The sequence below is a fragment of the Euleptes europaea genome, chromosome 7, assembly GCF_029931775.1.
Source record: "Euleptes europaea isolate rEulEur1 chromosome 7, rEulEur1.hap1, whole genome shotgun sequence".
In the NCBI taxonomy this organism is placed as follows: Eukaryota; Metazoa; Chordata; class Lepidosauria; order Squamata; family Sphaerodactylidae; genus Euleptes; species Euleptes europaea.
Window position 1 is genome coordinate 61,113,668 of NC_079318.1, and position 105,757 is coordinate 61,219,424.

Below are 105,757 nucleotides of genomic sequence, written 5' to 3' on the forward strand. Positions count from 1 at the left end.
AGCACACAACAAATGCAAACAATCACCTGTTTGTGTTTCAAATAAAGAATGTATTACTTTTAATGGAGAAACTTTAAGCAGGACTTTCCAGAAGATTTGTACAAGGAGAGTTCTTCTTCTAAATGCTAGTAGTTGGCATCAACGTCCAAGATAATATATTAGGGTAGGCTGTGCTATTCCTTTAATGTAAAATGGTATGGCCATCAACACTATTTCAACATTCTGACAAAATTTACCACCAATTTTAATTTTAAATTACTGTTAACTAGCCTATGCTATTGATCCTCTGTAGTAAGCACAAGCATCATTCCCCCCTGCCCACAACTGCAAAACCAGTTCCACCATTCAAAACTCACTGGTGCAGTATCTAGAACTCACAAAGAAAACTCCTCTGATTACAGGCTGAAGATAAGCAATCTTTAACAAGAACCCATCTCAATGCAGTCAATTTAAACATTCAGCAGGATATACGGTAATCCTTAAGATATGAATGTAGGGGAGATTGCTGGTTTCCAAGCACCCCTAAATCCAGAATCTCTCTGCCTTGGATCTTGTGCTAAATTTCTGCTAACAGAAATTGTGGACTACCAGTTTTCCCCTCCCGCTGTTCCTGAGGGTCCCTGCAGTCCAGAAGCAACATTTTGGGTTGCAGTGGGAGGGGAAAAGAAGGAAGTTGTGTTCCACTGATGGAGCCAAGCCCCTTTTTGTGCAAAGCTAATGATTTGAGCAAAGGCTGAACCATTTCCCCAACGTAGTAGCTTTCCAGATGTGGAGATACTTTGACTTGGGGCTATTTTCAAGCAAGAAATCCCTGCAGGCATATCAGATGTGGTGTTCACTGCACCCGAGTACCCTGATGAAAGTTGCACAAGCTCTTAAAATCCAGAAAATTCTTGCAATCTGAAACAAACACTGGTCGCACCTGGTGGTCCATGTATCCAAATGGGTGCCCCTTAATCTGTTATTTTGTTTTATGAATCCTTGTAGAGTAAAGCAGACAATTAAACTCTTTGAGGTCATTTATGCATGAGAGTTTTACCTGAGTTTTTTTGCTGGCTGTGCTTGGAAACCAGTTGGGAATCTCTGCACCAGCAGTCTCCAAACTCAAATCAAGTTCCACCCCTTTAAATGCTGCTTTATAATTGGCTTACTTTGCAGTGCTCACTGTGAGAGAAAATCCCCCCTCAAAACCCAATTGCCGCATAAAAAAGCATTTTAAGAACAAAAACCAAAAAAAGGAGCAATCTGAAAGGGGGGGGGGAGAAATCCAAGCTTCAGTTTTTAAAAGCCTTTATTTTGCTCAGAAAAAGCTCCAAGGAAGCAGGAAGTATTTGAAACCCCACCTCTTTACACACTGCTTTGTGATTGGCTGTGAGAGAAACCCAGCTTCTGTTTCCCCTGCTTTGCCTTCTGCACAGAGATTTCAGTCGGGCTGAGCTCAGGGGAGAGGGAAGAGTCGGGTTAACAGAGGAATGGGAAGACCTGGACATCGCGAGGGCTGTCAGTGAGGTCATTTCTAATGGATGGAAAGCTCATGCAGAACTCCAAGGAACAATCGAGTCAGACAGGGGGCAAATGTGAGTCCAAGTACCCATGCATAAACGACCTGAGAGACACTTCAGGATAAGGAGAGGGAAAGGTTAGCACTGAAGCTCCTTGCCTTCTCTTCATCCAGTCATAGAAGGGCAATTTGTAAAATACGATTTGGCAAAGATGGCTTGCTTTAAATACAGAATGTCCCATAACAAGATTGGTACAAAGGAGGAGAAGTCATGGAAAGCTGGAAGAAATCAGCATTCTAAGGTTTCTCTATATGCAAGCATCTGACTACAAAATGACCAAGTAATCCTGAATCAGGTTACTACAGAATTGACCCATTCTGAAGCTCTATTTTATTCAGAGACATGTCTGATTTCTTATTTGAATAGGATTCTAATCATTCACACTTCAGAGGAACATGAACAATCAGGACATACACCTTGGTAGAGAAATGAGAAGCAAAATGTGATCTAGGATTTAGACCTAAAGACCATTTAAAATTTACTTCCTAACATTTTCAAACATGAACTTTTAAAGTAGTACTTGACCTCTTGTAGGCTGTACCGTGGTTTTCATTTATGTGACACCTTCTTGGAGTAAGTGTGGACAGATAGCTTACTATGTCCACATCCGGGAGCAATCCAACAAGGCAACGGAAACTCATTGGTGGACTGGTTTTGACTGTATAAAAATCTCACCAACTAGAAGCTCAATGGAAAAAAGCAAACTGTTTGGCTACCCCATTTTTCTCTTGGACTCTGAGGAAACACGTGCACTTCCCAGGCTCACCAAATTTTATGCTTATTTTTTACACTGAGAATTTGAGAAGCTGCCCCATTTTCTGACTGTTGCACTGGTTGGAGCTGTAATCCAAAAGACAGTTGTTGCTTTCTCCCTTTTCTTATTAAGACCTTGCATTTCCATTTATTTAGCCTCTCTCTTTTCAGAAGTCTACCATACTTCTGTTCTGTAAAAAATAAGGTAAAGGTCCCCTGTACAAGCACCGAGTCATTCCTGACCCGTGGGGTGACGTCACATCCCGACGTTTACTAGGCAGACTTTGTTTACGGGGTGGTTTACCAGTGCCTTCCCCAGTCATCTTCCCTTTACCCCCAGCAAGCTGGGTACTCATTTCACCGACCTCGGAAGGATGGAAGGCTTAGTCAACCTTGAGCTGGCTACCTGAAACCAACTTCCGTTGGGATCGAACTCAGGTCGTGAGCAGAGCTTGGACTGCAGTACTGCAGCTTATCACTCTGCACCACGGGGCTCCTCTGTTCTGTAGCATTTCTGAATTGTAGAACTCGGTTTTTAAAAACTTACCAAGATCCTTTGTAGGGGATAACAGTTCGCCTATAGCCCTAACGACTAGCATCTTTTGCTCACTACTGAGTGGTTCATGGGCAGGGTCTCCGATTTCCCCCCGCCCCCCACTGAGTCCCCAATCTTTTCTCAAATGCTCTTGGTGGCAGTTTCAAGTAGTACAGCAGGTTACAACAGAAGAATGAAGTTTGCTTTTGCAAACACCAACCTGTTTGCACTAGATAGCATCTAAGTAGGGGATTGCCAACCTTTTCTTTAATGACGGTTACGTCTTAATAATAATATATGTCCCAAGCCACTTTCCCACGTACCCCTACCATGTTGCCAAGTTTAGGTTTGTCCTAGAAACAGAACAGGGCCTAGGAAGAGCACCAGAAATTAAGCTAAGCAGCATGCTGTAAAATCCTATTGAATAGAATAATTTTTTTTAAGCCTAAAGCAGGTCTTTCTGTGATCTTTTGCTAGATCTTCTAGGGCAGTGTTCGGCAAACCGCGGCTCCTGAGCCGCATCCGGTTCTTTGGCCCCTTGAGTGCGGCTCTGCACGCGTGGGGGTGACGGGAGAGGCGGCGAATGAACTGAGCCTCTCCTCCTGCCGGCAGTGGCCCTTTCCCAACTCCTGGGGCGGGGCAGGGGGTGGCCAAGGGAGGCGTGAAGCGGCCTGACAGGGGAGAGGGGAAGACCCACCCTCCTTCCTTGGCGTGGTACTTCCCTTACAATAAAAAAAAAATACACTGTCAGTTTGCATTCTCCCCCCACCCACCCACCTCCGTCCCCTTTGACTACCAAAAAAGGCTATGTTGGAGATCATGGGACCTGCATGGACAAAGGACATGAGGGACCAGGGTTGGAGTGAGGAGGGGATTTAGGCGAGATTTGAGTAAAAAAGCTGGCTGGATCCAACCCATCAGTGATGTATGCATGCATGCAATTCAGCCCTGGGTGTACAGCAATTCTTGTTTGCTACAAAAAGTAGCTTGTGATCTTAGAGCACCTGCAGCATTTACATATGATGGGTCATCTCAACTGCAAAAATGGAATAAGTGGATGAAACAGAGAAGGGATTGCAGAGAAGGAGGACATGTATTTACTGCACAGTCAGTGTGACTCTCAGCTTTCAGCTTCTCCTAAACCACAATCAGAACTCTGATTGTGAAGATGATGAAGATACCAGAAGATGATGAAATCTTGGTAAGGCTTTACCATTCATACCCAACAGCTTGTAGAGCTAGACTAATGCACTGCAAAGACTCCACTGTGAATGGTTACGCTACATATCACTTGCTAATCTAAGCCTTTGCCTTGGACCAAAGTCTCATTAGATTCCAGAAGTGAAAGGAGACTTGCCTTCACTACACTGCAGACTTACTTTTCGACTTTCTCCTCCACCTTTCAACCATCAGCCACATTTTCTTTTACCTCTGCTTTTATTTCCCTTGTGCTGAAGTCTCCTTGGCTGTGCTGCACCCTCGACACTAATTAGGAGCGTCCCAGTGTTGAGCCACCCAAAAGCCACCAAGAGAAAACTGACATATTGGCAAGACAATTACAGCATATGATTTCCTCAAGCAGATTCTGCAATCTCCTTTGCTTCAGACCTTGAAACCCCAAGCGAAGAGTATTTTTGAAGGAATGTAACAGGTTTAAAAAAATTAATAAGGTGGCTGGAAAGTGGAGCTTATCAAAGTAGAGAGAGTACAAGCTGCTAAACATCAACACATCTAAGATAACCAAATCCTTCAGAACAGATAAGGCCGCCAATATCAAGGCACAGAAAGACAAAGTGATTCAAGGGGAGAAGTCCACGCAGGAGCTGCTGCACAAACAACACAGCGCGTTCGGCAGTAGCCTGGCGATCAAGGAAGCAAGGAAGACTAAACCGGTGCTGGCATAAACAAACATGTCAAAAGAAAGGGCTGGGATTTCACAGGACACAGTGAAGTCTCAAAGAAAAGCAGCTCCAAATGGAGAAGAGGAATGCCCAGCACCAGGGGCCACCTCTGAATGCCGGCCACAATACGAGCCAAGTGGCCGAGGCTGGCAGAACGTCCACTGGCTCCCCTCCAGTAGCTCTGGGCTAATTTCTGGCCCTGCACATCCAGTCCTTAGCAACTCGCAGGTTAATTCAAACCCTGCAATAAAGAACTCTCCCCCCCCCACACCTAAAAAAAGGGAGCCCTCCCCGCAAGCTTGTGTCCTTCCCATTGGGGGAAAAGAAAAAGGCATTTTAGGGTCCACGTGACTTGTCAGGCTGGACGTAGGGGGGAGAGGGAGAAATGGAGGGGGGGTAGCTATAAGAAGAAATGGGAAGGCATACAGATGCCCTGGACCAGAAAAATACTGTGGGAAGCAATGACAGAAAACAATACTTTCCCAAGACAGTTGAAATGGATACCACGTGCTCCCCTTCTCCCTTCCTTAATACTTGTTCCCCCTCTCCTTACAAGGGCCTTGGCGAGTTTTGCCAGCCCCCAGTCCTGTCTACTGCATATTAACAGGATCTCTGCTACAGCCACTTCATTATAAGTCTGAATAGGGTCTGCGCCACTTTTCAACTCATCCTTTCCAGGAGCTCAAATGAAGTAGATTTTAAAAGGAAAGAGAGAGAAAAAGAAAAGTTGTATCAACCCCATCAGCTGGGATTTAAAAAAAATAGCCTAAAAATTAAAAACCAAAACAATAAGCAGTGTCTACACTAGAGGATTTCTAGCTTTACAATTTTCAAGAAAACTGTGCAAGATCTGGGCAGAGAGATGGAGAAGCTACTTTTTAGTACTTTACCCAAAATAAATCAGAATATTTCAATGCAACAAACACTGTTTTTAAAGGTTCCTGGATCTAACTTAAGGTACTCTTTTGAAGTGTGCTTATACAAGGCTTGTTGGCTTAAAAACTGCAGTCCCCACTTGATTTTGAAGAGGCACATACGCTCTCTCATACTCTATCCTCTTTAGCTTTGAAAAAGATGGAGCCAATAAAAAATGCAAGCAAACAGGCATATCCTTTAAGGCTTCTTCATGTTTTAAATCATTGCACCATCAATTCCAAGGCAAACTTAGGAGAGGGAGGAGAGGTTGGGGCTCAGGTGACAGCAGAGTAGTTGCTAGGCTGTGTTTCAGAGCAGGAAGCCGGCCAGCAGCAGTACAGGTTTCTCCTATCCTTGCCAGATGTCACAGATAAAGAAACTGCAGGACTCCCCAGCCCTCTTGATGTGGGATGGAACAGATGGAGCCAGCTTGTAGCTTGTGAGATGGAGAAACAATTTTAATAGAAATTAGAGCTAATCTACTGTTGGACTGTACCATTTCAGTCTAGAGGAAGAGGGGGGTGGAATCAAATCCCCATAGTTGGACATAGGAAAGCAAGGAAAATGTAAGCACGTAAGAAAGGCCATGCTGGATCAGACAAAGGTCCATCAAGTCCAGCAGTCTGTTCACAACAGGTGCCTCTAGGAAGCCCACGAACAAGACGACTGCAGAAGCACCATCCTGCCTGTGTTACACATCACCTAATATATTCAGCATGCTTCTCTGATCCTGGCAAGGAGAGGTATGCATCATGACTAGTATCCATTTTTATTAGTAAAAAGTTTTAGTTAAAAAAAACCAGTTTTAGTAAGGGGCGGGGAATTCAAACATCTGGTGCCACAGTCAGAAGCTGTACTGTCCAGCAACCGATCGCTATTCACATGGGGCTGCTGATTGTGACAGTTGTCTCTTAGACAAGCCAGCTGCCTCCTCCACTTCCAAGACCAGCTTTATATACTTCATGTCACCCCACTTTTCTCCCCACTGGAGACCCAAAGCAGCTTACATCGTTCTCGTGTCTTCCATTTTTTCTTCACAACAACTCTGTGAGGTAGTTTAGGCTGAGATGTTTATGACTGGCCCAAGGTCACCCAGTAAGCTTCCATGACAGCACGGGGATTTGTTCTCCCAGATACCAGCCCAACACTCTAACCACTACACATTTCTGTCTATGATTTCTCACTATTCTTTCATCTGCACGGGTGGACCTTCTGGGAACCAGAAAACACGTGCATTAAGGAGGCACAAAACCGTGCTTTCCAAGTGTCTCAAGGTTTTTTGGACTTCAGTTGCTCTCATTAAGCAGACTGATTTAACAGTCTCAGTGGTATATCCCAATGAAGGGCACCAGTAGACCACTCAGAAGTTTCTTGTAGAGTACAAATGACTTCTGACCTATCAACAAGTGCTTTGCAGTGTGATTCACTGGGTACACTTTGTTTGTCTGATGATCAAAACGTGCTGGGGTAGTTGTTTCCACTACACTTCTCACCAGTTTGTGAGTTGGTGCAGCCCTACTTCTGTTTGTTATCTTTGGCAGCTTCAGGAGTGTTGAGAAAGACCTCTTCTGGACTACTCCTCTAGCAGAATGGTGGCTTCGTATGAAGTAGACCTTGAAAGGAATGACAACTTCCTGAGCTAAAGTGAATTTGTGAGCCTATGGGTGTGGAGAGGAAAAAAAACATAGAATACGCTCCTGGACAGGGAATTCAGGTTCCACAAAGCCTCCATATTTTAAAAAGACAAATCTCTAGCCCTTATAGCTGCAAGCATGCACTTCAGATATGTGTGAACAATAATATATTTATTCAAGCTATGTATATCCCACTTCTCCTCCACGGAGACCCAAATAAGCTTACATCACTTTCCCTTCCTCCATTTCATCTTCATAGCACCAACCCTAAGAGGTAGGTTAGGCAGAAAGAGAGTGACTGGCCCAAGGTCACCCAATCAGCTCCAGGGAACAGGACAGGACTCAGTGGCAGAGCATTTGCTTTACACGCAGAAGGTCCCAAGGGTCAATTCCTGACATTTCCAGTTAAAAGGGTACAGTAGTGGGCAATGTGAAAGACCTGGAGAACCACAGCCAGACAGAGTGGACAATACTGACCTTGTCAGACCAGTGTTTTAATTTGATATCAGGCACTTTCATGTGACAGAGTGGGGATTTGAACATGGGTCTCCCAGATCCTACTCTGCACACTAACCATTACATTATCCTGGCTTTCTTACCATGCTCTTCATATGGGAAGAGAGGTGAGATGTTTTGGAGAAAACCTGAGATCAGTTTTTGCCAAAGATGTCAAGTCCGCCTGCTTAAAGCAAGGAGATTTACAGGAGATAAGAAGTGTGGCTTCCACCAGCCCATTTAACAGAACATAATAACATAAGAAAGGCCATGCTGGATCAAACCAAGGCCCATCAAGTCCAGCAGTCTGTTCACACAGGGGCCAATCAGGTGCCTCTAGGAAGCCCCCAAACAAGACAACTACAGCAGCATTGTCCTGCCTGTATTCCAAAGCACCTAATATAATAGGCATGCTCATCTTATCCTGGAGAGAATAGGTATGCATCATAACTAGTATCCATTTTTACTAGTAGCCATGAATACCCCTCCTCCATGAGCATGTCCACTCCCCTCTTAAAGCCTTCCAAGTTGGCAGCCATCACCACATCCTGGGGCTGGGAGTTCCTAAATTTAACTATGCATTGTGTGAAGGATTACTTCCTTTTATCTGTTTTGAATCTCTCACCCTCCAGCTTCAGCAGATGACCCCGCGTTGTAGTATTATGAAAGATGGAGAAGAGTGTGGAACCTTTGGTAGGTGCAGATCTGACATGAAAGAGATTGCAAGGAATATTGCACCTTGAATTAGGGATGGTGTGTTGTACAGTATTGACAGCACTCCAGGCCTTATGCAAATTCTGGCATAGCAATTGCACCAGCATGCTGAATGAATACTGCAATTTGGTTGCACTTCAGAGCACAGCTGGTAAAGCATGAACTTGTGACTCAGAGCATATCGAATAGATTTGGATGCACACCAGAGCCCAATGGGTTTTAAAATGATTTATGGATATGTGCCTACATGTTTGTTCAACATTTAGGGTACAGGTTTACTATTATATTTTTAGCAGTTTTAGCTGATGCAAATGGTCTCAGAGACCTGTTTCTGCTCAGATTTATGACCAGAATTCCATTGAAGAAAACAGGGTTATCTCATATTTATTTATATACCAGAATACTTCTGTCATAGCATTAACAAAATTATGAGAAACTATTAAGAGTTTAGGATTAGGCACCACAACTTCAATATTTCTGGAAAATTTTTACATTGCTAGTAATAATGTGAAAATACGGTCAATAAATATAAAACCCTGAACAAATTTCAGCTCATTCCTGGGCTTTGCAGTGGCAGGGGTGGCGTGGCCAAGGTGCCACCATGCGCTTCCAAAGAGGCTTCCCAGCTACCGCAAGGTGAAAAAATGCCTTTTAAAGGAGAAAAATTATAAAATGGGGGAAATAGCCCCACTGAAAACAGCAATGTTATGACAACAAAAAGCTGGCACAGCACTGCTGTTTCTGCAGAGGGCGTTCCCAGGCTGAAAGGGGTGAGGAAGCTGATTAAAGGCAGCTCCACCCCTGGGAACACCCCCCCCCCACCGGTGCCACAGTTTTCTTCCAGGATTTAGGTCCTGGAGAGGCTGCAGTGGAGTTCCATGCAGCTCCCCGGCGCCAACAGAAATGCCCCCCGTGCCAGCATATGTGCCCCTTATTCTGTGATAAGAGGGTGCTTACGCTGGCGCAGGGTTACACCGCCTCCACACCACTTTCAGCCCCAAGCTCAGGAATAGGCTGTTTGACTCCTAATTTTTTTGGCTTGTTCCTAGAGTCAAAGAAAAAACTGTCACGGCCCGTTTTTTGTTTTTTTTTATTATAATCTCATGGCTTAATCGCCTTGGACAACACAAGTCGCTCTAGTGCCACACTTCACTCCCACCCTTAGATAGCAGCCACTGCAGCCAAAAATGTTGATACAGCCAACAGAACACCAAAATCAGTATCAACTAGCCAAAAAAAAAAAAAAGCTGGAGAGGAGAAAAAGCATCAGAAGCTATCACCAGCCAAATCCAGAGATCTCCCAGAGGGGCCACCAATACAAAATCAAAAAAAGATGTGAGATAACGCTTCAATCACACTGGATCCACAAGAGCACAATCTGTCTGAATAGGCTATTCCTCAGAATCTACCCAGTGAAACAGCGGCGGGGAAAGCATTTAAGGTAGCAGAGAGAAAAGCCCTCCAATTTTTAGGAACAGTCAATCGATAAAAATAGGATGGAAGAGTAAAACGAGGCATGATGCCAAAAAAATAAAAGAAAAAAGAAATGAAAAGAATATTCTCCATGTCAAGGCCCATTACATAGAATGTGGGCAGATCTCTGTATATTAACAGCCCATCCACACATTTTAAAATTCTTTGCTATAGAGACCACCAAGATTATTTTTATGTAGTTGTGAGCCCCACTGTTTGCAATGGTTAGAGATAATTACTTTCAAGGAATTACTCCAAACTATCTTTAGCATAACAGAGTCTGATGGCAGTTTCTTCTTATTTTAGCCACTCTATTTTTATTACTTTAGCCCCGAAGTATAGCAAAATATATCATCTAGCAAGACTATCAATTTGCATGCTTTTTGCAAAAGGTTTTCCATTTTTAAGAGTATTGCTGAAAAAAGCCCACCCACCTCCAATTCCTGACCAGGGTTGGTATGCACATGCTAGAGCCCAAACATTTTATTATGGCACCTAGGGAATCTAAGAGACTTTCCCAGCCCTGCTGGAAAGGCTAAAAACTTACAAGCAGATGCTCTTGATTTTTTTTTAAACACCGATGGTTGTGACATAGCAACACCTTCCCAGCTGAAATAAATTCACAGCCCAAAGTTAACCAACCGTCATTAGGTCGCTTACAAGATGCTTACTATTATGTAGCACATTCTTAAGTGTCACATGCACAACTGTGTTTTCAGAAACCACAACAGCGTTATTTTTAGTTGGCTGCATGAAAGCAACAATCCAAAAACAAGGCAGTTTTTTTGTTTCACCAAAGCAACAGTTCTACTAATGCACTAGCATTTAAACTATCATTGCTGGGTGACATTTAATCCATACCCAAGGAGTAGCTTTGTTTGTTTGTGTTATTGCAACAGACTAAGCATCTTGAGGTACCTTAAAAACTAACAGCTATAATGCAGCGTAAATGTTCATAGACTAAAGCCTATTTAGTCAGATGCACAATGTATATATATACCTACACAGGGGTATAAAAGGAAAAAAGCCTGTCAAAGTGAAGCCAGTGGATGGCCTTTAAGTTCCCCTGTTCTATTGGGGCTCCCCCCACCCTGAGTGTATATATCTGCCAATTGAGGATCACACATCATGAATCTGATGAAATGGTCTGTAGCCTACAAAAGTTTAAGTCACAATGTATCCGTCAGTCTTGCAAGGTGCCACAAAACTCTTTGCTGGTTTAAATCGATGGCAATAAAGTAACCTGGCTGTGAAACAGCTGAGGGCTGTGCATCAGAATGGAAGGAGGTCACCTCCTGCTTCGTTAAACAAAAAAATTAAGACACTTCAGCAGCCAAGGACTAACTTGCCTGGCACCCATCTGAGCAGGACAGGAGAAAATGCCAGGCTCGCTACTGAACAACAAAAGGAATGGTGTTCTACTTCCTGCTTTGGGCACAATCAATAAATACACACCAGGTGGAATCCCCAACAGTTTTTATTTGTTTTTGTGCACTGTTGCTAACCTTTGTGCTAATATGTACTTTTCTGAAGTTATTAAATTCTACTGAAGGAAGGTCGTAACAACATCAAATGTCATAACAATCTCAATCAACTTCAGCCATAAAAGGAGGCCACTGACATTAACACAAGTAGAAAATATAGTTCCAAATCCTTGATGTCAGTTTTTAGGTGCCTGCCCTAAAAGTGACAGAAAGAATTTCAAATTCTGGGATACTGGTATTAAATTTCTAGGAAAGAGGAGGGCAGAATGCTTGCAATTTTTCCTGTCTCTGCACAGCCATTAAATGAATCTTCATTTCTTCATATGAAACAGTTAATGGTTCCAAATTAAGGTTCTCTCCCACCCAAGCAAGCAACAAGCGGAAGCTGCCACTGAAGAGGAGAACAATCATGATCGGAGCATTATTTTTAAAAAGCCTGAATAGGAAAGGCCAGAAGAGATTCACAGTGCCACACACAGCCTCTTTCATCTTTCACTATATAGACATGCGTCACAAGGACAAGTGTTTGCAAGAGATGCACTGTACATGGAAAGCTGTAGTATTGTTGTTCTTTTAGCCTAAACAGGGAACTAGATTATTTCTGTTCTTAACAGCTATTTTTGAGCTGAAAATACTGGCTTTTATTTGAGCTTCAAGGGGAAAAAGAAAACAGCATTCATGTAGATCCTGAAACAATTTACAACACGCTATTCTTCTTTGATAGGATCAGTTCCATGGATGCTTACTTTAAGATGATGCTTTTTCCCCTTTAACTTTTCTGCCATTAATATGGTATGCCAAATGGACACTTCGGTAGCTTTCATCTACTCAGGCCAGGCATCTAGCTACTCTTCTTGTGCTCAGTTTTTCTCCCTCTCTCCGACAAGTTTTGTCTATTTCTGATCTTAAGCTATCTTGTCCTATAACTGATTAAGAAGTTAAATGGGAGAACTCTGCAAATAATCACAATTACTGTTCCCAACCTACATAATGACAATTAGCATTTATATATTAGAAGATGCAATCCTATGCACATTTAAGGCTCACCTAATATAACGGGACTTGTTTCTGAACAGACATGCATTGGTTTGCACTGCTCCACATACTTTATCTTCCTGTAATCCTTATAAAAACAATTCAAGATAGCTCACTTTTTTATTCCCCATATTACAGAGTGAAGATTCAATCTCAACACCTTCTGATGCACAGCTTGGTCTCTTAGCCAACACTCTCCGCTCAAAATAGCCACATATTAAAACAATTCACTAGACCTTTCTGCTTCCCTAGAATGAACTTTTATTTCTACCAGTTGCTTCCATTTTTCTCTTATTACTATCTCTCTCTCCCTCTCCACTCTCCTGTGGTAACCATCTGCCTCTCAAACCTGCACCCAGCTACTACATCAGTGGCAGGATATGAAGTTTCCCAAAGATCTGATGAGATCTGTTAAGTGGTTGCAAGATCTAGAAACTAGGGAGGGGGTTCCCTATGGATTCTCTACATCACTGTTTTACTGGCAATTTTTAAAGTATGGCCCAGAGATCCAGATGGAGACCCAAAACCCTGCTCCTTTACTGTACATTTGTCATTAAACTGAGTTGCTAGCTAAAATATCTTATGCAGTAGCTTTTTCAGCTTTGAGTCGGCTGGCTAGTTCATATGCCATAGGAACAGTTGTAGATTTTTTTAAAAACAAAGTCATAGGCGAGAGGCAGCTGTTTCCTGTCCCAAGACACATGCAATCTAAAGCCATTTTAAAATCACTTTAAATATCTGTAGTTTTCTACCAATCAAAATGACTTTAACACTAAGCCCATTAGTATGCAATATATACCCAGCATAAAATGACTTCGTGCTTCATTGGACAAATATCCTACCTCTTCTGAATTCTCGGTGCTGCCATCCTTTCCGCCGCTGCCACTACTGGCTTTTGTAGTGCTTTTAGTAGACTTTGGAGGCTCCTAGAAAGAAGGAGGGGGAAACAGAAAGAAAAGCACCTTGAGATGCATGGCCCCACTGAATACCTAATACAATTCACGATGCTGCGAAAAAGACATCATGGAAACAAAATGCTAGAAATTGAAAAGGAGCCTCTATCCTACAAACAAATATCCATACCATCCTCCAAAAGTCAGTGCCCAAAAGACACGCTCTTCCCGGCACAAGAGAGAGATCTGCACACAGCAACACCCAACTCATACTGTAAGCAGCACCATCAATTCTCTTGCCTTTGGAGTGGGCACCTGACCTGACGCTAGAAGCCCTGCCCCTTCCACACTCTGGGTGGGGGGGAACTGCCCGTCTGACTCCAACAAAGAACAGGCTGCAGAGCTGTTGACTCTCAACTACTACCCCCTAGATGGGAGTGGGTCTGCCAACACAAGTGTTATTTTAGAACAAAGTTTGCAATGCGGAGAGCAAGAACTGAAAAACAAATGGGAACACGCTGCATGTGGTTAGAGCACCCAGCTACAGGAGGGGTACGCATGTGGAAACTGGGAGGGGCAATGCTCAGCTACACCACAAATAATACAATGGGAAAACAGAGGAGATTCTTTACCCACCATAGGTAACCAGACAATGAAGGGAGAGGGGGGGGGAAAGAATGAGGGGGGATGAAAAGAGGGAAGAAAGGAGGGAAACCTTCAGAGCAGGCAAAAATATCCCCATTACATGTTAAATGATCACAGTTGAGGGCAGCAAATCGTAGAAAGCACTATTGCCTGTGTTTTACAGAAGTAGGTGGTAAACATTTGTCCTTCTGAAAGATCCTCCTGGGGTGATATGGCAATGACACATTTCACTGTCACCATGTGTCTGATACTGCATGCACAAGCTGCACCCACAAGCCCACATCTTCCCACACCTGCTGGTCAAACAGGTTATATATGTTTTATGGCAGGTGAACACTGGAATGTTACACAGTGTCACCTACCAGTATATGCAGCGAGCACAGGCCTGGTTGCCGGCATCCTCCATAAAAAGCCCCTTTCTCTATGCAAATGATACATACACAACACCTGTAGGTGAAATATATGTATCTACATACACACAGAGGCACTGTGCCTGCCTTAAATTCTACAACACAAACAGGCCCACGGCTTCTGGGGTACACTGTTTATTGTGCTAAAAGGTTCTGCGTTTATCCTCTGAATCTTGTATTGCAGACATTCCTGTGCTTTCTCTGTACTCCAGTAACATTTACAACTTTGTGTCTTCAACCATCCCCCATGACCACATTGCAATGTCCTATCTGTCTGAGCAGGCTGAAAGCAACAGCTTTGTCAAGGATTCTGCATGTATGCATCGCTTCCCACATAAAGCCTTGTGCCCCTTCATTGCCCGCACTTGTGCATACTGGCACAAAAAGCTCTATAATCCCCACAGTATACTTCTGCTGAAGAAGAGTTGGTTTTTATATGCCGACTTTCTCTACCACTTAAGGAAGAATCAAACCTTATCAAATCACCTTCCCTTCCCCACAACAGACACCCTGTGAGGTAAGTGGGGCTGAGAGAGCTCTAAAAGAACTGTGACTAGCCCAAGGTCACCCAGCTGGCTTCATGTGTAGGAATGGAGAAACCAACCCAGTTCACCAGATTAGCATCTGCCGCTCCTGTGGAGAAGTGGGGAATCAAACCCAGTTCTCCAGATCAGAGTCCACCGCTACAAATCACCGCTCTTAGCCACTACACCATGCTGAAAGGAGGAAACATGGCTCAGTGGTAGAGCATCTGTTTGGCACACAGAATGTCTCAGGTTCAGTCCCTGGCATGTCCAGTGAAAAGGATCTGGTAATGTTAAAATCCTCTTCCTGAGACCCTGGAGAGACACGGCTAGTCTGAGTAGACAGTACTGACCTTAACAGACCAATGGTCTGATTCATTATAAGACCACTCATGTGTTCATGTATTTGTTCTACATCTACTCAGGGGTCATATATACCAGACCTTTATCCTCCTTGTATCCCTTCAGGACGTGTGAACTACCAAAACAATGTCCTACTAGATGTATGAAGGCCTTCCATCTGCTTAGTTCCTATGTAAATGTGACCAGGAGTATACCTGCCAGGCTCATAACTTCACCTAGATTTGGCTCGAGTTGTTAGATATAAGCCACACTGAATATAAGAAATGAATCCAGTGTCTGTCCTACAAGTTTACATCCAAATGTGGCATGTTTACCATATGGGTGCTGCCTGTCCTAGGTATACCCATGCTGCATACAGGCACTTGTAAGGCCTACATGGTGCCTATATATGTGCCAACACTGGCCACACTTGCCCTGTTAAAATGCTCAAAATACATATGGGACGGAGTGGAAAGCAGAACTTATGTACAGAAGCACAAAGAAGCAATGCTTATCTCCAAGCACGCTGCACTCGACGTCAGCTGTGGATCCTGCATGCCTCCCCCCCAACCTGTCTTACACGAATGTCCTACCCAGCTAGATCCTTTCTCTGCAGCCAAGCCTGCCCCCCCCCCAGTATGTAACAAATTGCCAATGCAGTGGACCTCTCTGTATCTTGCATGTGTACAGTGCACAACCCGGCCTTGCGCCGCACAATGTCCTCCTCCACCGCGCGTGTAAGTAGGTGTGGGCACCGTCCTCTTATTTATGAGCAGCCATTCGCACCCCCCCCCCCGCCTTGCAAGGATCCCATACGGGGCTTGCCATTCCGCCCAACGGCACTGCTCCGTACGCACGGTGCGCTTTGTCTGCTGCGCCTGTGCTGGCGAACCTTCGACCTGCCCCTGTGCAGGTGTGCGCGCCGCTTGGCCCCGTTCCCTGCGCGTCTAGGTGGGCTGCACAGGCAAGGGACCCGGCGTCGATCCCGGCCACCGGCGATTGCAAATGCCACTGCGGATGCTGCGGATGCTGCTGCTGCTGCAGCCCCCCCCCCCCCCCGAGCCTGCCCCGGCCTCTGGGGCGCGGGCGGGGAGGCTCGTCTGCTGGCGGAGGCCCCGGGCTTGGCCGTCGCCAGGCCCGGACAGGTTTTTGCGCCTGGGCCGGCCTTGCAAAGGGGGGGTGGGGGGAGGGTGGGGGTGGGGAGGCCCCCGCTGGCCGCCGCCCGCTTCTGCCCCTCACCTTCTCCTTCTTCAGCTTGTAGGGCATCCCGGATCCTCGGACTGGCTGGTTCGCTCGGCCTCTCCCGCCGGCCCGGCCTCCTCCTCCTCCTCGCTCGGTTCTCCTCGGCCGCCGCCGCCGCCGCCTCCCTCTGCGCTGGGGCGGCTGAGCCCCCATTGGGCCTGATTCCCCTAAAGCTGCCTGGCAACTACCTCGTTGCGCTCGCCCCATTGGCCGCCGGCCGCGCGGAATTTCTTCATTGGCTGCCAGCCCCCCCTCCTGCCCTCCCTCGGAGAGGCGGGAGAGGCTGCCAGTTTGCAAGGAAGCAGCACAATGTGGGGCGGGGAGGGCCAGACGCAAAGGGAAGGGGGCCTGGTCGTCCCCCGCCAGCTCCCGTGGGCTGGGAGAACGCGTTGGGGTTGTTTCCTAGAAGTTGGGGGGTGGTGGGGGGGTGAAATCCGGAAGCGCCCCTTGCGAAAGAAGGGACCCTCCAGGGCAATCTTGACCCGGGCCTCCTCTGTTTCATTGTCAAGGAGAAACATTAATGGAGACAACCCCCTTCCGTGAAATTTACCGTGAAGCTGCCGCGAAAATTGACAACTGCATTGCAGATATAATTCGTTACAAAAATAAAACATAGTAGCAAAGAAACGGCCAACCATGCGATTGACCTCCACGATCCGTAACAGGATGCTACGTTGTAAGGGCCTTTTAGATACAATGTTAAGCATAGATTGGAGGAAGACAGCCCCACTGAAGATGCTGCCATTTACTTCTGAGCACTTATGTTCAGCACTTGACACAGTAAAGCAATAACTTGGTTTGTAGGTTGTAACGTTGGGTGGAGAACCGAGAGGTGTCCTCACGCTACGTAACATTCTGCCAACCAAGTACGAACAATAGAGAAGGAACGTTCTAAGCAAAGAAATGTGCCATTCCATTACTCTGCTTTTATTTACTTATTGTCGTGTTTTACGAGGCTTTTTTCTTTGTCCTCGTTTGGCATCACTGTTCTCGCTTATTTTCTGCCAATGTAAAATCCTTGTTTGGAAATCGAAACTGACAAATCTTTCTTCTTGCCAAGGCTAAGTTAGATGTACAGAGCATTACTAGATGAAGTACACAGGGGATTGCATGCAAGAACCTATGGAGATAGCCCATCAGGCCATAGAATATCCAGGTGTCAATGGTGATAGCAGCCGTCCGCAACTCTGTATTGCATACAAATGCAATCATATGCAGAGTTATTCCAGTTTAAATGCCTTGAAGTCAGTGAGCTTCAAACTGAGTACATCTGCAAAGGATTTGGCTGTAAATTACTTGGATAGTTGCTTAACATTATTCTTGGTATTCAGTACATACTGATAGCAACTCCTTTCCTCAATCTGCCTAGGGAAAGAATACTGTAACATACAGTTTAATTAAGGATTTTGAAGAGCTTGAACACTTGCATACTGTGCTGTGTTATTTTTGTTGGTATTAACAATATTAAATGTATTCCTTGGTGTTAAAATATTCAAAAAATAAATTTCTGTCATGCTCACACTGAAATCTGAACTCTTTTCCCTGCGCTCCTTTTCTTTCTATTCAAGACTCCATATTTCTGAAGATGTGTCTGAGGTTCTTTATTGTAATATAATATTTGGCAACTGTTCAGTTGCAATCCAAAAAAAATTCCCACAAACACCAAGCCCAAGTTTCAAGCAAAGCCACAACGCCTAACCTAAAATCCTAAATATTTATATGCTTGTGCTGTTGCTCAAATGTTAAGGGCTGTTTTGGACACGAATTTCTACTTGTTCCAGCTTTCCTTCTATCCCTTTCTTTGTTCTCCCTCACTGTCTACATTTAGATTGTAAACTTCTTGGGGCAGAGGCTTGACTTTTACACCACAAAGCACTATGTGCATTTACGGTGCAGTAGTAATAATTGTTTGTCTACTGTCTATGAGATGGTAGGCTTCTTCAAACAAATATAAAAGCATGGGAAACATAGCTAAAAATGCATACAGTGCAATCCTATGCAGAGCTACTCCAGTCTAAGCCCACTGACTTCAATGAGTTTAGGCTGAAGTAACTGCATAGGATTGTACTTCTAATCTGCAACTATCTTTTTAGAGGTTATTTCTTTGGTTGGGATAATGGCAGAAGAAGGTGCAGGATACTTACTATGCATTCCTATGCAGAGTTGCTCTATTAGTCCACTTAAGTTAACGGGCATAGACTGGAGTAACTCTTTATGGGATTGCACAGTCAGAAAAATCCCCGCTTCCCCAGCCTCTCTTTAACTTGTCAAGCCACTCAGAATTAAATGAAGTCCAGTAGGTTTTGTTTTGTGAGCACTGGAGTGTTGTCAGACTAGGATCTGGAAAACCCAGGTTCGAATACCCACTCTGCCATGGAAACCTGCTGGGTTACCTTGGGCCAGTCACACAGCCTCGCCCCTGGCAAGTATTTGGATGGGAGACCTCCAAGGAATACCAGTGGCGTGATGTGGAGGCAGGCAATGACAAACCACCTCTGAATGTCTCTTGCCTTGAAAATCCTATGGGGTTGCCATCAGTCAGCTATGACTTGATGGCAAGAAAACTAAGTAAGTTTGCATAGAATTGCAGTCTGCAGCTTTTTATCAACAAATCTTGTTACTGTTGTGTGTGGAAAAGTAGTACAAAATCGGGACAGAAGCATCACTGGGAGGTATTATATAGTGATAGGAGGGGTAACCTAACTCACAGGGTGGGCACTGTAAGGATAAAACAGAGGAGAAGCTTGTTGTGAGCCACTATGGGTCTCCATTGGGGAGAAAAGCAGGGTATAAATATATATATAGGTGAATCACAGAGCAATGTTAGAAAATAATTTTCTTTGTGAATAGAGAGTACAAATGGGAACTCCCAAGGTTGTGGGAAGCATCTCATTTCCTCCTCCCCCACAATTTCCTCTTTCCCTTTTCTGAAGGGTTGTCAACCACCAACTGGGGCCTGGAGATCTCCTGGAATCACAACGGATCTCCCTGATACAGAGATCAATTACCCTTAGGGTTGCCAGCTCCAGGTTGGAAAATTCCGGGAGATTTGGGGGTGGAGCCTTGGGAGGGTGAGGTTTGGTGAGGGAAGTGATCTCAGCATGGTATAATGCCATAGAGTCCACCCTCCAAAACAGCCATTTTCTGCAGGAGAACCAATCTGTGTCATTGGGAGAGCAGTTGTAATTCCAGGTGACCTCCAGCCCCCACTGGGAGGTTGGCAACCCTCGTTCCCCTGCAGGAAACGGCTGCCTTGGAGAGTGGCAACTATAGCATTATACCCTTCTGAGGTCCCTCCCCTCCTCAAACCCCATCCTCCTCTGGATCTACCCCCCAAATCTCCAGGTATTTCCTAACAAGAAGTTGGCAACCCTATCTCCTTCTCATCAACTTAATTTGCTTGTTTGTCTTCATATTTCTCTCTCCCCACCCAGCAGCCTCTACCTAGGTGACCTGTGGCCCAATTGTGCTGTGCTGGCTACTTTCCTCAGTATTCCCCTCCCTTCAGTATGACCTCTTTCCACCCTGCTGGCAACCACCATATCCTCTTCCCCTTTTCTGCCTCATTCTCTCCTTGTCAGCTATTCAACAAGCTACCTTTTATCTGCCTCTTCATTTCTATATATTATTTATTTACCTCACTTATCCTCCACCATTCTCCACAGTGCAGACCAAAGCAGTTTACATTATTCTTCTCTCCTCCTTTTTATCTGCCCAACAACCCTGTGAGTAGGGTTACCAGCTCTGGGTTGGGAAACACCTTTGAGGGGTGGAGCCTGTTGAGGGCGGGGTTTGGGGAGGAGAGAGACTTTGTGACCAAGGTGTCTCCCGGTCAGGAGAGAGACTTCAATGGTATCTAATGCCAAAGAGTCCACCTTCCAACGCGGCCATTTTCTCCAGGTGAACTGATCTCTGTTGCCTGGAGATCAGTTATAATTGTGGGAGATCTCTAGCCACCACCTGGAGGCAGGCAACCCTACCTCTGAGTTAGACTAGGCTGAAAATATGTGACTTGGCAAAAATCACCCAGTGAACTTCCACAGCAAGAGTGGGAATTCAAACCTAGGTCTCTCAGATTGTACTCTGAAGCTCTAATTGCTATACCACACTGGCTTTCATAGGGTGCTGCTGTTGAAGAGTACCAAGCAGCCGGGCCTAGTTTAGTCATGCAACTCGGGAGGTATCAAGTCATCCAGTGGTTGCTGCCATGCCTAGGGTTGCCAACCTCCAGGCGGGACCTGGCAATCTCCTATAATTATAACTGAACTCCAGAAATCTGTCCCCTGGAGAAAATAACTGCTTTATAGGGTGGACTCTATGGGATTATATTTTGCTCAGGCCTCTCCCCTCCCCAAATCCTGCCCTTCTCAGATTCTACCACGAAATCTCTGGGAGTTTCCCAATCTGGAGCTGGTAACCCTAGTCAGGCCTGGCCCCAAGATGTCCTCCCTCAAAGGCCAAAATAGGCCTGGAAAGGGCTCTGTCCCTCCCCCTTGCTTTTACTGACAGAACCAAGCCTTGGAACAGTGTAGTTGCCCAGCAACAGCCACTGAGGGAATCCATTGCTTAAAGTTACAGGCGCTCCTTTTATCATTTTCAGGTTTTTTAAACCCCTCATATTATTTTTTAGATTTTACATTTTTCTGCAAACCCTTTTCAGGTTTGTAGAAAGATCTGTCTTGCATGTTCACAGCTCCAGTCACCAGATTTAAGTATTCAAAGATTTGGCCAACTTCACTATTAGAATATAAGATTGGAGACTTGTGGTATTTTTAATGTATTTATAGAGGTCAAAAGATACTAAACACACAGCACTATCAATCCGCAGAAGCTACTGGAGCCCTCCCCCCACCTGCCCAACAATCTGTTGTTCTTTCTCTTTGGACAAATCCATTGTTATTTATTATTTGTTTAAAGTATTTATCAACCCACCTTTCCCCCAACAAAGTTGGGTCCCAAGGCAGATAACAAAACAACCAACGGACAAATTAACAAATAACAAAACAACCCACCAACAAACTAACATATAAAAAGAATCCACATACAACATAAAAACACAAACCAAAATACAGCCAGTGATAAGCCAACAAACAAATAACGGTGCCCCAATACAAACTTTAGGTATCTCCACTGAACAGGGATTCCCTTAATTCAGGGGTCCCACCCTTAAAAAAAACACACATATTTATAAGTATTATACATAATACATAAGGCCCAACAATTTTTAGCTGATCACAATTAAGTAATAATACATACAAATGTGGACAACTGACAGCCAATTCCTGAGGGAGAGGGCTGCGCCAGTAACTGGAGACAGCGCTGCTGTGGTGCCTCCAAAGGAGGTTTGCCCCCCCCCACTGAATCTCCAGGCGATAGAAATCAGTTCCCCTGGAGAAAATGGCCACTTTGGCAATTGGACTCTATGGCATTGAAGTCCCTCCCCAGACCCCACCCTTCTCAGGCTCCACCCCCAAAATCTCCTGGTATTTCCCAAGCCGGATCTGGCAACTAGAGGTAGGTTAGTGTGATTGGCCCAGGGTCACACAACAAGCCTGAAGGCAGGGTGGGAATATGAATCTAGACCTCCCAGATCCTAGTCTGAAACTCTAGCCACTGCACCACAGTGGCCCTGTATAAAAAATAGCTCTGTTTTACAGCCTCTCCAAAAGGCCAGCAAGGCAGGAGCTTTTTTCACCTCTTCTGAGAGGATGTTCCAAAGCAGTTCCTTTACTGTACTGTACTGTTGGTACAGGCACCAGTAACCAGGGGTCGGAATAAACCGAGCCCCTCTGAGGTGGTCTATGGGCAGGCTTCTCCTGTTGGGGTGTGCCGGGAGAGAGTGGATTCCCCCCCTTTCAGAACCTCAGAGAGAGACTGAGTCAAAGATGACAGTAGCCCACCCCACCCACCCACACACACTATTTTCCCAACCTGAAACAGCCCCGGGGAGCCGCTATTGGGGGCTCCAAATGTATAGATAGGTTACACATTACGTTTCCCAAACAGGGCAAACAGCAGCACCATGGGGCCATTTCAGGGCAGGAAAATGGTATAGGGGGATGTTTAAACCCCCTCTCACTGTGTTCCATGGTCCAAATCCAAATTGAGCTCATGCACAGCTGGAAAGCATGGAGCTCCATAACACTTCTCTTGATCCAATCTGGGGGCAGCCACAGGGAAAAGGCAAGTGATTAAACAGACGCTTTGCCATTGTCTTCCTCTGCAGAGTCTTCCTTGTAAGTCTCCCTTCCAAGTACTGACCCAGCTTAGCTCCCATGATCTGACAAGATTGGGCTATACTATACCATTCCACATCCCTAAAGAGTAATTAACAACCTTTAATGTTGATAATAAAAAAGTAAGGGGATGAGTTCAGTTCTTTGAACTTTTAACAGAAAACCAGACAAAAAAAACCTGCAGAAACTTTTATCCTTTATTGGGGGGGGGGGAATGGTAACATCTGGCCTGAAAAATGTTCTAGTTAGTAAAAGTTTGCATACTGTTAGGTGTCACCGGATTGGACCTAATTAAAAGTATTACATGGATTATGTCGGTTTTTCATTTTACTTTTGGACTGACATGGCTGTTATCAATTTTCTACTGTAAGTGCTAATGCAAAACTTGGGAGGGAGGGGTGTTCAACAGATTGAAGATAGAGAGCGATGTTATTCTATACCAGGGGTGGGGAACCTTTTTTCTGCCAAGAGCCATTTGGATATTTATAACATCATTTGCGGGCCATACAAAATTATCAACTTAAAAAGTAGCCTGCTATATTTGGTCAAACATTTAGCCAAGAGGCACGACTGGAGACGGCTCCGAGTATCTGCCACATAGAGCGACTCGCTTTTGAGCTCTGCTGTCCCCAGCTGGGCCCAAGAGATTCAGGCAGGGCAGCATCCTTCTGAGCTAGAGATCTGCCAGGACCCATGAAGGGCCAGACCAAATGATTTCGCGGGCCTTATAAGGCCCCCAGGCCTGACGTTCCCCACCCCTGTTCTAGACCCTTGCAGAATCCTGCACAATGACAGCTTCCAGTTTGTACCGGATGCTACTCTAGCCCTTTTCTAGCTTTATGGCTGCCTCCTTTTTTGTATTATTATGCGCGTGTTGAAAATCGACGTCGAAGGGGGACCGTGGATTGAGCTCTCCCCTCTCCTAGCACTATCCTGAATGCCTTCTCTATGGTTTCACAGTGGGTAGCCGTGTTAGTCTGTCTGCAGTAGTAGAAAAGGGCAAGAGTCCAGGGCAAGCTTTCGCGAAAGCTCCTACCTGCCAGAAAATATTTTTGTTAGTCTTTAAGGTGCTACTGGACTCTTGCTCTTTTCTACTACTGCAGACAGGCTAACACGGCGACCCACTGTGAAACCATAGATATTCTTGTTAGTCTTTAAGGCGCTACTGGACTCTTGCCCTTCTCTATGGTTTGAATTTCCGGCGGATGCCCGGGTAGCTTCCTGAGGCCTAGTGGCTCCTTAATTAAACGCTCGCTGTGGCCACAGTTGTCTCATGGACATCAACGTGTATCGATGTTTCGCCGTCCGTGAGCGCACAGTTGGCGTCTCCATGGTGAAAGCCCTCTCTCCAAGGCGCGAGGAGCGTCGGTGAGGGAGGACCAATCCTGGCGCCTTTTCGACCGGACGTCAGCCGACGGGGCGGTTTCTACGCCGCGTGACTCCCCCCTCTAGGACTCGGGGCCGGCTCTCTATGGCGGTGGCGGTGCTGCGGTGCCTGGAAGCGGAGGACCTTCCGGCGGGGACGGGGCGGCTGGTGGCCCCGGCTGGGCCGCAGTGGGCGGCGCCGGGCGGCACGCTGGTGCTGGCCTTGCGGCCGGCGGGGTGCGCGGCGCAGCCGGCGTTGCTGTGCGCGGCGCTGCAGGAGGCCGAGGCCGGCTCGGCGCGGGGGCCGGAGCTGTGGCTGAGCCGGGCCTGCGTGCGGCAGCTGGGCTTGGCGGCGGGGCGGCGGCTGCGAGTGTGGCCCGTGCGGAGGCCGCCCGTGCTGGGCTGGGTGCTGCTGGCGGCGGGGGCGGCGCGGACTCCTCCTCCTCCTGCTCCGCGGGCGGGCTCCGGCCCTGCCGTGGTGGTGCGGCGCGGGGAAGGCCTGCCGGGTTCCGGGCTGCTGGTGCTGGAGGCCCGGCCGACTTTGCAGGGCTTGCTGGGCGCCGGCACCCGCTTGGCCGTGACCGAGCTGCGGGGCGGCGGCGGGGAGGAGAGGAAGGCGCCTCCGCCGCCCCCTCCGCCGCTGGTGTCCGACTGGGCGCGTCCCGGCGAGCGGTGGGTCCGGGCGAAGCGGAGGCCGCGGGACGGCGACGGCGCGCAGGCCGAGGCGCTGTGGGTGAGCCGCGCCGCCTTGCACAGCCTGGGCCTCTTCCAAGGAGAATGGGTGTCGCTGAGCAGGGAGGTGGGAGAGGAGCCAGGCGGCTCCCCGGGGAACGGGCCTCACCTGGCCGCCCTGCGGACCTGGGAGCCCCGGTGGGGCTTCGCGTTTCGGGGGCCCGCCGCCGCCGCCGCCTCCGAGGAGGCCTTTTTGCCCGGGAAAGCGCTCGTCCCCGCTGCCTTGGCCTTCAACCTGTCCTGCGACCCCTTGGAAGGCAGCCTCCTGAAGATCCAGGTGGGTGAGAGCCGGCAGGAGGAAACAGGGCGCTGGGGGTGCCTAGGGGAGTACTAGAGACAACTAGTTAACAGCTGGTTTAAAACAAGGGTATGGCTACCTAAAAACCAAAACTATTTATTGGTTCTTGGGGTTTATCCAGGCTGTGTAACCGTGGTCTTGGTATTTTCTTTCCTGACGTTTCGCCAGCAGCTGTGGCAGGCCTCTTCGGAGGAGTCACACTGAAGGACAGTGTTACTCCTGTTGACTATTTAAATGGCTAGAATAATATTAAGAGCAATTAAAAGCTTTAGATGTAGAAATAAGGATAGTGATGGAAATAACAGGAGTGATTAAGAATGACTGGGAATAGCTAGATAGAGCTGATTTAAAATAAGGGTGTGGGTGCTTAAAAACAAAGCAAGATAAAATAAGATAAAAAGAGCCTTGTTTAAAATAACACTTATTTAAAAGTAGGAGCCTACAAAGGCTTAAGTGTAAGGGGTAAATAAGCAAAGATAATAAGGGGCAAAAAAGTGGGGGGAGAAACAGCTAAAAGAGTAGGAGTACTTGCAGTCCGATGGGGGGGGGTTTAAGGAAATTGGACTGTTGTTGTCACGGAGAACCACCTCTGCGTTACACGGGTCAAGGGTCACAGGTGCGGTTGCCCAATCAGGTCCACGTCTGATCAATCTTGTGTAGGAGAGGTTCTCCCGCCCCCCAAGTTAGGATAAGAGATGCCCCTGAAAGTTGGGCTTCTGTTACCCCACTTGTATTCCCAGCGATGTATTAAGAGTTTGAAAATGTTATAAAAAATACTGTTCACACTTTGGCCCCTTTAGCGGTGAAGACGTCTTCCAACCATTTATAAGCCGTGGTATCCAAAAACCCTTTTAAAGCAATGGGGGTTACCGCACTTTGTATTCCCAGCGATGTTTGTAAACGTTATAAAAAACATCGCTTTAAAAGGGTTTTTGGATACCACGGCTTATAAATAGTTGGAAGACGTCTTCACAGCTAAAGGGGCCAAACAAAGTGCGAACAGTATTTTTTATAACGTTTTCAAACTCTTAATACATCGCTGGGAATACAAAGTGCAGTAAACCCTCCCTGGGGCCTTTTGGCATTTTTTGAGAGTTAGAAGGGAGGAATAGCTGGACTGAATGACCTCCTGTAATGTATTAAGCATTGATGATAAAGCTGGAGGATGAGGGAGGAACCTGAATCTGTCCCAAGTAAGTGGACAGATCCTCTTGCAAGGTGTGATGGTGGGCTTTCATTTCCTGGTTGATGATTAGAGGTAGCATTGGGGAAGGAGTGACAAAAAAAAGTTTGGCAGTCTGCAAAGGTCTGCTTGTAAACAGTAATTTATTTCCCTGGTTTTGTGTGGCAAGCTGTTCTCCAGGTGACTGGATAAGCCTCTACTCTCTTAAAGAGTTGGTCAAGTTTTAAACTTTGGAAAAGGAGCAATAAAGCTTGTCCCTTCCAAGGTAGCATGCTGGTTCTTTCTGTCTCCCATTTTGCAGAGAGAAAAAGCAGCATTGCCTTAGTACCCCACATTGTCTTCCAAACACAATCTTTGTTAAAGCTGGGATATATTCTGAGACCTGTACATAATGCTGTCACTCCCATTTTCCTTGAAGGAAATAAGTCCATGCACTGTCCTCAGAACAGTCAGGTTTTAACTGAAGTTGTAATTTGTAAAGTTACCTAAAATACTGTTTCCAGATAATTTTTATTGTTAATCTGTGAGCTCCGGGGCCAGAAAGAGAATCCAGCATGTGGCTTCCAAAAGACTATTCTACTGAAACTGTTTTCTGGGAGAAGTATGCTGGGTTATTCTTGCTGATGTGTGATCCAGTTTCTGTTTACTTGGGAATAAATCTCTCTGAAGTCATTGGACTTTTGTCCCAAGGAGGTGCCATCTCCATCTGGAAAGGAAGGTTACAGCCCTACTTAGAGGTTCCACAACACAGCCTAGTTTAGCTGAGGGACAGCACTGTGGATGTCATGTACATAGTATAGCTGCACCTCCTTGCTCTCCAACCTGTTTTCTGGAGGGAATTGTGCTAGGGGAAGAGGAACATGCTGGGGTGGGGAGCTGGAAGTGGAAAAGAGTGGGGCAGAAGGGAGATAATGGGGCCCAGGGAAGTGTAACAGAGGTTGTGTTATTATAAACGGTCAATTTGCATGGCTGATTTGGCCCTGTTTTGAAACATTTTAAGCCCCAGTAGAGTGGCTTAGGTCTTAAGCAGGCAAACTAGTACGATTTTTTGCAGGGTAGGAATTTTGTGAATTTAAGCATAAGTAAGGATATGTTGATGTCTTTAAAAGAGTGTCTCAAAGGTAACCTGATTCTCTTGTGAATTGATTTTTTAAAATGTGTAGAAATGGGAGGGAGGTGTCAATATACTGAGAAGGATTTTGAATAATATGATAGTAGAAAAAGTGGGCAGTGTTTTGGTTAATTGAAAGTGTCAGGTTAGGCTTGTGAACAAAATGAGGCAGAATGGTGCCTTTTTATAAATCTGGAGACTATGTTCAGCAAAGTTTGCATAAAATTGTTCCTATGTTCTGCACCCATAAGTGTTGACACAGATTAAAACCACTGTTCCACTCACAGGTGTGTATTAAACAAATGGAAAGCATTCACTGTTTAATCACTGCAGAAAACATGTTAAAGTTGTTAATGTGTAACTAGTTTACTATTAAATGATTGAGAATGGGCGAATGAAAGGGGTGAAATCAGGTTTTCTCCAGGTAGTTAGGAGAGCAGTAGGATAGAATGGTGCTGTGTAGGATAATGCGATAATGCTGATTTCCTGGCTAGTGTCATAGCTGAATTAAAACATACCTAGGGCTGTTTGTCCTCTGTAGAGATACAGGGAGACTGCAGGTGCAGAAGAGGTGAAAGGAAGCCGGTCCTTGCTCTCTGTACCACCCTTTGCCAAGGAGCTACACATAGAGATTGTTTCCTCGCCAGCCTACAGCACCACAGGAGTCTATGACCAAATTCTCTACCAGCACTTTCAAACGCCCAGGTTAGCCTTTTAGTAAACATGTTAATTTAATCTCTGCATCCCTGTTTATGGGATCAAGGGATAATCTTGCTGTTGTGTTTCTTATTGTTTCAGTACACTGGATAAGCATAAAACAGTGCATATGTGAGCCTTACTTAAACATTTGTGAATAATTGATTATATAAAATATTAACTTTGGGGATGTTTTGAATATCTGTATTAAATCAGTGAAGTAATTTAGTTACACTAGCTGAGGGGGAGAAACACTTGTGTGCTTGTTCTCTGTCTTGTTAAACCTACTGTTCTCTGAGATCCCTGTGCTGAGTATCATTGGTAGTCTCTACTAGTCATTTTCTTAAGATTCTGCTCTTACTTAGTGCCTGTTGGTTCTAATCACAAACCTTAATTCACAATCCTGTTTCCAGATTTCCAGTGAAAACAGTTAATTGTTAAATGAAAAGTAAAAGTTGAGAGATCAACTTTTTCTTCCACTCATTTTCTTCTGTCTTACAACTTGATTTCCAATGTAACTGATTTCAAGTGTAAAGGGAAGTAATGTTTCAGTACATGTAAACATGGAATGAGCACTTCTGATGTTTTACAAATACAGATCACAGCTCTTTTTATACCAAAACCATGAAGAGATGTTACCTTTTTTGAGAAGTACAAATGTATTCATGCTCTTGCATTGTATTCACTGTAGAAATTTGAACAAGCACATTAAACTATTTTTTCATTTTTGCCAGAGGAAAAGCATTTCTGACAGTGTTGCCTGCTCCTTATCATCTTGGTGTCAAATTAATTTATTCTATTTATAATAATGTGATTATTCACCGTCGTTATTTTATTACAGGTTAGTCCAAGTGGAAGATATTCTCTGTGTGTCAACTGCAGGACACCCTGAATTCTTAGAAGGAAATTCAGAGAAATTTTTAAGGTTTGTTTTCTATCAGCTACAAGTTAAACAAAGTGAACTGTACAATTTGCAGTCAGCAAGGAGCTTAGTGTAAAAACTAACTGAAGAAGTTTGAATGGAATTTGGAATAAGTGTCTGGAGAGAACTATCTTGGGAAGATGTTGTGTGTGATGAGCAGGGTGCCTTTTTACAGTCATTGCTGAGTGAGATTTGAAGCCTGAGGAGGCTCCGTAGCATTAGGGAACTGAAGTTTATATTCAGCATTGTAATAAATGAAGGCTGGTGTGTTGGTGTGTGTGTGTGGGGTGAGGAATTGCAATGGGAAAGAACCATGAAACTGTAAAGCCCAGTTTCCCCACAAAATATAATTTTATTCCTGTCAATGTTCCAGTTCCTTCCTGCTGGTGAAGGGGTTACTCCTACATCCAAGGTCTTTGGTACTGGGATTTTAGCTTGTTTGCTCTTCCTTCAGATGGCCAGAGCTCTACTTCAAGGTGAAAAAGATAGTCGCAGCAGAGGGAAGAGAACAGAGCACGGGGTACCTGGCTGACACTCAGAACACTTCTTTATTTCTGGTAAGATGTTGGAGAGGTGAGAAACTTTATTTAAAATATTTATTAGCCTCTTTTCCACCTTATGGAACTCAAGATGGCTTACAATGTAAACAAAGCTAAATACATTAAAAAACAATTTAAAATCACAATTTAAGACCGCATTGTATTGCTAGCATCAGTGTGTGTGTGTGTGTGTGTATGGCTCTTTCAGAGCTCACTGTGAACTACAACATGACTAGGGTATTGCATACAAAACCCAAAGAGTTGTAACTAACAGGTAGACCATCTTTCTCTCCCAATTTTTGAAAACAACTTTCTTTTCCTCCTCAAACTGTGGGGGAAAATGTCTACCATATTTTAATTATTTGCAATGCCACCAACACAAGGATAAAGTTGCTTTGTGTCTTACCAAATTGCTGTCCCTCTAAAGAGCATTGGTTGAGTGAGTTGAAAAAATCTTTAAATGAAGGATGGTCTCTGCCTGCTTTATTTTGTAGGGCACTTCAACAAACAGTCCTATCCCTTCTTTTCCATCTCAAAACACTGACAGTTTTTGGAGCAGTTTATCTCCTGCTGGACTCTGTGATGTAGTGAAGCAATTGTGTGATATTTTTGGACCATACTTGTACAGTAGGTAAGTCTGCTCATTCAACTTGAATTCTCTGTAGTAAGACACTGATACACTTACCTGTGTGATCTGGGGATTGTATTTTCTGTCCGTATAGGGCAACATCTATAGAATTTGATCTTTATGTGGGGTAGTAGGGTTTTCTGGGTTATGCCGCTTCTGAGTACTATTGGTTGAAGCTGCTCGGGTACACTCCCTCCCCTCACCTGAATTTATGCTGTATGATTGGAGTTCTTTCTATGTGACATCATGTCTCTTACAGACATTTCTGGCATGTAATTGGTGGAATACTGAACCATATAGTATAGTATATAGTGGTGAGATGGATAAAAATTTATTATTTTTGTAACTGACCATTTTGGCTTGACTTACAATTTTAGTAGACAGGTTGGTATCTATGAATATAATGCAAAATAATCAAAACTGAATGTATAAATGCTCTGAACATTTTATTAAAGTTACTTGTCTCTGTAAATAGAGAAGTGTTTGTGAGTCATCATATAGATCATATTTCATACACTTGTATTTTCACTTGATGCTAAGCACCAGAGGCTAGCTTGTCACTGCAGGTGTTGTTCATTGATCCACCTGCATGCCTTTTTATTACTGTTTTATGTCTAGGTGCTACCTAATGTCTGTAGTTGGCTTATTAGTCCTATTTATGATTCTACCAGCTAGTCAGATGACATGTACCTTCCATTGCATGGAGAATGATGATGAGCAAATATCACTAGCTCTTGATTCTGGTTGATTATTTGTTTTTCTGTGGGATAGGGGAGGGTAGTTAGACAGAAGAGGCAGAGTAACACAGAATGAAACACTGGATAACAGAAGCACCTTCCAGTGCTGATTCCAGCTGGTACCGCTCTACAAAAAAGCTGCCAGTTGTAAGACACCTATTTGAGGGTGTGAGCATTGTTATGAAGAAACAATTCACTGTATATAATTTTCTAAAACTGTAAAAAAATGTTAAGTAAAATGTTGACACGTAATGTCCCTTCTCATATTGCAGAAAGGATCTACAGTATAAATCACTATTTTTTTATGGATATAGCAACCAATTAGTCTACATCCTTCCTACAAAATAAAGCAAATGAGTTGTTGATATCTGTGTTCCAGAGAGTCTCTGCTAAGTGGAACTGGAAGTATTCTTCTTTCAGGACCCAGTGGTGTTGGGAAAATGACAGTTGTTAGAGCTTCCTGTAGCCGCCTCAATCTTCATTTGTTCAAGGTAAATTCATTTAGCCTTAACGTTTCTTGATCTATGATCTAATAATGTTCAACATATGGCCCTCTTAAGACATATCACTGTTTGCAAATAGCAATGTGTTTTTTGTCGTTTGCAACCTGAAATTGGGGACATTGTCGAGAAGAGTGTGCCTCTTCAGAAAGAGGGCCTCTAGCACGGAGATGGGATTCACTGTATACCTTCTGGGTGCTTGGCTTGTCTCCTTTTGAAACCATTCAGGGACGGAAGTTCTGCAGTGCTACTAAGACAGTCTCTTATTAGATCTGTGTTCTCTGTTTGCATGGAGGTGGACTGTGTCAGTTTGTGTGGGGACACGAGCGGATCGACAGAAGCAAAGCTACAGGCTGCCTTCTCACAAGCTCAGCTCTACAGCCCTTGTATCCTCCTGATGAAAGATGTAGAGCTGCTGGGGAGAGAACGCAACGGACTCGGGGAGGACTCCAGAGTTATCCTTGCCATAAGGCACCTTCTCCTGGACAGAGAAGCAGACACCAGGTGTGACACCGGTTCACTAGAACCTTCTGATATTCATTGGAAGTGTCTGACAACTACTGCAAGAACTGTTTTCCCAATACAGTAGGCTTTAACTGAATCACGTTTACCTGTATGGGTATTGACAACATGTGAACCTGTGCTGGGGGGACATTTTCCTAATTTGTGGAAGGACCTTTATGAGCTTTTTCATTTCAAAAAGCTCTTTTTGTTAACATCCTACATGGGTTCATTTGAAACTACAATAAGTGTTACATGGCTGATAGAGATACAACGGGATATTTGCAAAGGGAAAAGTAAGTCAGTACAGACCAGTACAGTGCAGTGGTAAGAAAATGTCTGAGTCCTGGCCTGCACCAACCTTTGAATGCCCTTCAGGTGAGAGTTGTGGTAGACAGGTTGACCAGGGGATGGAGAGGATGCATGCATTGGACCAACAGCTGGCTGTAGGGATGGGAGAGGTGCTTGCCATCTTCATCAGGTTAGCGGCAGAGCCAGGGAGGCACATGCCATACCTCCCCCCCGTCAGGCAGGCTAGTGCCACTGATGGCATTGCACATGTCATGCTGGGCGGGCATTCAGCGTCTTCCCAGTTGCAGAAGTTGTGTGACTGAGAAGACTTCATGAGAACCAACAGCCTCGCAAAAAGCCAAGAGGGGAGTATGTGTGCCTTGCCATGTTTGCTCTAAAATGGGCTGGGAAGCACCCACTACTGGTTATCTGCTCTAATCAGCATGGAGGAGGATAACCTACAAAACCATTCCTGGTTTGAGGCCAGGGAGCAAGTACCACTGTAGAATACAACCATGAAGGGCATGGGGGCAGTTCTAGTAAAAAGAAGAGTTGGTTTTTATATGCCAACTTTCTCTACCACTTAAGGGAGACTCAAACCGGCTTACAATCACCTTCCCTTCCCCTCCCCACAACAGGCACCCTGTAAGGCAAGTGGAGCTGAGAAAGCTCTAACAGAGCTGTAACTTGCCCAAGGTCACCCAGCTGGCTTAGTGTGTAGGAGTGGGGAAACAAATCCAGTTCACCAGATTAGCCTCCACCGCTCAAGCGGTTCCCCACATCAGAGTCCACCGCTCCAAGAAATTTAAGTTGCTTTCATTCCCTGAATGCTTATTGTACAAGGATCGATAAACAAATGTACAAAGTGATTGATATGGAGGGGACACGTTAATTAGTTCTTACAGAGCAGGAAAATGCTAATGGAGAGAAGTCTGCTGGTACTGTTTGTGTACCTCTTCTGCCCTACTGTTTGGGACTGAAGCAATTCAAGAAGAAAAAGTAGCAGGATTGTCTCCTGGACTGTGCGGTACAACTACTAGCTGGAAGATTAGCGAGTCACTTCAGTGCAGGGGACTGCAGTGGTAGATCAGGATATTCCCTTCTCGTGTTTAGTGACGGCTTTCAAGTGTCCACCTGTGTTACTCTCAGCAGTTACCCTGTCCTGGTGGTAGGCACGACATCCAGGCTTGGGCACGTCCCTGCAGACTTGCAGACAGCTTTCCTTCACGAGGTGAAGATGGAAGCTCCATCTGAAGAGCAGAGGAAGGCCATGCTGAGCATGCTGACAGAGGGCCTCCCTCTGGGCAGAGAAGTGAGCCTGAGCAAGCTAGCCCGGCAAAGTGCGGTGAGTGACGCATCCTTCCCAGTGACCTAAAGGCTGGGTAGCCAAGCTGTGGCATAAAGGAAGTAAAGCTCTGAGTTTTAAACATTAGATTTCTAGCCTCTTGGCCCACCATTAAGGCTAAAGTGAAGGGTGATGAGCAAGGAATGTTCCTTGGTGCTGCTTAGGCTGCATCCTTACAGCACAAGGAATTGCTTCCCTTCCCTATATAAGCAGCATGCCCCAAATGAGAGTGCTAGTTGCTTTGATCACTATGGCAGAATCCCAGAAAAAAACATTTACAATAGTAAATAAGCTAGGAACGTGGTGTTCAGCTTGTTGGAGTCTACTTGACAATTTGTATAAAATTAGGATCTTCATTGAGCATGGAGTTTCTAATAAGTAGCAGCAGCATGGCTGCTGTGGCATTCATTACTTCAGAAGAATGCTCAGTTTGTGGAAAGAATGCACAATGATATTCCCAGATGGGGAATTTCAATGGTAATTCATGCGCAGGTTTTTTAATGTATAGAAAGAAACGTCTTCATGTGCCTTCTTTGAAAATGCCTTGTTTGCAGCCTGTATTGCCACACAAGTATTCCCCCCCCCCCCCGATCTCACTGTGTTTTGGTCCATGTCTACAGGGTTTTGTTCTAGGAGATTTCTGTGCTTTGCTTTCCCACAGCAGTCGTGCTGCCTGCACCAGGATCCAGAATTCAAGGTACTGGAGGAGAGTTTTCTGGTGTATTTGCATTTAGACAAGCGGACTGTGAATAGTATGAAGGAAAGATGCTAGTTTGGACCTTTCCCAAAAAGTATAAGCCACTTTTAGGAGTGGGCGCAACTGTCTTTCCTGATCCTTGTGGGATAGGATCAAGAATAAGTATTAACAGTCAAGTCCCATTGTTCTCTAGAGTCTTAACTGTGTTGGAATGTGATAGAACTGGACCAATTTTCATCCTTAAATATGGGGCAAAATAATTCTTTTGAGAGATGCAGAAAGTACCCTCAAAATCTGAACTTTTTTTGGGTGGGGGAGGGCTTCTGTTCATGACCATCTCTGTCCGCCCTTGATGTGCTGCTTTAGTACAGTTTTTTAACTTTAACACAGCTCATGCTTGAGCCCTGTCACAAGCTGGGCTAATGTGTATTTTCAGTTAACTGCAGTTAAATTAGACATCTGCCTGTAATTGTTGAATGTAGCCGTTACTATGGTGTGCTGCAGTCTTCCACGGCTGTGACATAGCAAAATGGAGCCTACTGCAACAGGGACACCCCCGTACACACTTTTGCCCCTTTGCACGTGCCTACTAAAAATTGCCAAAATAAGGGTTCTGCTCTGATGGCATGAATGTGGCACCACAGCTGACTCTCGAATTTGGAGACCCGTGGTTTAGTCAACTTGGTAGGGATCAGTAATGCTTAAAGTGGTTGTGGATTTTTCTTTTCCCCCTTTACCAGTTTCCCAGGTGGGCTGAGCAAGGAGGAAGAACATGATTTCTGTGCTGCAGGTTTCCCTCTGCTAGCAGAAGACTTCAGCATTGCGCTAGATAAACTGCATGATGCTCATTCACAGGCAGTGGGAGCACCAAAGGTATGAAACAGAACAATATGGAGCCTGCTAGGAAACTTTTGACCCTGATAGCCCAGGCTAGCCTGATCTCCTCAGATCTCAGAAGCTAAGCAGGGTCAACCCTGGTTAGTGCTTGGATGGGAGACCACCAAGGGAGTCCAGGGTCCTGAAAAAGAAGCAGGCAATGGCAAACCACCTCTGAATATCTCTTGCCTTGAAAACCCCACCAGGGTTGCCATAAGTCAGATGTGACTTGACAGCAAAAAAAAAAAAAAAGGAAAGGAAAGCTCTGACAGTTTGCTATAGATTATGCTTTGTAGAAAAGCAGGTTATAAGTGTTTCAAATAAATAAAACAAATCAACAATCATTTGTAAATTCTATGGCAAAATTGCTGATATCTTGGGGTGGGGGATGCCTCCCATAAGGATTGCATGGAGGTGTTGCACTCAAAAAGCCCTGCTGCTTACTGTTGCAGATCTTGTCATGTTGAAAGATGGAATGTACAGCAGGGCTTTACCTGTTGGTTTTAAGGTTCAAATGGGTTATATACAGCGGGAGCTTACATGTGGCCCTATCTGATCAAGGCCATATGGGACCCATCTCTTAAGACCTTTTGCGTGTGTGTGTGTGGGGTGTGTGTGTGATATGGCAGGAGTAACAACTGGGCTGTAGTGGAGTATTTAAGGATAGCTCTTGTTCAAGGGGTTTGGGGGCTGTATTCCTTTGGGAGCACCATAAGGTAATTGCAAGTTTTGGAATAAAAGAGGACAATGGAACCAGAAGATTACAAGGCTTTTCTCTTGCTGTAGATACCAGCCGTCTTCTGGCAAGATGTTGGTGGGCTCCAGGATGTGAAGAAGGAGATCCTGGACACTGTTCAACTTCCCCTAGAACACCCAGAGCTATTATCTTTAGGTCTCCGCCGCTCTGGTCTTCTTCTCTATGGTCCTCCTGGAACAGGAAAGACGCTGCTAGCTAAAGCTGTAGCAACTGAGTGCACCATGACATTCCTTAGGTAGGCATTGAGGTAAAGGTGATACAGGGACTATTGAAATGTGGTAGAATTGTGCTTGCAAGACACTGGAAACAAGAAACAGCCCCATGAGTTCAAGGATGGGCTCAAAAATGTTTAGAGACCTATCGGTTGCTAAAATTAACTGATTTGAGGAATGGAGACTGAGTTCATTTGCAGGCTAAGTTGATTTGTTACAGAAGATTTGTCATATTTAGCAAGGTTTGATTTTTGATTTTTTTGTTTTGGTTACATTCATGTTTTCTTAGTACTCTGCTCTATAAATAAATAAATTTAAATTACAAATATTAAAAAATGAAATGTTGGTATTGTTGTTTTTTCCTTTTCAGTGTGAAGGGACCAGAGCTCATTAACATGTATGTTGGGCAGAGTGAAGAGAATGTACGTGAAGGTTAGTGTGCGGCCCTAATGTTTGCTTTTTTACGAAACACCTGAAAAAGGGTATATTTTACCATATTAAAATTGGTAATTCGCAATGTAAAGTAGAGATCAGGTGAACTAAAAGGCAGTGGAATGAACCAAAATAAAACAGATGCCAAGTAGCACCTTAAAGTCTAACTGCATTTATTTCAGCATGAGTTTCATAAGTCCAAGTTCACTTTTTCAGATGCATTTTAGAAGGAAATTAACATTTTACATACACTTATAATGAAAATTATGGAGGGGGAGGGAGAGTTGGGTCAGAGAGGCTTGGTGTAGAACCTGTCATAAATCTTTTGGGTGTAAGGTAAGGGACTGAAACAGATTGGGTTGTTATACATAGTGGATGAGGATAGAGGTGAGGCTCTGGCTTTTCTCTCTTGGAGTGCAGAAAAACAAAAGTGTAGAATAAATAACAACTAATGGAAAAAGACAGAGTGAGGCATAAGAAAATTTACTGACATCACTAAAGGGGTATACTTACCATAAGAAAACATATTATAAATAACCAGTTATTTGTAGGAGGTGGGTCCTGTTAAGAGAAATTATACTGAGCAAAGAAATGGGTGTCTCTGTTTAAGCCAGGATGATAGCATTTAATTTCTTGATGAGTTATAATTCAGTACTTTTGTATTGTCTATTCTCTTTGAAGGTGTGTGTGTTTGGTAGAGCAGTGGCTTTGAGATCTGCAACAGTATTTCCAGGAAGATCAAAAAGTTCTTCCACTGGTCCCTGAAGGCTGTGATTTCTTATGTCCAATTTGTGTTTGTTGATACCCTTATGAAGGGGTTGACACATTTGTCCGGTGTAGATAGTAGAAGGGCCCAGAGTAACAGAGTGAGCATGATGGCCTGCCATTGCAATTCTGTGCTTCTTTCCGTGCACCTCTTTCTCAGACTGTTGCTTACCTGGAGGAGTTGGTCTCCTCTTATGACCTATCTTCCAAATCTTGCTTGTGTAATTTTTTTGTTTAAAAAGCTATACAGCCTCGCCAAAAATATTTTTGAGGCATCTTAGAATATTACTTTGAAGAATAGTAAATCACTGCAAAAAAACCCCAAGAACATTTTCTAAAACAGCCCAGCTTAATTTTGGGTTTCTTCATGCCTTGCAGTGGCTGGTAGCATGTAACCTAACTTGGTTTTCTGCCTGGGAAGATGAATGGAGAATTGTTTACCTCATTGCATTTGTTCCTCACACTACATGTACTGGTGACATCAGCTTGTGTTTATCTCTTTCCAGTATTTGTCAGAGCCCGGGCAGCTGCTCCTTGCATTATCTTTTTTGATGAGCTTGATTCCTTGGCACCCAATCGTGGGCGGAGTGGAGATTCAGGGGGCGTTATGGATAGGTGAGTACACCTTAGTTGTTGCGGTTCTAGTCTCTATTTTTGCTTTGTCAGTACTACATTTCACCATGTCTTTTGGTTTTTGTAGTTGGCCTGCTTTCTCCCTCTCTTTCTTCAGGGTTTCAAATTTTCCACGTTTGGCGCAGTGCTTTGGACAGGGTTAAAGTAGCTGTGCGCATCTCATAAAAGCTGGATCCAGCATACCACCATGTTTCATGGAATGCCCTTCAAAGTTTTAGGCTTGGCTGCTTGGTGTGTGTGTGTGTGTGTGTGTGTGTGTGTAAAGTGCTGTCAAGTCACAGCCGACTTATGGCGACCCCTTTTTTGGGGGTTTTCAGTATGTTTAGAATGAAACCCAGTTCATTTTAAGAGCACCACAAGGCCAGTGAACCTGTAATATCTGTATGGCTACATGACCGCCAGAAATATGACTACACATGGCCTCCTTAGTTTCTCAGACTAGCTCTAGCTCTCACAAAATGCCTTCTTGTTCCCCCACATGAACAGTAAGGCTGTTACTGCTAGAGGGAAAAATTGGCTGGGATGGAACAAGAAACTTCCCATGCATGGGAGGGGTTCTTGAACCTCCTTAGTGTAGCTTTTAGGCTCTGAGAGTGGGAAGATTATATCAGTGTAAGAGAAAAACCTGCAGGGACTCACAAAAGAGGGGAGGTGATTTTCCTTCCACCACTAAGTCCCTGCTACCTCGCCTCCTGCACTGGTTCTGCTTGGCCACCATTGATAGTGTGGCGGAATTTTAGAGAATTGAGACTAGGCTTTGTTGTCTTTTTGGATTCTCAGCTTGGTTCTTTTCCCCATAATCCTTTGTAAACATACTGCTGTGAGCTATAAGAATGCCCCACCTACCATTTCTAACCCCTCATCATCTCCCTTCATCTCCTTCCATTGTTGGATACCATTTTGGGTTGCTACAGTAAGCCAATATGCCATTCAATCTGATATCTGCACGAGCAATGATCTCACTCTTCCTGTTTTGGGTATTTTGTAGTCCACAGACTTTTGCTAGAAGTTTTCATATTATTCTGCAAACCTGTGTTTTCTCCCAAGTTTGACAGAAGCGTATACTTTAGCCCCATCCACCCCTAACCCAGTGGATTTTTGATATGCATGGGGAGCCATTCTTGACTATTAGATACATGATTTGGCAGTATTTCTGAAAGATGTGTAATTCTGTCAACCTTGCAGTCTGTAGGATACCATAATTATCTCCAAACCATTTCCTCTTACGAGTTGACTATTCTGTCTTTGTTGTTTAATCTGCCTTTTTGGATTTGGGCAAGGCTCCTTTCTTCATTGTGCTGCTTAGTCTCCTTTGCTTATGTGACACCCCTCTTGTTAAGACAAAACACAATTTTTTCCCAATGGTATACAGTGTATGTAAGCTCAGCTGGGAGTTCTGGGCACTGGTCGTCTATGCACAGGTAACTGATTTGCAATAGTATGCTCCCTTTGGATTGCTCCTGAGTCAGCTCGCTTGCTTCATGTACTGGGATTTTGGGCAGCTTTGAAATGTCATCTTGTTTCACTTGGCAGAGTCGTGTCCCAACTACTAGCAGAGCTTGATGGACTTCATTCTTCCCAAGATGTTTTTGTTATTGGAGCTACAAATAGACCTGATCTTCTGGACCCGGCACTGGTCCGGCCAGGCAGGTATGGTGGCTGCTGCTCTGGGCTCATTTCTGCCTGCAGGTGCAGTTGCCTCCCCTGAGTGCAGTTAGTGGAGAAGCCTGGCTTGAAGGAGGCAAGCTTGTTATGAGTGACTTGAGAGCCAGCGTGGTGTAGTGGTTAAGAGTGGTGGTCTCTAATCTGGAGAACCGGGTTTGATTCTCCACTCCTCCACATGAGTGGTGGATGCTAATCTGGTGAACTGGGTCATTTTCCCCTCCTGGACATGAAGCCAGCTGGGTGACCTTGGGCTAGTCACTCTCTCTCAGCCCCACCTATCTCACACGATGTCATGGGACGGGGTGATTTTAAGCCAGTTTGATTCTTCCTTAAGTGGTAGAGAAAGTCAGCATATAAAAACCAACTCTTCTTCTTATAATTTACTTGAAACACACTAAGTCTTTATGACAATGCAGAGTGAAATGAATTAGTTATGATATTGTGTTCTCCATTTATTTAAGTTGTAAAGTTCTGGCACAGGATGGTTCTCCACTCTCACGCTTGGTACAGATAACATTTTAGCCAAAGTATCCTACCTTAACTGAGGTCTTGAGGTGCTACCCTGTTTGTTGGAGCTTCTTTCCCTTGATTCCGAGATGCTGGTTCTATTCACAGCTAATGCTTCAACACTATATAAATGTTAGAAACAAATGTATTGCTATATAAAGGGAGTACTAGAGGTTAACTCCTCAGTTTCCCCACACTTCAGGAACCTCTAGGAAAGTTCCCTCAGAGTGTTCAATGATGTGTGGGGAGTATACCTGACTGAAGCATATTGTTTTTGTTAGAGACCAGGTAGCTCATTAAAGCAAGATATATCTAAATCTCAACTGGGTCCTTGATGTGCTGACTGTTAAATCTGTACACTGGGGTCAGGTATGGAGTAGGGAGAAGTTTATTCAAACCTGGGTCAACCCCCAAGTTTGCACCCAAAACAAAATAATAATAATAAAAAGTCGCTGTGCTAGAGGAAATGGTTGCCATTTTGAGTGAGCTCTCCTTCACTCGCAGGGGCAGTTCTCCTTCATGGAAGGCACAAAATGGGTGGAGTGGCCTCCCTTGCCCCTTCCCCACTGGGACCAGGCACCTCTGCTCACTCTCTAGCAAAGATGCCAGCTGCAGCCATTCTGGGGGCTGCCTTCCTTACTGTCACCACCACCTCTCGCTGAATAATCCATATAGGTGGTGGCAGAGCTGCAGGGTGGGTGCCCCGTTCATTCCCACATCAGGCAGGCAGGAAGTGTGGGAACTGCTACCACATGAGCCAGTCAGGCTGAGGAGGGGGGCAGAGGATTAGGAGGAGGAGCTGCTGCTGCATGAACCAGGCAGGTAGAAAAGGCATCATGGCAGGCAGGTAGGCCAGCAAGTGAGTGCTTAGAGAGCAACGGGGGAGGGGGGGAGGTTGGGATCCCCCTCCCCACCAGCCTTGTGGGTCCCCCACTTGTAATAGTCTAGCAGAAATGTTAATTTGTAGTCCTCATCTTTCATCCATATATTTTATGGACACAGGAGCTATTCTCTGTGTGTATGCTTGTGGGGGGAGCTTCTGGGTCTAATCTCTAAAGAGTTTTTGTGCTTCCTTGACAGATTTGATAAGCTGGTCTATGTAGGGATCAATGAAGACCGAGACTCTCAGATGCGGGTACTAAGTGCCATCACCAGAAAGTGAGTGCCTATTTCTCTGCCTACTACAAAATAAAATGTACGGCCAGAAGCTTCTTCCTTTTAGAAAAGATTTTATGCTCCCTGATATTTCTTGCAAATGGGCTGGCTGTTCTGCTGATGCTGAATGGATACTTTTCTCTCCAGCAGTGTCTGTGCGCTGCTGCATCCCACTGTAGTTCCCTGCCCATCATCAAAGGCAGTTATTTAGCATTGCAGTTCTTTAGTGAAGTTGTTGCATGACTTCAGTCTGACTTCCATGCTGCAATTTGCCCATTTGGAGTCCAGCTGAGGTTGAATCAGAGTCAATCCCATCTAGTTAGACTGGCAGCAGCTTTCCAGGATCTCAAGCAGAAATATTTCACATCACCTACTGCCTGGACCTTTTAACTGGGGATGCCAGGGATTGAACATGGGACCTTCTGCCTGCCAAGCAGATGCTCTACCACAGAGCCACAGCTCAGACTGAAATCAAGAATAACTGTATGGATTTGGTTTGTGACCATAGCCCAGCAGCATCTTCCTCAAAATATGGTACAGAAGTCGTCGTACATGTGCAATGAAATTGTGGTGAAGGTGTCACATTTTGGGATTCCCTGTGTCACTAAGTATATACTAGATTAAAGTCCAGTAGCACCTTAGAGACCAACAAGATTTTTAAAAATCCTGATAATCTCTCAGGTGCTACTGGATTCGAATCTAGCTATTCTGACGCAGACCAACATGTCCACCCTCTAAAACTGAGTTTATACTTTTTTCCCTTTAAAGGATGGACAAATCCTTGTTTCCTGAAATTGAACTCCGAATTGATTGCGAACCTGCCCGTAAAGAAAGGTTATGCCGAAAACATAGATATCTCAATCTACAGTCCCAACAATTCTTCTGGCCCATGGCTTTCTGGCGAGCTGTATCCTTGAGATGATCCTCCTCTGGTACTAACCCTCAGACATATCATTTTCTGGCAGATTTAAGCTGGACCCTTCAGTGAGTCTCCTGAGTGTCCTTGACAAATGTCCTGCACAGCTGACGGGGGCAGATTTGTATGCACTTTGCTCAGATGCCATGATGTCTGCTATCAAAAGGAAAGTGGAGTGGATAGAGGAAGGTAAGGAACCAGCACTGCCCAGCTCCTGCCAGCTACCATCTGCAGCTCTTAGTGATAGAATAAATTTGGAAAGAACAAGTTATACTCGGTTAAAGTACCTTTCCAAAGTTAAAGGCCAGTAAGCTGCACATTCTGAGTTGGATATGGTTTGATCAAACATTTGGCAGAAAATGTTATTGCCTTCAGTCAACCTAGTCTGACTTGACTTTTGTGTGGGTAAGTCAAGCAGTCTCTGAATAAATCTAAGAGACTGGTTAACTGTACTGATGGAAGATGGGCAATAGTGAGGACTGGAAAGGCAGCGTGCTTTAGGAGTCCCTCTTTTGTTGGGCTTTCCTTGTGGGAATAACTCATTTCCCTGTATTCTTGTATGTGTGTCCTTCTGTACTGTGGGGCCAAGCTGCTGAGGTATATCATCCTTTGGGATCCAGTAAGATCATTATTGTGTTTTTCTTTAGAAAGCAGGCAGTTACTTGAAGGCCAAGCTGTTTGACATGGACTGTACCTGAACACACTACACCTTTTCATGAGGCAACACTAATGCTTTCCCAAAGAAGGAAAGCCTGTTCTTAAGGAAGCAGCAGTTTGAGGTTTTTGTGTACATGTGGGTCTTTGTTCAGCTGCTCTTGTAATTCAGTTGATGGCTGAAATAAGCAGACTGTGGAAACTGTAGTGGATGATATGGCAGGCTGATGTGATGGTTTTCACCAGAAGAAAAAAAGTCCATGAGACAAGAGGGAAAATACATGCCCCCTTGGAGAAGGAAGTACCTTGTCCAACAGCCCTCCCCCTCTGAAAAATGTGTGGGTGATTTGCCTGTCCTATCTAGTCAGGAGTAGCTCATATTGTAGGTGTGTGTACTGTGTGACAACGCTGGTTTTGTAATTCCCACTGCCTTTCTGCAGGACTTGATTCGGAGAGCTCAGAGCTACTACTGACTATGGATGACTTTGTACAAGCTGCCACGAAGTTGCAGCCTTCCGTCTCTGAACCAGAACTGCTCAGATACAAATTGATCAGGCAGAGATTTACTGCTTGATAAACATCCAACGGGAAGGCAAGGGATCTATATTCAGATGCAACTGTACAACCAGAACAACCACAAGGAATCCAGAAGAATTTGCCACGGGAGCACTCACTTGGAAATTGTGATTCAGGGGGGTGGGGTGGAATTGTCAGTCATGATCTAGTTACCTGGTTACCTAATCAATGAGATAAAGGTCACATGATCTAGTCATGGAACTGGACTGATTGTAGTTTAGCTGAATACATACTACTGCAAGTTCATCCACTTCATTGTGCAGTATCGTTTTGATTACAATTTCCATAATGTAGCAGCCTCATTTATTCACAAAAAGTGTGAGAGGTTGGGGAGAACTCTTGGGAGAACAGGGGCTGTCGTGATCCCAGGAAACAGTGTTTGGCTTGACTACTTTGCTTTTCCTCTCTACATTTTGGGTGGTGGATCTCAGATTCTCTTCTCCCCCCCACACACCCAGCCTTTCAGGCCATACAAGACACCATATATTTCCAGAGAGAGAGCAAGATTTGAGTAGAGATTTCGAGTTCAGACAGCTGCCATGATTCCACCAAACAGTCCTCAGCTTACATTTATTGTTTTTGCCTTACCGTGTGCTCTAAAAAACGCCTGTTAAAAATGGCTTATGACTAAAAATGAGCAGATCTGTATTTGGTAAAATATTACCAACAGATGTAAAACATCACCATTAAACTAATATAAACAATAAAAACCACAGCAGTACAAGAGGTGGCACTGGCTGCCTGTTACCAGCCAGGAAGGGCAAAGGCCTCCCACCACAACAGGCAGCTGTCCAAATACTTCTAAAAATTCAGTCTACAAACCTCATCCAAGTAACTACCAATGACATAACTTGTATTAGAATTATCCTTCATGGGCATCCATGTTAACGTAGATGCAAGTGTTTTAATCCCAAATGTCATAGTGATTCACTGTAGATTCAATGTGGGTGTACTTTCATCTAGTTTCCTTAGGGACTAATTAGATGTGAAGGCATCCTTGTGGCTGCTGCAAAGAAGCAGTCCCAGCTAGGTTGGTCCTCAAGACATTGACTGTATGGAAAGTACAGCTTAGAAGTAGGGGGAAGGAAAATGATTTCTTACCTTCAGAGGAGCCCTTCAAATTTTATTAATTTTGAATCAGCTCTCCAAGGTGACTATCAGTAATTAAACCATAGTACAAGAATTAAAAGCAGCATAAAACACAGATAAAATCAACAAGAGAACAAAATCGATCCAGAAGCTATTTCCTGAGAACATGATTTCCAGGACAAAGCTGCCTCTTTGCAGGCACTGCAGGGCCAACAAGGAAGGGTTGGAAAGAGCTTTACTTAGGAAGGTGCTTCTAACTTTAATACTTCTGCTAATAAAGCTTTGGCTCACCCCTACTGCATTCAGCAGGGTCTCTGAGAAAAACAACGGTATCTATGCCCAAATAAGTGAGGGCTTTATCAGTTGAGACCATTGCTTTAAATTGAGTCCAGAACCAAATGGAAGCCAGCAAAGATGCGGTAAAAACTGTTGTTTCCCATGGCTCTCTGCATTATAAGGGTAGTTTCATTTTTAGTAGCTGTAGCTTCTGGACACTTTTTACTAAGAATTTACAGTAATTTAAGATTGTATTAAAACCTGAATTTTTTTTTTTTTTGTCCAGGGAAGGCACAGTTGGTGAGCCAACTGAAGCTGGTGAAAGGCACTGTACCCTACCCACTGAACATGCAGGATTAGTGTTGTGAATGTGAATTGTTAAGAGTGCAATTGTATCCAGCACCATATGGATTCCAGTTAAGACTTCCAATCAACTGGATTGTCTAATTTGTTCACCTAATGCCTTCAGTGAGCAAAAGCACCAATCAAGATTTCAGCTATCTTCCCACAATTTGATTGGTGCCATCTGCCTACTGCTGACAACGCAACCCAAGTCCTTGGGAGAGAGTGGGACCCCATCCAGGTTAGGAAGACCTCCAGCTCTTAGAATAAGAGACCTACATGGGCAGGTTGGTCCCACACTTTATGCTGTAGCAGTAGTCTAGCTACTTAATCATCAGCAGTTCCCTAGAATACCATAGAGGTATAGTAGCATTAACACATGGGAAAGAATATGTCCCTCCTCCAACTAATGAGTCAGCCAAATATTGGGTAGGAATATTACTGTTAGCTTGATCTTGCCACATCTCAGAAGCTAAGCAGGGTCGACCATGACAAGTATTTGGATGGGAGACCTCCAAGGAATACCAGGGTTGTGACATGGAGGCACGCAATGGCAAATCACCTCAGAACATCTCATGCTTTGTAAATCCCAGTAGGGGTCGTAATAAGTCAGATGTGACTTGATGACAAGAAATGAGTTTGTCTAGCTACACTGAGGCATTCCAGAACCCGTCTGGATCCATAGTGGATCACTTTTAATAGGTGGTTCATGATAAATGTGCTAGCTGTCACAGTAATGTCTACTCCCACTCAGTCTGGTCATCCATCCACTATAAACCCATCTGGCATAGAACAGTGAATTATCTGCCAAATATATTGTGCCTTTTGAATTTTTTAATAGCTTCATTGCCTGAAGGTTGCTCCCTCCCTGCCAACAAGGTGGCTGCTGCCAAATTTTAAAGTCCCCCAACACTTCACAGTATTCAGGTACCTCTACCGTGTGTCCATCACCACTTCCTGCCAGCTAAAAGAAACCTGCTAGACGGTAGAGTGATTGGCACACTAGCTGAAACCTCTTTCTGTTTCTCTGCCTCAGCTACACTGTTGATACAGGTTGTCTACTTTTGAGGGAAGCTTACTTTAATGATACTGTTCATATGGCCAATTCGGCCCTAAACGATGTCACACCGAGATCAAAATAAAGAAAAGGAACTATCTAAATAGCCCTTAAGAAAATTAGTATTTTTTAATCTTGATTGACTGGGAAAGAAATATGTAGTATTAAAACCCACCTCTGTTAAAAGAACCCTCAGATTATTCAGTTTAGAGACAGATTCCCGGATAAAAGGCTTTATCCACCTGTCTCTAGCCTCACTGAGCAAGTCGCAGCTAAACAAGGAATGCTAAAGAGTGTCTATTTGGCCAGAACCACATTGACACTCTCTCACAGTACGGTACCCTATTTAAACAACCCATTAACTCCCCTGATTGGATAGCATTCAGTCTAGACAACATAAATAATTGTATCGTGGCAAGTTTAGACTTCGGTATAGAGGTGAGCACACTCTACGTGCTATTGTAAAGCTTCCAGAATCCAGTTTTTGCAAGCAGCTCAAGGTGGAAGAAAGCGCTGCTGATGACCCATGCTCTTTTAGGTCAGAAAGAGAGATTCCTAAAGACTGGATTCAACATTCAACCAGTTTACTCCACGGGGTTTGATAAGAATCAGCTTGAATGGAGATTTACATCTTCTTCAACTCCGTGGAGAAAGAAATCTTAACCCAGAATCTAAAGGTCACAGCCCAAATCTGAGCTTCAAAGGGGACAAGGCCCATTTTGGCACGCAGAGATACCCCAGCAATACAGTTAGGAGCACCAGTAATTTTATGAAGAAAATAATTCAGAAGGGCTTTTGGAGGAAGCAAGGGAGAGAACCTGGTAATGGAATCTGCATGACACTGTGATAGACCACACTGACCACTGGTCCTAGCCCAATGCACATCTGGGGCAGGGATAGGGCCAGGGTATATCAATATGCCAACCTAGGTTTAAGTCACAGTCCATGATGATTTCCCCCCCACACACACACAAATAACATGGTGTTTTATAATTCAATAGGCTTAGGTGCAGTGGGAAGTTAACCTCATTCCTTACATCAGCTGTGATGGCAGGAGGACTGGGAGAAACAACATGGTGTATTTTGGACCCAACCAGATTTTCCACTTGATTAAAAGGGAGAAGGGTCCCCTTTGGCCACTAAAGAGGCATTGCTGTGGATCATGGGACTAAACTAAAAACTACATGCCTTTAAAGAAGGACACCCAAGATTGAGGGCTGGTACTTAGAAGGATCTGACTAAGAGCTACAGCTATCTTGACCTAACACTGCAGTCTACAGCCAAAGTACCGGTAATCTAATAGTCTAGCCCCTCCTCCAACATTTGAGTTGAGAGAACAATCTGTTGGCCCTACTGGTTAAATATGTATGACTGGATCCAGCTGAATCAATCCCATCAATTTAGCAGCAGCGGTTCTTGTTGCTCACATGCCCTGTTGCAACAACTTTAGTAGCTTTTTGCAAATGGGTGTGAAAAATTGCTGAAAAGGAGAAATGTATGTGTGCGTGTGGGGAAGGGGGATGTTTGCAAAACATGCCATTTGGGTTCAGTCTTCATTAAAGAGAAATATTTGGGAACAGTTTGGTGAAATTTGCCTTGGAAAGTGGGTAAGAAATTTGACCTGCAATTAGTTTGCTCCCATTTCAGCTTGAGCATAGGAAAGAAGTTAGGAATGGTGGCTGCTCTATGCCATGGCCTAGGCTGCCTCTATAACTGTCTTAAATACCTGTAAATATGCATTTGTTTTAATTTGCATTGGCTGTAATTCTGGCTCTGTTAGTAATAAGAAAGAGAAGGAACTATGCAGGTCACTGAAGCTTCCCATGCCACCCCACCCCTAGCAACCTTATATAGCTTCCTCTCTGGCTTTTGAGATTTCAGCAGATATTACCCTCACAAAAGGGGGGGGGGAGAGAGCAGAGACTTTTAGGCAGCCGAATTCTGACATTCCCCTATCCCCCAATTTCACGTTCTGCACTTGTTCTGATCCCCCTCATCCCACACTCTTAGCCTAGGTCTTAGCGAGTTGTCGCTAGAAAATGGTCACATACGCTTACTGGAGATCTCCTACATTAATGCTCACGATCAGCCCTAACCCTCAGGCAGCTTGTGAAAGTCCTTTCTAGTCTTGGGACAAGTTAGAATTAGGCCCCCAGCCTTTCAAACCAAACATAGCCAGTCTATAGTAAAAGTGAGAGCGTCTCAACCAGAAATGGGATTGCCAGACCACAGCTCAGCAAACTTGCCTCTGCCTCAAGATGTTCTGTCTCCTGCCCCTTCCTTTGCTGGTTCCTTCATCCAGCCATCTCTTGGCAAGGGTGGGGGGAGAGGACATCCATTTAACACAAACCTTCGATTACTGCGTTTATGGGGCACTGGGAAAAACAAACTGGATTTGCTTTGTCTTCAAAGAGACCCAACCGTCAAAAAACGTATGAGGCGCAGGAATATGTGCACCACACTAATATCACCAACCGCTAAAGAAGACTCTGGGAACCAATTTGTTCTCACAAACAAGCCACCACCAAACTGAATTGGGGCTACAGAAGAGATTCCTAACTAGGCAGAAGACTCCTACCCACAGGTTCCAAACAGCCAATACAATTCCTGTCTCCACATCTTCTGTCCCCAACCCACCAAGAAAACACACCCATCCACAATTAGCACCATTGATGCACATTATTCATGCAAGCAAAGGATGGGGGGAAAAGGCGCCAAGGGCAGAAAAATACAGTTTAACCAGTAACTAAACTTTGCATACAATTCAGATGCAAATCACCCCACTTCTTTCTCAGAGGTAACCAACCGTAGATTGGTGGGGAACTGGAGGAGGAAAGAGCCTTCCAGTTTTCCCTCTTCTGATTCAGGCACCTTCTGTACACATTCATTATCATTTAAACATGGTTGGAGTAGCAACTGGCCACCCCAACCATGGACAAGGGGCCCGAGAGGTTGGCTGGAGCATTCTCTACAGCAATTCTCATCCAGTTTTCTTCACCACGTGAATGAAGTAGCATGGCGTGTATTCCTGGCCTGGCTTGTAAGGTCTGAAGTCCCCCAGGACGCTGTGTTCACACTGGCCTTGTAGAGCATTTTTCAGAAGTTCCGTGAAAGGTTCCAAGCGGTGAGGGTAGTATGAAAGACGGAACTGACTGGGGAGGAGACAGAAGAGACAGTTAACAGCTCCATGGAGGCACAGAGCCAACGGCCGGCTACCTTACCCTCAAATCAAATTAGGAACCTCATAATACAGTGTTCAAAAAAATTCTGCCAACGGGACAGATGATACAAAATAGGATGACTATACATCATATATATGCTTTATTTTGAATTGTGAAATGTTTTGGAGGGGGTCATGGTAACAGTTGCAAACGTGGCAGGTCAGTAGCAAGGTGGGGGTAGTAACATTAAGATCCATAGAACAGGAGGAGAAAAAAACATGGTTGCACTTATTGCTAAGCCCTGAGTGGTCCCTGCCAAATGCGTAGGGTTATCCTAGAATTCTGCTCCAGCCAAGGTAACTCAGGGAGTGTTGATTACCTTCCTTGGAAGGATCCAGCAACTGTGGGGTGGTGGGGGTGCTGACAGAATACTGAGACGCTGGTGGTATTGCATAACATCCAGCAGAGATTCCTCCAGTCCTTCAGTTCATCTTCGGGTCTTCTGTGTGGTCCCCATGTGTGCCTGCACAGAAGACCAGTCGATGAGCAACACTTCACTGACTGGTCTTCTAAGTGTTGTTCATCGACTGGTCTTCTGTGTAGGCACACATGGGGACCACACAGAAACCATGAAGATGAACTGAAGGACTGGAGGAATCTGCTGGATGTTATGCAATCCAGCTTCTCAGTATTCTGTCAGCCCCCCCCCCCCGCCAACAGTTGCTGGATCCCTCCAAGGAAGGTAATCAACACTCCCTGATTTACCTTGGCTGGAGCAGAATTCTAGGAGGGGAGCCCTAAGCACTTGGCAGGGACCACTCAGGGGCTTAGCAGTTAGCAAGGACCAGCAACTGGAAGGTGGCCCAGCAATTGACAGCCAACAGATGTGGCCTATTTAGGAGAATGTCTTTATTTGGGGGAATTTCTTTCTTTAGATCAGATATTAGATTGTACAAGTTCTGTTTACCAAGTATATATATGAAAAACACAAGTTGCTTGCCTCTCCTTCTTCCCTACCTGTCTTGTACTCCCTCCAGAACTTGGATCTTATACACACACACCCTCTCCCTGTCCCACAATCTCCAGCCCTGACACAAATATTTGGGAAAGATCGTTTGCCAGGTGGAACAATACAGAATGCTAGAAAATGAAAGGAAAACAGTTGCTAGTTAGATCTACTTATAAAGTATAAGCATCTCTTCCCTGAGAGATGGATCCAGGCTTCTCCCAGCCCAGCATCTTGGTGTGGCAAAGACAGGACAGAGATGAGCCAAGGTCTCGACAACCAACACTTGCATTCACGGATCCCTATTTGTCATGTTTCTCTCTACTAGGGGAGTTCCCTTCCAGGGCCCATCAGAACTTGGCGTACAAATTCAAAATCACAGCAAGAAGACTTCTGACCAATCATTTCCCAAATAAAGGCTTGTGCCCAACACTAAAATTAGAGCTGTTGTGCAAACAAGTATGCCATGCCATGGGCACAAGGCAAGATGTAAGTGATGTTAAGGCTGGAAATACCCTTCTGGTCTCCCAGTGCTACTGGGAGGATCAGAGGCAGAGGCTGAAAGATGGTATCTGCACATGGCAATTCTACTCCTTCCTGCCCCAGCGTAAATTGCCATCTCCCTCCCAGGAAATGTAACTTGGTGTTCTTTTACCAGAGTAAAACAGGAAAAGCCTTTGTCATAAAAACATATGAAACCATCTGCGATAGCATCACTACTGGATTTCTCAGCAGCTTTGACCAAAAGATCTGGTAGCTTTCTTAGTCACCTCCTTTCATTTTCAAAGTAGTCAAGCTTCTTGTTGTTTGACTGCAAATTTTAACACCTAGATGATGCAGTATGTTTAGAATAGCCATTATTTCGGTTTAGAGGCACTGCCTTAGAATACAATCCCCAGTTATTCCCTCTTTATATCACTGGGATGGAAGGGGAATCTCGCAAACTGGAGGATGTTCTTTCCACAAAATATGTTATGTTTACACAAATGCCTTCTGTCTAGAGCCTTTGCATACTGGTCCCAGGCACTCGCTGACTTTGTTGGGCTGGCTGGGGCCACAAATCTGTCATGGAATCCATGAGGATACGAGATGGGTTTTGAACAAAATGTACCTCAATTCTGGGCTCCCGTCATTCCCTTCGGGAGGCACCTGCACTGTATAGTCCAATGTCACCATACTCGGTTTGTTATTCACGAGGAGTACAGATGTGGCGATGTTCTTAGTTAAGTCACTCTGCAAGAGAGAAGAATTTACACTTTTTGGTTTCCTTCTCCCCTTTGATGCTCCCCTGGCCATCCCTTGCTTATTTGGAGCCTCACCTCTGGGCCAATGATGCAACTGTGAGACTTCTACAACCACCACCCTTCTTCCTGTACTGCCTGACAGATACACATGAAGTTGCCTTGTACTGAATCAGACCCTTGGTCCATCAGTCAGTATTGTCTACTCAGACCAGCAGCAGCTCTCCAGGGTCTCAGGCTGAGGTCCTTCACATCACCTACTTGCTTAGTCCCTTTAACTGGAGATGCCGGGGATTGAACCTGGGGCCTTCTGCATACCAAGCAGAGGCTCTACCACTGAGCCACCGCCCCTCCCCGATACAACAGTAACTTCACCGTTCTTCCATTTTCTCCACAAATAAAATAATTTGTTCCCAGACATGAAAGTTCTGTAGACCCAGTTTTTATTATCAGAACAGGGAGTTCTGTGTTGCCCCATTTCACCTGACATGTCCACCCCTCCCTCCTGGAGAAAAAAAAACCTGCTGCTTCCATAAAGGGTGAAATGATGTTCGGGAACCCTGTGCAAAATGTCATCACTATTGTAGAGGAGGGGGAATAACACTTCCCCTGCAACCCCCTCCCTCCAGCTGCTTTTAACCAACTTGATGTGGTAAGTGCAAAAGACAGGAGGGCGGAACGTTAAGTAATGAAGAAGATTTTGCAGCACAGCAGTGACGGCCAGGATTGCCCAGTCATTGGCAATAGGGCCAGCATCCCAGTTGGCTCCATGTCTACTGCCCTGCTTAGCTAGTAATTGGGAAGGTGCTGTTGGGGATCAATATTTGCTCACCCCAATGGGCAACAGTGCTTCCAAAAGCAGCCAGGCGGGAAGGGTGATGGCTAGCTGAGTAAAATTTTAGTTATAACTAGATGTATTTTATCATATTGCACTAGATGTATTTTATCATATTGCACTAGATGTATTTTATCATATTGCACTAGATGTATTTTATCATATTGCACTAGATGTATTTTATCATATTGCACTAGATGTATTTTATCATATTGTACTATGTATTGTATTGTATTTTAATCATGATGTGAGCCTCTCTGAGCCCGGCATTGCCGGGGGAGGGCAGGATAGAAATAAAAGATTATTGTTGTTGTTGTTATTATTATTCAGACTGGGACTGCAGTGCAATCCAAGCATTTTTTTTAAACTCTCCCCATCATTTCCCCAATCTTCAAGCCTCAGAAGAGGGGGAAAGATGTATATTATGAAGAAGAGAGTAGGTTTTTATACCCCGCTTTTCTCTTACCTGAAGGAGTCTCAAAGCGGCTTACAGTCACATTTCCCCCCAACAGGTGCCTTGTGAGGTACATGAGGCTGAGAGAGTTTGGAGAGAAACTGTGACTAGCCCAAGGTCACCCAGCAGGCTTCATGTGGAGGAGTGGGGAATCAAACCCGGTTCTCCAGATTAGAGTCTGCCGCTTTTAACCACTATACCACGCTGGCTCTCTATGCCTGCCTTTTTACCCTTCTAGGGCTGAAAGTAGCCTGAGAGTAAAATAAGAGAAACATTTTCCCAGTATTGCAGCCTCAATCTACATCCAGACCCCTTCCCCCCACCGGTTGCTTTTAGTGCTCAATTATATGTATGGGGATCAAAACATAGATTCCTGGTGTCCTGCGTGGGCAGTCAGATATGAATAGATATATTTTATCCCACTCTTGCTCCAAGCACCTTGGTCCATGGTTCTCCTCATTTTATCCTCATAACAAGCCTGGGAAGTACAGTTGACTGAGAGTGTGACAGGCCCGAAGGGCTCCCAGCAAGCTTAATGGCAGAGTGGGGAACTGAACCCAGGCCTCCCAGATCCTAATAAGACACGGTAACAACTACACCACAACAGCTCTAGCGTAGAGCTACAGGTCTGGCAACTCAAGGCCTCTGGTTCTAGGCTTATATCACATTGTGGTCTGAAGGAAGAAAGGTCAACTGTGAGGAAGCTGAATTGTCCAGCTTGCCTCTTCTATAGTTTTACAAGCTGCCAACAATATTGAGGTGGCAATGCAGTGGGAATGATCAGCTATTAAAGGAACTGAGACCAGCCTCCTTCCTTTCACCACTGCTGTCTGTGTTTCCCCTTCAAATGTTCTAACCAAGAACCCAGATGCCTGAGTCAGAGGGTCTGTGGTAGAGTTGCCAGCTCCGGATTGGGAAATACCTGGAGATTTTGGGGGAGAGCCTGAGGAGAAGGGGAGGGGGGGGGACTTCAATGCCATAGAGTCCAATAGCCAAAGCGGCCATTTTCTCCAGGGGAACTGATCTCTATTGGCTGGAGATCAGTTGTAATAGCGGGAGGTCTCCAGCCACCACCTGGAGGTTGGCAACCCTAGTCTGTGGACAAAGTAAGACCGGATTCAAGCATTCAGATAGAGCACATGGTACAGTCCTCATGAGCCAGAAGAGAGGTGCATTACTGAAATACTAGATGTGAGAGATCTTCCAAGTGTAAAACTCACTGTACGCACTAGCAGGGCCAGGAGATGGCTGTGCTGGATGCCAGCAACCTAATGTGTTTTCTTCACCTGTGCGGGAAATTTTATTTAGGTGTGGGCACACATTCAAAAATACAATTCCCCCCTTGCTTTTGGAGATGGTATAGTCCTCATCGACTCTACAATGTGTCAGCTCTGAGCAGCCAAAGGAGAACAAAATTTTGTTCTGCGCTGGGGGAGCTACAGAAAACCCTGAGTATGGCCTATTTTTTTAGGAATCCATCTAGCACAACTGTATCCTGTCCTTCTTTCAAAGGGCTCAGAGTGGCATACATGGTTTCCCCCTCCTCCATTTTAGCTTTGCTACAATCCTGTGTGGTAAGTCCCTATCTCTTCAATCTATATGCAGAACATATAATTAGGAAAGCTGGATTAGATGAACGTGGAGTGAAAATTGGAGGGAGGAGCATTAATAATTTGAGATATGCTGATGACACTACATTATTGGCATAAAATAGTGAAGATTTGAAACAACTACTGCTGAAAGTTAAAAGAGAAAGTGCCAAAGCAGGACTACAGCTGAACATCAAGAAAACAAAAGTAATGACTACAGGAGAATTACACAACTTTAAGGTTGACAATGAGGAAATTGAAATTATTCAAGACTCTATTCCTTGGCTCCACCATCAACCAAAAGGGAGACTGCAGCCAAGAAATTAGAAGGAGATTGAGACTGGGAAGGGCAGCCATGAAGGAGCTAGAAAAGATTTTGAAGTGTAAGGATGTGACTCTGGCCACCAAGACTAGATCAGTTCATGCCATCATATTGCCTATTACTATGTATGGGTGTGAAAGCTGGACTGTGAAGAAAGCTGATAGGAAGAAAATAGATTCCTTTGAAATGTGGTGTTGGAGGAGAGTGTTACGGATTCCGTGGACTGCCAAAGAAACAAATCAGTGGGTTATAGATCAAATCAAGCCTGAACTGACCCTAGAAGCTAAAATGACTAAACTGAGGCTATCGTATTTTGGTCACATCATGAGACGACAAGAGTCACTGGAAAAGCCCGTCATGATAGGAAAGTTGGGGGCAGCAGGAAAAGAGGAAGACCCAACAAGAGATGGATTGACTCAATAAAGGAAGCCACAGCCTTCAATTTGCAAGATCTGAGCAAGGCTGTCAAAAATAGGACATTTTGGAGGACTTTCATTCATAGGGTCGCCATGAATCGGAAGCGACTTGACGGCACTTAACACACACACACACACACACACAAGTCAGGATGAACGAGAGTGACTGCCCAAGTTCACCCAGCAAGCTTCAAAGCTGAGTGGGTATTTGATCCTGGTTTTCCTAGATCCTGCCCTGACAAACTCACACCACACTGGTTCTCTACCTTGTAGTAGATGTTCTTCCCTGGTGGGGCACAGCCTGTTTCCAGGATGTAGTCATAGTTACGGTGATCAATCACGAGGATGCCGCCGGGACGCACCATACTGGCAATATTCTTAAGAGCCTGTTTATGAGCACTTTGGTCACCTAGGAGAAGACACAGCACTGAGCTAAATTCCTTCTGAGTCCCTTTAGATTTGCCCTTCCACCACAAGCCTGAGGGACCTGCAATGCCCCACTTGTGTATTCTGTCCCCTATCAAGCAAGAAGAACTTAATTCTGGGTTTGAACAGCCTCTGACAGTGGGTCATAATAGGCTCAAATCATCCAGAAACAATATGTGGATAATCTCTAGTGGGTAAGGACACCATGCATCATGTGGCCTATGCCACCTGCTTGACACATACACTAGGCCACAGCATAACATAGGTGGGAATGAAAGCAGGGCTTGAAGGCCAACAGAAGACTCCACAACATTACGCAGCTCCAAATCTAATCATGCATTTCACTTTGAATGGGATTTGAGAGGCACAATGAGGGGAGTTGGATTATCAGAAAAAGACGCGGTTCCAGCAATTACACTGCATGTTTGTATGGGTGGGTGCATAGTTCCCTTTCAAAAATATGTGTGCCACTTCCCTGTCTAACAGACACACATAAAGGGCGAAAACGCATGGTCATTTTATCCTCCTTCAATCCCTGTTTCAGCCAGGATTCAGCCAGGATCAAACGCATGTGTTTCGCCTAATGTGCGTTCGATCCTGGCTAAAACAGGGATTAAAAGAGGATAAAGCGACCGTGTGTTTTCGCCCCATGACACCCTTCTATTGGCTCTGGTTGCCTCATAAAGTCTTCACCAAACAGCAATGTGCTAAAACTGATTTGTCAAGGGTCCAACCTTAAGTCCCATCCCATCTTTCTATCCTTCTTTCTTGGTCTACTCTAGTTCATGTCCTTTGGTCCTTTAAACCCATCACCTTGGTCATCCAAAAGGTCTCCTGGTTCCTTAAATAAATGAGCCCTTTTCCTCCTGCTGTCTCTTATGCCTGAAACCTTCTCCCAATACATCAGAATGATGCCTCCCTTTTCCCTTCAAATCCCTCCTCAAAAACTTACCTGTAAGGCCACAGCATCATCATGAGCCTGGCTTCAGCCAGGAAAGGCAGGATAGATATTGAACATAATAAATAATAAATAATCCCCAGAAAAATAAAGTCTAAGATTGCATAACCGCATTTGCTCATGTTCCCTCTCTACTTCTCCCCTATTATGAAAACTTAGCTGATATGAAGCTTCAGACAGGAACCCAGCAAGGGAGGTTACTCTTGGGAACGTATCTGCCAGATGAATAAGTTCTGGGTTGAGCTTCTATTGCCCTTCCTGCTATAGATATTTAAGTCTGGGTGTGGCCAGAGGTGTGAGTCTTCAGCTTGCAACCAGTAGCCCTTTTTGAGGTGGCCCAAGGGATCCAGAACCAGTCCAGGAGTTGCATTGTACACATTTTGGTTGGGGTTTCCCCCCCTATTTTTTGTTGCTTGTTTGTCTCAGTAACATTTTTGGATCTCTTTGTAAGCTGCTCTGAGTCCCCAGTGGGGTAAAAAGCAGGACAGAAATATTTAAATAAACAAACCTATCTTTGTTTGCTTGCATTATTCTGTAATAAAGTATTCCGTAATGGCCATGCTAGAGTAGCCATGTATCGTCTGCTTTTCAAATCAAATTTACATCAGTTGGAGGCAACTGCTTGTATTTAGGATGCATGGATTCCCTGGCCAACTTGATTTGTAAGCTTAAACAGCATCCTTGAAAATGGAGTCTGCGTATCATTTTCTTTTTTAGATCTTCACAAAACCACCCAGCCATTTTCCCCCCCAATGGATTTTTCCTGACTGAAAGACTCCCAAGTAGCCTGAAGAAAGGCTCTGATGAGAAAAAGCACAGCCACAATGGCCTGCACCCAACTCCGTCTATAGCAGCTAGATAACGGTGTTGATCCTTGGAAGTAAACACAAGACCATCAGTGCAGTCCTAAGCAGAGCTACGCCTTTCTAAGCCCACTGGCTTCAGTAGACTTAGATGGGCACAAATCTCCTCAGGATCATCCTGTGTGACACTCACCTTTGAAATCTGGGAGATGTGCAAAGGAATTCCCAAGGCAGATGACGGCATCAAAACCATCGCCAGGCTTCTGCAGATCTTGTGCCAGGGTGAGCCAGTTGGCCTCCTCAATGACTGCAAAACAGAAGGAGAGATTACACTTAGGCTGAGGAAGTCACCTCGACCTCCTCACACTTCCAGTGGCATCTGGAAGAGAAAGCATCTGGTTCCCTGTGCATACTGAAAATGGCTAAATGTTCAGTGAATGATGCCACCATGTTGGGAAGGGGGGGGGAAGTTCAATGGAAAACAGCTTGCTAAGCAGTGAACATGACCCCCAAGTTCTTTCCCTCTATTCCCCAAAAGGCAGTATTCTACTGCTGAGACATTCTTGTGGGAATGGCCATTGGGCACGCCAGCCAAGAATGGAAACTCCTCTTTCTGCGATTATGTGGAGATGATGACCTCCATCATGCTCAGCTCGGGAAATGCTGTCTGATCACTGCTGGGGACAAGAGCTCGCATCCTACGCAGTGCAAGCATAGCCCCCCAGCCCTCCTGATACAGCCTTCTTTTGATGCCCAAAAGCGTGTTCCAATGGGTCAGTGGATACCCTGAAACACCATGTTGGTCAGAATGGGGGAGCTATAGTGAAAGAGGGGAATTGGCAAAAATTGTCCTCCCTCCTTTGTAGGGTTGCCAACCTCCTAGTGAGGCCTGGCAATCTCCCATTATTACAATTGATCTCTAGGCAATAGAGATCACTTCCCCTGGAGAAAATGGCTGCTTTGGAGGGTGGACTCTATGGTATTGTACCATACGGAGGTCCCTCCCCTCCCCATACCCCACCCTCCCCAGGCTCCACCCCCAAATCTACAGGTATTTCCCAACCCAGAGCTGGCAACCCTACTCCTTTGACAAGTGGAAAGTACCTGGAGAAAGTGGAAGGGTAGATTAGGATCCAAGCCATTGTGCTGGATGGCATGGATTTAGGCCTGTCCCAGTAAAGCAATTCTTAAATTTCCAATCTCTCACTGATGGTTGTATGCATTTCTGAGATTCTTTTGGGTTGGGATAGAAAATTAATCTCTAGTACTGGGAACAGTGCTATAGTTAGATGCAGGGGTTAGAGAAAATATTGCTTTCAGCATCCTGGGTGCTGGAGCTTGTAAACCTATTCTCCTGGCTGGGCATACAAAATAATTAGGGTTGCCAGGTCCCTCTTTGCCACCAGCAGGTTTTTGGGGCAATGCCTGAGGAGGGCGAGGTTTGGGGAGGGGAGGTACTTCAATGCCATAGAGTCCAATTGCCAAAGAGGTCATTTGTTCCAGGTGAACTGATCTCTAACTGCTGGAGATCAGTTGTAATAGCATCAGATTTCCAGCTAGTGCCTGGAGGTTGGCAACTCAAAAATAATATTGATCTGGCAACTCCGCCAGTCGGTGCTCCAACACACCACACAAACAGGTAGAGTTGCCAAATCAATTTTATTTTAAAAATAAACACTTTGGAGCTCTATCACCTGAAATAATGAAAATCTACTATCGTACTCTTTGGAAGCATAGAACTGCTGCATTTCCATTGTGTTCTATGGGGCTCTGATGTTACAGAACATGGGCTGAGCCTTTCAAACAATGGGAATGTGGGGGACGCTATCAGAAGGGGATGGGATGTAGAACATGTCACAGGTGTATAGCTAAGTGGATTTCAATTAAAATAGACAGAGAATTCTCCCCGTCCAATATCCCAGTGGAATCAAGCTTCTGTGTGACAAGGAAGATCTGCCCACAGAAGGAGAGCTGTACACTGGGTGGAGATACACAAATCTGCACTCGCGTTGCCCAATACACTCAGGTAAGGAACACACAGCGGTCTTCACCGGCCCTGCGCATGGGAATGTGTCTTCCCATCTATATTTGCAGCATGGATACAAATGTGCAACGCCATTCAGCTGCAGTTCAGTTCCACACACACACACAAATCATGGGCCATTATCTCTGGACCAGAGCCCATGACTTCTCCTCAATAAAAAGCCACAATCAAGGCCATAATCTTCTCTAGGCTAGGATTTTGCATGTACCATTTTGTAATTAATTTACTGGCTCTGCCCTGCTTTCTAGAAAAGTGCTGGCTCCTCAGAAACGATAAATTATTGGCCAGTTTCCCTCACAAACTGGCCCGAGACAGCTACAGTCTGTTCCTAATGCATTCCCTCTGCTAGCCTGCTTTATCATAGATTCTGAGACCTTCCAAGTCTCCTGAGAAAGGAATATCAGCCTCCACATTCTGGAAGCCCAAATCCTATCTCCAATATTCACTGATTTAACCTGCTTCCCCTCAAAATAGATTCTGAGACCTATATTGTCTCCCGAGAAAGGACCTCTCCCAACTAACACTCTGGAGAAGCAAACCCAATCTGATCTGACACTCTTTAAAACAACTTTCTCTCTGTCCCCCCTTCCCATCTGGCTTCCTTAGCTATTCATGGACCCTGATAGGATGCATACAAACCAAACAGGCATATAAGAGACTGGTGACTGACAGAAAGGGCCAGGACACCTGCCCATCTGTCAATTTAGGTCATCCAGCTTTTCTGGTACCCTATTTCACATCCTCCTGTAGACTCTTCTCAACAGAGATGCTTCAGCAAGTATCATTAATTAGCATACACTTTTATATGCAAGCATTAATGAGAAGGCCAAGGCTAGTCCTTAAGAAACTAGATGAGCATGCCTATATGTTCTTATGTTATGTTCTTAGTCTTTCCACAGATTCTGAAGCAGCTCCCCTTCCCTGCCATACAACCAGGACTGAGGCCACCCCCCGCCTCACACTGCAGGCAGACCAACCTGTCTTGAATGCAGTTCACAAGGGCTTAAAATGACATTACATAAACAGATCCAGTGGCAGAGTTCACCGAAGCAGATGGCACAACAGATCTTTCCCTGCCTTCCCCAAACACCCTGCTCTTTGCCTCGAAACTCCTCTTAAAATTGGGAGAGATTTTCTTGTCTTCCTGTCTTTTTTCAGGTCTGATTTTTGGCATTTTTAAACTTCAAATGCAAAAAGGCATTTTCTTCAGTATGGATGTGAGCCATCTCACAGCCAGTGTCCTGTCCTAATCTTGGTCCTTTAACTTCCGTTTTCTCCGCTAAAATAGTAATTTATTATTCACTGGAAGTGTAATTTCTGAACTGATCTTTAATAATCTTGTTCCCTGAGAGGAAACAGTGATAATTAACTTTTTCTCTATGTCCGTGAAGCAAATGTTCATTTCACTTTTACAAGCATTTATTGTATGGTTACAAAATCATAATCATTTAAAATAACAATGAATGGCAATCACTTTGGCTGCAAAAAAAAGCCAAAATAAGATTATTAAAGATTAATTCAGGAAGGCTGTAGTCATCATAAATGAATAGGAAGTAACTAATTAAGCTGAGTAACATAAGCACCTGTGATGAGGAAAGGGGAAAAAAGAGACCATTGTAGGGGACAGTGGTTTGCTGAATGGGACTCACTTCCCCACTGATTATGGGGGGGAAATAGCTGATCCCAGCAAAAGTGTCCCAGTTTTCAGGAAACCTTAAAAAAAACTTTAAAAAAAAAACACTTTTGCAATTGCAGTTGTAAGGGACTTCTTAGGGTCACACAACCACCAATTTCCGCTACGTGGAAACTTAATAAAAAGTACAGCCTATATCTGATTTTTAAAAATTTCATCTCAAGGCTGCTTCCTCATAAAACAGCAGCATAAAGATGTCTAGAGGGCATCAACAACCAGGTAGAGGTTCTACTGAAGCCTGGATAGGACTTTTATGACCAACAGACGAAACCATGGAAAGAGACAGACATTCCAAGTCCAAAGCTCCCTGAGAGTGTCAGAAAGTTATGAAACTATGAAGATCACTAACAGGATTGTTTATAGTCTGTCATTCAAATGTAGTAGGTTTCAGACTGGGCAGACATTGCCATTGTCTGGAAGATTCTCTATTATCTGTCAGATTTTTATTTCAACCTTCTTCCAAAGAGCTCAAGGCAGGATATACATCCTTCTTCCTTCCCGTTTTATCCTCCTAACAACCCTGTGAGGTAGCTTAAGCTGAGAAAGTATAGTTGGCCCAAAGTCGCCCAGTGAGATTTGTGGTCATGTGTGGATTTGAACCTAGGTCTGCCAAGTCCTAGTCGGACACTCTAGCCCCGCCCCCCCACTACACTGGCTCTCAAAGAGACAGCAGAATCCACTAAGAACACCAGTGCGCAGGAGGAGGGGCTTCATTGTTCTGCATCGCTCACTGCCAGTGAATGCAAGAAGCAGAATAATACATTATGCAAACTAAGGAAACCTATAAAAATGTATGCAATTTGCATAATGACACTGTGACTTCCTTGGTTCTATTTTTAAACCTTTTTAAAAGTGCAAACACAGCCCTAATCACCAAGACAGCAGCCTGCAGTAAGCCCTGAGCACAAACATCTTAGTGAATACATTGATCCACAGTGATTATTGGTTAACTCCCCCAAAGTCCTTATGTATCTGTTCCTTTTTGTGAATCAGGCAACATTTATTGAGTTTACAGGCCGTTGGTCTACCACACTCAGTGCTGTCTACCCTGACATGCAGCAGCTCTACAGGGTCTTGGGCAGGGAAGGACCTCTGGTGATACCAGGGTCTGAAGCTGAGAACACCACCTCTGAGCCACAGCCTCTCTCACCCACAAGTCACACTCATAACCTCATAGGCACAAACAGAAACTCTAGCAGTCTTTATTTCATCACTCAGGTTTCAAAAGACTGAGACAGTTCATCTTTATATGTTTACATGCTCATAAATACACACTGTGAAGTCAAGAATGGGGACAGTCCCATCTTGGGGCTGGCGAGGAGGGTTCTCCCCATTGTCTTTGCAGGTCAATATTCTAGACAAGGAACCTTCCCCCCTTAACTCCACACCAATTTCAGCGCATAGATAGGATGTGTGTCAACAAGCAGTTCATTATGCCAGCTGCATTCCCCTGACTGCTTAAATAGCACTGATCGTATTTCACCATACACTCCCCTCTGCATAAACGTTCCTGCAAACCCATGTAAATACAGCTCAGCAGAGATGCTCAACCCTGTCATTGCAAGCATTCAAAATCAGACACCTAAACTGCTTAGCACAAGAGTAATCAGGGCCCATTACAGCCCTTTATGGCCTATGGCTAGAATTATAAACTGAGTGATCAGCATGTTCATGTATGTAGCAGGGAGGTCAGAGAGAGTTAACTCTCCATGTCTTAGAAGGGCTTTTCTATTGTACAGGTCAGCTAACCTCAACATTAGAGAAAGCAGCATTTGATAAAGAATACTAAAGAACTGAACTGATTGCTTTGTCCAGTAACTTCTAACTAATGAAGGCAGAACTGAGACATGTTTACTTTTTGTGGCTATTTTGATTCTGGTGCGTTAAATAATAGATTTTTCAAAAATGTAAATTATAAAGATGATCTTTGCTTTGCATTCGCTATATCTTTTTTTATTAATCTTTGATTAATAAAAAGATATAACTAATTCTATTATTCTATATCCTTTGTTATTATCTCTAGGTTATCTCACACTTCCTGCATAAATCTAAAAGAAGCGCTTCTATAGAGATTTAGGCAAAATGCAGATATCTCAAAATTTTGCAAGTTAAAATGCAGACTTTTAAACAGCCCACTAAGGATTCATCATTCAGCTGATGGTCTTAACCCAAACAAAGGCTACCATACCCCAGTTGTCAAAAGGTTCCTCTTTCCGACGATTCCACCGCTCCTTCAGAGCATATTTCAGCATCTTGTCGCTGGCATCCACGCTGGTGACAGTGAACCCTTCCTCAACCAGCATGATGGAGTCCACCCTATAGAACAGAAAAGAAGATATTCACATAACCCTGAGAAATGAGGCTTCTGTTCATAACATTTCCCTGTATTGCTGTTCAGCAAAGATGGAACATGGGTAAATGAATCACCCCATGGGAACAGGGCAATGCACAGTGTATGTAGGAGCCCCGTGGCACAGGTAAGCTGCAGCACTGCAGTCCAAGCTCTGTTCGTGACCTGAGTTCGATCCCAACGGAAGTCGGTTTCAGGTAGCTGGCTAAAGGTTGACTCAGCCTTCCATCCTTCCAAGGTTGGTAAAATGAGTACCCAGCTTGCTGGGGGTAAAGTGAAGATGACTGGGGAAGGCAATGGCAAACCACCCCGTAAAACATAGTCTTCCTAGGAAACGTCAGGATATGACATCACCCCATGGGTCAGTAATGACCTGGTGCTTGCACAGGGGACTACATTTACCTTTTTATAGTGTATCTATCAGGTGACTACATAACGTACCCTTGTATTTGAGTTTAACTAGTCCAAGGAAACCACTTTTGAGGAAGCCAGTGCAGTATAGTGTTGGACTAGGCTCTGGGAAACCCATGTTCAGACCCCCATTCTGCCATGGATGTTTGCTGGGTGTCCTTAGGTCAGTCACTCTCTCAGTCTAACCTAGCTCACAGAGGATAAAATGAAGGAAGGGAGAACAATGTACATCACTCTGAGTGATGAGGATGCTTTGTTCACAGAAACAAACAAAGTGATGTTCCCGCCAGACCTGGAAACTGTACGTAGGAGCTTGTTTTCTTCTTCAGATTCAGACAGTGAGAGAAAGTAAGGAACATGATGTGAAATGACAGTGTAGACTCTGCCGGCTACATTTCCTTTGGCTGAACATCCACCAGGGCTGAAATGGTTGGTCAATTAATCAACTGAAACTTTGATGTACTAAAAAAACTCCTCTGACTAATTGGGCAGCAGACTTTTTACAAAAATGAATTATTTTTTCAGATACATATAAGAAATGGATGGGGGGTATTATCACAGAAGAGGATTCCCCCTTTCTCTCACACACAGGAAGAAATACCTCTTCTGAAATATAAAACATGCAGCCAGTAGCACTTTTAAACTAAACAAACAACATTTCTTCCAGCATAACCTTTCATCAGTCAGAGCTCACTTCAGTGCATCTGCAGAAATGGGCTCTGACTCGTGAAAACTTATGGTGCTGTGACGTACAGGCATTCCCCCCTTATATAATTAACTCATATACAAAATCTATGCAGATCTAATCCATTAATTTATTTATACCCATCAATGAAAGCTTCTTTAGCCTTACTGGCCTCTCCGGTATAAGTCTTCCAGAGATTGGGAGCAACAGGGTGCTTGCAGATAGAAGCAGAAGGGGGGCGGCATAGAAGAGGGGCCACTGGAGCAACAGAAAGGGATAAACTGGCAAAAATGGATTTCACTATTTTAGTTAGTGAGTTATAGAAACAAGTTTTATTACTTTTCTATTTTACTGTTAATAATGTAATTTTTAAAACTGTTTAGACACTTCTTCGGAAGTCTGGTGATGGGTCACTTTTTAAGGTGGGTGGAGGGTTAAAAGGGTATTTTTGTTTTTTGAACTTTATCACTTTGTAACTATGAATGTATTAATTAGAGCATATAATTGATACTCTTTTGTATTTTCTTTTTATTATTGTATTTGTTTGTTTTGTTTTATGTTATAAAAATAAAAAAAAATTTAAAAAAAGAACAAACCAGAAAGAGAAAGAAGGGGGCTGGGTGGGTGGAGGAGCAAAGAAAGCTGTTGCTGCTTTTCCCATCCTCAATGGAAGAGGCTTCCCTGCCCATTGGGGAGATCGCCCCTCCCTCTCCATTCTCCCAAGGCTTTCATGCTGCCCCTAGGATGATAAAAGGGTGGGTTTCCATCCCTCTTTCAATGCATACTGGAGGGGCTGAAGCAGGGGGTCCGAATCCACATGAGCAGCTTTTTGTCTGCGCGCGGATCCAGAAGAAGCGTTTGTCGACACGAAATGCAAGCTTGGCCGTTTATGCAGGGGAGGTTTCGCCTTGGCTTTGCAGCTGTCTAGATGCAGATATTTCCCCCATCTGAATTCTCAAAACTCTGCATGGGGGCCTACTGTTGAGTTTTGAGTATTTGGACGGGGGCGGGGGCGGGAATCGCATCTAGAGAGTGTCAAATCCAAGGCAAAACCTCCCATGCGTAAATGGCCCTTGCCAGCCAGCCAGCCGGCCGGCCTGCCCTCCCCACGCTGGAGAGCTCCCTGGGGAAGGCGCCGCAGGCCTCGCCAGGGCAGGTGCTCCCTCCCTCCCTCCCTCCCTCGCCCGCCTGCTGACTCACCCGGTCCCGCAGGCCACGTCGAGCACCGTGCGGCAGCGCTGAGCCCGCAGCAGCGCCACCAGCCAGCTCTTGTACTCGGCGGTGCGGCTCCGCGTGTCGCCGATGTAGAGCTGCCAGACGCGCGCCGCTTTGCCGTCCGCGTACTGGTCCGGCAGCCCCTCGGCCGCCACGCCCAGCGAGCGCGTCCGGTAGATGCTGTCCACCATGCCGGCGGCGGCAGAGGCGGCGACCCCGCGCCAGACACCCACCGAGCGAGCGAGCGAGCGACCCACCGCCTGCCCCCCACCGCCCGCCTGCCCGCCCGGGGCTGCTCGCAGCTGCTCTCCGCCGGCGCCGCCAATGAGGAGCAACCGCACGCCCAGCGGCCGGGAGCAAGCCGAGCTCTGGCTGCCAAGGGGCCGCCCCCTGTGACAACCGGCCAATGAGGAGCGCGTTCGGGGACACACCCTCCGCCCCGGCTCCGCCTCCCTAACAAGCTCAGGCCTGCCGGGTCAGGCACAAGAGGACAGCATCAAACAATAATCATATATGCCATTAAAGGTTTATATAATATATATAAATAAAGGTATATATATCTCTCTCTCAGAAGCTAAGCAGGGTCAGCCCTGGTTAGTATTTGGATGGGAGACCCCCAAGGAAGTCCAGGGTTGCTGTGCAGAGGAAGGCACTGGCAAAAACCACCTCTGTTAGTCTCTTGCCATGAAAACCCCAAAACAGGGGTCGCCATAAGTCGGCTGCGACTTGACAGCACTTTACACACACACACACACATATAAATATATAATAATATATCCCATTAAAGGTTTTATGAATGAAAAGCAATAATCATGCCGCTTCCAGTTTTCAAAGCATTTATTACTCACGTTCACAGTGGGTCGCCGTGTTAGTCTGTCTGCAGTAGTAGAAAAGGGCAAGAGTCCAGGAGCACCTTAAAGACTAACAAAAATATTTTCTGGCTCCCACGAAAGCTCATACCCTGCCAGAAAATATTTTTGTTAGTCTTTAAGGTGCTACTGGACTATTACGTTGTTTATTATTCTGGTCTGATATTTCCAGGGTTCAAAGTACTTCACGTATATTATAATAATCCTAATATTCCTTACAACAGCTCTCTGAGGTGGGGCCTTTCCTTTGCATCCAACACCCATTTAGTTTACTTTTTCTTTTCTTTCTCTGTCACTGGTCACACATCTCTTTCTGTTTCTTTTCAGCATCTTGGGTTTCTACAACTAAACAGAATGACAAACTAGAATGTAAAAAAAAAGATTAATTAAAAATCCAGGGAGTAGTCTCAAATTAAAGGCACAGATGTTAGATTAAGCATTATCAGATTAAAGCAGCATGCTGAGCCATGGGAGTACAAACTCTTCCCGTGGGAGCTCTTATTATATTTACTTAACACTTCCAGGGTTCAAAGCACTCCACGTATATTATAATAATCCTAATATTCCTTACAACAGCTCTATGAGGTGCGGCACTGCACCCGACAATGGGGAGAAGGGAATTGTTGCAGAAGAAAACGTTTAAGAAGCCAGCTCCATCCCCAAATTTCCAGGAGTTTCCCAGCCTGGATCTGGCAACCCTGCCCCCCCCCTTCGGTGACCAGGGGGGACCTGGCAACCCTAAATCCAACTGCAAATTTCTTGTTTACACAGCAATCTCCCTGTTTCATTTACATAAAGAAAATTCAAAAAGAAGCCCCCAACCCTACACCTAGAAGCTTACAATTCAAATTTCAACAGCAGCAAACAGATGCAACGGGGAGAGGGAAGGAGGGGATTGTACAACAAACACACCAATATTTTAGGTAATTGGGCAATTCAAAGGCCACCAGTGTGGTGTGGTATCTAGAATGCCAGACTAAGATCTGGGAGAGCTGAGCTCAAATCCTTACTCTGACATGAATTTCACTGGGTTGCTTTGGAGCGAGGCTTTCTCTCAGCCTAATCCACATCACAGGTTTATTGTAAGGATAAAAATGCAAAAGGAAGAAAAGAACCATGCATGCTGCTCTGGGCTTTTTGTAGGAAGAATGGTATACAAATATGCCTACAAAAACCTTACACTGCAGCCAGTCCGCAATGCTACTGGGAGTGAAACCTGACAACATGCCCAGGATTGCCACTGGCTAGCCTTAAAGAAGCCACAGGATGCCTTTTTAAAAACAACAAGGAAGTTCACCAGGAGATCAGAAGTGACTACTTATTGTATTAGTAGCCCTTTTTTTCATTTATATGGCTTTGTGTATCTGCCATGCTGGGATCATCTGTAGGTAAACACACATCCTTTCCTTTGCATCCCACACCCACTTAGTTTGCTTTTTCTTTCCCTTCTCTGCCACTGGTCCGGTTTCTCTTTCTGTTTCTTTCTTTCTTTCTTTCTTTCTTTCTTTCTTTCTTTCTTTCTTTCTTTCTTTCTTTCTTTCTTTCTTTCTTATAAATTTTTATTAATTTTTTTAACAAACATTTAAAAAAGAAAAATAAACAAACAAATACATTAAGATAAAAGAACAAATCATAAAAAATACAAAAAGAAAAAAGAGAAATACAGAAGGGTATCTATATACCTTAGTTATTACATTCATAATTATATTACAAAGTTAAAGGATACCCCTTTCTCCTCCACCCACCTAAAAAAGTGACCCTTCACCCAACTTCCAAAGAAGTGTCTAAACAGTTTCTATAACACTTAATAACTAAAAACTTATAAAATTATTAATGCTAATTTCTATAACTCGTTAATTAATACTGTAAACTCCATTTTTGCCAAATTATCCCAATATGAGGCGGCCTTAAACCATGTTTTTTTTTAAATCTTCCATATCTTGTCCATGTAGCAATTCCGTTAATTTGGCCATCCTCACATACATCCATAATTTCTCTCTCCAGTCGATAATTGAAGGTTTATTCACTTGTTTCCAAACTTTAGCTATCGTAATTCTTGCAGCAGCAAAACTATATTGGCAAATAACCCTGTCCTGGTCATTCAAATTTTTTGGTGGAATACCTAGTAAACAAAATGCAGGTTTTCTTTTTATTCTACCAGTAAACAAATTATTCGTTTCCATTGTTATTTTTTTCCAAAATCTTTTGATTTTTTTACATAACCACCATACATGCATACGTGTTCCTCTTTCCTTTCCGCATTTCCAGCATATTCCCATATCTCCCTTATTCATCTTAGATATCATCACTGGGGTAATATGCCATCTATAGAACATTTTATATAGCTTTTCCCTAATTTCATTGGTTATTGTAAATTTAAATTCTCTTTTCCATAAATTTCCCCAAATTTCCAGATCAATATTAAATACTAGTTCCTTCATCCATTTAATCATAACTGGCTTAATTCTTTCTTGTTCTAAATTAGTTGCAATTAATAATTTATACATTCTACCAATCAATCCTTTATTTCCTTTTATTAATATTTCTCTAGTTCAGATTTATTTTTTTAAATCCAAACTGATTATCTTTATTAAATATATCTCTTAACCTGTAATACATAAACCAATCCTTTATATCTAATTCTGCTCTGGGCTTTTTGTAGGAAGAATGGCATGCAAATATGCCTATAAAAACCTTACACTGCAGCCAGTCCGCAACGTTGATGGGAGTGAAACCTGACAACATGCCCAGGATTGCCACTGGCTAGCCTTAAAGAAGCCACAGGATGCCTTTTTAAAAACAACAAGGAAGTTCACCAAGAGATCAGAAGTAGAACTTAAGGTGGTGACTACTTATTGTATTAGTAGCCCTTTTTTCATTTGTATAGCTTTGTGTATCTGCCATGCTGGGATAATCTGTAGATAAATACACATCCTTTCCTTTGCATCCCACACCCACTTAGTTTGTTTTTTCTTTCCCTTCTCTGTCACTGGTCAAGTTTCTCTTTCTCTTTTTGTTTTTTTCAGTGTCTTGGGTTTCTACAACTATACAGTTTGACAAACTGGAATGGAAAAAATTTAATAATAATAAAAAACAGAGTCCAGGGAGTAGTCTCAAATTAAAGGAACACAGATGTAGATTAAACATTACCAGATTAATGCAGCAAGCTAAACGATGGGTGTACAAACTCTTCCCTTGGGGGCTCTTTGAAAAACAAGCAAGAGTTAGGGAAGAAAACTGGGCAAGAAGAGCAGAACAAGAATTAGGGAGGGGTTAATTATACCCCCACCCTGCCTATAGGGAGCACAAAGCAGCCTATTTGATTCTCCCCTCTACATTAGCTTCACCACAAACTTGAGAGAGAAAAAGGCAGCATTTGACAGCGGTTGTGTCTGCCCCTGGCGTTTCAGCCCTCCCCCTGCCGACAAGCTCACTGTTAAGGCCTGCCCCCACCTCCGTCACAACTCTGCTCATCTTAGCTCCATAGAGGGGAGGCATCCGAAGAAGAGGGGGAAGGAGAAGATTTGGGGATGCTGCGACTTTTTAGCCCAAATCTGCAGCAGCAGTGAAAAATCAAAAATTAGCTGCGATGCAACGCAGCTTGGAAGCCGCGGCAAACAGCCGTGAATAAATGACCTTACGGTAATCCAAGCTACACCGGATTTTATGTATTAGATTCACATCTATGAATAACCTTTTAAGTTCGGGGGTTTTTTTTGCTCCACCGCAAGAGAGCAGCAATTTTTTTAATGAATAATTGAGTCTGAGGGATGGTGACTGGTCCAAAGTGCCTGAGTGGGGATCTTAACTCCGCTCTCTTCAGTTGTAACTTGAGACGCCAACCCCAACATCACCCGTTGAGCTCTAAGGCTAGAGCTCAACGGGTGTTGCCCCCCAGCCATTCCACTAGCAAAGCTTGTGCATCTGCATGGGAAAACAATGCAGCAAAGCAAATTAGGTGGTAAATGATGTCAAGGAGGTTTAACACAAGAGCCAATGATTTTTATCCCAGCCACCCATAATGATGCTCTTGATGTATTTGAGTTGGCACAGTCCTGGTGTGGTTTCAAGGACAATGAATCACCATGCATTCAGTTGCAAAATTCTTTCCTGGGAAGTACTTTAAGGGTGCATAATCAAAACTATTTAACACATCCATTACCCCCTAACTTGCTTTGGTCCCGCAAAACTAGAAGTGGCATGTGTATGTGCCATATCCTGCATCCAGGCCCAATAACTGTCCAACTCCTCTTAGCATTGTACAGCTGGCCCTGTTATCAGGTTCCCTTCCTATGCTGGGGTCAACCTTTGTGCTTTTGGCATCCCTGTTTTAGTTTAATATTTGATTGAAGCAGAGTTAAATTGCATCAAGGGCCAGAGGCAGTGCAAGATGGGGAAAGAGAAGACAAACAACCAACCCCTTGGAACAATCAAAGGTTTATTTATCAGAAGGAAAAGTACTGAAACAAATTGTGAAATCCAATAACCATGAATCAGCACCAGTAGCACTGCTAGCCATGATCACAGCCCTGGAGTCATAATGATGAAGAGGAGCTCACTCTAAAGGTGTTCCACACAGCAGTGGATGAAGATCCAGACATTCACATTAAATGCAGGGGCTCTTCTAATAAAGGAGCAGAGTAGAGGGGGACACCCAATTAAGTTGATGGGCAATAGGTATAGGAAAGACAGAAGGAAACACTTCTTTACTCAATGAGTAATTACATTGTGGAATCCACTGCCAGGGGAGATAGTGATTGCCACAAGCATAGATAGCTTTAAAAGAGGGTTAGATGGATTCAGGGAAGACAGGTATATCAGTGGCTCCTAGCCATGGTGACTAAAGAGAACCTCTGCAACCCAGTGCTGGGAGGTAACATCAGGGGAAGGCCTCAGCTTCAGAGCCCTGTTTATTGGTACTCTGGTTTGCCACTGTGTGAAGCAGGATGCTGGACTGTGTGAAGCAGGATGCCAAGACTAGAGGTCTTATCTCACAGATACTGCCTGCTTGGCCCAGTAGCCCAGCAAGCCTAAGTTGGAACTCTCCTGTTCCCATCCCCAACAGCCATCCACTTCAACTTCTGGTGGTACCAAAATCCTTTGCCTACTATCTAGCTCTTACTTCTGTTCCTATACCTACCAGGTGTTCCATCCTACTTTCAGCCATCCTATTCTTAGGTAGCACCAGATGCTAATACACAAAGTAGCACTGGGAGAGGCACCATCTTAGAGCATCTTGATGTTTAAAGCCAGCACATCAGGTGGCATTACCATTGCAATATGTTTTATATTTATAACCTACTTTTTCTGACGTTTGTCTCCCAGAATATTTATTTACAGAATTGATAATCCACCTTTCTGCCCTCATCAGGGCCACCAAGGCAGCTGATGGATTAATAGCGTACATAATAAAAACACATTAAAAACTATTAAAACCAAACAAAAACACTCTATTAAAACAATTCAAAACTAAAATGCACATAACAAAAGCAACAATTAAAACGTAGGGCAGGAAGAAGGGATTACTGAGGGCACACCAGATGAAACAAAAAAAAAAACTTCACTCGCTGGCAACAGAAGGGCTTAGACAAGTCTGCTTAGGGGGAGAGCTCCACAGTTTTGATGCCGCAAGTGAGGAGGCCCTCTGATTGGCAATTTCATAAACTTGTCTCAAGGCTCCCATAAATTACTGGTGGATTTGGATTCAGAATTTGACTACAATTTATCCATCAACCCTTCCTGTAGGAGTACTAGCCCTCCTTAGAGTCTCAATGCATTTCAATTAAACTAGTGCTACCAACCAACCAACACACACACACACCCCGAAATATAATCAACTCATCAAAATAACAGTCCTGCCTGGATGCATCTGTTTGTTTGGAATACGGCTTAGTAGGTAGTACAAAGTTCATTCTGAACTTGACACAAACTGTTCTGAATGACACACTTTCACCGTCCATTCCTACTGCAGAGCTGCCTGGAGACCTTTAAATGTTGCCCTCACATTTTGTTAAGCTTGAAAATTCTCAGAGGTACTTAAAGTTTCTCAAAGTCCCTGTAAGTATTGTTAATTGGCTTCAAAAACAGATAGAAAAGGTACAACTCCACACCTTTTTGTGCGACCAGCTATTTATTGCAAAGGAATAGCTGGGTTAGTCCAGTAAAAGGATTTCAGCAGCACTGTAAAAAGCAGCACAATTTATCCTGGCGTAAGCTCTCATGAGCCAGAGCTCACCTCTGTGTGTATTTGACTCATGAAAGCTGATGCGGGAATTTGTCTTTAAGGTGCCACTGATCTGCTACATTCCAGCGACTCAATGTGTACAACAACTATATCTATATTGTATTTCATTCCCGGTACCTCTGAGGCTAATTGGCTGACCTTATATGAAGGTATAAAATAAAAACATTCTAGCTGCTCAAGGAGGGAAGAAAAAGTTGCCATTTTGGGTGGGATGACAATAGACACTTTCGCATCAACGAGCTCTAGAAGTAATCATGCAAATAATATTAAGATTGTTATTTTGGGAGGTGAAGGTAGGACTGAAACACAGTTACCATTAGGTGGTCCATAATGACCAGCAAAGAGATGGCCAATGAAGGGTTCAGTCTTTCAGATGGAAGGTACCCTGGTAACTCTGGTCCATAAGCATGAATTATATCAGAACCACCACCAAAAGACAATGATCTCCTTGAGTTTACACACTGCACAGTAAGTGCGCAGGCATTTAGGATATTTACCATATTGCAGGTATTCCAGTGTTTGATGATGTATGGGGGTGTCTGATTTTGTTTTCCAATTGCCTAAGCGTATTTTCATATCCTATCCAAACTCCAGTTTCATTATCCTGGATGTCAGTGCTCTATTCCAACCTTGCCTTTGTCTAAGCAATTCCTTGGAATCATGTGCATGTCCCTCTCCCGTTTTATACCACTTGTTAAAAACTGCAGTTCCTTTAGACCAGGAGTGAAAGGTGGCAGAAGTCTGCCTCTTACACTTGCTTCTCCAGAGCAAGCTTAGAGTTGCTTAAGAGATGGGCCTCATACCTCTAGACATACGTCTCATACACTGACATCTTCCCAGATACCCACAGGAACAAAACAGAGAAATTCTGCCCGGGCCAGCCCTTCCTGCAATCACAACACCTTGAGAGCATTCCGTTAAATGAAAAAATCATGCTATTCAATGGAAAAATTAAGAATGTGTGAAGCAAAGTCTGCCCAAAACAGCAATACCTTGATTTAGACTAAAAGCAAACAGATCTTTTAAGGAAAAAACTATTATAGACGGAAGCCAGCCTGTGCCATCTCAAGGGATTGGTATCCTTACCCAACAAAAGTCTTCTAATTTAACATGATTCTCCCTCCATGGCAGAGAATAACACTATGGGCAACAACACACATCCATGTGAAATTCAGACTTCCCCCTTTTCTAAGCAGAGTTGTGAGCAAACACCAAGGCACAGTCAACAGCAAGTGAAACTTTTCTCAAAAAAGCTCATACCCTGCCAGAAATTTTATTAGTCTTTAAGGTGCTACTGGGTTCTTCCTGTTTCTACTGTTTTCAAGAGAGGTAAAGTGTTTCATAACAGAGTGCTTCCGGCCAGGGGTTGTGCTTATTCAAGTGTATAGAATGCCTGCAAAGAAATGTAGCTTGAGGGCTGAATGATGCACAACATTCTTTGTGTGCTAACTTATATATACCCAAATGCCAGTCTAACTGCAGGATGGTGGTAGCACCTGATTAGCTTTGTTACTGGACCCTTGAATTACCCATTTTCATGTGTGTGTGTTTTTTGTAACTTTTGCCCTCTATTACAACTGTCTGACTTTGGGTCTGCAGCGGCAATTATGGCGACTCGTAGTAGTATAATTGTGCTGTGCATTTCTGCCTTTACGGATGCATTTTGTCTTTCCTGCCTGGCTGCCAGTTTCTTCATGGTCCTCACCCACGCACCTCTCTCTGCATTAAGGCAAACCTTTTCACATGCTGGCATTTTCAAACATTGGATTTAGGAGTGACCACATCTGAAGTGACATGCTCAAACGATGCTTCATCTACATCCACCTGGAAATAATGCAAAGGGCAGGGAAAGGTACTGGGATGATAAAAAAGCAGCAGTTCAGAAGTGTGCTGCGAATGCCAGAAAAGGATGTTCAGAATGTCACTGTACATAATGAAATTGCACTGACCCCTGGACTTCCATTTTTAGGACTGGAAAGTCCTCCCTTGGAGTCCATTCCTGCCCTGAAGCAAAATCAGGCAGACCTTGCAACTTGAAAACGCCAGAAAGAGCGGCACCTGCTGGACTCTTTGCTCGCCTTCCTCTGTCACCTGCTGTAGCAAATGTGTGTGGGTGCATGTAAAGTGCTGTCAAGCCACAGCTGACTTATGACAACATTGTAGGATTTTCAAGGCAAGAGACTTTCAGAGGTGGTTTGCCATTGCTTTGAGAGCCACTGTGGTGCAGTGGTTAAGAGCGGTGGACTATAATCTGGAGAACCAGGTTTGATTCCCCACATGAGCGGCGGAGGCTAATCTGGTGAACTGGGTTGGTTTCCCCACTCCTACACACGAAGCCAGCTGGGTGACCTTGGGCAAGTCACACTCTCTCAGCCCCACCTACCTCACAGGGTGTCTGTTGTGGGGAGGGGAAGGTGATTGTAAGCCAGCTTGATTCTTCCTTAAGTGGTAGAGAAAGTCGGCATATAAAAACCAACTCTTCTTCTTCCTCCTCTGTGTAGCGTCCCTGGTTTTCTTTGGGAGGCCTCCCATCCCATTCAAATACTTACCAGGACCAACCCTGCTTATCTTCCGCGATCTGATAAGATCAGACCAGCCTGGGCAAATGGAAGTCTATAAAACTGTTCCATGGCCCCTTTCCCTTCAGAAAGCACGGAGAGGAGTCAAGTATTTAAGCTGCCAAAACATTTAAGAACATAAGCTAATATGTATTAGAAAGGTGAGAAGCAGAAGATGGACTCAAAGCTCCAAAACAAATTCACAAGGTTGCTATGTATGCAAACCTCCATTTCATAAGGAACAAGTGGCACTCAGCGGCTAGAGGGAAGTCCCATCTGGAATCAGCCTTTCTACCAAAATATATGCTCCTCCCTTCAAACACCCGCCTCAGGTTACATTCCACACCAATTGCCCTTATCTGCTTCTTTCTTCTGAATCAACATGTAATACATGCAAGTAGTACATGCACGTACATGGCCAAGTAGTGAAAGACTGATGGCATCAAACTAGTCTAACGAGTAATTCAGTGATTAATAGAAAGGCCAGCCATTGTCTGAGTGAGCTTTGGGACACACCCACAAAGAAACCTCATTTACGCTAAAACTTCCAGCTTTGTCAGATGGACGTCCATCCTGTCAGGATTCACGAAAAGGCCTTGCCAAAGGCAAACTCCACCCACAGGCCCAAACCCAAGATGGGAGCTGCACTTGTCATCAGAGCATAGGCAGGATCTCCTAGCTCCAGTTTTTATGGGAAACCATTGTTAGTGCCTTAAACCAGTTATAACATGTTTTGCCTCAGAAGCATCATGCCCCACTTGATTACTGCAGAGGTCTGAAAATGTGCAGGAGTGCTCCTGCAGAAGGATACGCAAGTCCGCTGCTCCAGTCTCTGGAAGGCGTCACAAGTCCAGGAAGAAATGTGCAGGTCGACCGTACCCAGCCTGTTTGCCACATACCTACGCATGCCGTATCCTTGTTGAGTAACCTAGATTCAGAAGCAGGCGCATGCAAGCTTAATATGCTTCACCCAACCCAGAAAGTCTTTTGCTCTAGGCTGCAAAGCCCCACAAGTGTTGTGTGGCAATTCTCCCTTGGGCCAGTCATTCTAGAAGACTAGGGGGCAAATCTGGTGAAATGGATGTGTCCTATAAGCCTTGGCCTAAGTGGACTATTAGCTTTACTATGCCAACAAGTATCTTGTAACCTAACTACAGCGAGTCCAGACACCGAATCTTCATTAATTATTGGCGCAGAATCAATGTAGTTTTTGCTCAGAAGTCCTTTGCCTATTAGGAAACTCTCAGAGTGTTTAAAAAAGCATGTGGACCATGGGTGGGGGAACCTTTTTTCTGCCAAGGGCCATTTGGATATTTATAACATCATTCGCAGGCCATACAAAATTTATCAACTTAAATTTGGTCATTTAGCCAAGAGGCACGTCCAGAGATGGCTCCGAGTGTCTGCCACATAGAGCGACTCGCTTTTGAGCTCTGCTGGCCCCAGCTGGGCCCAAGAGATTCAGGCAGGGCAGCATCCTTCTGAGCTAGCTAGAGATCTGCCAGGACCCATGAAGGGCCAGACCAAATGATTTCGCAGCTGGAGCGCGCTGGGGAGGTGGGGTGGGGAATCAGCTGGAGTGCGCTGGGGGGTGGGTGGGGAATCAGCTGGAGTGCGCTGGGGGGTGGGGGGGAATCAGCTGGAGCGCGCTGGGGGGTGGGGGGAATCAGCTGGAGCGCGCTGGGGGGGAATCAGCTGGAGCGCGCTGGGGGGGTGGGGTGGGGAATCACCTGGAGCGCTGGAGCGCTCTGGGGGGGTGGGGGGGAGCGCGCTGGGGGGGTGGGGGGGAATCAGCTGTCGGGGGGAGCATGCTGGGGGGGTGGGGTGGGGAATCACCTGGAGCGCTGGAGCGCTCTGGGGGGGTGGGGGGAGCGCGCTGTCGGGGGGAGTGCGCTGGGGGTGGGAATCAGCTGGCCGGCGGGAGCGCGATTCAGGCGGCTCCAAAGGAGAAACCGCCCAATTACCGTATTGACCCGTGTATAAGCCGAGTTGGGATTTTTCAGCCTTTTTTGGGGGCTGAAAAACTCGGCTTATACACGAGTATATACGGTATAAGGGCTCCCTTTAACAGACACTTTTGTTTCCTGTTTAAATGACACCCTCTTTATCTGTGGTGCACCACACTTCTCCAAAAGGTACAAACACTCGTTGTTGACAAGGAAGTTCAACTAAGAGCAGAACAAGCTTCAGACAGCTCACAAGAAGTACGAAGGCTTCATTGCATACAATCTCTCTGAAAATACTTCTCAACTGTTTGTTCTGAAGCTGGAGGCCTCTACGGGCAGGCCTGGATGCTCCACGTGATAAAATCAAGCTACAAAACACCTTGAAGTCACAACAAATGGATAACAACACATCCTTGCATAAACTGAAGATAAAGCTGTGCACGTTGCAGCACGGAGATGCCGAGCCAGCGTAGGGGTTAAATGGAGCAAAAGCTATGCAAAACATTTTATTTACACTCTCTGCAGCACTCCAACATATGGGAAGGGTGTGTCACTGCATCCACAGAAGGCAAAGGGGGTTTTGGGGTGGGTGGGAGGAAGTATCACAGACATGTGCAAGCCCTCTCAAGGCTGGAGCTGCTACAGGTAAGGTAATGGTAGTCTCCTGCAGAAGCACCAGGTCATTCCTGACCCATGGGGTGACGTCACAGTCCAACGTTTACAGGAACAGGTAACAACCATTAATAAGGTGAGAAGACTCCCCAGACAATGGAATAGCAACAAAAGCATGGATGCCCTTCATTGTCTCTGTAGATCCTTCACCCTCACTTCCATCTAGGCCAATTCCATGATCTGCATGCTATAAAAGGGTTTTTTAAGGAACTGATTTTAGGAATGTACCAAATTATGTCTGGCAAGTTATCTTGGCCACAGTCAAATCTTGTAGAACCGCTGGAAAAAGGAGCTACTGGAAGGCCCGATCTTCTCCTCTTATATCTAGTGCTTTTCTTGTTTAAGAAAAAAAGAGTGCCATTACTCATCTATAAGGATGTGCTGATTTCTACCAATTCACCCCTTAGGGCTTGAGAGACACCCCCGCTCAAAAGGTGCTGGTGTTCAGTACCTGTGAATACTGTCATACACAAAAATGCCCTGCTTATACCTTGCCTTAAGTCCCACCTCACCACTCTCTTTGGCAAATCAATGCGGGGGGAATCAACCCAGCTAGCAGGCTTACCTTTCAAGGGTAAGCCTCCTCCAGGTAACCAGCACCTCATCTTCTCTAGAAAGAGCTTCCTGCCTGGCACCATTCCTCCTGGGCAGGCAAGGGGCTAGCTGGGTTCCACCCACCTTGCATCTGCGATGTGGAAAGTACAATTGCACACAGTAACACTGGATAGCTACAGTCCAAGTGGCCACGATGTTGCCCCTCAAGAGATGACCTGTATTAGCATCTCTTCCCATCAATTAAGCAAGAGTCTCTATCCTGCAACTGCAGCAGGCTAAAGCAATTCTCGGTGGCCTGAATACAAGTTTGCAACCCCACGCTCAAGAGAAGTGGGAGGGGGGGAAGAGCCTAAAGTTCATCAGCTTTGTGAGAAAGTGGAGCCACTTTCTGAGTGTTTCCTTCTGCCTCTACATGATCAAGGGGCTCCTTGGCCCCGGGCTCCTCAGTCTCCATTTCTTGCTCATCTGTGTCCTTCTTCTTCTTCGTTTTTGTGTTCTTCTTGGCTTTGCCCTCTTTTTTCTTTGTTTTCTTCTGCCCTAAAGCCGACATGTCCCCTTTCTTGCCATTCCATTTCTCGGTCAAACAGCCTATGAAGGTGAGAAGTAAGAAAAGGAAACAGTAAAATATTGGCTCTGTTCCTACTTCAATGTCAGTATTCCAACTATTCCAACTATAGCCAAGAAACTATAATTTCCATTCATTTTATCAGGCAGACAGCTGCACTGCTCCACAGCAACATCCAAAAATAAAAGCTGTGTAGTACTATTTATTAAGATGAAGAGAAACAACACAACACATCCTTGGTGCCGCCAGAGCATTTCTGCAGACGGAACCATTTCTGCCCATTTTTGGAGCATGGTTTTCTCACTTCTCATGTTCTGATGCAGCCCAAAGTGTCCCCCTAAAAGTCTGTACTTGGGGTTCCTTGACCCTCTCTGGAGAAACACTCTGGGGTTTATTTTTGGGATGCAGCAGGACGAAGCAAGAAAGTCGCACTCTGTAGTTGGAAATAATTCTGCCCACAAAAAATTGTCCAGGTGAATCCAAGTTGTGGTGGGCATGCTTTCGAGGTCTCTGGAACTCCTACTCAGGCTGGATTAATTTTAAAAAGGGAGTTATGGGGAAGAGAAGGAAAAAAAGGTATTTAGGCCATGACCTTAAGAGCTTTCTCTGCATCCTGGAAAGGATGCTCTACTGATACCAATGGATGCAGGAAGAGGTTTGTATCAAGTTGTACCCATGGCTTTCCAGGAAGAAACAAAGCAGTGAAAAAACACAGACCTGCGTTTGATCAACTGCAGGTCTTCTGTGTTTTCAACAGGATGGTATCCATTTTTTTGTGTTTTCTCCCAGAAGGTCAGGGGTGCTACCTGATGAATGCATGAAGCTGCCTTTTACCGAGTCAAACCATTGGTCCATCAAGATCAGTATTGTCTACTCTGGCAGCAGCTCTCCGGGTTCTCAGGGCAAGGTCTTTCACATCACCAGCTACCAGCTACCTTATCCTTTTAAGTGGAGATGCCAGGAGTTGAACTTGGATGTTCTGAATGTAAAAAGTATATGTTCTACCACTGAGGACACCCAGCAGCCACTGGAATCATTCAGTTTGAGTTAGTGGTTATTACAGTCAAGGGGACCTGGGTTAAACTTCTGACTCAAACATGATCTTAAGAACATAAGAAAGGCCCTACTGGATCAGACCAAGGCCCATCAAGTCCAGCAGTCTGTTCACACAGTGGCCAACCAGGTGCCTCTAGGAAGCCACAAACAAGGCGACTGCAGCAGCACCATCCTGCCTGTGTTCCACCGCACCCAAAATAATAGGCATGCTCCTCCTCTATCTTCATAGAGTCACCGTGGGCCAGTCACCATCTCTTTGTCCTACCTGCCACATGGATGTTGTGAGGATAAAACGGGGGTAAGTGGTTGTTATCCTGAGTTTCTTTAACTCTTACAAATATGATAAATGAGGACTGAAACAGTTGCATTAGGACCTAACTTAGTATTGATCAATCATATCTACCTATGTATACAAGAGCTCTTCTATGTGGGGGGGAGGAAGTATTCCTTTTTTTTTTTAATGCTACACTCATGTGGTGAAGGCCCTGACCTGGATGGCCCAGGCTAGCATGATCTTGTCAGATCTCAGAAGCTAAGCAGGGTCAGCCCTGGTTAGTATTTGGATGGGAGATCACCAAGGAATGCCAGGGTTGCTGTGCAGAGGAAGGCACTGGTTAGTCTCTTGCCATGAAAACCCAAAAAAAAGGGGTCGCCATAAGTCGGCTGCGACTTGACGGCACTTTACACGCACACATGTGGTGGAGAAGGCACAATCTTGGGAGAATGCCTCTTCCAAAATGGAACCTCCTAGCTGCAGTCTACATAACTATTAGCACTTCAAATAATGAATACTCATAATAAAAAGATCAGCCTCCTGATTAGTCAGGAGAAACCTTTTTATTCAACTAAAATAATTGTAAGTGAACTAACTGATTTGACTCAACACACTGCAAGAGACTACATTTCTAAGTCAACTGTAGTGCGCAGAAGTGGCTTGCAACCTTAATCTCACTCCTCCTCATAACTTTAGGAGTCAGGCCACGGATATCCCCGTAACACACAATCAAAACATGCTTGCCCAGGGGGAACGCATGACTGAGCAGGGGTTCAAAGCCACACCTCCAGTCTAGCACTGCATCTTATTAACAGTGCCAGCACTCCTGCCTATGTGGCCTTATTCCCAACACCAACTATCAGTAGCCTGCCACTGTTTAAAAAAACAAAACAAAACCCTTGCTGAGCCCCAGTCGATCACAGGCATGTCTCTGAAACCCAACAGCCCAGCCACCACTGGGAGAGCAACTCACTGGTGTCTTTTCCTTTCAAAACATGATTTGCACAGAGGAACTGGGAGAGGTCTTCTTCCTGGTGGTTTTTGTACCAGTCTTCAATAACATCTTCATATTCCTCCACCAGTGTATCACACTAGTAGACAAGGATACAGCCTGTTAGAAAAATACCCTTTACAAAGAAAGTGACAAATACAAGGGAAAGGTGTGCATAAAGCAGTGTATTTCAGTGTCCATCATATCTGCTCATGGAATCTCTAAACATACAGGCAGGGAGCCCCCAAGGACTTGCAGGGAGCATCTTTCCCCCCATATTCCTCCCCTACCATTTTCTCTTTTCCTTCCCTTAGAGCAGGGGGGTCAAACATAAGGCCCGTGGGCCGGATCTGGCCCCTTGAGAGCTCTTATCCAGCCTGCGAGCCAGCCACCCCCACACTCTTAATCTGTGCTAGTGAGGCATGGCCCAGCCTGACCAAATAACATTTATGTCATATCCGGCCCTCATAACAATTGAGTTCAACACCCCTGCCTTATCGAGCCCTACATGAATGGACAGCACTGAGAGTCAGGTGCAATAGAAGAGGACATCTTACCATCCCCATAAACACCTACAGAGGAGTTAGGCAGGGCTGTTTACTCGCCCCCCTGCTATTTGCCTATTATATAAATAACAAAGTCAGTTCCTTGAATGCACCGGATTTACATCCACCTAAACTAGCGGACAGGCGTATTCATATTCTGCTCTATGCCGATGACGCAGTACTTCTTTCAAGAACCCCAGTTGGCCTAAGGAGGGCGCTAGTGAGAGTGAGAATGTTCTGTGAGAAGGAACGCCTGACTATTAATTATGACAAAACAAAAGTAATGGCTTTTGGTAATCGCCTTAATTATAGGAGGTGGAGCATAAATGGCCATAGGTTGGAACAGGTAACCCAATTCAAATATCTTGGAATGACAATCCAGTCATCTGGCTCCAAGCTGGCCCATAATACCTATGTTGCCAATTTAGGGGAAAGATCAGCCCGTTCAATAATAAATTTTCTCCAGACCAAAGGGGCACACTATATTCCAGCCGCCCTTAAACTTTTTCAGGTGAAAACTCTAGCACAAATGTTATATGGAACACAACTTGACTCTCCACCCTCATGTCTTATTCCCATGGAACGAGTGCAATCCAAGTTTCTTAGAGCTGCCCTGCAATTGCCAAGATGTGTATCAAATGCTATGATCTGTTTAGAAACTGGCATGATGAAGGTGGAGGCAAGGGCTGTCTTGTCCTCACTTTATCTCTGGCTGAAAATTAATTTCAACCGCAAGGGTCTTTTTCCACTGATTCTGTGTGATACCTTTAGGTCAAAGTGGATAATAGCCATTGAAGACAAACTAAATAACCTGGGTTTTACCCCCCTAGCACTACTTCAGTTAGGGTGGGATCAAGCTAAGTAAACTATAAACCAAAGGGTTAAAGATATCGAGCGACAAGTAGATCTAGCAAGAGTGCCCCTATTTATGGCTCCCCCCACTCCAAATTTATCCTTGCACCGGCAGCCTATCTCCGCTACTTAGAGATAAACAAATATAGGAGGGCTTTTACCTTGGTTAGGTGCGCAGCCTTACCCTCTGCTATGTTAGAGGGGAAATTCAAGAAGATACCCAGGGCAGAAAGACTATGCCCCAGCAAATCCGGGGATTTAGAAACCACTGAGCATGTTCTCCTGAACTGTAACTTTTACACTATACCCCGTTCTAAGTTTATTCAGCCTTTCATACTGAGAATGAGACCCGGCAGGGAAAGAGAAAAGATGGAAAAGCTTCTACAAGGAGATAATCCCTCAATCACCTCTCAGGTAGCAAAATTTTGTACGGCTGCAATGAAAATTTGTTGCCAGAGAGTAGTCTCTTAGTCCAAATGGCAGATGTAACTTAGATGTTATTTATTTATTTATTTATTTATTTATTTATTTAAGTGAATTAAGACTTGGACTGTAAACCTGTGTCGGTAAGACCATTTTAGTCCATGTATCTTGTTTTATCTGGCCAAGGGCCGCAAATCTATCACCCCTGCCTTAGAGTCCATTTCCCTGCTTCCTTCAGTCTTTCCCACCCATCAGCCAACCAATTTTTACACACACCCTGACACTGGTCCCAGCATTACAGAAACAAGGCTTAGAAGGCTCAGTAACATTACTGTGGTGGCCTAACAACCTCCAAAATGGCCACTGAGTATTCAGTAGGCATTCTTTTAAAGTTACAGGTGTTTCTATTATTTGGCTGCTGTTTTTTAAAGATTTCATATTATTCAGCAAACCTGGGACATCCTTCAAGGGTGTAGAGAAATCCCCCCATCAGTCTCTAGTTCCACTCTGCAGCTCTATCGATCCACATTCTATGGTCCAGTTTGGAATTAGAGATATGTATTGCGCATATCTCTACAAAAGGAATTCTTACAAAATTTAAAAAATGTACAAATTGACTAAGCTTGTTTAGAGTAGTGGCTGTGTTAGGAAAGTCTGTGCAAATCATCCATAAATTATGTGGCTTCAGGCAAGCCATTCTTTCATATACTGTCCATATAACACTGCTTCATACCACTGCTCCATCTAGCTCAGTATCTGCTGGCAATGGCTCAGCTACCTAAGGCCCTTTGGCTGGACACTCCAGAGAGCCAGTGTACAGCAGAAAGTCAGATTAGGACCAAGAAGACTCAAGATCAAATCCACTTCTAGCCAGGAAGCTTCCTGGCTGACCTGGAGCCAGTTGTTCTACTCGCTCTGTTAAACTGTCAAGGCAGCAGCTGGTGAAACAAAACTTCTGCCAAGAATGCCAGTGGAAAACTGCGATCTGTCCCCTCCTCACACACTTAAAATTAAGCAGAATTTACACCTTGATTGCCAAACTGTACAACTACAGCATACACTCTATTCTGATCCATGTGAAGATCCATCCTTATTTTCCAGTAGAACTTCACCAAAAGAAGAGTTGGTTTTTATATGCTGACTTTCTCTACCACTTAAGGAAGAATCAAACCGGCTTACAATCACCTTCCCTTCTCCTCCCCACAACAGACACCCTGTGAGATAGGTGGGACTGAGAGAGCTCTAAGAGAACGGTGACTAGTCCAAGGTCACCCAGCTGGCTTCATGTGTGTAGGAGTGGAGAAACCAACCCAGTTCCCCAGATTGGCATCCACCACTCATGTGGAAGAGTGGGGAATCAAACCAGGTTCTCCAGATTAGAGTTCACCGCTTCAAACCACCGCTCTTAACCACCACACCATGCTGGCTTGAGGGTGAGTCACCCACCCAATAGTCTTCCCATTCTAAGAGGGAAAAATCCACTGCCAGTTGGTCATTTCGCATCCTCCCCAGTTCTCAAACTTTTTAAAAAAGACTTGGTCACATTCACTACTGTAAATGAATTTACCAGATGCTCAAGGCAGCAGCTGGCAGTGCTTGACTGGGAGGAATTCTGTGGACATTCTCTTCTTGGGTGTAGGTAGAGGAGCCACAGAAGCTCTGCAAGTGAGTTTCAGCAGGACACAGCTTGAGGAGGCAAAGAGTGTGTGGGGAAAGCAATTTCACACACAGGTTGCAGAGGGGAGGTGGACAGAGTAGAAACACATTGAGTTCTGGAAAGGAAATAGCAACGGAAGGGCCACAGCCTCTCACAAACCAATCAGATATGCAGACCCCCTAAAAAGGAAGCAAACCGTAGACCATTCTAGATATTCTGCGAAGCAGCCAGCAACTTTGGCTGCTGTTCTGGCCACCCTTGCTCTAATCCAGAAGATCACCTGGAAGCTTCAATCCTTCTGGAGTGCTTCACTGCCAGCTGTCCTCACCCTCAGGCTAATCCAAGCGCCTTACCTGTTTCTTAAGGTCAGCCACTTCTGCAGAGGTTTCATTCCAAAGCTCATAAGGAATGTCCATCACCACTTTCACTCCTTTATGCACCAGGTTATGAAGAGTTTCAAACGTCTCAGACATGCCCTAAAGCAATAAGGGAACTCAAGTTAATAGATGTGTTTTGTAGGAAGAATTTTTTAAAATGTATAGTCCACGGCTCTCGCTTACAAAAATGTAAAAATAACGCAATCGAAACAATACACGATACAGAACAAACAGTGCAATGATTGGGTTACAAACTTAGAAAGCAATGCAACAAACAATATGAGCCAGCATACCATAAACAATGCAAAAACTGGATTTCAGAATTCAGAAAATAATGCAATAATGACAGGATACTGTGTACAATAAACAGTGCCATAAACTACAGCCTTATTCCTTTTATGAACGTGCCTCCCTGAACAATTCCATTCCGAAAAGGAAGTGCAAGGTGTACAATCCCGAATCCACTTGCATTCACCACTCTTGGAAAAAGAAGACCTCAGCCCTTCCAAAGCAATGCCAACAGATCACAGTACCACAGAAGTTTCCTTTCCTTCACGACTGCCAAGCAAACCTTAACTATTTCATGGATTATTTACAGAAGCTAAACTTGGGTTCTATCCTTTCTTATAGGAATGTTTAAAATGAGCAGGCATTTCCACTATGGTGGAGATGCGTAAGAGCTATGAAATATTGGGAAATGATCTTTATTATGCTTTCTAAAGGAATTGGTCACAAAATTATTGGTACACATGAGCTATTTCTATTAAAGTATGGAGTGTCTATTCCACACAAATTTCAGGTTTTTGTTCTACATGCCATTATAGCTACCAGGTTTGCTAAACTTTGGAAACAAAGACAAATTCCATCTTAACAATCTTTCTTAGGTCAAGCTAAGGATTTTTATTTACTTCAAAGGAATGAAGACTCTTCAAGCTGTGATGTAACATGAAAACAAGCCTTAAATCATATGGATCAAACTATGTAACCTCTTCTTTACTTTTTTATTATGCTAAATTTGCTAAAGATAGGACATTTGGAGGACTTTCATTCATAGGGTCGCCTTGAGTCGGAAGCGACTTGACGGCACTTAACACACACACAAATTTGCTAATATATTCTTTTCTCTTGCCATGTCCGTAAATGTGTGTATATTTGTTTTTTAATGAGCACGCATTGTTTCTTAAAACCTTAGAAACTAGACAGAGATTTGTTTGCATAAGCTGGGGCCAAGGGAGGGAATTTGATAGCATTTTCTAGTTTCTAGGAAGCTTCATGAACATAAGAACATAAGAAAGGCCCTGCTGGATCAGACCAAGGCCCATCAAGTCCAGCAGTCTGTTCACACAGTGGCCAACCAGGTGCCTCTAGGAAGCCACAAACAAGACTGCAGCAGCACCACCATCCTGCCTGTGTTCCACCGCACCCAAAATAATAGGCGTGCTCCTCTGATACTAGAGAGAATAGGTATGCAGCATGACTAGTATCCATTCTAACTAACAGCCATGAATACCCCTCTCCTCCATGAATATGTCCACTCCCCTCTTAAAGCCCTCCAAGCTGGCAGCCATCACCACATCCTGGGGCAGGGAGTTCCACAATTTAACTATGCGTTGTTTGAAAAAATTCTTCCTTTTATCTGTTTTGAATCTCTCACCCTCCAGCTTTAGCAGATGACCCCGTGTTCTAGTATTATGGGAGAGGGAGAAAAACTTCTCCCTGTCCACTCTCTCCAAACCATACATAATTTTATAGACCTCTATCATGTCTCCCCTCAGCAACCTTCTTTCCAAGCTAAACAGCCCTAAGCGTCTTAACCGCTCCCCATAGTTGCTCTAGTCTAGTCTAGACTAGTTGCTCTAGTCCCCTAATCATTTTGGTTGCTCTTTTCTGCACCTTCTCAAGCTCTGTAATATCCTTTTTTAGGTGTGGTGACCAGAACTGTACACAGTGTTCCAAGTGTGGTCTCACCATAGATTCTCCAGTCCTCTGGTACAGAGGCTAATCGAAGGGACATATTACATATCTTTGTTAGAAGTTCAGCAATTTCCCAATTGAGTTCTTGAAGAACTCTAGAATGAATACCGTCTGGTCCCTGTGACTTGTTAGTTTGCTGTTTGTCTAGACGTTGTAGGACTTCCTGCCTTGTTACCACTATTTGCCTCAGTTCCTCATTTTCCCTTCTCCAAAATCTCTGTTCAGGAGAATCTGCCCTGTATCTTCAACAGTGAAGACAGATGAGAAGAATTCATTAAGTTTTTCAGCAATCACTTTATCCTCCCTTACAGTTCCTTTACTCCCATTGTCATCCAATGGTCCAACCGCTTCCCTAGCTGGTTTCCTACTCCTAATATACTTAAAGAATTTCTTATGGTTTGTTTTGATGTGTTTAGCAATATGCCCCTCAAAATCTTTTTTTGCATCTCTAATTATCTGCTTGCACTTCCTTTGTGCAAGTTTGTGTTTGCTTCTGTTCGCCTCATTTGGGTAAACCTTCCAGTCTCTGAAGGAAGACTTTTTTTCTCTAATTGCTTCCTTCACCTTACCCATTAGCCATGGTGGTGACCTCTTGGACTTATTACTACCTTTCCTGACCTGCGGTATACAAGCTAGCTGAGCCTCTAGCAATGTGAACTTGAGTAACCCCCATGCCTGGATCCATTTCTCCCATTCCCTCACAATAGTTTCTGACCCCCAAAAGACCCCAGGTTCCACTTCAACACATATTTTGAAGCACAATGAGTTTTTCCACATTGAACAACTCATTCCAAAATTTTTATTCTGCTTTTCCTATATTCAAAGCAGTTTTACAAAAATGCATCACATACATAGTAAAACATTACAAATAATAATAAAAATAGGAAAAAATAGGAAAATACTAATTAATTAATAGATTAATAGAACAGTCAAATAGCAAGTGAAATAAATATATTTTGCACTGTTTATGGAGAGTCAGGAGGGATGTGGCCTCCCACCCTAATCTCTCCTGGGAGCCAATTCCTAAGGAAAGTGGCCACCACAGAAAAGACCATGTTTCTTTTTGCCACATATCTGATAATTTTTATCAGCAGGGCCTGTCTCAATCATAACTGGTGTGAGGGCACAGCATTTATTTTCAAGTGGGAGATTTGAAGGAGGGCACCGCACAGTGCAGAATTCAAAATTTCCAGGGATTTGGCCAATAATTGGTATTGCTCCAGAAATTTGTAATGCTTGCAAGACAATACTGAAGAAGGACAGCTTACTAAGGCAGCTTTGAAATAAAAGGGCTGATGTACAAGGTCTCCCAAAATACCATGCACGGCAATTAAAAGTTTCTACTTAAAAAAAAAAAAGTTGAATTTGTGAAGTGACCCCAACTTTTGTCTCCACCCCCCCCCCCCAAAACTACAACACAGCTTGGCTACTTCTTTGAATCTGCTCTTTGATATATGGATACAGTTGCCAGCTCCAGGTTAGGAAACTCCTGGAGATTTGGGGGTGTAGCCTAGGGAAGACAGAGACTTTAGTGGGGTAAAATGCCATAGAGTCCACCTTCCAAAGCATTGATTTTCTCCAAGGGAACTGATCTCTACAGTCTAGAGATGAGCTGTAAGTCTTAGCACTGCAATCCTATGCAGAGTTACTCTATTAAGACCATTGAAATCAAGGGACTTAGATTGGAGTAACTCTGCATAGGATGGCACTGTAAGACTTGCAAAAAAGTCCATTGCAGCAAACTTTGGAAACGCAAGAATGGTTAGAAGTACTAACCTTTGCAAACCGATTGCTTCCTGTCCTCTCTTTGTGCAGGTTGTACTCCAATAGCCTGTTGCAGATGTTTTCTTGCACCTCAATTAGGCGAATGTCCCTGCAGGGAGAAAAGGGTGTTAGTGAATGGAAAGATGTCCCCAGTAACAGAACTGGTAAATACCAGCTAGAAAACTGAACTTCATGATGACAAACCTGAAAAAAATATGTCAGGAAGAGGCCAGGGATTCTTTCACCACAGCTTTGAGCAAGAGGTTTGTTGGATTAAGATCATAAGAGCCTGCTGGATCAGGCAAATGGTTCTTCTAGTGCAGCATCCTGTCTCACGTAGTGGCCAACTAGTTCCTCTAGAGGGCCAATAACAAGGCACAGAAGCCAAGCCTTTCTCTTGATGTTGCCTCCTGGCACTGGTATTCAGAGGTTTACTGCCTCTGAATGTGGAGGTTCCCTTTAGTCACCATGGCTGGGAGTCACTGATAGACCTTTCCTCCATGGATCTATCTGATCCCTCTTTAAAGCTGTTTATGCCTGTGGCCATCACTACATCCTCTTGCAGCAAATTCCATAATTTAGCCACTCATTAAGTAAAACAGTCTTTCCTTTTGTCCATCCTGAATCTATTGCCAATCAACTTCATTGGGATTTTTCATTCCCATGTGCAGCACCGTACACTTGTCGAAGGCTCCTTTTAGATCTAGGACGGCCACCAATAATGTAGATCCACAGCTATATTTGTTAACCAAATGCGATAGGATGATGCAGTGGTCCAATGATGACTTCCCCCAGCAAAAACCTGCCTGTTCTGGGCCCAAAATTTCCACAGTGTGAGTTTGCTTAGCAAATGTCCAGGATATAGTTTTCCTATTATGGAGAGCAGACTAATGGGCTGGTAGTTGCTTGGAAGTGAGTGATGACCCTTTTTAAATATTGGGACAAGAATAGCGTTCTTCCATGACTCAGGGGTGTGACCCGTCTTATTGACTGCTGTAAACAAATCAGCTAGCAGGAATGTCCAACAGGGCGGACTGCCCTCATTGCGCCCTGATTGAGTCACGCCGCCAGGTGGGGAGGCCACCAAGCCGGGTGATGGCGGTGGGCTGCGACCGGCTCCAGGTCAGCTGGGAAGGCCCATGCCGGGCACCTTACACTTATTTTGCCACATTGTTGCCCATTCACCCAATTTGTGGAGAACCTCCTGGAGCTCTTCAGAGTCAGCCTTGGTTTTGACCATCCTGAAAAATGTTGTGTCAACTGCACACTTTGCCATTAAACTGTTAACCCCCCAGTTCTAGATTATTTATGAACAAATTAAATAGCACCGGTCCCAATACAGATTTATGTGGGACCCCACTGCTTCCTTCCTTTGAGAGATCTGTCCATTTATTCCTATTTTCTGATTATTTTCATTTAGCCATTTTTTTAATTCATAAAAGGACCCATCCTGTTATCCCATGACTGCTAAGCTTACTCAGGAGTCTTTGGTGAGCTACCTTGTCAAAAGTATTTTCCAAGTCCAAGCATATAATGTGTACTGGATCACCATTACCTTCGGCCCGCGGGATCATTTCATCCGGCCCCTGGCCCACCTGCAGGGGGAGAGCATCTGCTTGGGAGGGGCTGTGGATCAGGGGGAGAGCATCTCCTTGCCAGGGGCTGTGGATTAGGGGGAATTCAATCCACGGCATTGCTGGCTCTGGCAAGAAATGAACAGAGGTGGGTTGCCATTGCCTTTCTCTGCATAACGACTCTGGTATTCTTTGGTGGTCTCCTATCCAAGTACTAACCAGAGCCGACCTTGCTTAGCTTTTGAGATCTGATGAGATCAGGCTGGGCTGGGCTATCCAAGTCAAGTTCCAGGCAGCATGTAAAATTTCTTAGTAAATAAAATGTACTTCATAGTTTCTCTGGGCCAAAATGGGTAGGTTGCCAATAGGTTAAGATCCTAGACATCTGCAGGACAAACCTACTGACACTTTCCAATGAGTAAGCCCTGCTGACTGGACTTGAGTAGGATTTAGAGTAGACCTGCATAAGATTGCATTGCTGATCACTTTTTGTTTTATATATGTACATTTTATATATATAAATTTTGTATGGCCCCCGAATAATGTCCAAGATATCCAAATGGCCCTTGGCAAAAAAAAAAGGTTCCCCACCCCTGATCTACATGTTTGTTTCCTCAAAGAACTCCAAAGGCTGGTTAGGCAGGACTTCCTCTGAAGAAACCATGCTGATTTTTCCTTGGCAGGCTTTGTTCTTCTATGTGCCTAACAATTACCACTTGGAGACTTGGTATAGCAATTCCACCACCTGGAAAAGTTGACTCAGTCTCTTCTTGGGGGGAGAGGGGTTGGATGTAGTGAAACTGAAGACCTGAAAATCACTTTATGAATAATCAGGCAGAGCCAAAGTGGGCATTTTATTTGGTACAGAGGACTACATATTTATCAGGAGCCACAGGCTAGAGCAGATTTGTATATCAAGTTGTTTCTAGTCACTATTTTGCACTGATTTTTTAATTAACATGGCTGACTACAAACAAAAGCCCAGGAATGCTGTACTACCAACATTTTAGAGAAGAGATGGTTGAAAACATTTTTAATTTAGAAAAGGGATCTTTGGAAAACACATCACTGTATTCATGAAACCAGAAACACCAAGCACAATCCAGTAAGAGATGGGCATGCATAACCCTGGGATCTACAGTACTACGCACACCAGTTCCACTGGTTTTAGTGAAACTCTGGAGTGCCCAATTTTCATTGGATTTCACTACCACTTTGCTGGCAGTTGCACAAAAGGACCTCCTAGGTCACGCAGAGCCTGCATAGTATTAAATGAATACACCTTGCAGGAGAAACAGGCGGTGAACAGTTTCTGGGAATAGGAATATACAGTAATAAGGAATTACTTGAAGCCATCTTATTCTGAATCAGACCATCCGTCCATCAAGGTCAGTATTATCTACTCAGAGTGGCAGTGACCCTCTAGAGCCTCAGGCAGAGGTCCTTCCCATCACCTACCACCTGGTTCTTTTACCTGAAGATACTGGGGGTTCTTCTTCTGAGCCACTGCCTCTCTCTGTTACACTGCAATCCTGAACAGTCACACCCTTCTAAGCCCATTGACGGCACTGCTCTGCTGAGAATTGCACCAGGAGTCTGTATGTCTAACCATTTAACAAACATACTGTTAAAAGGTTTAGATAGCTCTTGTATGGGCAGAAAGGCATGTTATAAATTTTGTAAAGAAAATAAAATGGGAGCAACATGGAGTGAGATATTGCAATGTATGGTATGAAGAATCATTTCCACATGCCCATCACAAGCCCCCTTCACTTACGATTTTGTGTACTTTATTTTAGATCCTCTGCCATCCAAGAATCCATACTTTGTGTCAATCACTTCCTTGGTCTTGCCAGTTTCATCAAAGGCGGATTTTAATTCCAAAGCCACATACTTGCACACTAAGAAAAGATTGACGGCAGTAAGATTTTAACAGCTGACCAACAGTTGGTAGACTGGGTTGTTCTCATAACACAGAGGTGGGTAAGCTATATTGCCCAGAATGCTTGCATATATTTGAATACTACAGTAACTAATGACAAAAATCAGACCCACCCACCCCTATCTCTCAGTAATATAATACATTACTAGTAAAGACAAAAAGAGATCAAATTGAGTTGATGTATTTGTACACTTCCCAAAAAAGCATGAATGTGCCAATATTTTCAGTCATGTATATTATGAAAATACACTTGGCAAGGAGTTGAAATAGACCACAGTCCCACTACAAAGTGTGTATTTTGTTTCAAACCCAGGTTTGCTGCCTTGAGATGGTAAGTTTACCAGCAGTAACAAGCACTGTAATCTCTCAAATTTTTGAACTAGGGCTCTTTCCAAACTTCTGCTTTCTGAGCCTCACTTTGCATACTTCAAAACAACTCCATTCTATCTCTGCCAACCGTCTGTTTGCCAGATGAGTACAATAAGATCCTCGTGCAACCACTGTCACAGAGTCAGTGGAACACACTTGACCTGGAATTATCCTTTGGGCCTATGCTTGACTTTGTTTAGCTACTTAAATTCTGCAACTTCTGGTACATCGTGGCAAAATGGAGAGGGAAGAAACAGTTCCTTTTGTTCCCTTTCACTATCGTAGTGCACACTGTCCATGAAATACAGTTCTCATACTGGTCAATGTTTGGAAAGCCAGAACCTGCTTGACAGATGAGAGTATGGCAGCCTCTTCCTTGAACAAGAGTTAAGGAAAAGAGCAGACAACCAAAACTCACAACACCTATACACCAGAGTGGGAAGAATGAGTCTAACCAGTTCATTGCAGCTCTGGCAACATTTTAGGAGTTTTATGCATAAGTTCATTATAAATTGCCCAAGTGCTGTAAAAGAGTGAAGGGCCAAGTCCCTGGCGTATTAGAAGAGAGAAGGTGCAACCGGCTTTAGGATTTCTATAATTTAAATCCTCTGGTATCTATAAACAGATTAAGTGAAACTTAACCAGGATAGTGCCAATCTATATTTGTCATCCAATACTTTCACGCTTCCCTCTGCTACAAAACGCTTCAACAATTAAACCATCATCTCCTTTACCACTCATGTCACTGGATAGCATTCATACCTCTTTAAGCCCTGAAATAATATCCTGCTTTTGGTTTGTTCTTTGGTGCCCCATTATTGGACATACCATCCCCGATTGCCTTTTTTCTTTCAACAAGAGCCGTGATGTTAACAAGATTCAAGATGACCCACCTCAACTTCGTCATCACTGCTAAGACCTCAAGATCTCATTCTGCTCATGATCCTGCCCAAGAGACAAGAATGGCCTCCAAATTCTTTAAGTTAAGAGTCTTCTATGTTCACACCTTTTTCATAATCTGATTTTACACCATAATCTGATTTTACACAACATCAAATTATCTACAGAACAAAAATTCCACAAAATCTGTCTCCTAATAGATGTTCAGTCATGCCTGATGCTTTCCCTGCCCTCACTGTTTCAGCCCTTCCAACTCCATCACTAGAGGTTTGTTGCTATTACTCGTTCAAAGTTCTACAAAGCAAGGTCTTTTTTTAGACCAACAACACATATTTTCAAACCAATTTTTTAAGTCCCCAAGCTTCCCCCTTCCCCCCAGCAACTAGATGTTCTATTTATTTTTATTTCAAAAGCTTAGAACTTAACCTTGTCTCATTCAACCTCACAAATGCCCTGGGATGAGGCAGGTATCCAGTATTCCAATTTAATGGATGGGAAATTAAGGAAGAAGTTCCTCTTCCCACATTAATATGGGTGTTTTTTTTTTTTGCAACATGGACCTTAGAAAATAGCAGGGAAACCATACATATAGTGTCACATGCAACAAAACATGCCCACACACTTCCCCACAGATACATATGCTGTACACTTAATCAGAAAGCCACAGCTAATCACTGCTTGTTAATACACACAGCGTCATGAAACTCACAGGTGAGCTGCTATCACTTGAACCACCATGCAAATTCCACACCATTTTGTATAGTGAAGCAATTTCTTATAAGAAAATGTTTAACGTATGAAACAGCTCTCAGCGATAATGACTTGACCTGTGCTGCCAAAGCATTTGATGGATGGGGGCGACAGGAAACCCCTAGCACACTCCTGTGACCACAGTCCTCTCTCATTTCTAAGGGCAACTTCTCCTGTCGTTACCTGTCTCCTTCACCAAAACTCCCATTACTCGAAGAACACAGAAAATGTTTAGAGCAGGGATGAGGAACCTCCGGCAGCCCGCGGGATCACTTCATCCGGCCCCCGGCAGAGGGCCACCTGCCAAGCCCCTCCCCGCTTGAACCCCCGGCTGGCGTGCGCTTCCCGAGCGGCTGCCGGAGGGCCCCCTGGCCAACCCCCTCCCTGCTGGATCTCCCGGCTGGCGCTCTTCATTAGAGGGTCTTGGCAGGGGCTGTGGATCAGTGGTAGAGCATCTGCTTGGGAGGTGCTGTGGATCAGGAGGAGAGCATCTGCTTCGCAGGGGCTGTGGATCAGTGGTACAGATCTGCTTGGGAGGGGCTGTGGATCAGGGGGAGAGCATCTCCTTGGCAGGGGCTGTGGATCAGGGGGAGAGCATCTCCTTGGCAGGGGCTGTGGATCATTGGGAGAGCATCTGCTTGGCAGGGGCTGTGGATCAGTGGCAGAGCATCTGCTTGGCAGGGGCTGTGGATCAGTGGCAGAGCATCTGCTTGGCAGGGGCTGTGGATCAGTGGTACAGCATCTCCTTGGAAGGGGCTGTGGATCAGGGGTAGAGCATCTGCTTGGGAGGTGCTGTGGATCAGGGGGAGAGCATCTGCTTGGGAGGGGCTGTGGATCAGTGGCAGAGCATCTCCTTGGCAGGGGCTGTGGATCAGAGGGAGAGCATCTGCTTGGGAGGTGCTGTGGATCAGGGGGAGAGCATCTGCTTGGCAGGGGATGTGAATCAGGGGGAGAGCATCTGCTTGGCAGGGGCTGTGGATCAAGGGGAGAGCATCTCCTTGCCAGGGGCTGTGGATCAGAGGGAGTTCAATCCACAGCATTGCTGGCTTGGGCAAGAAATGAACAGAGGTGGGTTGCCATTGCCTTTCTCTGCATAACGACTCTGGTATTCCTTGGTGGTCTCCTATCCAAGTACTAACCAGGGCCAACCTTGCTTAGCTTTTGAGATCTGATGAGATCAGGCTGGGCTGGGCTATCCAAGTCAAGTTCCAGGCAGCATGTAAAATTTCTCAGTAAATAAAATGTACTTCATAGTTTCTCTGGGCCAAAATGGGTAGGTTGCCAATAGGTTAAGATCCTAGACATCTGCAGGACAAACCTACTGACACTTTCCAATGAGTAAGCCCTGCTGACTGGACTTGAGTAGGATTTAGAGTAGACCTGCATAAGATTGCACTGCTGATCACTTTGTTTTATATATGTACATTTTATATATATAAATTTTGTATGGCCCCCGAATAATGTCCAAGATATCCAAATGGCCCTTGGCAAAAAAAAAGGTTTCCCACCCCTGGTTTAGAGCAACAAGAACACAGAGGCACAGGGCCTTCCTGTCCTCCTAAAAACCTCTCTTTTCAACACTTTCTTTGCCATATCACATTAATACTTAAACCTCCCAGTAAACACGTTTTAAGTGTCACTGTATTCGTCCACAATCACCTTTTCCTATGCTTGTCTCTCCCCATAGGAACTTTGCCAATGGAGACAGAGACCATTATCCTGTAAGTGGCCATAAATAATAATAACAGTAAGCAGCATCTGATAGACTCATTTTCCAACATGGACTTGTCTAATCCCCTATCTCAAAGCCTTCCAGACTAACAGGCATCACCACATGGCGCAACCGTGACTCTCCAGCCACTAAGTATGCAGGACCTCCCTGCAGCCGCTTCCCCCCCCCCCCACCCCACCCCACCCCACCCCACCCGATGCTGCTACATCCCATCCCCCCCTCACCTTCGCATTTACTAGGCAGCTTCACCCATTCGCTGTCTTCGGCGACGGCTCCCCCCAGCCCAGGGGCCGGCACCAGCGGCAGAACCACCAAGAGCACCGCGGTGGGGCCCCAGGAAGCCATGTGGGTCCCCTGCTCGGGCTGCCACGCTTCCGCCGCCCTCCAGCACACACTTCCTCCCGCCCAGCGCTTCCGGGAACCTCACCTCTCTCCAAGTGTAACCACGACAACCAGACACCCCGGCCAATCGCAGTCAGCAGCGTGTCACAATGCGGCCAACCGGCAGGCGCGCACCGCCCGTTCCTTAGGTTACCGACCAATCAGAGAGATTCGAAGTCACTCGCTCCCCCAATGAGGAACGCGGAAAGCTTTAGTTCCCGGCTCAGCTAATTGCGGCGACAGTTAGACTGGGCTGTGATTGGTGCATCTTGGTCCCTGCCTGGAAGCCCCCAACTTTTCTGGGCAAAGAGGCCGTTCGCTGGTTACGCGTAGAACTTTTGCTTTTTATTCGCTCCAAAGTAGGATCTTTGTACTGAGTTGAGAGCCTTGATAAGTCAGGGAAGAGGACCGAACCCAGCCTTTACTACATATAAAATATATGCTCCGCTTTTGAACCCTGGCCCCGCTCTAGACTATTGCAGTTAAATGAGCAGTATTATTCTACACAGTTCAGCCCACTGTCAAGTCAATGTGTTGTCTCATTCATTCACACATGGGCATGCATCGTTTCATAACCCATGGCTCGCAGGCATTACAAACGACCGTAATCACCTCCTGAGTACAGACTATTTTAAATGTAATGTCTGTACTAAACCTAAGCCATCAGTATGCCTGGATATAATTCAAGGGGCTGTACATAGTCATGAAGAAATCATACTCTGTTGTTAGACCTCAGACTTTAATCATGTGTCACTTTAGATTTTACCATAGTGAGAAAACAAGATTCGCAGGAACTGGACAACAAATTTAGTAATATAAAGAGGACTACACAAATCACAAATATAATGAAATTATAACAAGTTTTATTTATTCCATATTCCTCACCAACAAGGATCCTAAAAGGGTGAGAGGGTTGCCAACCTCCAGATAGGGATGCCAGCCTCCAGGTGGGACCTGGGGATCCCCTGGAATTACAGCTCATCTCCAGACTACAGAGATCAGTTCCCCTGGAGAAAATGGCTACTTTGGAGGGTGGACTCTAGGGCATTACACCCTGCTGAGGTTCTTCCCCAAACCCTGCCCTCCACAGGCTCCACCCTCCAAATCTCCAGGTATTTCCCAGTCCAGAGCTGGTATTCCTAACGATAGGTCCAATCTTCCATCAGGATTTGTGCACAGACAGAATGTGGGTGTCTGGCTCGGTCACACCTAGTAAGTTATAAGCATCAAAGGAAAATCAATAGAAGGCCACAGCAAAAATGGCTATTCAAAGAATTCAAGTGAAAACTTCCTTCCTCTCCAGAATATGTAAACATTTTTGAACAATATTTGCTTTGGTTGGAATGTTCTCTGAACCTCTGCTTCCATTTGGTGTTCACATATTACTGTAGTTCAGACCACTGCAAGGTGTGAAAGTAGTGTGTGTGTGGGGGGGATCAGGATCTACCACACATCTTTCTTTTTACTGAGATATGACCAGAAGCTGTAATCCTAAACACACAATCAGGAGTACGTCACATTCAACTCAAGAAGTTTAACTTCTGATTAAACAAATTTAGGAATGTGCAGTAAATTATCTTAACCCTGCAATCCATTGCTCTTTGTACAATCCATGGTAAATGTATACTGGAGTAGAATCAAATCTGACTTTGTATGGATGAACTGCAGGACAATTGTGAGACTTCAGATGTGGTGATGTGTCTTTTCTGAAAGGAGAGAGAGAACATTATGACAAGCTAAGAGATTCATTGATATATTTGTTACATTGGATTCCCATCCCTCTAAGGAGCTCAGGGTGATATGTGTGAAGATACTCTTTTTATCATCTCAACAACCCTGTGAGTCGGATTTTGTTTTGATGCAGGGGATATATATCCATGAATAATTAGGCACAGAAAAAATGACTTGTCTGAAGCCATCCTGTAGGCATTTTGAGCCTTTTATGCACGGGTTGTTCCCATCATGGTCACCCCCGACTACTTTGGGGCTTTGTTTTAATTATGCATGTATTTTCTGACCTTCAGAAGTCGCCTCACTGTCCCCTCGCGTTTCCCCCACATTTTGAGGATGCTGTTTTACCCCTAGTTTAAAGTCTGCCTCGATTCCAAATCAAAAGCCAGTCCTGTGCATACTTGTCACTTTGGGTTTTTCTCCCTATGTCCATTCTTACTTCTCCCTCCCAAGTGTCTGTCCCCCTCATCCAACCCCTCTCACCTCGAAGCCATTATCCAGTGCACAAGCGAGAGAATAATGCTGGGATACTACGAGGCTGCTTATTTGGTCAGTTTCACAGCAAGTGTGGGTCGCTTTCAGTTCTTGGCTGATTTGCCATTCTCCCCTTATATACCTCCTCTTACAAGCATGGAAGCCTTTGTTGTTGTTGTTTGCAAGTGCATGTTACCGATGGAATGATGAATGTCACAAATGACCATGTGAGTGTTGTTCTGTTCTTATGACCCCTGCATTGAGTTACGCAGAAACAAATTGGTATGTGTGTGGGGGGGGGTTGTCTAGACCCTTCTCTGCTTTGGCGGTAAAATGGCCACTCGATTCAAATCAAATGAAAGAATCCTGCTGCAGGGCTGGCAGGGGTTGGTGATGTATTTCAAAATACATACCATAGCCAATTGCAAAGTAGCATTTTCAGGGGTGGGGACTCACGTGTGGTTCAGAAGTTCCGCATTTTTTTCTGGGGATGTATAATTGATCACAAGATACTCCTCAAATTTCTTTGGGGCAAAAAGCCCCTGTGCATAGTGTTTTGAGAATTCAACTGCAAATACTGTGCAGTAAGAGAGCAGCTGATCCATCAGAAATAGACCATGCATAAAAGGCCTTGGTTGAGTGGGAATTTGAATCAAAGTTTCCCCAGCCAGGTTCTCAATAGAAATGGAAGACAGTGAACATTTCCCTCATTAGTCTTGCAGCAAGGTTCATATTCTTGATCCTCTCCCAAGCAGAAATCAGAGGTTGTTGTTTTTTTTAATTTGGAGCATAGACAATGATGTTTTGCATACATTTTGATCATCACATGGGCAGCAAGAGAGAATTAACCTGCTATCCTTCCAATGTACTAAATGTAAAGATCCCACTCACTATCACTAGACTTAATGAAGGAATAATCTTCCTGAAGCTGCTGGAACTGGACAGTAAACAGTACTCCATTATAATTCTGTGGTTTTGCATTGGGTGAAGCATTGGGTACATACTCTTGTATTTCTTTATCAGCAGCTATTTCATCTCCTTAGTTGACAGTGCGGAAGTTTAAAAAATACACACACACATGTTGTATGTTGGAGTTATTCTCACCTCTTGTAAAGGAAGCAACAAGTAATCAACACATCAGTCAGGAGAAACTTGAAGAGCAACATTCGGATGGCCAAAAGAAGCAGGATCTGAGAACAGATACGTTGTGTTTCAGTGGATGATATCTGATCCTGGGCTGTCAACAATAAATAAGTGAATGACATGAAATTACTGATCTTGTACTCCTTTTTGGGAAATAACTCCTTGTTACATATAGTGAACCAAATTCTGTTCTATATACTTTTATAATTCTTGAGTTAATTAAGTCTTCATTGCATGCAGGGCAAAAGCACTGTAATATTTGAATGCCTTTCCCCCTGAAAAGCTGGGTCCAGCTGAAAATGCATAATGCACCAAGACTGGGAAGAAGGAAACATTTCTGCTTACTTCCGTGGTTTTCATCCAGGCATGAATCTTCTCTACTTTCTTCTACAAGGCAAAAGAAATATTGGACTGTAACAGAGGAAAGCTAAAAAAACAATTCCTTATAGTTACAAGCTTCTGTTTTGCTGAATTCTCCTAAGTTTCCAAGTTGATCGCTGAGTTCTTGAAATGCGCACATTCTGTCCTCATTTTTCAATTTTTAAGAGGAATCTGTGCAAATATATATAGTATGTAGATAGGGGGAGAGAAGGCTCTGTGGACACAGCAAAAGGCATGTACCAAGGACCACAGATACCACCCAGCAGCTAGATGTAGGGGTTTCCTTTGGGCTATTTATGGCTTGGTTAGAATTAGACTGGTTTTTGCTGTGATTATAGAGAGTTAGACTGCAGCTTTATTTTAATTGGACTTTATCAGGTTGTAAGCACCTTGATTATAAGAGAGGTAGGGTAATAAATATTTAAGCTAATTACAGGGCAATCCTGTGCAGTTACTCCAGTGTAAGCCCACTGAAATAAGTAATTCTGTGAGGGTTTACACTGTTTATTAATTATCTTTCCAGAGACAAATCTTAACTGATAATGTACAATTGGGGTAGGGTTTTTTCCCTTTGATAATTACCAGAGATTTGAAGAGAAGTGGTGTCCCACATCCTTGAAGTTTGGTTTTGTGCAACACAGCAAGTAATTGCATCCCATGATTCAAATTCTTTGGTGTGAATGGCAAGTTGAGAGATTGTGCTGACACCGTCATCTCCTCCTCTGGAAACTGTATAGGTGAAAGACTCCAGCATGCTCCCATTTCCATTGGAAAACCAAACATTACCTGCTGCTTCCTCTGAGAGGTCATTCACCACACAAACCACCAATGTCTTCCTTTCGCCATTGATTACCACACTGAGTGGCGGTGCCATAATTGGAAATAGGCCCCAAGATCTACCTGCTGTTAGAATAAAATTCCCTGTTACAAAGGTGCATACACAAAGAACAGAGCATAAGGTTGTGCAATGTAACAGAACGGGAGGGCTATCGGTTCTATATATGTCAAGGATTCTCCTCTGATTCCTCTGGGCTCTTTTCCAGATAGCTAGATTTCTTCACTTTCACATTTTTTTCCTAATATAATAGCAGAACAATCCAAAGCAGTGTTACACCTTTCTAAATCAATTGAAGTCCCTGAGCAGAGAAGGGTATAACTCTGCTCAGGATGGTACTGTAAGGGAGACATCACTGTGGCAAGACCAGTTCAGTGCGACATTCTATGAGGGAAAGAATGGGAAGGCCACAGAATGGGGGAAGCAGCTTGCATCGGACTGAGAGACAGTAGCCGTATCCACACCTCATTGGATATTGCGCTTCATTTTGCTGTAGCAATAACTCACAATTGGATTGCCTTGTCAACACAAGATAATCCATAAAGCTGCCTTCTACTGAATCAGACCCTTGGTCCATCAAAGTCAGTATTGTCTACTCAGACCAGCAGTGGCTCTCCAGGGTCTCAGGTAGAGGTCTTTCACATCACCTACTTGCCTGGTCCCTTTAACTGGAGATGCCGGGGATTGAATCTGGGACCTTCTGCATGCCAAGCAGATGCTCTACCACTGAGCCACGGCCCCTCCCAATCCAGTTGTGAACAATTGCAATAGTGCAACAATGACATAATTTGCTGAGGGGAAGCAGAAAATGGGGTGCAATTGCTAGTGTGTTGGACTTAAATATTTCAGGGCTGCCTCAGGCAAGACCCTTCCTTCCTCCATCTTCAATACCTGCTAATGAACTGGCAGGTGAGCAAGCACTTTTCTTCACTCCTGCTGCTACCCCCTGCTTGCTTGTCCAGCAAGCAGGTGGAAGCCACTTGGGGTCACAGGGGCCCCTGTCAGCAATGGGTTCTTCTTTAGCCTTGGCAGCTGCCTGAGCAGCTGACCTGTGATGCTGATCCCCAGGTTAATATCCCAGCTGAACAATTACACTTGCTAAGCAGCAAATCACCAACCATAGTGCAACACAGAGTTCTGCTTAAGCATGCTTAGTAAACCTTTTCTGATAGTACAGTGATGTGCACTTAGAGACTCCCAGCCGTGAGAAGTTTTTTCACACACTCCCCAGACACATGCAGTAGTCAGGTTCCTAGTCCTTGTGAATGAACAGGATGGTTGAGGCCATATGAACTCTTGGCTGGAAGTAAGCCAATTAAACGCAGTGGGGCTTGCGCTTCTGAGCAAATGCACACACCTATAGGACTGTCCCTCCATATTGGATGGTGGCCACAGTCTCTCAGCCTAACCAACCTCAGAGGAAAAACAAATCTTGAGACATTTTAAAAGTAAAAGGATGTGCCAGGATACATTGGTTAGTGTTCAGGATGCCACAAGACTCTGGCTTGTTTTTTGTCCAGCTTGTACATTTGCGGGTTGCTGTGGGGCTTAAAGATACTTCCTGGAAGACAGGCAGGATAGAAATTTAACCCATAAAGTAACTGAATTCCTGACTTGGAAATGTCAGGAGCAGAACAGTCTAAAACCAGTTAGAGAGGACAACAACTTTGCACCTTTCTGTTTAGGGGATGGGGGCAGCTACCTTCTCCCTGCTCTCTAGAAACAGCATCTGACCACTACAAGTGAGTAAGGAAGGAACTTTTACTTACCAGTCAGAAGCTGAAGTGCTGCACTGGTCAGGAGGTACCTGATTGGCTTCCAAGCCAATTTAATGCGGAGAGCCTGTGGCATCTTTTGAGGAGCATCAGCTCAGACAGTGTGCTAGTGACCGTGTGCCAAGGTGTTCTTTTGTATTTCTTCCTGTTTGACTTTGGGCTTCCCTTCCTATCTCTAACGGCTGTGCAGCTGCCTAAACACATTGGGTCTCTAGTGAACAAAACAGCCCCCTCCCACCCACACACTCTTGATTTTTCGATTGTTGCTGGTCTGTCTCAGGATGACACGAGGAGGACATAATAGGGATGCCAGCCTCCAGGTGGGGCCTGGGGATGCCCTGGAATTACAGCTAATCTCCAGGCTACAGAGATCAGTTCCCCTGGAGAAAATGGATGCTTTGGAGGGCGGACTCTAGGGCATTGTACCCCACTTGCGCAGAAGAGCCAGAAATACCATTCAGATGAGAGAGCCCCCTGTATACCGGAGCAGCGATGCTCATGTCCTTGACCAGAGCGACCCAGTAGGGGTGTACGTGTTGGCTGCGCCCTTGCCTACTGGCGCCGATGTTCCAGTGTTATCTCTAGGCACAACAGGTTCTTGTGGCATTCCTTGTGATTAAACACTCTAGAGTAGATTATGTTCACACAATCATTCCAGATACTCCTGGTCTGATTAATTTATTAACACAACAACTCTTTGACCAATCAAGAAAGGTGCTCCAGATTAACCAGGCAGATCTTTTTTAATGTACAAGATTTTTTTTTATGTACTTTTACAACTTGTTCTTTACATGGTTCCTTTACATGGAACACGTGTAAAAACAAAGTATGTCCTCCCCTTTAGAATGATCGTGGTTACTCATATAGACATTTATAGACATGTAATCAATTTCCAGCGGTCGGATTAATGTATTTGAGAGTCGGCCCTAATCATGCTTCAGTTTCTGTTGTGTACTCATTGAGCAACAGAAAGTAAAACGCGAGAAAGGAACATTCTTGGGACACATGCTCAGAGAGGTTGAGAGATCCCCCTGCTAGGAAGCCGTTCTTGGTTTAGCCCTGCACACACACACCCCCGGCCAAATGGTAATGCCCAGGAAGTGTGAAGTGGAGCAGGCCGGTCGGAATGTTGCGATCAGAGAATCCATGTCCAAATGGTATGGGGGCGGGGGGGGGGAACGGTTGTAAGATTCAGGATGCCTGCAGGCTTGTAAGGGCTACATTGTATGCACCTTTACTAGGCAGTGAGTTCCAATGAACCCAGCTGTGCTTCCCCCCCCCCCCCCCAGTAAGGAAGCACAGGACGCATGCACCGCGCTGCAAGGCCGTTCTGTTTGCTAGGGCTTTTATAACTAGGGTTTTTAATCAACTTTGGGATACCTTCGCAGAGTGTTCATGTGGGGGGTTTGCCTAACTGTATGTTTTACATGTGGACGTGGAAGCCACCTTGACCCACGAGGAAAGGTGGAAAATAAACATTTAAATAAGTAAGCCAGACCCGAGTCCAGTAGCATCTTAGACACAAACAAGGTTTTGGGAGTATAGGCTTTCGAGAGTCAAAGCGTTCTTTGTCAGCTGGAAGCTCGTCTCCAAAGCTCGTACCCTGAAAAATCTTGTGGGTCTTTAAAGGAGCCACTGCAGCCGAATCTGGCTCTTCTACTGCAGACCAAGACTGCTACCCAATGAAACTCAAATAAATAAGTAAATAAAAATGAGATGGGCAAGGGCATGTCCGGGACAAGCATTTAGGGGCATTGTCTGGGAAAAGAGGTGCTAGCTGGGGTAACAGAGTAGGAAGCGAAAGGCAGAATATGTAGAAATAGACTTTCAACTTGTTTGTGCTTTTCAAGATTCATGATTAGTTATTATTTTAAAAAAGCTGTTCATGAGAGAAAGTGGTTTTCCTAGGTCACCTTGTGAGATGTGTGGTACAGATGGGATGTTCCCTGTCATAGCTCACAATTCCATCCTAAGCAATGGACTTAGAAAAGTGTAACTCTGGTTTAGGATGGCACGGTTAGTCCTGATACGTTGACAACTTTTTTCTCTGGTTCTAACATTCTATCTAGTAAGTAAATGGCGGGGGGAGTATCTTAAATCTTTCATGAGAACATAGCAAGAACCCTGCTGGATCAGACCAGTGGACCAGCTAGTCCAGCATCCTGCCTCACACAGTGGCCAGCCAGTTACTTGGGAAGCCGAACAGGGTACAGAGGCCAAGGCTGCCTTCATGCCTTGACACATCTTTGCTACATAAATTGCAGACAGTTAACAGCTGTGAGTTTTGTTCTGCAACCACCTCTCCAAAAACCACCTCTTTGCCATTCTCAGAATTGGAAGGTGCAGTTCCCTACTGTGACTAGCTCGCCGCAGATGTGGTTTGCACAACCACTTCTTGCAGATGGCTGAACACCCATCCCCCCAGTAGATTGGATAGTGGCTGCAGGCACTGAGAAATCTCACTGTGTGGTGGCCTTTGAGATGTTTTTGGGGAGGGAACTTCCACTTGGGCTTCCCTGGTAATGGCCCAGGTGCAACATTATTCCGCTTTTACAAATGGGTTTGAAGGCTGATCTGCTGCTCTCTGGC

At 44.6% G+C, this 105,757-nt stretch overlaps 4 protein-coding genes across 5 annotated transcripts; 1 reads left to right on the forward strand and 3 right to left on the reverse strand.

Moving 5' to 3' along the window:
* Positions 1-24,264: 24,264 nt before the first annotated feature.
* Positions 24,265-43,505, forward strand: PEX6 (peroxisomal biogenesis factor 6). 2 transcript variants are annotated; one of them, XM_056852701.1, is made up of 17 exons: positions 24,265-25,167; positions 28,024-28,187; positions 29,020-29,103; positions 29,555-29,657; positions 30,134-30,270; positions 31,384-31,495; positions 31,800-32,008; positions 33,446-33,641; positions 34,262-34,338; positions 35,079-35,211; positions 36,001-36,206; positions 36,554-36,615; positions 37,887-37,995; positions 39,547-39,663; positions 41,266-41,343; positions 42,306-42,445; positions 43,351-43,505. In XM_056852701.1, the coding sequence occupies exons 1-17, from the start codon at positions 24,265-24,267 to the stop codon at positions 43,482-43,484; spliced, it is 2,964 nt and encodes a 987-aa protein (XP_056708679.1). In that variant the 3' UTR covers positions 43,485-43,505. The 2 variants fall into 2 exon arrangements, with proteins under 2 accessions (XP_056708679.1, XP_056708680.1); XM_056852702.1 differs by having other exon boundaries at positions 33,449-33,641.
* Positions 43,506-49,216: 5,711 nt separating this feature from the next.
* GNMT (glycine N-methyltransferase) lies at positions 49,217-66,068 on the reverse strand. The gene is made up of 6 exons (XM_056852678.1): positions 65,845-66,068; positions 63,387-63,514; positions 57,655-57,768; positions 55,541-55,683; positions 51,529-51,650; positions 49,217-49,402 (listed from the first exon to the last, which is right to left on the reverse strand). The coding sequence occupies exons 1-6, from the start codon at positions 66,048-66,050 to the stop codon at positions 49,231-49,233; spliced, it is 885 nt and encodes a 294-aa protein (XP_056708656.1). The 5' UTR covers positions 66,051-66,068; the 3' UTR covers positions 49,217-49,230.
* Positions 66,069-79,052: 12,984 nt separating this feature from the next.
* Positions 79,053-96,838, reverse strand: CNPY3 (canopy FGF signaling regulator 3). The gene is made up of 6 exons (XM_056853391.1): positions 96,673-96,838; positions 92,533-92,656; positions 89,194-89,290; positions 85,420-85,542; positions 81,572-81,689; positions 79,053-79,291 (listed from the first exon to the last, which is right to left on the reverse strand). Exons 1-6 carry the CDS (start codon positions 96,791-96,793, stop codon positions 79,053-79,055), a joined length of 822 nt encoding a protein of 273 aa, XP_056709369.1. The 5' UTR covers positions 96,794-96,838.
* Positions 96,839-98,402: 1,564 nt separating this feature from the next.
* PTCRA (pre T cell antigen receptor alpha) lies at positions 98,403-103,244 on the reverse strand. Its single transcript, XM_056853392.1, has 5 exons — positions 103,163-103,244; positions 101,141-101,461; positions 100,523-100,564; positions 100,139-100,271; positions 98,403-98,535 (listed from the first exon to the last, which is right to left on the reverse strand). The coding sequence occupies exons 1-5, from the start codon at positions 103,242-103,244 to the stop codon at positions 98,403-98,405; spliced, it is 711 nt and encodes a 236-aa protein (XP_056709370.1).
* Positions 103,245-105,757: the final 2,513 nt, after the last annotated feature.

Bases quoted from the DNA above. Each gene is read 5' to 3' on its own strand.
- GNMT (XM_056852678.1), bottom strand. From the start codon at position 66,050: ATGGTGGACAGCATCTACCGGACGCGCTCGCTGGGCGTGGCGGCCGAG. The intron at 63,515-65,844 runs GTGAGTCAGCAG...TCTGTTCTATAG, and splicing joins GACGTGGCCTGCGGGACCGG to GGTGGACTCCATCATGCTGG. The intron at 55,684-57,654 runs GTGAGTGTCACA...GTCTTCTCCTAG, and splicing joins ACATCTCCCAGATTTCAAAG to GTGACCAAAGTGCTCATAAA.
- PEX6 (XM_056852701.1), top strand. From the start codon at position 24,265: ATGGCGGTGGCGGTGCTGCGGTGCCTGGAAGCGGAGGACCTTCCGGCG. The intron at 31,496-31,799 runs GTAAATTCATTT...GTTTGCATGGAG, and splicing joins TCAATCTTCATTTGTTCAAG to GTGGACTGTGTCAGTTTGTG. The intron at 34,339-35,078 runs GTACTGGAGGAG...CCCCTTTACCAG, and splicing joins ACCAGGATCCAGAATTCAAG to TTTCCCAGGTGGGCTGAGCA.
- PTCRA (XM_056853392.1), bottom strand. From the start codon at position 103,244: ATGCCACAGGCTCTCCGCATTAAATTGGCTTGGAAGCCAATCAGGTAC. The intron at 101,462-103,162 runs GTAAGTAAAAGT...TTATTCTAACAG, and splicing joins AGCACTTCAGCTTCTGACTG to CAGGTAGATCTTGGGGCCTA. The intron at 100,565-101,140 runs GTAATTATCAAA...TTTGCCTTGTAG, and splicing joins CACTTCTCTTCAAATCTCTG to AAGAAAGTAGAGAAGATTCA.
- CNPY3 (XM_056853391.1), bottom strand. From the start codon at position 96,793: ATGGCTTCCTGGGGCCCCACCGCGGTGCTCTTGGTGGTTCTGCCGCTG. The intron at 85,543-89,193 runs GTTAGTACTTCT...TTATTGCTTTAG, and splicing joins GAAGCAATCGGTTTGCAAAG to GGCATGTCTGAGACGTTTGA. The intron at 81,690-85,419 runs GTAAGGCGCTTG...CTTGTCTACTAG, and splicing joins TGGCTGACCTTAAGAAACAG to TGTGATACACTGGTGGAGGA.